This window comes from Lactuca sativa, chromosome 8 (genome assembly GCF_002870075.4).
Source record: "Lactuca sativa cultivar Salinas chromosome 8, Lsat_Salinas_v11, whole genome shotgun sequence".
Taxonomy (NCBI): domain Eukaryota; kingdom Viridiplantae; phylum Streptophyta; class Magnoliopsida; order Asterales; family Asteraceae; genus Lactuca; species Lactuca sativa.
Window position 1 is genome coordinate 184,617,697 of NC_056630.2, and position 144,179 is coordinate 184,761,875.

At 38.5% G+C, this 144,179-nt stretch overlaps 1 protein-coding gene and 1 pseudogene across 1 annotated transcript; one reads left to right on the forward strand and one right to left on the reverse strand.

Annotated features, from left to right (window-relative positions):
* Positions 1-17,345: 17,345 nt before the first annotated feature.
* LOC128127890 (mitochondrial import inner membrane translocase subunit TIM23-2-like) lies at positions 17,346-84,262 on the forward strand (annotated as a pseudogene).
* A 39,729-nt stretch (positions 84,263-123,991) lies between these two features.
* On the reverse strand, positions 123,992-131,814 carry LOC111877383 (uncharacterized). Its single transcript, XM_023873913.1, has 6 exons — positions 131,810-131,814; positions 131,266-131,699; positions 130,295-131,116; positions 125,548-125,889; positions 124,134-125,428; positions 123,992-124,033 (listed from the first exon to the last, which is right to left on the reverse strand). Exons 1-6 carry the CDS (start codon positions 131,812-131,814, stop codon positions 123,992-123,994), a joined length of 2,940 nt encoding a protein of 979 aa, XP_023729681.1.
* Between the last annotated feature and the right edge of the window lie 12,365 nt (positions 131,815-144,179).

Consider the following 144,179-nt stretch of genomic DNA (forward strand, 5'->3'; position numbering starts at 1 on the left):
TCAACATATTTTTAAGGAGATCCTTATTTAAGAATAAGATCTATTAAGTAAGATCTTGTGGTGGAGTGTTGACTTTGCCATAGTGTTTGACACAAACAACCACCCCCATGCCCACTCCATGAGCAGCCATTGTCCTTCCACCATACCTGGTCATTCAATAGTACTTTTCCCACTCATTTCCCAGCCATACTCACGTCTTAAGGGCTGGAAAACCCACCATCTCTCCTCACTTCACTCATTTTCACTCATTTCCACCAAAGATCAAACACATATTTTCTCTCAAATTCTCTCTCACAATTTCAAGATTTCCAAGGCATTTTTCAACCTTTCCTTCTACATTTGGTAAGTATCATCACCCTTCATATGGTTATTACACTTCCTTCTACTCCAATCATAGTTTTTTACACAAACTCCATCATATTTGTGTTAGATTCTCGAAATCTTCAAGGCATCTTCTAAGTGTTCTTGAGTAGAACACTTCTTTTCTTCAACATTCACCCACTAAGAACACATAAGGTGAGTTCAAACCCCTACATTTTCATGTTTTCTTCAAGTTTTAGGGAAGGGGGGGAGGGGGAATACAAGTTAAAACACCAAGAACACAACTAAACTGAAACAACATCTTTCATCAGAAAAGTTAAGTCTTATTCACGGACTGTTTGACTATCTTAAACTTAATATCCTTCAAAACTGTTTTACATGCAAATAGTTCAGGTTCATACCTTTAAAATGACTACTTGCACATCTCCATACGATTTTTCTACGATTTATGGTGATTTTTACAAAACTGCCTATCATTTCAGAAACAAATTCGGAGCAGTCTGTGAATACGAACATTTTAACACAAGTTAAAGACCTCCAAAATCATAATAAAAATTATGAATAAACTAGACACATTTTATGAACTCTCAAAATTTACGGATTCTGTTTTCGACTTCGTATGATTTTTCTAAAACAATGCAGAAAGGTTAAAAACTAGTTAACAGCTTATAACTTTCCTAACACTTTGTATTATGTTGAGCAAAGTGTTTAACAATAAGTTCTAAATATTGAATGTGTTTTCTTGTTAGTTTATCATCATAAACTGAAATTTAGTCATTTATGATAAGATTCTTCATTCATTTAGAACACATATAATAAGCTGTAATAATCATAGTTTATGGATTCATAGCACTAATGTATTCTCATAAATGAGTTCTTTTACATTACAAACGTTTTGGATAAACTATAATAGGTATAGTTTACGTATCAATTACATTTCAACTTATTTACCAAAGGTTTTCAGTTCAGTTCACGTAAATCTGTTAATGAATAAATTTATGAAACATTTCCTTCGTGTTACCTTCATGGTAACAAAGTCAAAAGTCCTGTAAATTGTAACCAAAGTCTCTTGTAGGGAGAGCAAGATAGTTGTGTATAGATCTGTATTGGGTCTGACAAACTCACACCTAAGCTGCATGCAACAGCTAGACCGGCAGGTCTGAGGTGACAAGTGTCATTTAACTTGTGACGTCTGAAGAACGTCGTATTACGCGGCCGTCTGATTCTTAGCATGGTTATAATAACTCACATGTGGTATTAACAAATCATAAGATTTACGGGTTCTACTTTTAAATTAGCTAGTTATGTCGATTTAACTCACATGAATTACTTTAAGTATGGAAAAATACTTGTTTATTTTCAGTCCTGGGATTTAGGACTACCTAACTTTTATAAGGAAAATGTTGGATTTTCTTTGGAACATATTTCTATTAAAACTACATAATGCTAGAATTGTTAGACTTCAACTATAATCGCTAAGTGTATATGCTAGGGTTATATAAGAATCTAGTCACAATCGACTTAGAATTTTGCGGGCCCGCCTTATCTCCTGTTCCTTGTTTGGTTGTGGACCTAGGGCAAACCCATTATATTCAACGGTTTATTTAACTTAAATTTTATATAACTTATATACGTTGGGCGATTATAGAAGGAATCTATGGGTCCTTCTAGGGTTCATTAACGCATAACATAGAAGCATTCATTCCACACTTAATAAAGCAAAATATTGGGTTTCTAGAAACATACTTTGTCGCTTTTACAAGGAAAACGGTTTATTTCTCAAACAAAACTCTTATGAACTCACCAACTTAATTGTTGACACTCTTTCAAAACTACTTGTATTCTCAGGAAATCAATAAATCAGGAAAACATCAGCATTTGAGGATGGGATGTTAAATCGTCAAACAATCCATTTTGTCATCATAATGTAATTGATTTCGAAACATGTAAACTTACTATGATGTAACTTTTTCAATTATATTTATGATGGTTGTATTACTTTGATCACTATTATACTCGGTGTTGTGATACTATACATGAAGTCCACCACCCTCGGACGTTTCCGCCATCCTTGGTTTGGGGGTGTAACAGTTTAATGGTATGATAGTCTTTAAGTATAAGAGTTATTGAAACCTGCTTTGGTCAGCTAAATCCTATTAAGGATGGGATGTTAAATCGTCAAACAATCCATTTTGTCATCATAATGTAATTGATTTCGAAACATGTAAACTTACCATGATGTAACTTTTTCAATTATATTTATGATGGTTGTATTACTTCGAGCACTATTATACTCGGTGTTGTGATACTATACATGAAGTCCACCACCCTCAGACGTTTCCGCCATCCTTGGTTTGGGGGTGTAACAGTTTAATGGTATGATAGTCTTTAAGTATAAGAGTTACTGAAACCTGCTTTGGTCAACTAAATCCTATTGAAATTCTTAATGTTTGCTTCTTCTTAAATAATTATTTTTAATCTCAACAAACCGACATTGAAAAAAAAATGAAGATAATCAAGAAGGAAAGAAAGAACTAAGGTTGCGTTGGCTTTTTGCAGTCCTAAAAATGGAGAACTAAGAAACCCAAAAAAATTGTTCTTCTTATCCCTTCTCTACATTCACTCTTTTGACTAGGCGTGTGTTGTTTGTGTTTATAATACAATATGTCCCCACTTATTAGTTTAAGATTTTGCGGCAAACCAAGAAGAAAGTTTTACAAGTCTTCTCACCATCTCTCGCTCTTTCTTTTGCATTTGTTTCCCTTGATGAAAATTATATCAGAATAAAGACGATGATGGTAACAAAAACAATGGCGATGAGACAAAAATCACAATTAAAAGTTCTTGGGCTAAGAAAATACACTAAATTCCCATTATTTTCAATGATTTGACACGAAAGTCCTAAATTTTATTTTTTTAACAGTAAAATCTTAATTCACGATTTGATAAAAAGTTCTAAACTTTATTTTTTTTACAGTAAAGTCGTAATTATCGTTTAACCTGAAAAAATGGGTAAATATGTCACAAACTGTCAGTAGTTAAGATTTTACTATAAAAAAAATAAAATTTAAGATTTTTTTTATCAAATCAATAAAAATATTCGAACTTTAGTATATATATCCCAAATAATAATAAGATTTATAATGGTTCTATTTATTTAATTATTATTTTCTTAAAGATATAAATACTTAGATTTTAATAAGAAATAAACGCGATCCACAAGAGAACTTGATAATATCATCAATATTTACAAAATATAAAAACAACTTAGCTCATATAACCACAAATGAAAAATTCGCATTCTTTGGCAGTATCTCATAGTGGCAGTGGCATCAGACCCAACATATTCCAACTTATCTTGTTCTCTAGTTCTTTTGTTTTATTTTTTTGTTTTATAACTTTAATGGTTTATAACCCATGTAACGACAAGTATAAAATTAATTAAATTTTTATAATAAAAATTTATAATTATTAATCAGTTATTTTAAATAATTTATTAATTAAGATATATATCAATTTTTAAAGTTATTATAACTTAAAATTTAACATATAATTAGAAAATATTATTTTAAATTTTGAAATAAGTTGTCCAATATATCTATTGACACATAACATAATATTAATGACGAGTAGTATTAAAACTATTCATTTATTAAAATAAGAATTTCTAAATATTTGAAATAATATAGGGACCTTGGGGGATAAACTATTATTATATTTGATAAAATTAAATAAAACAGATAGATATTAATTAAACTAACTTTTATAAATGACCTCATTAACAAAAAAAAAAAAAAATCTTGTTTCCCGAAAAATGATCATTTTCTTTTTCACATTAGACTATGGGGAGTGGGGGTGCCAAGCCTACTCACCAAGGGCATGATCCCTTAGGCCAACTCTAACCTCATCCCTATAAATTATATTATTTTTGTGTAAAGTTAACATTAAAATTCTTTTCAATTCCAACCACACAAAAACATATTTTAATATTATAAATTATAAAGAGTAATCATAAAAAACTAAAAACAATTAAAATAATACTATTTAAAAGGAAAATATGTTTTGTGTTATTAATAGTGGCCTCTATATATAGAGGCCATATTTCTTTCCACAAAAATGAAGATCACTTATAGTGGTTGATTGAACGTTTTATGAAAATAGAGGTCGATTGGAGATAGCATGTGTCACTTGGATGCGCTAAGGCCGGACAGAGTGGGGAGCGGGGAAGCCGCGGGAAGGCTTCCCGCATGGTGAAACACCGCACCGGGGGTGCGGGAAAGAAGCAGCGGGAAGAGGGTGGGGGAGAGAGTCCTGCTCTCTCTCTCTTCTAGCGATTGGTTGTACATTTTTTTTTCTTTTTTTTTTTTCTTTTTTTATTCTAAACCAGAGGAAATGAGTTTTTATTGGACCAAAAACCGAGGGAAAGGTTTCCCACCCATTTCTTGGGTTTTTAGTGAGGGAAAAGAAAGTGAGGGAAAGAAGGGTATGACCCACCAAAAGTGAGGGAACCTTCCCTCCCACATCCTCCGGTCTAAGGATGAGTGGCTCGTAGGTTAGCATAGAGTAAGAAAGAATAGAATGAAGTCTTCCATTGGTCCTTTTACTTTTGTGTTATTATTTTTTTATTTTTTTGACAATCCAAGTATATCCACCACTCCCTCTAGAGAATCTTATGGAATAATCACGTTAGCCGGTTAGGTTTGGATATTACCTTGATAGTTGATAGTAGCTTTAAAAAAAATAGCAAGATGATGAAGATAGAGGAATCTAGTGTTTTTGGGTGGTTTCGGTATGTCTCGGTGTGTCATATAAATCCTAAACCCTAATCACAAGATTAAAAACAGAAATTTGTGTTTAATGCTTGTTCGAAATTGAAATTCCAAAGAAGTTTCAGTTATGAAAAAGAAAATATTGCACACAAAGCCCACAACCATTTATTGTTAACCGGTGGTGTATTCTTCAGAAAAATAAATTTCGAGAATACATTTAAATGTTTAACGATATATATTATTCAAATTTAAATGGCATAAACATAAAGGTACATTCATCTATAGATTTCATATACTTGAGAGTGTTGTTCAATCACGTTAATCTTAATTATTTATGCCATGATTATTAGATATACTTAATCTTTAAATGCATAATTTAATCCAAGGTTCTTAGCTTTCGTAATATGCAGTACATGAATGATGTTTGTTAAAAACAATGCCTAAAATGATTTTCTTATGTATGAAGGCATGGTTTTTAACCATATTATGCACGCCAAAAATGTTTTTCTTATGACGGCGTGATTCTTTATTTTCAAAAAGTTGGCTTGATTTATATGTTTGAAAGTATTTTATTTAAAATAAATACATGTATTATTTATGTAGATGTTTTTGCTTTAAGTATGAGGGTGTTTGGGATTAAATACTAGATTATTGTTTTTCTGTGTCTTTAATAAATATTTTATAGTGTTTAGATGAAATTAAATAAAGAATATTTATCAACTTAAATAAATTACTTTTTATAAGTTGAATTCTTCTAACTTATATGAAAGTGCTTATAATTTATTTAAAAATAATTATTATATGTAGAAACTAATTTCCTTTTTTTATCAGTGTTTTAACCCCCAAAAGAAGAACATATGGATGGCAAACTCGATTTTCTTTTTCTAAAGACCAAGGATTGCATATTTCCTACTACATAATATATATATATATATATATATATATATATATATATATATATATATATATATATATATATATATATATATATATATATATATATATATATATATATAGAGGGTTAGGTTATTTTGTTTTTACTAAGTATTGTATGCCAGAATGCACAGATCTGGACCAATGGATGAAATTAATCAATGGATATGATTTGAGAGTGTATGATATTACAATGAGGTAACATGTAGCATATAATCACACAATTTTAAGCGAAATGGTATTTTAGACAATTAACTACATTTATAAAAGGAAATTTTTGGATATTTAGGGATGATTAATTATCCTAATTTAAAAAAAAAAAATCTGAATTTTTTAATTAATTCAATTTCAATTTTTTACCAATTTTATTCTGTCAGAATATTTTTTGTTAGAATGATGCTCTTTCAGAATTTTATTCTAATAGAATATTATTTTGTTAGAATGACAGAATGCCAACCATAAACTAGTAAATATATTTTCGATTTTATTCTTGCATAATATATTTCCAATGCAGATATTTGATTTGAGAAATAAAAAACAAATTCATTCATATTCTTACAGACTAATATCCTTATACATTTAAAATAGTTATACATATTCTAAAAGAATATCATCAATGATGAATAAAATTCTTAAAAAATAGCATTCTTGAATATACAATTATTGAACAAATACACTTGATCTTCTTTAGTGGTCCGTATAATCCACTTGATCTTCGCATATATACTTGTTGTTGAACTCGATTCCAAATATTTTTCTTGTATAATCAATATTGAATTCCTTCTCTATGCAATTCTGAAAGAATAAGATACATTACTCGTTAGTATTACATGTTAAACAAATATACTAGTTAACAAACATTCGTAAAGACATTATAACAAAATACATTTATATAAATAAATTCTGACAGAAAACATTACAAAATGCACTTAAATAACATTCTTTTAAAAATCTTTTGCGAATAATAGGCATCAAATTGATGATTGTTATTAACATCATTCCTAAAAGACATTCTGCAAGAATAATTCATTTAAGCTGTAACTAAAAAAAACATACTATAAATTCTGAAGTACACAATACAACCATTCTAATAGAATGTCCCAGACATTGAAATTCTATCAAAATACATATAAACAATTAACCATTCTAATAGAATGTGGTAGACATTGAAATTCATTTACACAAGTATCTGGATTCCAATTGAAATTCTTACTAACAATTAACAAATTGTTTATTTTTACACCAAATAACATGACCAGAACCAGTAAAAAAAACCTAGATTTCAACTATGCATTTTATCGAACATTTTGTGTGCTTCTTCAATTTCTTAAAAAAAAAATAGTGAGAGTCTTATCAATTCAGTTTCTTGGTGGTCAAGAACTGGAGATACAATTAAAAAAACATGTTATGATTAGTACAAGAGCATACCAATTCAGTTTCTTGGTGGTGTCGTTGACGACCTAAAATCCCATATTGCCTTTGTTTTCACCTCCTTTTGCAGACTCCACAACAGGCACCGAGCACCTCTTCACCGCCATCTGCTGCTATTGCTTTTCCCCGATTTCTGTTCAACAGATTGATTTAGTTCAAACACAAAATCAATTAATAAGATTAGAATCGATTTTGATGACAGATGACTCGAGATTGGAATCAGAAATCGGGAAGCACCTCCAGTGATTCACCGATTCGAAGGAGGAGGAGGAGGAGGAGGAAAATATCGATTCCATGAAATCTTCCCCTTGATCTTCTTTGCTGCCGACGACGGGAGAGGAACGAAGAACCGTTGACTGCCTTCCTTCGCATCTTCCGCCATTGAAGAATTTTTCAATCGCATCTTCCGGTTGGTGAACTAGGAGTGAAAAGGGTTTGAGGATTCTGGAGGTTTTATTAGACAAGATTTAAGAGAGAGGCTAGGTCAAATATACTTATTCTATTTCCTTAATTGCAAGATTCAATTAAATGATTTCCTTAATTAAAAGTATAAAAGGTCCAAAATACTCTTAAATGATTTATTTAATTGTTTATTATTTCTTGAATTCTCATTGGTGCATTTAGGCACACAATACTTGCTAAAAACATTTGAACCTAGCTCTCTCTCTCTCTCTCTCTCTCTCTCTCTCTATATATATATATATATATATATATATATATATATATATATATATATATATATATATATATATGTATATACATTTTTTTAAACTCCACTTTCAACTACAATATCAATTAATAAACATTTTTCCTAAAAAACATAAGTTGTTTTAATAAGCAATTCCTGATATAACACCCCTAATAAATACAATCAACATATATGAAATGAGTGATTTTGTGGGATAATGTGCTACAATTTATGATATAACATGCACGTGCGACTCGATGTATATTTGTAATTTGTGCCTCATGATCGAGTTAATGAGTATTGAATAATAATCATTTATGTCCACGCTAGTTGGACACATGCGGTAAAACATATACAACATATATCGAGTTAATGAACATGTATTGACACCATGTGTTGCAATGAATTTAGTTGTCGACGATTGATTCAGATGCACCATTTCTCCATCATCCACTGGTTTCTCAACATTCACATTGTTCTTTGCACATCACTATAGTAAAGCTATATGCATTGGCGGATCTACATTGGATCTCGGGGTATCCCGGGATGCCCCTTAAAAATATTTCAATAGTATAATTTTTTTCGAAAAATGTCGTTTATGTTGCGTTCTTTAATGTAAATGTGTTTTGCGAAAAAATAACAAAAGTTCTAGTTAGTTTAGTTGGTTACGATGATATGCCGTTTTTTTGGAGGTTGGAAGTTCGAATCATAGCCTTGACAATAGATGTATTTTTTTTGTTTATTAGTTTCTATCCTATATCCCTTCAACTTCTTTCTTATTTCTTATAATTCTAAAATTGTCCCACATCGGCTATAACATGAAACATAGCCCCTATACATCTGCTATATAAGCAACATAACAAGTTAAACCTTTTAATGGATTTGGGTTTAAACCCGAAACCGAGTTTGGAAAACTGAAAAACCGAGAAACTGAACCCATTGGTTCGGGATACCCCTTTACTTTGACCCTGGTTCCGCCACTGGCTATATGTGTCATTACGTCCTTCCTCAGGTTGATCAAGTTTCTTTAAGTTTGTTAGGTTAATTTGTTATTTGCTTATTATACATTTAAAAAATTGATTACTCCAAAACTTGATTTCATTCGTTCAACCGAGGTGCTTAAATACAAAGCTAAGGAAAGGATAACCACTAAATAACAAACAAATAATAACAAAGACTACTAGATAAATACTAGGAAATGAGATAATAATGAACGAAGTCATTTACTCCCCCTCAAGTTGGAGCATGTAAATTGCATATGTCCAACTTGACCAGTAAATCCTTTAGTATGATAACTCCTAAGGCCTTGGTAAAAACATCAGCCAACTGTTCTTTCATGTTTACATAGACTAGTAGTATCTCCTGAGACTCAACTCATTTTTTGACAAAGAAACAATCCACTTTTACATGCTTAGTCCGTTCATGGAAAACTGGGTTGTTGGCAATGTGTCTAGCTGCTTGATTGTCTCAAAAAAGTGATTACTTTAGTGGGCGCCACCTTTAAGATTTTAACCAACCAACGAAGCCACAAAACTTCACTAACTGCATGTGCTATTGCTCTACACCCTGCTTCAACAGAAGAACGTGAAACCACCGTCTGCTTCTTTCTTTTGCAAGAAATTGGAGCTCCTCCCAAAAGTAGCAAGTATTCAGTTTGTGACCTTCTTGTGAAAGCACACCCTAACCAGTCAAAATCACAATAAGCTACAAGCTCAGTACCTCCATCTTTAGGTAAAAGAATACATTGACCAGGTGTTTCCTTAAGATAACGCAAGAGACGAATAGCCACATCCATGTGTTTTTGTATTGGATCTGAAACAGACTGACTTAATAAATTTACAACATATGCAATATCTGGGCTTGTAGCCTACAAATAATATATGCGACCAACCAGCCTTCGAAACTGACTTGCTTCAGTCTTTGGACTATCTTCACATTGATCCAACTGAAGATTTTGCTCTATTGGGAAAAACTTGGCTTACATCCCATCATTCCACTGTCTTTTTATATGTCAAGAGTATACTTTCTCTGACTAAGAACCATTCCCTTAATGTTTTAGCCACTTCAATCCCCAAAAAATACTTTAATAAACCTATATCTTTGATACTAATTTTTTTATCAAGATAGGTCTTTGTCTGTTGTATTTTTGGTGTGTCGTTTCCCATGATTATCACATCATGCACGTAGATTAAGGCAACAACAAACATACTACCCTTTTCATAAACGAACAATGACGCATCTGCATGCCTTTGTTTGAAACCCAACTTTGGCAATCTTGAATCCATTAGGTAAAACGAAAGTTCATTTCCCTTTCAATGAAATATAGTCGTCATTGGGTATGATGACTACTGGTTCGTCGTCATCATCATCATATATATATATATATATATATATATATATATATATATATATATATATATATATATATATATATATATATCTAGAAGATTATAATCAACCGCCATGTGCTCCGTTACACCTGTGTCAACACTCCAAGTACCACTTTTATCGATTTTACCTGCCATGTTATCCACATTATTATTGTCTTCCTTGTTAAAGTGTTTAACAAGATTTTGATTCTATTCGCTCATGAGTCCTGGTATAGGACTTGACTCTGTATCTACCAAGGATGCCTTGTATTTTCCCTTCTTATTCCTTCCTTTACCTGGCTACCACTCCTGGTAGCCAATCTTCTTGAAACACCCATCCTTATTATGACCATTCTTACCATGAAAACTGAAATACTCGTTCTTTGGTGTACTTTTCATTTGTCGAACATTAGGTTAAATCACCGTTTTTCTCCTGCTTTGTGCGAAGGTTTGGAATGTTGCAACCTCTTGTATCGGTTTCTTCATTGTTAAGATTGCTCTCTGTTGTTCATCTTCGGAAACCATATGATATGCAGTACCAAGAGTAGGAGTGCGTTTCGATGTAAGAATCTGAGTTTTTGTGGTTAAAAAATGGTGTTAGGTCCCATTAGAAACTCGTATAATCTTTCTTTTTCTTTTACCTTGCTCAACCTTTTCCTTAGATCACATATGCACTTGCCATATGCACACCTTGGGGTTGGAGATATGGAGTGAATCTCTTCCCAGATACCATGTATGTTGGTATAATAGGATGATAAGGAGATTCCATCTTGTTGCATTGAAGAGAGAGTCTACTTTCCCAAATCTTTCTTCCAAGTCAATCCATATTTATGCAAAAGTATTTACGTATTTGACAATTGATCTGATTGTTTTCTCCATGGCGGTAATGATTTATCCTTTGATCATAGCATCACAACGCATCCACTTCTTGAATTATGATGAGCCTTCTTCTGGTGCCTTGATTGTTTCTTCCATAAAAACAAATTTGCTCTTATACAAATTCATAAGATTAGTAATTAAGTAATATATTGTTTTGTAATTACCTTCACTTGTGATGGATGAGTTGGGACATCAGTTTTGAAGGATAAATAATGAGAATATCAGTTTAGAACTTTAAAATTAATGTATGTTTTGTTATTAATCATATATTCTCAAATCTCAACTAATTGTATAAACTTGAAAATAGAAAAACATCACAAGCTTGTGGGTTGTGAGGTGGAAGCTGGAGGTAGGCCCTTTAAATTTTACAAGGTAGTTTTTAATTTTTTTTCTAGGTATAATTTATAATAGGGAAAATGACATTGTAGCCCTATGATGTTTTGCACATTTGCTCTTTCAGTCCCTTATGTTATTTTAGTGTCTTTTAAGGAAACAAAGTTGGTTTCTTGGGTCGAATAGGTCCTTCTATAAAAAAAACTAAAGGGGTCAGCTGGTGACTTCCTCATCTAAAATGCTAACCACTTGACCAGTACATGCCCTTATTCGTCAATTTGACATGTTCATCTCCTTCCTTCTTTTTCTTAGTTTCTTCTTCTTTACTTTCTTCATCTCCTTCTTTCTTCTTCTTCTGGTGCATCCAACACAAGAAAATATGGTCATGTGCAATTGTGGAAGCATGGCAATCATAAGGACTTCCACCACTAAGAAGAATCCTGGTAGGGAATATTATGCTTACCCGAATATGGTACTCATTCTCAAGAAACATTTGGATTTTTTCAAGTTTAACCAAATTTTGCTAATTTATGGTAGTGAGATCTGCAGGGACCTAAGAGTGGGTTTCTTTTGTGGGTTGATGAGGCTGAAGATCATAGGCATGATATCGAAGTCGAAAATCAAACCTTGAGGGAAATGGTAATCCAAAATCGGAGCCTGAAGATTTACTTAAAGGAGGTGGTAAGACAAAATCGACGTTGAAGATTTTCTTACTACTCAGTTGGGTTTTGTTTTTTTGGCATAATTATTTACAAGCTGTAATTTGATGTATCAATGAACTTGTTATGGATCAATGATAAGGATTTTTTGGTTTTTAACAAATTCAGAACCTTTCATCTTCCTCCTTCCTCCTCCATCATTAACATGCTGCTTCACACATCCATTTTCATCGAGGTTCATATCCATTACCATTAAAGTTGTCATTTTACAGTAACAAAACAACAAAGAAGATCAATTTTTAGAAAGAGAAAGTAGTTGAAGTTAATACATGGAACGATCGAAGATATTGGATTGCAGAATTTGATATAGTCTTCGATTGCAGAAGGCGATACACTCCAATGACGTTTTTCAGGTTTACATGCCCATGATTTTGACTTTTACCATCCGATTTTGACTTTGAAATGGAAAAATGCATAACTTGAACAAAGAAATTGGCTACTAAAGATAGAGGGTCTAAAAAGACAGGTCACTATTAACTTTGATCTCTTAAAAGGCATAGAAATAACATAAGGGATTGAATGAGCAAATGTGAAAAACATCATAGGGCTACAGTTTCATTTTCCATTTATAATATAAGTTGCAAAATTAGGTGGGTCCTAGGACCCACCTTAACACTATGTATATACACCCCATGGATAGAAATAAATGTTACAACTTCTAGATTTCAACTTTCATCTACCAGCTATCAACTACCAGATAATTTTACTAATCACGCCTTTAGCATATGGGCAAGTTGTGTTATGGTTATGTTACTTTGGCATCATAGACATTAATGGTGAACGGTGGAGTTTGGCATCTTGGTATAGGTTGGCAATTACGTGAGTGGTTTTGCACTGAACATGGTATGATGTTGTTGGAAAGACGAATTTATAGCACCTTTGTCCTTGGACTACAGATTGAACAAAATCTGCCATTAATTAAGGCTATTCTGCACAGGATACATTTAACAAGAAAAAAAAAGTTAAATTACAAACAAATGAGCCTAAAATTAAGGTCACGTGTGGAAGATTTAATAATATATATTTTTATCATCATATATAAACTAAAACAAGTTACTTATTTTATTATTATTATATAAACAAGGACAAGTTAGTTATTTTATTATTATTATTATATATAAACTAGGACAAGTTAGTTTATCCACATATTTTCTTATCAACTAATACATAAAATTAGTTTAATACAACGTTGATCAATGATAGAATCTATTACACAAGTAGATATTTTATTGACGTTTTGTTTTTATAATACAATATAGTTATACATTACTTATTAATTTGCTATTTAATAATTTTTCCATTTTAATATATTTATTAAATTAATTAAAGACAAAATCTCACAAATGGTCCTAATTCAATTCCTTTTTTCTCTAAATACAATCTTTATGAAACTTCTTTTTTGCATAGATGGTCTTTTTTCTCTAAATGGTCCTCATAACTAACTTTGTAACAGATTTTGCTAATACCTTTAATTTAAAATTACAAAATGCGCTCACCCATCCCACCCCCAACGATACTCTCTCTCTCTCTCTCTCTCTCCCTCTCTAAATAATACACTTCATCTTATTATCTTCTTCCTGTCCACACCTAGACTATCACTTTCCTTCTAGGTTTGGGTTTCAAGAATTAGATCAAGAAAACTGTGACAACCCGATATTTCGAGAAGATATAATGTAACACCAGTCAAATTTATGTCAAAATTTAACTTTTCTAAAATCTTATTTGGGTTAAATAAAGTGGTAGGAATCGTATCAACGTTTTCGTACATATAAAGAACACTAAAATCCGAGTTATAACGAAGAAGTTATGATCAATCTAAGATTCGTGCAAAAACCGGCAACACTGATAGACGTAAAACGCAGAGTTTCAATATAATAATTTTTAGCCTTAGGTATCTAAATGAAAGTTGTAGACATCATTAAACCGTAAACGTACGTAAAAAGAACGTCCAAATCCGACTTCGTATGAGGAAGTTATGATTTTTCCAAGATTCGGATATAGCAGTAGACAGCTAAAAACTCGAAATAGAGATCGAGAGACTTTTTGCCGAAACAAACTAAATGAGAATCGAAGGTCTCAACAATAGTAGCGCAACGGTAAAAATTCTGACGAAAACGGACGTCGGATAAGAAGTTATGGATTTATGACGGAGTTTTCGTGTCCCGGCCTACTAGAAATAATATATTAAAAATAAATTCAGAATTAGCCAACGGATTCTAAACGAGAGTTGTAGATCATAATCTCACCTACGCGTCGATATAAAGAACGTCAAAAACAGAGTTCGTATGCGAAAGTTATGAATTTCTGAAGTTCGGGGCACGAACTCCAAAGTTGCGTTAGACACCACGACGTGGTAACAGTGCCACGACCTGGTAGGTGCTCTGGAGTCTGTCAGAACCACTTGTGATGATGCATGCAGTGACGACCAACCACCACGACGTGGGAAAAGGTGCCACGACGTGGCGAGGGGCAAATTCAGCCCTATAAATAGAAACCGAAGGTCTTAGGTTTTGGCTGTTCAATTCTACCTTCCTTGCTACTTTTACTCTGTGTCAAGCATCCCGAGACTACCCCGAAGCCCTGGTAACACCTCCAACACACGACGCAAGTCCCGAAGTCCCGAGATTTCCGAGAAATCGACTTCTTTCCAGTCGAAGTTCTGCTCGACTTTCGTCTCACCTTCTTCAATCTATCAAGTGAGTTCATACCCCTATACACTACACTTTCAAATGCTTTATAAAGGCTTTTTATACACTTTCAAGGAGGGGGGATACAAGTAAACACACGGTTATCCTCGTGTAAAAGATATAAATCTTTTGTTATACTTTTTATTATATAATCAATCATATGCGATTTATAACTGTTTTTCAAGCAAATGATTTCATATACTTTATAATTGTGTTTAGAGCAAAGGTCTCTTTTACTTTACACTGTCTTATCAAACAAACTACTTTTTAAATCATTTTATACATTGACATGAAGTCATCAATATTTATTATTAACCTTTTTAAATGATTTACAAAACTTCCTTTTAAACTTATGTATTATGTGTACATATGTAGATATGAAAGTACTATTCAATCAGTTCAATACCTTTGGGTAGCAAAGGTATACTTTCATTCAAATTACATAAATTACTAGTAAGCTATTGTAGGTATAGTTTAAGAGAAATACTATCATATACAAACATTATAACAGAGAATACTATAACAGAATGCAAAACATGTCACGATAACGTCTTGCCCTTTTAGGAATAAAACATGTTTTATATAAATATCAAAAACTTTATTTATATTTTGAGTATAAATGTTCGATGATGTTATTTCAAATTTTATACTATACATACAAAGCCGACACTACACTAGGGTTTACTATTCAAACTAAACACAATTTTGGAAAAACTATAATTGGTTTAGTTTACAAGGTAATCATGAGATTTTACATACTATAAGTACTACATCAAGGAAATACTTTCATATACAAGAACAAATGGACTTTTCATACGTAAATCTATTTGATACTAAGTTTTGTGAGACATTCAACTTCACGTACTTTCAAGTATGCAGTTAATGTCCTATATTATATGCCATAATATCTTGTAGGGAGAGCATGATACTTGTGTATAGATCTATACGGGATTGACAATCCCGCACCTAAACTGTTAGCTACAGTTAGACCAACAGGTCTGGGGTGACAAACGTCATAACATTCCAATGCCTGAACAACGTTGTGACAAGCAACCTGAGTCATTAGTATGGTTATAAAACTCACATGGAGTATTAAAAACACATGTTGATTTATGGGGTCATCAAATGCTTTAGTAATTTTATACATACATAAATCTACTATTTAGGTATGAAAAACATCATTGTGTTACAATTTTGGAACTTTTAAACTGCCACCCACTTACAGAAAAAACATCGGATTTCTAGAAGTAAACATTCAAAACAGTCGGATCTTGGTAGAAGGCTACATTTATACTAGTAGAAAATATGGGATTTTCTAGGAACTTTCAAATATATCCAAACCATTCTATTCAGTTTTACACAAAAAAATTACATTGAACAATTTCAAACGTTTTCTTCATACTTATACAAACAATGACATTAAATACCAGATTAAATGCTGACCTACGCTTTCAAAATAACTTGTATTCTCAGGTCGTCAGTAGACAGATACCGATGCCAGGTTTCGAGAAGACGAAGCTTATGTCAAGACTCGTCTTTTATTTTGATTATCCTGTTTATGTCATATTACTATGAAAGAACACATGCATTAAATTATACTATTAATGCAATGGATGATGTTGTTTCTTGTTTACTATTTTACATTGTTATGATACTGTACATGAAGTCATCCACCCCCGAACGTTTCTGCCATTCCGGTTTTGGGGTGTGGCGGATTGGTATCAACCCATAAAAGATATACGAACTATAAACACAATGGGATTAAAATACTCTAACCAAGAGTTTATACTTTAAGTACTAAAATACTTAATCAAAAGTATACAATACCTACATACTTACTACAGAACAGTGTCATACTAGAACAGAACAAAAGTATTTAAATTGTTGGACACAACAGTCAAACCTGGGCTGTTATATAATCATATGAGGAATCAATATAGTTTGATCAACTATATTCATTTGTGATATGATAAACATGTGCTTGGGAGTGATTGTGGTGTTGCAACAAACCTAAAACTCACCAAATTCTAGGTCCTAAGAATTCATTAGAACAAGACATAAAGTAAAATACTACATGGGTATTTTAGATACTAGTTATTCAAAGAACAAACTTGTTAGGATTAGCAGTAAGCTTCTCTTATAGAAACTTTTATTTGTTTATCGCCTTGTCTTAGAAGTGTAAATAAATTTCTTACCCTCATTTCTCGTCTAGATAAATGGTTGGATTCCACCTCCCCGACAACCCTTACTTTCCCAGCCAAGAGAATGAAGGAAGGCTAGATGCAGAACCAGAAGCAGAACCTGCAATTCCCCTTAATGCTGAACTTGCTGAAGATTTCCCGGAGGATCCTGAACCCGAACCTGAAGTCGAGAACTTACCTCTAGAAGCCCAAATCCCAATTCAGAACCCTTGTCAAGACTTTCATGGTCTGACGCCCCTATGGGTGGAAAGCTTAGAGACATGGAATCAAGAACAAGATCAACCTATACCATACAACGGGACAGAAGCTTCTACAACGTGAGCGAAGGGGGCTCAGCAAACAGAGTTCTGCTAATCATGGTCCGCAAGATTACTCGCAATGAAATACAGGGCAGGGCAGCCATCAACTGAATCATGATTTGTTGCCAATATTAGGATGAATACACTTCACACCCGTCGTCTAGAAGATGCTTGTGACCAAGCATTGTGGAACAATGAAACTTTACTACAAGGATTAGCTGAGACTCGAGCCGAAGTCATAGATCTCCAAGTACGCCAAAAGGTGTACGAAAGACACCTACTAGATATGGAGCATCAACTGGCTGAACTAAGGATTCATCCGAGGGATACCCGTCACAAGTAGGAGATGCTTTACCTTCTTTCCTTTCAGTTTAAGGAATAGTCTTCCTATATATGCTCTAAGTAGCACTTTTTTTTCAATGTAACTATCCCAGTACTGTAAGTTCTATTTCACTTAGACTTTATGCTGTCAAAGTCTTTCCTACTCCTGATATGATGTAAGACCTACTCCAAGGTCAAATTTTCCCAAACCTATTACATCATAAATATCAATGATATTGACAGTCGAATAGTTCCCTAAAAGTCTATGTCCAAATACTTTGATCCTCCGAACATTAGAACTCTATCTAAATCTCACCCTAGTCAAAATTATTAGACTATGGTAACTTAGCTCATGGATCACTTCCAATTCTTTTCAAAAGTTGAATCATGTTATCCATTAACCAATGATAGCCTAGTTCGAAATAGCAATCATCTTGTGACCATTCTATGAACGTACTTCTACTCTTTACTAGTACTGCATCATAGGGATGTAGATCAAACCATTGAGATCAGTTTAACCAAAACGAAAATTTTACATTTGCAAGAATGAGTAAAATACATCTAGGACCGATCATAATCACTCACGAACTCCTTCTCTTTTCATATAGCAGAATCATGTCGTCATCCAGAAATAATCAGCCGAACAACAAAACCTCGATCCTTCATATAGACACCGCTACCTTCCAAGCCGCGGTAACAGCTGCCATGAAAGCTGTCCTGGCACACCTCAGCTCTGGCAGCGGAAACAAGGCCGACAAAGGGTTGACAGTTCAGATTGTTGTATCAATCTGGGAAATCAACAAATGATAAAAGTCACAGGCGTACAAAGTCGTAAAGCTGAGAATAAGAAACGAAAGCGTCAAGCCCAAAAGGAGCGCAAGCAATCCCAAAGACTTGCCACGCAACAACAAAAAATGGCGACCTCTGCCACTTCAGCACCAGTCAAACAATATGAAGGAAAACCCCTAAAGTGTAACAAGTGTGGCTTCCATCATAATGGAGCTTGCCGTGAAATGCAATGCTGCAATTGCTACGGAATAGGGCACCTTGCTCGTGGTTGTGGAGCACCGGCACAAATCATCTCCCAAGTCCCTGGCACCAGAGTCAACCAAGCTTGCTATGGTTGTGGTGAAATCGGACACTTTAAATGGGATTGCCCCAGAAGAAGGAACAACGAAAGCACTCGAGTTTGCATCACTCCGACCCTGCACACCACTTCAACCACCGATGTTGGTGTATGCCATATATGTCATATATACGGTGAGATAGGACACCTCAAGAAGAATTTTCCAATAACAAAGAACTTGGGCACAGACGGGAAAATTCTAAGGATCACCGCCACTGGAGAGACTTCTCCAGATTCACGTTGAAATTCTAGTACGTTCCGTAGCGTTAGTGTTAGACTTATAAAATTTTAAAAACTAGTGCAACTAGTGTCAGATCTTTTGTGAGATCCCATCAGTATTAGGGACACTCGTGCTGCTTGTACTTACTTGTTGGCAGTATACTTTGTTAGCAGCTGTAGTATCATAGATGAAATAACGTACTAAAACTCTTTCGTAAGTTGCATTGTTGTGTTTTGTAATACCGTTCTAAAATAGTCTAACGCTAGTCGTTCCGACTAAGCCCGACATTGTCGTGTGACTTGAGTTGATCCGACCCTCACAGTGCCCATTTTGTGCAAAAATTCTTTTCCTTGTAATCAACTTTCTAGCCGAGCCGTCATTCTAGAGCTCCGAAGTACTCACGCGTAGAGTGCCATATATTTCGTATCCTTCCCAAAGTAACCTCAACAAACCTCCCTGGAATACCACTCGTACAGTACGTTAAGTTCAAATCCAAAGACCCATATTGTTAATCGATCACTGTGGAATGTATACGCAAGGGTGGTACATAATCAAGGTTCTACAGGCTTAGAATTGATGATTCCGCTTTAACTTCTTTTCCTTGTTTGGATGTGAGCTTAAAGAAGAATCATTTATTCGACTGCCTTTTCAATCTTAATTATATACGACTCGTATATGCGAAACTATGATTGATGAACCAAGTATCAGTTCTAATATGAACTTCAGGATGGAGACTGCTTAAGACTACGAGTGATCGTGCTGCCATGCGAATAAACTTAGAAGCCAAACATATGCCTTTCCCGCCGATCGGGACGAGAGAGACAGATAAAACAAAAGTACCTATCCTTTTTCCTTAGTTCATGAGTAATCATACTTTCTTTTAGATCTTCACAACATCTAATCAACCACAAGGTTTTGACGTCATAATCAGTATGAATTAGTTGAGTCTACATCAAGCCGACATCAAGCGCTTTGAGAAAGCAGTTCGTCTTAACCTCCCTATCAAAAAATCTCTAGTTATTTACGACGACAAATCAAGTACGAACCTTCGCATCAGTTCATGTGTTCAAACTCAGAAGTACTTACGAAAGGAATATCATGCATTCCTTACACACATCGTCAAGACGTTCCGAGAAGTGAAGGATATTCAGAACATCCCAGAAGTACGCGACTTTCCCGACACCTTTCCAGAAGGACTACCAGGATTACCACCACAGCGTCAAGTCGAGTTCAGAATCGACTTAGTTCCAAGGGCTACCCCAGTAGCCAAATCACCTTATCGTCTAGCTCCAACTGAGATGCAGGAACTCCCTAGTGAGCTTAACGAACTCCTCAGAAGGGGATTCTTTACGCCAAGCTTCTCACCTTGGGGAGCACCGGACTTGTTTGTAAACAAGAAAGAGCGTTCCAAACGCTAAAGTAAGCCTGGTGCACTGCACCGATATTATCCCTCCTAAAAGGGATAGAAGATTTTGTAGTGTAATGCGATGTATCCAACCAAGGGCTTGGTTGTGTTCTTATACAAGAGGAAAGGTCACTGCCTATACCTCAAGACAGCTTAAGACACAGGAAGTTAACTATACAACACATGATCTTGAGTCCGGAGCAGTGGTAATTGCTCTGAAGATCTGGAGACACTACTTGTAGGGTAAAAAGTGAAATATTTTCAGAGACCACAAAAACACTCAACACACATTCGACTAAGAAGAGTTATCATATCAGTGAAGTCAAACGAAAGAAGCAAATCCGTATCCCGATAGTCATAGGTTCGCTGGAATGCCAATCGAGGACCTGAGTTCACCTGGGAACGCGAGCATCAAATGAAACTTCTATCTATACCAAAGTTATCAATTCTGCTTAAACTCTAATTTCGGGACGAAATTCCCTCTAATGGGAGGATGATGTGACAACCTGATATTTCGAGACAATATAATGTAACACCAGTCAAATTTAGGTCAAAATTTAACTTTCCTAAAATCTTATTTGGGTTAAATAAACTGGTAGGAATCGTATCAAGGTTTTCGTACACATAAAGAACAATAAAATCCGAGTTATAACGAAGAAGTTATGACCAATCTAAGATTCGCGGCAAAAACCGGCAACACTGATAGACGTAAAACGTGAATTTTCAATACAATAATTATTAGCCTTAGGTATCTAAATGAAAGTTGTAGACATCATTAAACCGTAAACGTATGTAAAAAGAACGTCCAAATCCGACTTCATATGAGCAAGTTATGATTTTTCCAAGATCCAGATATAGCAGTAGACAGCTAAAAACTTGAAATAGAGACCGAGAAACTTTTTTCTGAAACAACCTAAATGAGAATTGAAGGTATCAACAATAGTAGCGCAATGGTAAAAAGTCTGACGAAAACGGACGTCAGATGAAGAAGTTATGGATTTATGATGGAGTTTTCGTGTCCCGGCCTACTAGAAATAATATATTAAAAATAAATTCAGAATTAGCCAACGGAGTCTAAACGAGAGTTGTAGATCATAATCTCACCTACGCGTAGATATAAAGAACGTCAAAAACAGAGTTCGTATGCGAAAGTTATGAATTTCTGAAGTTCGGGGCGCGAACTCCAAAGTTGCGTCAGACACCACGACGTGGTAACAGTGCCACGACGTGGAAGGTGCCTTGGAGTCTGTCAGAACCACTTGCGATGATGCATGCAGTGACGACCAGCCACCACGACGTGGGAAAAGGTGCCACGACGTGGCAAGGGGCAAATCCAGCCCTATAAATAGAAATCGAAGGTCTTAGGTTTTGGTTGTTCAATTCTACCTTCCTTGCTACTTTTACTCTGTGTCAAGCATCCCGAGACTACCCCGAAGCCCCGGTAACACCTCCAACACACGACGCAAGTCCCGAAGTCCCGAGATTTCCAAGAAATCGACTTCTTTCCAGTTGAAGTTCTGCTCGACTTTCGTCTCACCTTCTTCAATATATCAAGTGAGTTCATACCCCTATAAACTACATTTTCAAATGCTTTATAAATGCTTTTTATACACTTTTAAGGAGGGGGGGGGGGGGGGAATACAAGTAAACACACGGTTATCCTCGTGTGAAAGATATAAATCTTTTGTTATACTTTTTATTATATCATCAATCATATGTGATTTATAACTGTTTTTCAAGCAAATGATTTCATATACTTTATAATTGTGTTTAGAGCAAAGGTCTCTTTTACTTTACACTGTCTTATCAAACAAACTACTTTTTAAATCATTTTATACATTGACATGAAGTCATCAATATTTATTAATAAACTCTTTAAATGTTTTCCAAAACTTCCTTTTAAACTTATGTATTATGTGTACATATGTAGATATAAAAGTACGATTCAATCAGTTCAATACCTTTGGGTAGCAAAGGTATACTTTCATTCAAATTACATAAATTACTAGTAAGCTATTATAGGTATAATTTAGGAGAAATACTATCATATACAAATATTATAACAGAGAATACTATAACAGAATGCAAAACATGTCACGATAACGTCTTTCCCTTTTGGGAATAAAACATGTTTTATATAAATATCAAACACTTTATTTATATTTTGAGTATAAATGTTCGATGATGTTATTTCAAATGTTATACTATACATACAAAGCCGACACTACACTAGGGTTTACTATTCAAACTAAACACACTTTTGGAAAAACTATAGTAGTTATAGTTTACAAGGTAATCATGAGATTTTACATACTATAAGTACTACATCAAAGAAATACTTTCATATACAAGAACAGATGGACTTTTCATACGTAAATCTATTTGATACTAAGTTTTGTGAGACATTCAACTTCACGTACTTTCAAGTATGCAATTAAATTCATGTATTATATGCCATAATCTCTTGTAGGGAGAACGTGATACTTGTGTATAGATCTATATGGGATTGAAATTCCCGCACCTAAACTCTTATCTACAGTTAGACCAGCAGGTCTGGGGGTCTGGGGTGAAAAACGTCATAACATTCCTACGCCTGTAGAACGTTGTGACAGGCAGCCTGAGTCATTAGTATGGTTATAAAACTCACATGGAGTATTAAAAACACACGTTGATTTACGGGGTCATCAAATGCTTTAGTAATTTTATACATACATAAATCTACTATTTAGGTATGAAAAACATCATTGTGTTATAGTTTTGGAACTTTTAAACTGCCACCCACTTACGGAAAAACATCGGATTTCTAGAAGTAAACATTCAAAACAGTCAGGTCTTGGCAGAAGGCTACTTTTATACTAATAGAAAATATGGGATTTTCTAGGAACTTTCAAATATATCCAAACCATTCTATTCAATTTTATACAAACAAATTACATTGAACAATTTCAAACGTTTTCTTCATACTTATACAAACAATGACATTAAATATTTATAAACTCACCAGCTTAAATGCCGACCTACACTTTCAAAATAACTTCATCAGTAGACAGATACCGATGCCAGGTTTCGAGAAGATGAAGCTTATGTCAAGACTCGTCTTTTATTTTGATTATCCTATTTATGTCATATTACTATGAAAGAACACATAGGCATTAAACTATACTATTACTATAATGGATGATGTTGTTTCTTGTTTACTATTTTACATTGTTATGATATTGTACATGAAGTCATTCACCTCCGAACGTTTCCGCCATTCCGTTTTGGGGGTGTGACAAAAACCTATAACCTTCCAAATAAATATTGAGCAAATAGACACTAAGTTTATGGAGAACATCGAGAATCAAGACCCATTAAAAGGGAATATGTTTGAGGACCCTATTGTAACACCTAGGTTCCATAATGTTTCAAATTTCGGGATAGCGGGTCGTAATTTGATCGAGTAAAGGAATTAGGCTTCAAATAAATAGAGTTTAGACCCTATCGGATATTGATAATGTTGGTTAAGTGATTAAATCCCTCAAATTGTGCTTTGAAGCAAAAGGGTAAAATGGGAAAAGTACTATTTCAGGCTTCTTGCATGGATTATGGTTTTAGTTCGACATGTAATAAGTCATAATTAATTATATAGGGTTGTGTAGTTTGTCAATACATTTTAGTGCATATAAAGATCGCTAAAAATGGAGTTGAAATGAATAAGTTATGGTTGTTTGAAGTTGAGATGGATTTTAGAAAAAAATGTGTCTCCACGACGTGGAGAAGAGTTCTCCAAGGCACAAAGCGATGTGTAGCTCAAGCCCATGAAATTAGGGTATGACTCGTATTTAAAGGCTTTAACCCCTTGTTTTAGGTTATTTTGCAGCCTCTACTACATCAAGAAACCCTCTTTCTAGCTAACACTAGCTTCCCTTAATAGATCAAGCTCATCCTCTCTCCTCTAATCCATTTTTCTGGTGTTTTTGTGACCTTGGAGTGTGTTGTTCTTCGAAGACTTGGTTTTGAAGTTTTGCAACTGAAGAGATCAGCCTTCATCTACCTTCTGGGCCTTTGTAAGATGCAAAGATCCTTGCTTTATTACATTTACTCTTTGGATCTAAGAGTATTTGGAGTTTTAGTTCTTTATATGCTTTTTTGGTGCATTTGATGAAGTTTGCGTGATTGGTTTCAAAACAATTTGCAACTTTATTGATGAATGAAGTCCCAAGAGTAATGTATGTCCTAGATCTAGATTCCCATGATTGTTTTGGTGCCATGCATGAGGTTTTGGCCCATTTCTTACCATTTTGACCTAGTTTTGGGTGAGACATGCATTGGAAATGAATGTTCATAAAGTTCGGATTTTTATGGACCTTTGGGTCCCTAGAAGATTCCTAGAAATTCTGAACAAAGGACTTAAGGACTCAATCCATTAAGTTGCCCGAATGCAAGGACCACGACGTGGCAAGGTGCTTGCCACGACATGGTGAAGAAGAATGTTAGGATTGTTTGTTTAGATAATGTGACAGCATGGTGGCATGCCTTCCACGACATGGTAGTCATTTCCATCGCGACTAAGTGCTTACCCACAGCGTGGCCATGGGTGGGCCACGACGTGGCGACCGTCTAAGTTGACTTTATGAGCTGACTTTGATTGTTTCCCGTTGACTTTTAACCTAGTTGACTTTGTTTAAATTGCTAGTCTTAGAGTGTGGATTAAGGTTTGACCTTGGATATTTTGATAAGTGTGTTGTAGCACAGGTTTCTGGACTTTCCGAGTTGTGGTTATTGACTGCGAGTGTGGGGTGAGTCTTCTCACTATATTGTGTAGGATCTTAGTTGTCTTTGTAACTCTTGCATGTTATGTTGGTCGGGGCCTGTTGCATATTGGGCAGGAGGCCGTTGCATGCTGGGTGGGGCCTGTTATGTGGGTAGGGCCCATCTGTATGTTGGACGGGGCCCATTCTATGGGTGGGTCCCGTTATGTGGGTAGGGCCCATTTGTATGTTGCATGTTGGTTAGCATTTTAGAACATCAATTTCATTTTTCTTAAGAGAAATTATCATTTCCTCATTTTGAGCTCTGACACACCCGAAAGTGTGCCCGAATCCCTCAAACCAAGACTTTGATACCAACTTGTAACGTCCCGAAAATAGTAACAAAATTTTTCATTTTAAAGTCTATCAAATCATTCGTTAATTGTTCAAAATCAACACCAAATCATAATATTCAATATATCATAGTACAATTATTCAAAATGCGAAATCATGAGGGGATGATTATGTGCCATCACACCAGGCCCTTCCCTTTCGAAGCGGAAGTACTTGAAATCACAAACATAAACTATAAGCACAAAGCTTAGTGAGTTCCCCAAGGTACCACATACCAACCATACAACTGGGGTTAACCCTTGGTTATAATCCAACCCAATATACACATATGGGCCCCACCCTAGGGTGTATTTCAACCCGATCAACATATATGGGCCCCGCCATAGGGCCTCTCCTTGGGGTATCTTTCACCCCAATCATATAATAGTGGGCCCCGCCCTAGGGTCTATTTCAACCCAAACATATGATAGTGGGCCCCGCCTGAGGTATATTTCAATCCAGCATACAATCACATATAAACCACATAGCAGCTATCATCTTGAGCAATACAATAACGGGCTAGCACTGGTGCCTTCGACCCATGGATACAGTGCGTAGACTCACCTCCAAAGAAGATAACCATGCCACACACTCAAGTTGTCGCTAAAACGGCTCCCCACACTAAAGATACCCCAAAGAAAATAACCCTAGTTAAAATTTGGGCTTTTATTCCATAATAAATGGTCCAACCAATCCCATGTCCAAAATAGGGACAAAAAGGTTATTTTCCCTTCCCATTCAGTCTAATCTTGAAAAGCCCAACACTAATGATCTAAGGCCCAAAAGATTGGCCCAATATGCCCAATGTATGCACCCTAATGCTAAATCTCCATTAAGGTGTTAATGCCTTAAGAGCTTATATCTAAACTTTGGATCTGAGCTTATTCAAACCTCTAAGGCCATAAAGTTGCAAACTTTATGCCTTTGCATGGCTATAAGGAGCCCAACACGAAGAACATAACTTGCTTAAACATTATCTACACCATAAATCTTGTGTGACAACCCGAAATTTCTATCTTGTAAAGCCATTCAATTCAATCAAAAGTCAGACTTGTTTATGCTATCTCTTAGCATTGTTTAGGGTCTGTTCGAGTGTTCTAAGCCTAGTACATTCAAGGATTGGGTGTTAGGAAGTATCTACTAGAGTTCATTGTGCAACATTCAAACCAGAAAACTCCATCATGCGGAGTTTACGACCGTAAACTAGAGCTTACGACCGTAAGCTCTTGTTTGGCCATGAACTAGTCCTATATGTATGATTTTCCTTCAATTTTCTTCACTTCTCACACTTCCAAATCAAGAACACTCAATTCTCTCTCAAGTATCATCAAAAACACCAAGAACACACACTAGTTTCTTGAGGCCGTAAACACCCTTTCTAGCTTCCAAATCGTAAGTATCCTCTCCACATACTTGTTATTCATTAGAAGTACATGTTTAGCATCCAAGAAACACCCATTTAAGCATGATCATCAAGAGTTTACGGCCGTAAGCACTTCATGTCATGGCCGTAAACACCATCTTGGCCGTAAACACCTTTTGTGCAATCATTTGTGATTGTAACACTTCATTCCAAGTGTTTCCTAGTCCCTAAGGTTGTTCCCTATCATGATTAGTTGTTATATACACTAATTATATACATATATGTGTCATTATATGCTTAATAGGATCCGTTTGTGCTCGAGACATCACTTGGCACACTTAGCATCCTATATCGATCTTACATTCAAATCACTCACTACAGGTTAGTTCATACCCGTAAACTTGTCTTTTAAATGATTTTAAATGCTTTTATGGGGGGAATATAGGTAGAAAACATTACAGTTATTGTATCAATCACAAGTGATTAATAACTATCAAACAAGTGGATTTCTTATCCTTCAAAATTGTGTTATCAAATAAACTATTTCAAAACATTTTATAAATTGACATCAAGTCATCTATAACCATTCAAATGGGTAAAACATATTTTATATATGTTAAACTCTTTATAAAACGCTTTTAAACGTATATATTCTCAAAATCATGTCTATATAGATGTAGTTATATAAATAAGGTTGAAAGGGCTTAGGACTGATAACTTGCTTATTTTATGTTCCTTATTTGGTTGTGGACTTAGGGTATCGGTTGTTTGTATAGGTGTCGTTGAAATCTTAGTTATATATTATGTATATGTGTATAGATATAAAAGTTCTTACATCAGTTCAACACTTTTGGGTAGCAAAGGTGTACAAACATGAACAGTCATTCAAACAACATTACTAGTAAACTATAATAGGTATAGTTTCGAGGATTACTACTCAGTATTTCTAGAATAATGAAACATACAAGAGTCAGTTCAAACATACTATAACAAGAAACTGAAAGAACATGTTATAACGAGAAACAGAAAGAACATACTATAACGAGAAGCAGGGAGGACCATACAATACACTAGAACAGAGAGAACATACTATACAAATATAAGAACATTATAACATTAATGTGAGCCACTACTTCATGGAATGGCTATATACTGTTGTGTCACGTTTTGTAACCAGAGTCTCCTGGAGGGAGAGCGTGAATTTGTGTATAGATCTATACGGGATCGACCATCCTACACCTTGCTGCTAGGTATAGTGGGACCTGTAGGTCTACAGGTGACGAATGTCATACCATTTCGACGTCTTTGAACGTCGTGTTTTACTAGTCAATCAAGCATGGTTATAATCTCATCACATTTTACCTTAATTAAACAATTGGTTTAAGGTAGTTAGTACAATAGTAGTTATTATATACAATGATACATCATCATTTTCCCATTACACTCATATTGTGATCTTCTCAGATAAACAGTAATGTAAACTATATTTTCGGTAATGATAGTCATACTTGGGAAAAACACTCACTTTTACAAAAGAACAAACATACAGAATAGTCGGGTCTTGGTAGAAGACTACATTTCATTATAATTAGAAAATATAGGATTTTCTAGGAGATACAAACATTTACATCAAACACTTGCAAACATTTACACCAAACATTTACAAACACTTTCATCAAACTTATACAAACATTGACACTAAAATAATCATGAACTCACCAACTTAAATGATGATCTACTCTTTCAAAATAACTTGTATTCTCAGGTCACCAGTAGACAGGTACACTAGACCAGGTTTTGAGAAGATGGAGCACATTCGAGACTCGTCTTTTATTTTGATTCATATTTTGGTGTCATGCAAACTATACATAGAAAACACTTGTATTATATTATATTATCAATGCAGTGGATGATGTTTTTTCTTGTTTACTATTATGCATTGTTATGATACTATACATGACGTCCTCCGCCCCCAAACGTTTCCGCTGTTCTGGTTTGGGGTTGTGACATCTTGCATGGGGAAAAATCAAGATCCAAGCTTGCATTTTTATGACTTAACATACCCTAAAATCTCTTAAAGGACAACTTAAAGGCTTTGGAGTACCTCATAATCAAAAGGACCTAGGTTTTGGGACAAAAGGGAAGAAAATCTAAGCTTAACCAAGATCTAGAGAAACATGAGCTAAGGTTGGAGCTATATACCTCTAAATGGTGCACAATGAATAGAAAATGTTGGATCCAAGGTCTTGAGAGAAAAGCAACTTCCTTGATCAACTTCGTTTACAAACAAGAATGTCCACAACTCACTCAAAAGCTCAAAATGCTCAAAATAGGTTAGGGTTTAAAAGGAGGGTCGATTTTAGGGATGGAGGCTGGTAAAAGGAAGGGTTTTGGTGTCATAATGGTGCTTATATAGTGCATAAGCCCTAAATATTAGGGTTTGGTCCAAACTGCGTACGCCCTACGTACCAGCGTATGCTCAGCGTACATGTGCAAGACAAATTATGTCCAACATACCATGGTGTACGCGTGGCCTACCTATGTTTCACCCAAATTACAAAAATTCCATAAAGGCCCAATTTGCACAAAATCACTTACTAAGGGGATAAAGGGTGAATCCCTGGAAGAACAAGATGTTACAAGCTCTCACCCAACGGGCCTCGCCCAACATACACAACGGGTCTCACCCAATAGGCATCACCCAGTAATATAGCGTTTTCCACCCAACGTGCATAACGCATCCCATCTAATGGGCCTCGCCCAATAACACAACGGGCCTCACCCAACATACATATATACATCTATGCAAGAGTCACAAAGACAACAAGCATCTAGTATTCTACATAGTATAGTGAGAAGACTCTCCTGAAGCATCTAGTATTCTACTGGCTCCTTTTCCCTCATGTGGTTCATACTAGATGTTTGGCCAAAAATGTGGTTCATACTATATGTATCCTTCAAGTTGGGGTGAGAAGACAAGAAAGCAGAACAAAGACCAAAAATGTGGTCCATACTAGATGTTTCCTTCAAGTTGGGCTAAGGTCCATAGGATGCTCCATGGGAGTTACAAATCCATGGGTCATAGAAATGAAGAGTCATGTCACATTAGGGTTTACATGGTGTAACCCTATATGTGACACACTATATAAAGAACATGTTGTCATCCAAAATCGGTTACACTAAGAAAAAAAAAGAGGGCTAGGCCGATTTTATAAGTGCTACATATTCTCTCAAAGTTATTCCAAAGCATTTGGTGTTGTGTGAAACATTTGAGGCATCACACTTGAGTTGCTAGGCTCTCAAGGTTTTCAAGGAATCAAATCAACTACAAGGTATGTAATTCTAGCCATCTTTTATGTTTAAAGTTCCCCATGTATGCTAGATAGGATTATGAACCTTGGAAATCAAATTTCGCATGTATTTTAGACAAACATAGATCCAAGGTTTTCTAGGGTTGCATGTACACTTAGGGGTGTTAGAATGCTTATAACCCATCAGTGGTATCAGAGCCTAGGCTTGTTTGTTAATACTTGATGCAAAATAGTGTAAAAATCAAATTTTTGAGCTGTCTGCACAGGGGACTCGATGAGTCCATGGGGGGACTCGACGAGTCCAAGTGAAAATTCAACCAACTCGGTGAGTCAGTTCTTGCACTCGACGAGTTGGCCAGGCAGAGTGTAGAATTTCGATTTTTGCTGCTTGAAATGGACTAGAAACATTACCCTAAATTGTTTTGGTGTTATAAAAATTGTTTTAGATGGTGTAATAGTTGTTCTAATCCATTTTCAATGACTAATATCAAAATTACATGATTATATGTGTTCATATGTTCTTGAAAATTTGATATGAATATTCATGTTCTTATGAGTTCTTGATAGATCATAGGAATTACTTGTTTAATGCTTAATTCATGATCTTTATTTGTTTTAATGGAGTCCATAACTTGTCCTCAAGTTATGGATAATCAAAAGTCACTTGTATTAAACCCATTAAAAGAACACATAAGTTACAAAAATGAAGAGTCTTCATTTTAATAACTCATAAGTTATGAATTGAAGAGTTTTGTTAAGTTACAAAACCGACCCTCAAGTTTTGGAACATATAAAGTTATCTTAATAAACTTTAGTTCCAACCCTAGATTTTTAAAAGTTAAAAATCAACACGTATACTTGATAATATTATAAGTTAATGATATATATATATATATATATATATATATATATATATATATATATATATATATATATATATATATATATATATATATGAGAGCAAGTCGTCTTACCATTAGTAGGTCTCATTCACAAAGTCGTTCTATAAGGTTGCTGCCTATAAAATGGCAGCTTAATGGGTGTCCACTCTCACCCACCGCATCCTTGATCGGTGGAGGGTCGTTAGCCGAAGGGGTAGGACAAGGACTTATAAAATTCTCATTAAAAGTATAACGATTATTATAAAGTAACTAGATGTTTTTATTAAATTCCCGATCTTAGTTACTTTAGGAAAATGTGAAAAAGGTGCTAATCCATGAAATGACGCTTTACACTTTGTTTAAGTCGTTAATGGAGCGTGTGTGGTTAACAGGCACACTAACCAGTACTTAGCAAGGTAGGTAAAGGGTGACTTAAGGTTTATTACAGTTCGGTGGAGCGCATGTGGTTAACCGGCACATCGATTGAGTGATAAACATTAAGGGTACCAAGTGATTTGCATGGTTACTTCACACTTCGTTTTGTGATCCTCGGTATCCCAGTCACAAAACTTGGAGGGAACACTCGAGATTGAAACATACCATTGAAAAGTTCATTGAATCTCAAAAGAATCTAGGAATTTTTAAAAACCAATTAAAACCTAATATTTATATTTCATTTTTCATGGAGGAAATTGGTGAATCCTCATTCACCTACCTTTAAAACATGTTATAGCTTAGACTACGACATCCCTCTTCTAAGTTATGATATATTGTGATTGGATCCTAGCCTTAATATTACATTTGGGTGTTTTATTAAGGACTATCTTTATATCTAAACTAAACTTGTTCTCTTCTTTTCAGATGTTTGCCAACATCACTGCTTCTGGCTTAAACCCTACTGGCTCCTTTTCCCTCATGAACCTATGTGGGAGGGTCATCTTCGATGGTTCCAACTTTATGGATTGAATCCGAGACATCAGGATGGTGACTCGCTACGAGGACAAGGAATATGTCCTCGATAAGGAGCTAAAGGAGATCGATGAGTCCACTGCTACTCCCCAGGAGATTGTTGACTTCCGGAATCATGAAAGAGATGCCACCCTACTACCCTTTTGAGATGCACCAAGATATGATGGAATGATACCATCAGAGTGCTCGTCAAGAGCGGTATGAAATAATCTCCTCCATGATAACAACCAGGATGAAGGATGGAGAATCCGTCACGAGCCACATGCAAAAAATGCAAATGTATGTGGATCGTTTGCTAAAGCTTAATGTGAACTTCCCCAAGGAGCTAGCAATAGATATTATTTTGCACTCCTTACCTTCGTGTTATGATCAATTCCGCATGACATACCACATGAATAACAAAGAAGTCGCACTCAGCAAATTTCAAGGACTCCTAAAGACCGCAGAAACATGTCTTAAAGGTAAGTCGGTTGTTAACACTCCTACTCTTACTCCAAACTCCGCCCCTGTCCTGGAAATCGGGAAAGGTAGAGGGAAGAAGAGGAAGAGCCCTTCGAAGGGTACCAAAGGTAAAACCCTTGATGGCTCCTCTTCAAGTGGAACCAAGAAAGGTTTTGTCACTCCTTCTTCTGACCCAAAAGAGGCTGAATGCTTCTATTTCCATGAAAAGTCGCATTGGAAGCGGAACTGCCCAAAGTACCAGCAAGATGTGAAGGATGGAAAAGTCAAACCCAACTATGCAGGTATTTACACTATTCTATCTAATAACTCACCTTATTCTAACTCGTGGGCCCTTAATACCGGTTGTGGTATTCATATCTATTCTGATTTGCAGGGACTAACAAGAAGTGAGAATGTGGAGCATGGAAAGAAAACTTGATCATGGGGAATAGGAAAGCTTCACCTGTCACCAAGATTGGAGTTTATTCTTTGTTGCTAGGTAGTGGGTTTACTTTAGATTTGAATAAATGTTGTTGTTCATCAGAAATGGCAAGAAATATTATTTCCTTTCATGCTTTGTACAAACAAGGGTCTAACTTTTCTTTTGATAATGAAATTGGTGGAATAAATACTTTCTTTAATAATGTTCTTTATTTTAAAGCATTACCTTATGATGGTGTGTATGAAGTTGTATCTGTTGTAGATAATCTAGGAAATAATGTGTTGCGTATTGATTCTTCTAGTAATAATAACTTGGATAAAGCATCATTATAGCATTGTCATCTTGGACATGTGAGCAAGAAACACATAGGCCAACTCCAAAAGGATGGAGTCTTGGAGTCATTTGACCTAAAGTCATGTGATTGTAGTGAATCATGCTAGGGGTGAAGGTTTGTTGGATCTGGCACACACAGGTGTGTGTGGGCCCTTCAAATCTGCTACAAGGGATGTTAATCGTTATTATTTGACTTTTACTGATGATTATAGTAGATATGGATATGTCTATGTAACGACGTAAATTTCCAAAACAATTTTTCATTTCTTTAAAACATAATTTCATTCAAGACAAAACCATAAAATCCAATGTAACATGGTCATTATACAAAACATATCAAATCTCAAGATCAAACATATCCAAATCCGCCTGTGTGTGTACGAGTCACGCCGGCGCCTTCCCACGGTCCTCACTAGTACCTGAAACACATTACACATAAACTCTGTAAGCAAGAAGCTTATTGAGTTCCCCAATATACCATTTACACACATACACCTTTCCAGGAAATACTCCACACGACCTTCCGGTCTATGTGTCTCAGGGGACTTCCGTCCCAACCCGGTAAACCTTCCGGTCCTACCCGTGTCGACCTTCCGGTCTATAACTCCCTGACCTTCCGGTCCACATCATAATGCCTTCCAGCCCATATCAAGCATAGCATACATATCACATACATAACGCATACAATACATGCAACTCATAGCATACAATTCATATATCTCATAGCATACCAGACCTTCCGGTCACACATAGGTACCCTTCCAGGTACAGTATAGTGAGAAGACTCACCTCGGGTAAATCACAGAAATCTCGGACTCTATTAGATAAGATCTAGCCTTTGCCTAATCATAACAAACACTTCTCATTAATACATTTCCCTAATGCTAGAATCTTGCATTTCCTATCATTCTCAGAAGGGTAAAAGACCATTTTACCCCTCTCATGGCTCAAATACCCAAAAGTTGCCCAAACCCTAGAAGTCAACAAAAGTCAACCTTCTGAGGTACGTGGTGTTGGGTTTTGAGCATTCTAACACTCCTAAGTGTACATGCAACCCTAAATACCTTGGATCTATGTTTTCTCTATTATACATGCAAATATGAACATCCAAGGTATTATCCTAATCTAGCATACAAAACAATGAATATAAAAAGATAGAATACATACCTCTTTGATGTAGAACGTATTCATGAAGCTTGAGTGCCTAGTGCCTCAATTGTGACACCTCAAATGTTTCACACAACACCAAATACACTTGGAATAACTTGAAAGAAATCCACATCACATGAAATCGGCTAGCCCTTCTTTTACACACTCTAGTGGCCGATTTTGGTGAATAATATGATGCTTATATAGTGTGTTACAATCAAGGTTACACCATGTAAACCCTAATTGTCATGACCTTTCATTTCCAGGACCCATGGGTTATGTAACCTCCATGGAGCATTCATGGAGCATCCTATGGGTTTAACCCAACTTGATTATCCATGGAGCATTGGCTCACTATATAAGTTATGGATGATTTGCACAATCAACCCAAATATTTAATTAGTCTTCTTTTGATCACTTAGTTAATCCTAGATTAATTCTTGATCAATACTAATTAAATAATCTTATTATTCTTATTATCAATATACTAGAACATATAATATATTAATAACCATAAGTGTCTTATTTCTCTCATTTTAGTCTATCCAAGTGCATGATTCCATGCAACCCAAATGGACCATGCCGGGTCGGGTCAAGTCTTACCAATTATAGTTATGGACTTAGACATTAATCCAACAGTCTCCCACTTGGATAAGTCTAAAACTATTATTGCGTATGACTTCAGGAACCGACTGGCAATCGTAGCTCTCAAAAGCTTATGTCGAACTCTGACCTTGTCGAGAAACTTTGACCTTTGTCAATGACTTGTCCATTAGATAAGGGATCATATATTCCTCTATTCTAGATATCATATGGACTGAGACATGGATTATAATCATTCTCTCTTTCCATTTATTGTTTCCCGATTTCCGATTTATGACGACTGACTAATTGAACAAATCAAATCAGTCCTGGCCCGGCCGAGCACTTCCATTTGTCATCATCAAATCATCGAAGGGCCCAAAGATATCGCTTTTATCCCGAAGGTAAAAGGAATGGATAAACTTCGACTCATATGGCTTGTTCTACTACTTGTTGAATCATACACAAAGACACGTTTTATAGCACCGAGTTACCGAATGCGTTTTCATGCAATCAATGTACTATCAACTCATAGTAACAACTCATATCTCTAGGTTTGAAGAATATAAGCTATTATCGTCTCATGATCACTCATGATAAAATCCATGAAGTGATTCCAGTGAGCGCGGGTTGAATCCAATACTCAGAACTTATGAGCACTCATGAGTGTTGTAGCCCTTTGTCCAACAACTTAAACCTCTACAAGCCAACCCATGACCGTCTTAATTAATATCTACTTCCAACATATGACCGACTGTGTATGGTTTGAATAACTTAGTCATTCCGGAAGAATAACCTAGTTTATTCTGGAAGTCAAAACATGCAAAATGAAACACAATAATAATTGAATCCAATATGGTCTCAGAATTTATGAATATAAATAAAACACCTTTTATTTATCACCATATGATTACACATTATTCATTGTATATTGTTTCGGCTATCAACTTTATTCTTGAATTTAAAACAATAGTTGTCCCATGCTCCAAGCAAGTACACTATGTTTTCTAAACACTAGTCACGCCACACACCAAGTATGGATATTATATTTATCTATGATCTTTACTTTGTGAACTAGATCAATTGAACCTAACTTCAATGATTCTCTTTTCACACTCCCAAATCCCTACTGCAAATGCAAGAATTCCAAATTCATGCCATTTACTGAAATCTGTTAGATTCTAAACTTATATGCATTGATCCTCTTGTAGTGATCCTGCACAAAGTCAGAAAGACTTGACAACAATCATTACAGAGTATTCCAAAGGAGATCAACTCCTTGGAAACATCCTTCTTGCATTAAGTTTCCTAATCTTACACAAATTGAATAATTTGAAACACTTCCATATTCCATTTTGACTACCACTTCTAAACAAGAGTTGCCTCCTTACAGATTATGTCAATATGGTCCTTCCATAATTAACATTATACTTCCAAATGTCCTTGAGCAACCAATCTTTGGTACACCTTAGATTGTCCTCGACAATTATTTAATCCTTTTAGTCATATCCAATTCTAGACTGCTTCCCTTCTAAATGCCCCAGGCATTTGGAAAATTTTAGAAAGGATGAATATATAGCACATGTAATCGATCCTATATCCGAACCATATGGGACACGATTCATGATGTCTCACATAAAGACTAAACCAGTCATTTGCTATAATATTTCCATTTCAATTTGCCAAGTTCTCATAATTCAGATTATGAAAAGGGATGCCGTAATCATAATCGAATTTTTGAATGCAAATAATGGATCCATATACAGAATTTCCTTATGTTGAGCCATTCCAACATGAAATTCATATATATATATATATATATATATATATATATATATATATATATATATCCTTGACTAAATGATTAAAACCTCATGATCTAAGCTTATAGATTTGAGATGAAGTATAATTTCCTCTCCCTTAATTATAGCAAAACAACTCTTTCCCAATTGAAACTTTTTTTTCTATAATTAACATTGCTAACTTGCAATACTTATCATAATTATCATGCTCCCACTAACATGATGATTATTAGCATAACACTTATGCTCCCATTAGCATTGACATGTACTCAGAAATCAGTTCGACTTCTAGAAATCAATACTTTATTGACTTTCTTACCAAAGTTCAGATTTCTGATAGTAGATTGCTTTGATAAAACTTTATCATAATCATACACCTTATCTTAGATAGCTCACAGGTGTGTCTAAACAATTTTTAAGAACTATGAAAAGGGATTTCGTAATCATAGTCTCAATTGTTTAGACCTTTTCCACTTCTCACAAGTCCATGTTAGTGTGCCGGTCAACTACACACGCTCCACTAACGACTTTGAGAATACAAATATCACAATTGCTATCTATCTAAAATCTACTTAGTGAAAGTGTTTCCTCACCATCATTTTCATGAATTGGAGAGAAACCTTATGACACTTAGATTTAATGGTGTATGTGTTCTTATCCATGTGAATTGTCAAAACCATAGTCACGGGACAAGGATAATGACAAATCCAAACTCATATGGACTAAACTCAATCTAATTTCTTGCCATCTGGCAGCTCAAGGGCTTGCCATTGCTTCCATGTTGTTATGCACCTAATTGAGAACTCTAAGAACTCATATGCAAAGCCAACTTTAACTGGAATGGGCACAAAATATGTCAACACGATAGGTTATAAACCTCAAGTTGTGTGCTAGTGAAGAACTTTAGATTTTATTCTTGATTAGTTCTTGAGACTTTCAAGACTTTTAAGACTCCCACTGTCCTCTTGACATATAAGACTTTCTTGTCAGATATTCAAGAGATAGTGTGGATTCTAATCAAGACACACACTTCACACAATTGGCCTTAGTTGGTCTTTGTTTTATCTAAAACATCACAACTTACCAATTTCAAATGTACAAGAGTAGAAAACTTTACTCTTACATTTGACATGTGTTTTAAACCTTCTCTAAGACATGTCACTCAAATTACAATCTTGGAGTATGACTCTAAGACTTGTATTGGAACGAAGTATGACTCATTTTCTTGATTTAACCATTCCAACAGTTCAAGTTCCTCTTCTTAGTCATAAGAATGCACTAAGATTTCCTTAGAGAACTAATTTCTGATATGGTTTCTTAATCATTAAGATGATCACAATAACTGATACTAAAGTACACTCCCATCTTTTTAGATTTGAGAAACTTTTATCCTTCTGCCTAATTTGATTCTTCTTATTCGCTCTGCCTTACATTGGAACCTTTTCCAATGTCTCGGAATTACACTTAAGCTTGTAAGTATAACCATATTTACTGAGCTTTAGTAAATTATGACGAATAATATTATCGATCTTTTGTGGTGGACTTGACCAGTGCACAAGAATGTGTACTCGATCCCTTAGTCCTTCACTTGACTCACACATCCATGTGAACAAGTAATTAGTCTTAATTTTCCAATACTTGAAAGTTCTCATTAATCATGCTATACAACTTGCATGATTCCAAGTTCCGGTCCAATTGAAACTTGGGTGATGAGAATCTTTCCTTATTTGGTAAATTTAGACATTACCACAAATGAAAGAATCAATTTCATATTCCCACTCTTGCTATTAATGAAATCATATAAGCAACAATTTTTTTCCTCAAATGCCATTGTAAGGATATTTTTAAAATAAATAAAATCAAAAATTTCCTTTTATTTTAAAACTTTGCGGAAAAACTTATCCTTACAATCCATATGAAAACTTGTTATTATCTATTCCTAAGCAATAGCTCATATCTCCTAAGAAGTAGCTCAAGAATCCAATCTTCAAACTATGCGATAGAAATCCATCTACGCGATCAGATTCAGCATATTCTTCCTTTAAGTTTCTTTACTTTTCTTTGATTCTTAAAACATCAACATGTGACCCAGTCACATCATATATCAAGAATCTCAGAATAAAAACTTAGCAGAGTTAGATAGTGGACTTTACCTGAAATAGAGTCAAACTTATTGACTTTAACATCCTTAGGTAAATTTGGCAGCTTCGCAACCAATGCCCCTTTCTTTGGAAATATATAAACATATGGACCCTTTGGTAATGGTGCACGGGACTATCACAGACTTAGCTTTTCTCTTTACCATTTGGTCAACCGAGTTGACTATGGTCGATCCCTTTCCATTGGGAAGAGAGAGTTTTACTGGATATCCAATGCCATCATTGTCAATGTCCATAAAGTTTAAGGAAGTTGATCTTAGCAAATAGATAAGATCATTAAGGGTATTTTCATAGTCTATTTCATAGATGTCCCAAAGGAACTCATTATGTGACTTAGAAAGTAGTTGAGCCACTAACATTCTCAAGACTTTGACACCCAACTCTCCCGGCTTGTCAGTATATGACTACATCTCCAAGATATGATCACACCTAGACCTTGCCTTGCCAATAGGGTTTGAGTGACCTTGAACTTGTGGGTTAGGGAGAATAATTGGAGGAGGTGAAAGAAGTATGATTTCCATGGGAAATCATATTCATTTAGGAAAGCTTGTTTCAAGAGATTTGGGAAGATCATAAATGTCTAAACCAGACATCGTTTTGGGAGATATTCAAGATAGTTGATTTAAAGTCCTTAATATTACACCCAATATGAAATATTAAGGCTAGGACCCAACAAACTATTTTATAACTTAGAAGAGGGATGCCGTAATCCAAGCTATAAAATATTTGAAGGTAGGTGAATGACGATTCACCAATTTCCACCATGAGAACGAAATATATATTATTAGGTTTTAATTGGATTTGAAACTCCTATATCTTTTGAGATTCATTGAACTATTCAATGACATGTTTCAATCTCGAGTGTGCCCTTCAGGTTTTGTGACTGGGATGCCGAGGATCACAAAACAAGGTGTGAAGTAACCATGCAAATTTCTTGGTACCCTTAAGTGTTTACCCCTCAATCGATGTGCCGGTTAACCACATACGCTCCATTGATACTATGATAAACATTAAGTTACCCTTTGCCTACCTTGTTAAATACGAGTTAGTGTGCCAGTTAACCACACACGCTCCACTAACCGACTTAAACAAAGTGCAAAGTGTAATTTCATGGATTAGCACCTCATTCACATTTTCCTAAGTAACTAAGATTGGGTATTATTAAGAGCTTAGTTACTTAGTATTTATCATAAATACTTTTAATGAAGGGAGAATTATCGTCCTGTCAAACCCGTTCGGCTAACGACCCTCCACCAGTCAAGGAAGCGGTGGGTGAGTGGACACCCATTAAACTGCCATTTTATAGGCAGTAACCTTATACCCCCCTTATAGACCGGCTTCGTGAATGATGCCTACTAACGGTAAGACTGACTTTACTCTTATATATATATATATATATATATATATATATATATATATATATATATATTATTAACTTATAATATTATAAAGTATAAGGGTTGAATTTTAACTTTTAAAAATCTAAGGGCTAACTTGGAATTAAAGTATTCATAAGTGAAAACTTTTCAAATTCCAAAACTTGAGAGCAAGTTTTGAAACTATTCAAAACTAATTAATTCCATAATTTATGTGTTTAAAGTAGTTTTAATCCAAAAACTCTTTAAGTTCCGTAACTTGAGGACAAGTTATGGAAGACTTTAAACTAATAAAAGAATTAACTTTTCTTTATTTTATAACTTATGGAATTAATTAAGGTTACACTTTTTATTTATTTATTATTTAATGAAGAGACTCTTGGTCCTCCATAACTTGAGGACAAGTTATGGAGTCATAAAACCATTTAATTAGAACTAGACTCTTCATTTTGTAACCTTTGCCAACTTTTATGAGTTTTATAAAACTTAAATGTGGCTTTTCATATAACTTGAGGACAAGTTACAAAAACACATTTTAGAATCAACTCTTAGATTAATTTGGATTGAAAACAACTATTTCACTCAACTTTTCTATTAATCTAAGCAACTCATAAGAACAAGATAATTCAAATCAAACTTTTTCATGTAATTAGTCTAAACCTTAAACTAATACAAAACATGAATCTATTGATAATTATCTTTGAAATTGGATTAGCATGAACATTACCACATCCAAAACAAGTTTATAAGACCAAAAACATCTTAGGGTAATGTTCCTAGTCCAATTCCAGCTAAAAAAGTCGAATATATGTTGTCTGGGGCTCCTACTCGTCGAGTGCATGAACCTACTCGACGAGTAGGAGGATTTTACTCATGGATTCGGCGAGTCCAGTGACCAGAAAGCCATAAAATCGAGTTTTTCAGCATTTTTCAGCAATTTGCATCAAGTATAATTGAAAACAAGCCTAGGCTCTGATACCACTATTGGGTTTTGAGCATTCTAACACTCCTAAGTGTACATGCAACCCTAAATACCTTGGATCTATGTTTTCTCTATTATACATGCAAATATGAACATCCAAGGTATTATCCTAATCTAGCATACAAAACAATGAATATAACAAGATAGAATACATACCTCTTTGATGTAGAATGTCTTCATGAAGCTTGAGTGCCTGGTGCCTCAAGTGTGACACCTCAAATGGTTCACACAACAACAAATACACTTGGAATAACTTGAGAGAAATCCACATCACATGAAATCGGCTAGCCCTTCTTTTACACACTCTAGTGGCCGATTTTGGTGAATAATATGATGCTTATATAGTGTGTTACAATTAGGGTTACACCATGTAAACCCTAATTGTCATGACCTTTCATTTCCATCACCCATGGGTTATGTAACCTCCATGGAGCATTCATGGAGCATCCTATGGGTTTAACCCAACTTGATTATCCATGGAGTATTGGCTCACTATATAAGTTATGGATGATTTGCACAATCAACCCATATATTTAATTAGTCTTCTTTTGATCAGTTAGTTAATCCTAGATTAATTCTTGATCAATACTAATTAAATAATCTTATTATTCTTATTATTAATATACTAGAACTTATAATATATCAATAACCATAAGTGTCTTATTTCTCTCATTTTAGTCTATCCAAGTGCATGATGCCATGCAACCCAAATGGACCATGCCGGGTCGGGTCAAGTCTTACCAATTATAGTTATGGACTTAGACATTAATCCAAAACGCGGCGCATACCAGATCTGTACGCTGAGCATACCCGGAGGCTTCACAAAATCGGGGTATGCGGCCCCTTACGCCGCGCCTACTGGGAGTACGCCCAGCGCAACTCCCATCTTTCTCTTCCTTTACATTCTAGTCTTAATCGGTTAATCCACACGTCCAAATCATAGATCTGACCACTTCTGTCACACCCTAAAACCGGAACGGCGGAAACGTTCGGGGGTGGAGGACGTCATGTCAAGTATCACGAGATATGTATATGGTAAGCAAGTAATGAACAACCATTTCATTTAGAAGGAAAGTGTTTACAATGTGTGTGTTCACAAAACATAGAATTCATAAACAAATAACAAAACAAGACTTGAAGTTGTAATGCTCCATCTTCTAAATTCCCAGCACGAGCACCTGTCTAATAAGATTTTAGTGATGTGAGTAAGCTGGTGAGTTCATAAGATTTTAGTGATGTGAGTAAGCTGTAAAAATGTGGTTAAAAATGTATATGCACAAGTGATGTAAGTTGTAAGTTCTATTTTGAAAAGTTTGCCTATTCCTCTAGAAAATCCTATATTTCCTACTTTAATGGAAGTTAAGTAAAATGACACTACAAGCCTTTCTATGCGTACTAAATGGGTACAAGTTATATATATATTTGGAGTAAATAAACAATCGATTGTGCGCATCTGCCCTCAACTCACAACCCAACGGGGAACAGTAAGTAAGGCGGATAGCACACATTCCATTGGTTGTTAGATCGTTGTCATATATAACCTTGGTGTATTCACTTGTTACTCATGGAGTTATTTGTAATGGTTCCTTTACATCTAATGGAGAGTTCCTTTAAGAAAACATATATTTCTTATAGTAAAATATTGACTACGGTGATTACTTTTATAATAGCTTTGTTTATACTGCTATATATATTCTGATATCGGGTAGATAGTTAATTGGGGGAATATGACCTAAGCCCACATCCAATGGGAACAGGACATTGGGGGAAAACACACATTTAGCTATCTATCGGATATTAGTTTTATATATAAACATGGTGTATAAACTAAGGTGTTATAGAGTTAACTCACTTAAAGTCTTTAAAACTATACTAGCTTAATAAAATGGATTAAGCCCTTAACTGGGAAATCGCTAATTTTGTATACCAAAAGTACTGACTTTGAAAAGTAAGTTGTGTACTAGAATAACTGTGCGTTGACTCTGTGTCCTATGACCTGATCCATACCTGGTACCCTTATGATGACTTAATGTATACTAAGCATAGATATATATAGATTCGGGTAGATAATAGATTGGGTGACCTTGGTGTAAGCCCACATCCAACGGGAACAGGAATTACAGCGAAGAGCACACATCCTATTAGCTGTCAGAATCTACTTAGCATATAGGTATCCTATAGTGTATACATTAAAGAATCATAAAGTTAGCATTATGGTCCTAACTTTTAAAAGTAGCCTTCTACCAAGACTCGACTGTTTTAAAAGTAGCCTTCTACCAAGACTCGACTGTTTTGAAAGTAGCCTTCTACCAAGACGTGACTGTACGACTATTAATAACATTGACACTAGAATTTTATATCCTTCTGTAATTGTCGCAATGACAGTGTAAGTATTGTAGTATTTGTAATAAGTGACTACTTTAAGTACTATTGTGCCTTATTTGACGGTTAAGGCATAATGTGATGGCTAGATCCTATGCTAGACGCTCCCTTGTCAAGAGATTCTAGGAACTTCACGCGGCCCCTGCATGAGTGCAAACCGCGAACATCCACATTACTATGATCATGTATACCCAATATAACTATCACAAATTTAGAAGTGATTCATTGGTATAGTTAGATCCTGAAAACGTTCCATCCTATAACACCTTATTATGTTATGTTCTGTTACCGTGTATTGATATCGTATTTATGTAAATGTATTCCATGTAAGCGTATTGTATTTGTATAGACTGGCGAACTGAACTAACTCTTTGTGTGCTTCATTGTACTAGAAGTAATGAATGGAATTCTCCTAACCTATACCTATAATAGTTTACTAATGTTCTAACTGTACTGTTACTAAAAGACTCATTTATCTACCAAGTTCTGCTTATACTTTAAAAACAAAGTTTTGTACAACTATAAAGTAACACAACCTTTAAAAGAGTTTTGAAATGTATTGACAACTTATAAATGACATAAGTAACATTTTGAAAGATGTTTATAACAAACCTTTACACAATTATCATTGTTTTCAACTTGTATCCCCCCTAAAACAGTTAAAATAGTTTAAAAGATTCATTACGGGGTATGAACTCACCTGATGTGGGTGATTCAAACGGGTATGCGCGTACGGATGAGAAGTTCCACGAATGAAGTCCCGAGACACAATAAGTCCTAAATGATATATAAGGACACATATTGACATGAATATAGTGTTTATAAACACCTATATGAAAGACAACACCTTCCGGGACAAGGAAACACCTTGGCTAGGTGTTGGAATCACATATGATTCAACAAAGGAAGTGAAATGGCACTAATTGGTGTTTACGGTTTTGTAACCAACTCCACTTGAGTTTACGGTGGTAAACCCATGAGTTTACGGTCGTAAACTCATGGTACTTTCACCATATGGTGGTTTGAAGTCCTAGAAGTCCTTTTGAAGCATCCTAACTTCAAGTCTTAGCCTTAGGAAGTGATTAGGGCAACATATCACCCCTTTATAGGGTTTACGGTTTTTGGACCATTTGACTTTGGGTTTACGGTAGTAAACCCATGAGTTTATGGTCAAATGATGTTTTCAAGTCCTAAACACTTCTAGGTAAAGATCTAGGCTAGTTTCTAAGCTTAAGGAATGAGTTTGGGGCATCAAAACTTGCCTAAGAGGTGTTTACGGTTTTGGGAGCTCCCCAAACCGTAAACACATATATATGGGTCATATTTTTGGTTTTCATGTGCTTAACACATCAACGGAAGGAGTTTAGGGGGACTTTGGCAACCTTTAGCATCCTTTTTAGGGTTTACGGTCCAAGGAGATTCTTGGACCGTAAACACCTTATCCTTTGTGATTTTGGGTGTTTTCTTGATGCTCTTAAGGTTTAAACATGTCAAGGGTTGTTTCTATGCTTGTTTCAAAGGTCTAGAGGGACAAAGGGCACATTTTAGCCATACATTTAGTGTTCACGGTCCAAGAAGATCTTGGGCCATGAACACCTTGTTCATGGGGGATTTTGATGATATCTTGACGTTTAACACTTGATCTAAACATAATAGGGCTAGAAACACTTACTAGTTGAAGATCTTGAAGAAAAACAGGATGATACTTGAGAGAGAAATGGCCCTAGTCTTTGGAAATGTGAAAAAGTGAGTAAAATATCTAAGTCTCACTTATATAGCCTTTAGGGTTTATGGTCCCAATTCCCTTTTAGACCGCAAACTCCAAAATCTTGAAGTTTTGGGCACTTATTGCTACATACTAAACCCTAGAGTATCCACTCTCCTGATATCTTCTGAAGCACTAACTTTAAAACACTCAAACTTATTCCAAAAAGTTTGAAAGTTAGTAGAAATAGTTTTGACTCATATTGAAGTGGATGGTTGTACATAATAGAAATTTTTGGGTTGTCACAACTTCTAAGCCTCTTATTGCATAAAGTTGGTGGATTTTAAGCCTTTGCATGGCCGAAAGAGTCACCAGCACCCAAACCATTCCATAAACAACACTTTTGGGCTCCTACTTCTAGCATGACTCCAAAGTAACGACCAAGATTGGATTTTTATGAATCCTCAACACATATTACACTGGGAAAGGCCAGATCTATGCTCATGGAGAGTCTTTGCACATAAAGTCTCCACCTTTGAACCAAAAACCCTAAAAATGGGTCCAAAAAGCAAAACTCTTGAAGGACAAGGAAAGCTCTTAGCTTTTTACCTCAAATAGGATCTCCAACCACTGAAGAACTCGGATCTACTCTTGCTCTTCCAGTTCTAGCTCCAACAAGGGCTTCCTCATCTCCTTCTTCACCTCAAAATGGTACCTTCAAGCTCAAGAACACACACCCAAGCTTTAGGACGTAGCAACACTCTCTTAGGGTTTCTCTCTGTGACAATGGAGGCTGAGGATAAGAATATAGCATCCCATTTATAGTGCACAACAATTAATTAGGGTTTTGAGTCTGGGCCAATTACGCCCAGCATAGCCCAATGTACGCCCAGCGTACTCCATCAAGTCTGCATCCAAATAAGGCGCATGAGTACGCGCAACATACTCTTCAGTATGCCTGGCATACTCATTTGCTTCATTATTCCTTTTAAGGTCTAGCCGTGACAACTTGGAAAACAATAAGGGTTTTGAGAGCTTACCTGAATTTCAGGATGTTACAATTCTCCCCCACTAGAACCAAACTTCGCCCTCGAAGTCTCATACCGCAAACAATTCCGGATGCTACTCTCGCATCTCTGACTCCGGCTCCCAGGTCAGCTCGGACCCTCTCCGATGTTGCCACTGGACCTGCACCAAGGGCACTTCCTTGTTCCTCAGAATCTTGGTCTTTCGATCGATAATCGCAACGGGCCTCTCCACGTAGTTTAGTCCCGCATCCACCTGAATGTCCTCCAGCGGTACCACTGCCGACTCGTCGGCTATACACTTCCTCAACTGCGACACGTGGAAGGTATCATGAATCTGCCCCAACACTGCGGGTAGCTCCAACCGATATGCAACCCTGAACGGACCAATATACCGGGGACCCAACTTGCCCCTCTTCCTGAATCAGATTACTCCTTTCCAACGGGATACCTTCAGGAGCACGAAATCTCCGACCTGGAACTTGAGCTCGGATCGTCGCCTATCCGCATACCTCTTCTAGCGACTCTGAGCGGCCAACAACCTTTGCCTGACCCGCTGTATCTACTCTGTCGTCTGAAGCACTATCTTCATACTACCCATCACACGTTGCCCTACCTCACCCTAGCAAATGGAAGTCCGACACCTCCTCCCATACAACAGCTCAAAGGGTGGCATACCAATGCTCGAGCGATGGCTGCTGTTATAGGAAAACTCAGCCAAGGGCAAATACGTGTCCCAACTCCCTCCGAAGTCCAATACACATGCCCAAAGCATGTCCTCGAGCGTCTGAATCTTCCGCTCACTTTGTCTGTCCGTTTGTGGGTGGTATGCGGTACTAAAATGCAGCCTCGTACCCAACTCCTCGTGAAACTTCTTCTAGAATATGGAAGTAAAACGCACATCTCGGTCTGAAACAATCGAGGTCGGTACTCCATGCTGCGATACCACGTCCGTCATGTACAACTCTGCCAGCCTCTCAGTAGAAGAACTTTCACTGATAGCAAGAAAGTGAGCGCTCTTCGTCAACCTGTCCACAATCACCCAAATCGCATCAACACCTCTTGCATTCCTTGGCAATTTGGTGATAAAATCCATGGTAATATGTTCCCACTTCCACTCGGGAATCTCCAATGGCTGCAACTTACCATATGGACGCTGGTGCTCGGCCTTAACCTTGTGACAGGTCAATCACCTCTCCATGAACCATGCGGCATCTCTCTTCATACAGGGCCACCAATATTCCCTTTTCAGGTCCAAAAACATCTTAGTGGCCCCGGGATGGATCGAGAACCTCGATCTATGTGCCTCCTCAATCAAGATGGTACGCGTTCCGCCCACAAACGGTACCCAAATCCGACCATGGAAGGTCATAAGTCCTCGACTATCGGTAACGAATGCTGATACCTGCCTGATCACCCGCTCCCTTTTGCGGTTCTCCGGTCTCACGGCCTCCGCCTGGGCCCCTAAAATGGTGTCCAACACCGGAGTCATCACTTTCAATCTCATGCAAACGTCTCATAACGGGGCGCTCTCCGCTCTACGACTCATGGCATCGGCTACAACATTAGCCTTTCCCGGGTGGTACAAGATCTCACAATCATAATCCTTTACCACATCCAACCATCTCCTCTGGCGCATATTCAGGTTGGGCTGATCCATCAAGTACTTCAAACTCTTGTGGTCCGTATATATGGTACACCGAACCCCATACAGATAGTGACGCCAGATCTTGAGGGAGAACACCACAGCCCCCAGCTCCAGGTCGTGGGTGGGATACCTGGACTCATGAGGCTCCAGCTGCCTCGATGCATATGCTATCACATGCCCCCTCTGCATAAGCACTGCTCCCAACCCGGATATCGATGCATCACAGTACACCACAAAATCCTCCATCCCTTCCGGGAGTGCGAGCACCGGGGCTTCGCACAACTTCTGGCGAAGTGTCTCAAATGAGGTCCGCTGCTCTGGACCCCAGGAAAAAGCGACACCCTTCCGGGTCAACTTGGTGAGTGGCACGACGATCTTGGAGAAATCCCTGATAAATCTCCTATAATAGCCAGACAATCCTAGAAAGCTCCTGATCTCGGTGGGCGATCTCGGCACCTCCCACCTCATGACCGCCTCAATCTTGGACGGATCGAGCAATATCCCATTCTGGTTGACGAGATGTCCCAAGAACTGGACCTCTCATAACCAGAACTAACACTTGGAGAATTTGGCATAAAATCTCTTCGATCTCAGAACTCCAAGGATCTCCCTCAAATGCTCCTCATGTTGTTCTCTAGATCTTGAATACACCAAAATATCATCAATGAATACGATCACCGACTGATCCAACATCGGTCTGCACACCCTGTTCATGAGATCCATGAACACTGCTGGTGCATTGGTGAGCCCCAAAGGCATCACCACGAACTCGTAATGCCCATAACGAGTTCTGAATGCCGTCTTCTGGATATCTTCATCTTGAACCCTCATCTGGTAATAACCTGACCTCAAGTCTATCTTGGAGAACCAAGACGCCCCCTGCAACTGATCAAACAGATCATCGATCCTCGACAACGGATAACGGTTCTTGACCGTCAACTTGTTCAACTCCCGGTAATCAATGCATATCCGGTTTGAACCATCCTTTTTCTTGACAAAAAGGATCGGTGCTCCCCAAGGCGAGCTACTCGGTCGAATAAACCCCTTCCCCAGTAGCTCTTGAAGCTGCGAGGATAACTCCTACATCTCTGGCGGCGCGAGGCGATAAGGCGCCTTGGCGATAGGTGCTGCTCCCGAAACCATATTGATACGGAACTCTACTTGCCTCTCGGGAGGCACACCCGGCAATTCCTCGGGAAAAACATCCGGGAACTCGCACACTATCGGAACCTCATCAATCGAACTTGGCCTCCCAGCGGCCACTCGCATGTCCATCACATAGGCTACGAATCCATTGCAGCCCTGCTGCAAACTCTGTCTCGCCCTGGCAGCCGAACAAAACGCTGACCCACATCGGGTTCCCTCGCCGTACACCGTAAGTACTCCCCCACTAGGGTCTCGTATCGTCACCAACTGACGCTCGCAGTCTATGACAGCTCCAAATCGGCTCAACCAATCCATGCCCACTATAACACACACGTCCCCCATCGCAATCGGGACCAGATCTATCGGGAACTCCACACCGAAGATCTCAAGGATACATCCTCGAATCACATCCGTAGCATACACCGCTCGCTTGTTAGCTATGGAAACTCGCAGAGGTCGACTCAACGCCTCTCGACAGATACTAGTGTGCTGACTAAATGCCAAGGAAACAAATGATCGACTCGCATCCGAGTCAAATAACACCAACACGGGTACATAACTCACAAGAAAAGTACCAACCACAACATCGGGCGTTGCGCGGACCTCCTCCGCAGTCAACTGGAAACTCTCCCACGAGCCTTCAGAGCCTCGGCCTTCACTGGTCGAACCTCAGTAACCCTAGTAGCAGGCGCAGATCCCTGTGCTGACCCCTGATGCAACTGTGGACACTCGGCCTTCCAATGGCCAGTCTGGTTGCAATGAAAGCACACCATAAATCCCTTGGGGAAATCCTTGGCGATATGCCCCTCCTTGCCACATTTATAGCAAGCACCCGATTGACAGGCCCCCTTATGTCCCTTTCCGCACTTCCCGCAAGTGCGGCCCTTCTGGCCTCCAATCCTCGAATCAGCGGACTTGGTCTGCTTGGCTGCCGGCTGAGACTGAGTCGGCCACCGATCCATCCTTTGAGACTTGGCCTCCTCCCTAGCCTGAGTCTCCAACTCAATCTCCCTCTTCCGGGCTTTTTCCTGGAGCTTAGCAAATGCCTGGTACGTCGAGTTCAACATGAACTCCCGAACGTCTCTCCTCATAGTGCCCAAATACCGGCTCATACGTGCCTGCTCAGTAGACACCTGCTTAGGGCAGAACATCTCCCTCTCATGAAACTTCCTCGTAATCACAGTGACCAAATCAGTACCCTACTTGAGGGTCAAGAACTCCTGAACCAACTGTTCCCTCTCCACCAGGGGAGCATACTCATCTCTGAACATGGTGGTGAACCTCTCCAGGTCACCTCTGAGATCTCTGCAACTGTAAAGCTTGCCGTCACAAACTTCCACCAGTCCTTCGCTCCCAAGCGAAGCTGGTTCAATACGAACCGAAACCTCAGATGCTCCAGACATGAACACGTATAGAAGCATCCCTCAATATCAGCAATCCATCTCATCGCAGCGATAGGATCCTGCGTCCCATCAAACTCAGGTGGCTTCATGTTGCTGAACTCCCGAAACAACAACGAGTCACCTCCCTGAGGCCTAGCAGCAGCCATAGTTGCGGTAGCTGCAGCGGCGACAACCTCAGTCACCGCGGCATACCGCTCATCGAAGGTATCAATCAGTGTGGTCTTGATAGACCCAAACATCTCCGGAATCTTGGCCCTGATCGTCGTCGCCACCTCATCGTGGATCATCTGACGAAGCTCCTCGTCACTCACACCGCTAGCTTCAGGTCTATGGCGTGTCCCAACCATGATGTCTCTGAAATATAACATAATAATATCAAAGACTCGTTCGAGCATGATCGCACTCGATAACTCGACCCTACTTGTTCCTTAGTACCCAAAGGATTCTTACATAGAGTGCGCACTGCTCCGACGTCGTTGGTAGTACGGGCCCTTATACTACCGCCTACACCGCATCAATATTCACCCTAAATCCTCCTCCTTGGATCCCAGATCACAAGTACTCTATATCTTACTGGCATAGGCTACCCTTCGGTAGACCTCTTATCATCCCCTCATTGCTAGCTACTCACTCTCAAGCATCACATAGCAGCACAATCCTTCCTAGGCTAAGGCATCATAAAATCAGGCCACTCTAGTCCTAATATGAATACATTGGCAGCTCTAGCATGCATAATAATACATATCATATCTCACAACACATAACGTAAGGGCATTTTGGGGATTCACCGTTCGGGCGCTGGCTGACCGTACACACTGCTCCGCTCTGGTTGTCTCAAAATCTCTTGCTTTTTAGAAAAATTAGTTTTATCGTTTGAAAATTTTCTCGAATCCTCAGTTTGAGTTCAGATACGCCTGAAGGTGCATCTGAATCCCTCAAATCAAGGCTCTGATACCAACTTGTAACGACATAAATTTCCAAAACAATTTTTCATTTCTTTAAAACATAATTTCATTCAAGACAAAACCATAAAATCCAATGTAACATGGTCATTATACAAAACATATCAAATCTCAAGATAAAACATATCCAAATCCGCCTGTGTGTGTACGAGTCACGCCGGTGCCTTCCCATGGTCCTCACTAGTTCCTGAAACACATTACACATAAACACTGTAAGCAAGAAGCTTAGTGAGTTCCCCAATATACACCTTACACACATATGCCTTTCAGGGCCATACTCCACACGACCTTCCGGTCCATGTGTCTCAGGGGACTTCCGTCCCAACCTAGTAAACCTTCCGGTCCTACCCGTGTCGACCTTCCGGTCTATAACTCCCTGACCTTCCGGTCTACATCATAATGCCTTCCGGTCCATATCAAACATAGCATACATATCACATACATAACGCATACAATACATGCAACTCATAGCTTACAATGCATATATCTCATAGCATACCAGACCTTCCGGTCACACATAGGTACCCTTCCAGGTACAGTATAGTGAGAAGACTCACCTCGGGTAAATCTCGGAAATCTCAGACTCTATGAGATAAGATCTAGCCTCCACCTAATCATAACAAACACTTCTCATTAATACATTTCCCCAAGGAAAGACTCTTTCCTTTCCTATCATTCTTAGAAGGGTAAAAGACCATTTTACCCCTCTCATGGCTCAAATACCCACAAGTTGGCCAAACCCTAAAAGTCAACAAAAGTCAACCTTCTGAGGTACGCGGTGCATACCAGATTTGTACGTTGAGCGTACCCGGAGGCTTCACAGAATCGGGGTACGTGGCCCCTTACGTCGTGCGTACTGGGAGTACGCCCAGCGTAACTCCCAGCTTTCTCTTCCTTTACATTCTGGTCTTAATCGGTTAAGCCACACGTTCAAATCATAGATCTGACCACTTCTAAGCCTCTTAATGCATAAAGTTGGTGGCTTTAAGCCATTGCATGGCCGAAAGAGTCACCAACACCCTAACCATTCCATAAACAACACTTTTGGGCTCCTACTTCTAGCATGACTCCAAAGTAACGACCAATATTGGATTTTTATGAATCCTCAACACATATTACACTGGGAAAGGCCAGATCTAAGCTCATGGAGACTCTTTGCACATAAAGTCTCCACCTTTGAACCAAAAACCCTAAAAATGGTTCCAAAAAGCAAAACTCTTGAAGGACAAGGAAAGCTCTTAGCTTTTTACCTCAAATAGGATCTCCAACCACTGAAGAACTCGGATCTACTCTTGCTCTTCCAGTTCTAGCTCCAACAAGGGCTTCCTATTCTCCTTCTTCACCTCAAAATGGTACCTTCAAGCTCAAGAAAACACACCCAAGCTTTAGGACGTAGGAACACTCTCTTGGGGTTTCTCTCTGTGATAATGGAGGCTGAGGATAAGACTATAGCATCCCATTTATAGTGCACAACAATTAATTAGGGTTTTGAGTCTGGGCCGATTACGCCCAGCGTAGCCCAATGTACGCCCAGTGTACTCCATCGAGTTTGCGTCCAAATAAGGTGCATGAGTACGCGCAACGTACTCTTCAGTACACCCAACATACTCATTTGCTTCATTATTCCTTTTAAGGGCTAGCCATGACAACTCAGAAAAGAATAAGGGTTTGAGAGCTTACCTGAATTTCAGGATGTTACAGTCTATTTAATCAAGCATAAGTCAGAGACTTTTGAAAGGTTTAAAGAGTTTAAACAGGAAGTCGAGAATCAATTGGTCAGGAACATTAAGATGCTTCGATCCGATCGAGGTGGTGAGTATCTTAGTATTTCCTTGACTATCTTAAGGAATGTAGGATTATCTCACAACTGACACCTCCCAGGACACCACAGCTTAATGGTGTGGCTGAGAGGCGCAATCAAACCTTGCTGGATATGGTTTATTCCATGATGAGTTCAGCTTCGCTACCAATCCCATTTTGGGGATATGCCTTAGAGACTGCCGCCCATATCCTTAATCTGGTCCCTTTAAAGAAAGTTGCCAAAACTCCTCATGAGATGTGGACTGGTAAAGTTCCCAAACTAGACCACATCAAGATTTGGGGTTGCGAGGCTTTCGTGAGACGCGAGACTCATGATAAGCTCGAACCTCGAAGTGAGAGGTGTATTTTCATTGGCTACCCACAAAAATCCTTTGGTTACCTCTTCTACAGACCTAGTGACAATGTGGTCTTTGTAGCAAGGAGGCTGGTTCTTTACCTTAAGACAAGGAAACAGTGGGAGGCAAATTGATCTTGAAGAAATTCAAGAGTCAAGTGGTGAAGGAACTTCAAATCCTAGCACTCAACTTGAGGAGGAAACTACTATTGAGACAACTGACATGTCTGTACCTCTGAGGCATTCCACAAGGGTTAAGAATGCACCTGAGCACTACTATGGTTTCCATATTACTACGGAAGGTGAGACACTTATCAGTGATGAGACACTGGTAAATCTGGATGAACCTAACAGCTACGTGGAAGCCATGGCAGGCCCCGAATCTGCTAAATTGAAAGAGGCAATGGACAACGAGATACAGTCCATGTATGACAATCAAGTTTGGAACTTGGTTGACAATGTACCAGGTCGTAATACAGTTGAGTGCATGTGGATCTTCAAGAAGAAGACCGACATGGATGGTAATGTACACACATATAAGGCACGACTGGTTGCAAAGGGATTTTCTCAAACTTCAAGAGTTGATTATGATGATACATTTTCACCAGTAGCAAAGATTAAGTCCATTAGGGTTCTATTAGCCATTGCTGCATTTCATGATTATGAAATATGGCAAATGGATGTCAAAACCACCTTCCTTAATGGATGTTTGGCTGAAGATGTTTACATGTGTCAGCCAGAGGGTTTTCTCAGTACAGAGTATCCTAATAGAGTGTGTAAGCTCCAGAAATCCATTCATGGATTGAAACAAACACCTCACATATGGAATCTTTGCTTTGATGAGAAAGTCAAAGAGTTTGGCTTTTCGAGGAGTGAAAATGAATCTTGTGTCTATCTCAAGGCTAGTGGGAGTATACTTAGCTTTTTGGTACTATATGTGTATGACATACTACTCATAGGAAATGACATGCCAACCTTGCAGGAAGTGAAATCCTGGCTTAGGAAGTGTTTCTCTATGAAAGACCTAAGACAAGCTGCTTATATTCTAGGGATAAGGATTCTGATAGACCGGAGTAAAAGACTAATTGGACTTAGTCAAAGTACCTACTTGAATAAGGTGTTGAAAAGATTCAGCATGCAAGATTCCAAGAAAGGAGAGTTACCCATCCAATGTAATGCCAGACTGAGTAAAACTCAGAGCCCGAGTACTGAGGCTGAGATAGCAAAAATGAGTCGAGTACCTTATGCTTCTGCAGTAGGCTCGATCATGTATGTTATGACTTGTACTCGTCCTGATGTAGCCTTTGCCTTGAGCATGGTTAGCATATATCAGGGGAACCCTGGCAAGTCTCACTATACCCTAGCTTTCAGACGGATAGGGATAATTTCCGTTCTTAGTCAGGCTGGTTCTTTACCTTAAATGAAGGAGCAATTACTTGGAAGAGTTCCCAACAGGAGACAGTGGCTGATTCAACTTGCAAATCAGAGTATATAGCCGCAAGCGAGGCAGCAAAAGAGGCGATATGGCTGAAGAACTTCATTGGAGACCTTGGAGTTGTACCAGCTATAAAGAAGCCAATGGAAATTTTATGTGATAGTGAAAGTGCAGTTGCCTTAGCCAAGGAACCAAGGCAAAGAGGGTATCATCGGATGAGAACCCAGCAGATCCCCTTACGAAGGGACTGAGTCAGGTTAAGCATCTTCAGCATGCTCGGAGCATAGGGCTGAAGGATGATATTAGTTTTAGTAGTTAGATAATTTTGAAATTTGTAAAGTGTAATTGACATTTGATGATGAATAAAAGTTGTGTTTCTTTATGAGTAAAGTGTTGCTATCTTTTGTCAATTGTTTACTATATTTATTTCTGCATGTTTTGACTTCCAGAATAATTATGTTTGGTATATCATATTATTCGAATTCTCCACATTCGGTCATATGTTGGAAGTAGGTATGAATCAAGACTGTCATGAGTTGGTTGTAGAGGTCTAAGTTGTTGGACATGGCTACAACACTCATGAGTGCTCATAAGTTCTGAGTATTGGATTCAACCCACGCTCATTGGTATCACTTCATGGAATTTATCTCAAGTGATCGTGAGATGGTAATATCATATAAGTCTTCACACCTAGAGATATGACTTGTTGGCTATGAGTTGGTTATGCATTAATCATACGAAACTGCATTGGTAACTCTATGTTATAAAACGTGCTTTTGTGTGTGATTCAACAAGTAGTAAAACAAGCATATGAGTCGAAGTTTATCTGTTCCTTCTTGGATTAGAAGCGATATATGGGCCCCTTGATGATTTTGTTTTGACCTATGTATCGGGCCCGATCAGAACCAATTGATGTGTTCAATTTAGTTCTATGTCAAACAAATCAGAAATCAGGAAACAAACTGTTGGACAATAAGTAAGACATTGTTCCATGTATTTGTCTGGATGATATCTAGAACAGAGGATTATATGATCACTTAACTTAAATGACGCATCATCATCTTCTCAGTTCTGAGAGACCTTGAAAGAGTTACGATTGCTGATTGGTTCCTGAAGTCATATTTGGAGTTATAGTTATTAGACTCATCCAAGTGGGAGACTGTTGGATAAGGTGTCTAAGTCCATAACTATTCCTAGTATGTACTTGACCCGATTTGGCAAGGTCCATTTGGGTTGCATGACATCATGCATTTGGATTAACTAAAATTAGAGAAATAACACTTATGGTTTATTAATATATTATAAGTTCTAATATATTAATAATATTATTTAATTAGTATTGATCAAGAATTAATTTAGAATTAATTAAGTGATCAAAAGATGACTAATTAAATATATGGGTGGATTATGTAAATCATCCATATTTGTATAGTGGACTAGATGCTCCATGGATTATCAAGTTGGGCTAAGGTCCATAAGATGCTCCATGGGTGCTCCATGGGAGTTACAAACCCATGGGTCGTGGAAATGAAGAGTCATGTCACATTAGGGTTTACATGGTGTAACCCTAGATTTGACACACTATATAAAGAACATGTTGTCATCCAAAATCGGCTACACTAAGAAAAGAAGAGGGCTAGGCCGATTTTATAAGTGTTACATATTCTCTCAAAGTTATTCCAAATCATTTGGTGTTGTGTGAAACATTTGAGGCATCACACTTGGGGTGCTAGGCTCTCAAGATTTTCAAGGAATCAAATCAACTACAAGGTATGTAATTTTAGCCATCTTTTATGTTTAAATCTCCCCATGTATGCTAGATAGGATTATGAACATTAGAAATCAAATTTTGCATGTATTTTAGACAAACATATATCCAAGGTTTTCTAGGGTTGCATGTACACTTAGGGGTGTTAGAATGCTCATAATCCATCATTAACATGGGTGTTTAGCTTATACATGGACGAATCCCAACTCATCAATGCACACATATCAATAACTTGCTTTTAGGTTAGAGATATACAAGTCTGGTTCCTCTCTATTCCATGTGGTTGTTGGTGCTCCTAATCAGCTTCAAAACTCACACCTTCTCGGATTTGGATCCACCGGAGATTGAGCATTATTGATTTTAGTCCCACCAACACCATTTAAACTTCACATTTCTTATCGAGAATCACTTGAAGCTCTATCGTATTCTCTTACGCTATCAAACACACTCTCATCGGATGTTTCACCGGAAGAGAATGTACAGGTCTGACTTATTATTGTCGGAAAGCATGGAACACGGCTTGTCAGTGATCCCACTGCCCACCAGAGAAGATGATCATTGTTTCTAACCACCTAATACTCTCTCTCTCATCTTTTTTATAGGGCGCACCACACAAACCCTAATCGATATGTATAGGTCACTGGGTGTAACATTGGGTTAAATTTAGTCCTCTTTTGCTTGTTCTACAAGCCACATATGCGTTTTTTGGGGAAACGACGTTGAAGCATATGAGACGAATCTTCGATTTTCTAAAAATGGCCGTTTTAACCCCCATAGTTCCGTCTGCCGATAGATAACACCCCAAACATTATTTCTCTTCACAAAAACGATTCCCGAAAGTTACCAATTAAACCTTGAACTTATAAATCCTACTTATTTTTAATAATTTGATTAATCTAATTATTATCATTGTCATTATTATTATTAGTCAACATTACTTATTTATTCAATTAATTAATTGACAATAAGGTAGTAAATCTTATAAATACATTTAAATTAATTAAAACTAGGGATGTGCGAAAAAAAACCGAAACCAAACCAAAAAGAAAAAAAAAACAAAAAACGAAAAAACTGAACCATTTGAAAAACCAATGGTTTGGTTTTTGTTTTTATAAAAACCATTTTTTAGTTTCAGTTTCTTTTCCAAAATAACCAAAAAACCAAAAACCAAAATACGAAACTGAACAACCGAAACAAAAAAAATACCGATGGTTTAGTTTTCCCAAAAAAAAAAACCGAATTTTTTAGGTTCGGTTTTGGTTTTAGCGTAAAACGGAATATGCTCATTAAAATGCTAATGACTTCTCATATTTATATAATTAATTATTTTGATATTTATTCCATTTTTTAAGTAATTAAACGGAAAACAGGGTGTAACAATTCTCCACCACTTGAACTAGATTTCGTCCTCAAAATCTACATTGACTTCATTGCATATCACAACCCCTTATTGCCCCGTCTAAGAACACTGCCTTTCCACCATGAATTGAGAATCTGGAACACCCTGTTAATAACAACTTATCTAATATATGGTGTAAAAGAGTCCTGCCCAAAAGGTTTTAGATGCACACTTGATTTCCTGACAAGCCATAACTAACCCACCGCATCCACGAGTGTACCAATGGCTAAATCTTAGTCTCAAGTCGAAGCTAAACTACCATTCTAGTTCAGACGTGCATACCACCTGATAGATCATCTAAGAGAGTTACCGCAGACTTCATGGTCCGAATCTTTAGGACCATTACCTACCCTGGTAACCAAACTTCAAAAACAAAAAACAGACTTAAACACAAACATGGATCCTCGAACACAGACATACAACGCAGAACTTTCGATGCATAACCATGACTTTTCCATCAAGTTAATCATCCTATTAAGCATCCGACTCAAAACCTGCAGGCCACTGAGCCACCAATAGCCTTCCTACAAGGCTCTAACACTCATACCACAACAAGGAAAAAGAAGGAACAAAACCTATAAGCTTGGCAATTCAACCGCCAAGTTCCACCTACACAAGTCGCACATAAACAAGCTCACGACATGTCATGACACCATCCATCCGTTGGAATGATAAGATCACAGTAAAAAAACATTTTTTCCACTATCCCTCTAAACCCATCCTCCCAATAGGAAAAATCAAGAAACAACTATGGTCATACTTACACATGCTAACATAGGTGCTTACCTCCTCCTATAATTTTTATGGGATAACCATAGACTTACATCAATCGAAATCGTACAACTGTGTAACATAAGCTCACTCTAACCGGAACATAACTCGACCCCCATAATCTTAATTAAACTTCATCAAGTATTTGAATCATGTCTCAAAACCAAAAATCTTCATTAGACAATATCAAAACTCTCAATACAGTCCTCGGCCCATACCAATCCAACAATCCCTACGCACATGTTGACATGTCATCCTGCAACTAACTTTGCGCAACACAGAATCGCACATGTAGTATAAAGAAAATGTTACCTTGATATTCGAACTTCTATTACCTCATGCCAATACCCTCATCTACTAAAGAATTCTACGAAAGTCACTAAAACCAATGGAACCAACATAAGTTTATCAATCTCCAACCATAATCCCCACAAAATCTAGTGGAACACTAGTGAATCCCGACTGCACCACCATATACCCTCATACCCAAATTGAAGAATGTCCTCAAACACTCAATTACTCCTACACTTGAGAAGATACCTGATAGATCATGTAGCAAAGAAAGCGCGTATACCCATTTATGAAACAAGTATATATTTGCCAACTATGACAATAGATAATCATTTTTTGTTGCAAGCTAACCAAGTCCTAACACTCCCATGTCAATCTACTTGCAAGCAAGTTCCTTGTCCAGCAGCTCCTATGCTGCGTGGACCACTCTTACATTCCTAACGTCGAAGATCCATTATGCTATCCGATTTGCACCGATGATCTGATCGATTGTTGCATTCCCTCTGACACTTGGATGGAAATCAAACAAACCCTTAAAATATACATTGGTGAAACTGTAATCATGAGCACCCCGGTGATAAGTTGTGTCCTCTCTTTTAACACATCAATGATCCTAGACTAGTATTCTATTATAATCAAACTGTAAAATCTCCTGGCCTATGAAAATGAAACCAAAGGTCATATCATCCTTCAAATCAATAACAAAGATATTCAATTCCCCTCACTTAGGGTTCGAATAGCCACCGACTTCCTGTTGGGTTTTGAGCATTCTAACACTTCCTAAGTGTACATGCAACCCTAAATACCTTGGATCTATGTTTTCTCTATTATACATGCAAATAAGAACATCCAAGGTATTATCCTAATCTAGAATACAAAAACTATGAATGTAACAAGATAGAATACATACCTCTTGATGTAGCTTGATGTCTTCAAGCTTTAAGAGCTTAGCCCCAATAGTGTGGAAGCCTCAAGTGGAATCACAATCATCAAAACACTTAGAATAACTTGAGAGAATTCTTACAACTCATGAAATCGGCTAGCCCTCTCTAGAATAATACTAGTGCCGATTTTGCCAAGAATAATATCTTTATATAGTGTTACAATTAGGGTAAACTCTTAATTGTCATGGCTTTCCATTTCCTTGGATCCATGGGTTCAAATACACCATGGAGCATCCATGAACCATCTTATGGGTTTTAGCCCAACTTGATTATCCATGGAGCATTAGCCCACTATACAAGTATAGATGATTTACACAATCAACCCATATATTTAATTAGTCTTCTTTTGATCACTTAATTAATCCTAGATTAATTCTTGATCAATACTAATTAAATAATCTCATTATTCTTATTATTAATATACTAGAACTTATAATATATTAATAACCATAAGTGTCTTATTTCTCTCATTATAGTCTATCCAAGTGCATGATGGTATGCAACCCAAATGGACCATGCCGGGTCGGGTCAAGTCTTACCAATTATAGTTATGGACTTAGACATTAATCCAACAGTCTCCCACTTGGATAAGTCTAAAACTATTATTGCGTATGACTTCAGGAACCAACCGGCAATCGTAGCTCTCAAAAGCTTCTGTCGAACTCTGACCTTGTCGATGAATTCTGACCTTTGTCAATGACTTGTCCATTAGATAAGGGATCATATATTCCTCCATTCTAGATATCATATGGACTGAGACATGGATTATAATCATTCTCTCTGTCCATTTGTTGTTTCCCGATTTCCGATTTATGACAACTGACTAATTGAACAAATCAAATCAGTCCTGGCCCGGCCGAGCACTTCCATTTGTCATCATCAAATCATCGAGGGGCCCACAGATATCGCTTTTATCCCGAAGGTAAAAGGAATGGATAAACTTCGACTCATATGGCTTGTTCTACTACTTGTTGAATCATACACAAAGGCACGTTTTATAGCACCGAGTTACCAAATGCGTTTTCGTGCAATCAATGTACAACCAACTCATAGTAACAACTCATATCTCTAGGTTTGAAGAATATAAGATATTATCGTCTCATGATCACTCGTGATAAAATCCATGAAGTGATTCCAATGAGCGCGGGTTGAATCCAATACTCAGAACTTATGAGCACTCATGATTGTTGTAGCCTTGTCCAACACCTTAGACCTCTACAACCCATCATGACAGTCTTAATTCATATCTACTTCCAACATATGACCGACTGTGGATGCTTTGAATAACTTAGTCATTCCGGAAGAATAACCTAGTTTATTCGGGAAGTCAAAACATGCAAAATGAAACACAATAATAATTGAATCCAATATGGTATCAACCCTTTGAACATAAATAAAACACCTTTTATTTATCACCATATGATTACACATTATTCATTGTATACTGTTTCAGCTATCAACTCTATTCTTGAATTTAAAACAATAATTGTTCCATGCTCCAAGCATGTACACTATGTTTTCTTAAACACTAGTCATGCCACACACCAAGTATGCATACTATGTTTGTCTATGATCTTTACTTTGTGAACTAGATCCATTGAACATAACTTCAATGATTCTCTTTTCACACTCCCAAATCCTTATTGCAAATGCAAGAACTCCAAATTCATGCCATTTACTGAAATCTGTTAGATTCTAAACTTATATGCATTGATCCTCTTGTAACGATTATGCACAAAGTCACAAAGACTTGGCAACAATCATTACAGAGTATTCCAAAGGAGATCAACGCCTTGGAAATATCCTTCTTGCATTAAGTTTCCTTAATCTTACACAGATTGAAAATTCTAACTTTGAAACATTTCCAGATTCCATTTTGACTATCACTTCTGAACAAGAGTTGCCTCCTTACAGATTATGTCAATATGGTCCTTCCAGAATTATCACTATACTTCCAACTGTCCTTGAGCAACCAATCTTTGGTAAACCTTAGATTGTCCTCGACAATTGTTTAATCCTTTTAGTCATATCCAGTTCTAAACCTTTTCCCTTCTTAATGCCCCAGGCATTTGGAAAATTTTAGAACGGATGAATATAGCACATGTAATCGATCCTATATCCGAAGCATATGGGACACGATTCATGATGTCTTACATAAAGACTAAACCAGTCTTTTGCTATAATATTTCCATTTCAATTTGCCAAGTTCTCATAATTCAGATTATGAAAAGGGATGCCGTAATCATAATCGAATTTTAGAACGCAAATAATGGACCCATATACAGAATTTCCTTATGTTGAGCCATTCCAACATGAAATTCATATATATCCTTGACTAAATGATTAAAACCTCACGATCTAAGCTTATAGATTTGAGATGAAGCATAATTTCCTCTCCCTTAATTATAGCAAAACAACTTTTTCCCAATTGAAACTTTTGTTTTCTATAATTAACATTGCTAACTTGCAATACTTATCATAATTATCATGCTCCCACTAACATGATGATTAATAGCATAACACTTATGCTCCCACTAGCTTTGACATGTACTCAGAAATCAGCTGGACTTCTAGAAATCAATACTTCATTGACTTTCTTACCAAAGTTCAGATTTCTGATGCTAGATTGTTTTGATAAAGCTGTATCAAAATCATACACCTTCCCTTAGATAGCACACTTGTGTATCTAAACAATTATGAAGAGGGATGCCGTAATCATAATGTTTAGACCTTTTTGCCACTTCTCACAAGTCCAAATTAGTGTGCCGGTTAACCACACGCGCTCCACTAACGACTTTGAGAATGCAAATATCACAATTGCTATCTAGCTAAAATCTACTTAGTGAAAGTGTTTCCTCACCATCATTTTCATGAATCAGAGAGAAACCTTATGACACTTAGATTTAATGGTGTATGTGTTCTTATCCATGTGAATTGTCAAAATCATAGTCACAAGAAAAGGATAATGACAAATCCAAACTCATATGGACTGAACTCAATCTTAATTTCTTGCCACCTGGCAGCTCAAGGGCCTACCATTGCTTCCAAGTTGTTGTGCAACAAATTGAGAACTCTAAGAACTCATATGCAAAACCAACTTTAACTGGAATGGGCACAGAATATGTCAACACGATAGGTTATGAACCTCAAGTTGTGTGCTAGTGAAGAACTTTAGGTTTTATTCTTGATTAGTTCTTGAGACTTTCAAGACTTTTAAGACTCCCACTGACCTCTTGACCTATAAGACTCCCTTGTCAAATATCCAAGAGATAGTGTGGATTCTAATCAAGACAAACACTTCACACAATTGGCCTAAGTTGGTCTTTGTTTTATCCAAAACATCACAACTTACCAATTTCAAATGTACAAGAGTAGAAAACTTTTACTCTTACATTTGACAAGTGTTTTAAACCTTCTTTAAGACATGTCACTCAAATGACAATCTTGGAGTATGACTCTAAGACTTGTATTGGAACGAAGTATGACTCATCTTCTTGATTTAACCATTTCAACAATTCAAGTTCCTCTTCTTAGTCATAAGAATGCACTAAGATTTCCTTAGAGAACTAATTGTGATATGGTTTCTTAATCATTAAGATGATCACAAAACTGATACTAAAGTACTCTCCCATCTTTTCAGATTTGAGAAACTTTTATCCTTCTGCCTAATTTGATTCTTCTTATCGATCTTTTGTGGTGGACTTAATCAGTGCACAAGAATGTGTACTCGATCCCTTAGTCCTTTACTTGACTCACACATCCATGTGAACAAGTAATTAGTCTTAATTTTCCAAAACTTGAAAGTTCTCATTCATCATGCTATACAACTTGCATGATTCCAAGTTCCGGTCCACTTGAAACTTGGGTGATGAGAATCTTTCCTTATTTGGTAAATTTAGACATTACCACAAATGAAAGAATCAATTTCATATTTCCACTCTTGCTCTTAATGGAATCATATAAGCAACAATTTTTCCTCAAATGCCATTGTAAGGATATTTTAAAATAAATAAAATCAAAAAAAATTTCCTTTTATTTTAAAACTTTGCGGAAAAACTTATCCTTACAATCCATATGAAAAACTTGTTGTTATCTATTCCTTAAGCAATATCTCATAACTCCTAAGAAGTAGCTCAAGAATCCGATCTTCAAACTATGCGATAGAAATCCATCTACGCCATCAGATTCAGCATATTCTTTCTTTAAGTTTCTTCACTTTTTCTTTGATTCTTAAAACATCACCATGTGACCCAGTCACATCATGTATCAAGAATCTCAGAATAGAAACTTAATAGAGTTAGATAGTGGAATTTACCTGAAGTAGAGTCAAACTTATTGACTTTAACATCCTTAGGTAAATTTGGCAGCTTCGTGACCAATGCCCCTTCCTTTGGCAATATAAACATATGGACCCTTTGATAATGGTACACGGGACTATCACAGACTTAGCTTTTTCTCTTTACCATTTGGTCAACCGAGTTGACTCTGGCCGATCCCTTTCCATTGGGAAGAGAATGCTTTACTGGATATCCAATGTCATCATTGTCAATGTCCACAAAGTTTTAGGAAGTTGATCTTAACAAATAGATAAGATCATTAAGGGTCTTGTCATAGTATTTTTCATAGGTGTTCCAAAAGAACTCACTATATGACTTAGAAAGTAGTTGAACCACCAACTTTCTCAAGACTTTGACACCCAACTCTCCCGGCTTGTCAATATGTGACTACATCTCCAAGATGTGTCCACACCTAGACCTTGCCTTGCCAATAGGGCTTGAGTGACCTTAAACTTTTTTCAAGAACTTGTGGGTTGGGGAGAATAATTGGAGGAGGAGAAAGAAGTATGATATCCATGGGACATCATCTTCATTAGGAAACCTTGTTTCAAGAGATTTGGGAAGATCATAAGTGTCTAAACCAGACATCTTTTGGGAGATATTCAAGATAGTTGATCTTAAGTCCTTAATATGACACCCAATATGAAATATTAAGGCTAGGACCCAACAAACTATTTTATAACTTAGAAGAGGTATGCCGTAATCCAAGCTATAAAATATTTGAAGGTAGGTGAATGACGATTCACCAATTTCCACCAAGATAAACGAAATGTATTATTAGGTTTTAATTGGTTTTTGAAACTCCTAGATCTTTGAGATTCATTGAACTTTTCAAAGGCATGTTTCAATCTCGAGTGTGCCCTTCAGGTTTTGTGACTGGGATGCCGAGGATCACAAAACAAGGTGTGAAGTAACCATGCAAATCACTTGGTACCCTTAATAAATTACCCCTCAATCGATGTGCCGGTTAACCACACACGCTCCATCGATACTATGATAAATATTAAGTCACCCTTTACCTACCTTGTTAAGTCCAAGTTAGTGTGCCGGTTAACCACACACGCTCCACTAACGACTTAGACAAAGTGTAAAGTGTAATTTCATGGGTTAGCACCTTATTCACATTTTTCCTAAGTAACTAAGATTGGGTATTATTAAGAGTTTAGTTACTTAGTATTATCATTAATACTTTTAATGAAGGGAGAATTCTAGTCCTGTCAAACCCGTTCGGCTAACGACCCTCCACCAGTCAAGCAAGCGGTGGGTGAGAGTGGACACCCATTAAGTTGCCATTTTATAGGCAACAACCTTATACCCACCTTATAGACCGGCTTCGTGAATGAGGCGTACTAGCGGTAAGACTGACTTTACTCTTATACATATATATATTATTAACTTATAATATTATAAAGTATAAGGGTTGAATTTTAACTTTTAAAATTCTAAGGGCTAACTTGGAATTAAAGTATTCATAAGTGAAAACTTTACAAATTCCAAAACTTGAGGGCAAGTTTTGAAACTATTCAAAACTAATTAATTCCATAACTTATGTGTTTAAAGTAGTTTTAATCCAAAAACTCTTCAAGTTCCATAACTTGAGGACAAGTTATGGAAGACTTTAAACTAATAAAAGAATTAACTTTTCTTTATTTTATAACTTATGGAATTAATTAAGGTTACACCTTTTTTTTTATTTTATTTTATTAAATGAAGAGACTCTTGGTCCTCCATAACTTGAGGACAAGTTATGGAGTCATAAAACCATTTAATTAGAACTAGACTCTTCATTTTTTGTAACCTTTGCCAATTTTTATGAGTTTTATGATTCTTAAATGTGACTTTTCATATAACTTGATGACAAGTTACAAAAACACATTTTAGAATCAATTCTTAGATTAATTTGGATTAAAACCAACTATCACATAATTTTATTCATTAATCTAAATTCACTCATAAAACAAGCTAACACAAAAAACTTTTGGTGATCCATAACTTATTCTTAAGTTATGGAATCCTTTAAAACATTAACACCAAATTTTTTGTAACTCCATAAAACTTTGAATCAATTTTTTTTTAAAACCTTTTCATATCCATAACTTATGGAGGTTTCAAAAAATAAAACTCTTTAGATCAAACTTTTAAAACTAATAAAATAATCATATTATTTTATCTTTTATTAAATTTGACCTAATTCAACTCATAAAGCAAATTATTCAAATTTTACAAATAATTAGTTTTTTCACAAGAACAAGTAATTATCTTAAAATTTGACGAACTTCATGTTTTTTTTTTCCAACTTTGAAAATAAAATATTTGCATCAATATAACAGAAAACAACCCGTGGCTCTGATACCACTGTTGGGTTTTGAGCATTCTAACACTTCCTAAGTGTACATGCAACCCTAAATACCTTGGATCTATGTTTTCTCTATTATACATGCAAATAAGAACATCCAAGGTATTATCCTAATCTAGAATACAAAAACTATGAATGTAACAAGATAGAATACATACCTCTTGATGTAGCTTGATGTCTTCAAGCTTTAAGAGCTTAGCCCCAATAGTGTGGAAGCCTCAAGTGGAATCACAATCATCAAAACACTTAGAATAACTTGAGAGAATTCTTACAACTCATGAAATCGGCTAGCCCTCTCTAGAATAATACTAGTGCCGATTTTGCCAAGAATAATATCTTTATATAGTGTTACAATTAGGGTAAACTCTTAATTGTCATGGCTTTCCATTTCCTTGGATCCATGGGTTCAAATACACCATGGAGCATCCATGAACCATCTTATGGGTTTTAGCCCAACTTGATTATCCATGGAGCATTAGCCCACTATACAAGTATAGATGATTTACACAATCAACCCATATATTTAATTAGTCTTCTTTTGATCACTTAATTAATCCTAGATTAATTCTTGATCAATACTAATTAAATAATCTCATTATTCTTATTATTAATATACTAGAACTTATAATATATTAATAACCATAAGTGTCTTATTTCTCTCATTATAGTCTATCCAAGTGCATGATGGTATGCAACCCAAATGGACCATGCCGGGTCGGGTCAAGTCTTACCAATTATAGTTATGGACTTAGACATTAATCCAACACTTCCATCTATGACATCAAAGTACTAAACCGACTCCACAAAGACTTGCCATCCTTGATTCTTATAGCTATACCTAATACAATCTTATATTCCTTAGAATAAATAGCTCTGCCTCAAAACCCTATCCTATGGGAACATGAAGTCGAGCTAAGCCAAAAATTCTAAGCCTAAGTAATTCAATTTAGTAGGGTCTTCAGATAAATGGAAGGATTCTCGGATGAATAATTCAATGCTTCCAAAGCAAAATTAAACTTCTGCCAACCAATCTATCCATCTATTCCTACAACTTACTCGTGGGTCGATAACAAAGATTGGATCAGAGTTGGTCAAAATACACCTCCTAACCCGAGCATTAACATAACCATCACAAATCACCATAGCATGACAAAACACACTAGCCACCAGGGCGGTTGTTGGATCTAACACCATTCCTCTAAATATTGGAGACAATTTCCTTGGCATACCTCCTACAGATTGCGAAGAATTATACACTCTATGTTCCATTACTTACAACCCTAGCTGCATGTGTTTCCATAACCACATTCAGAACACATTAAGTTATAAGCACGATAAACTCGTCCATGTGTATTCCTATACCTGCAACAAGAATCGTAGCCTCCCTGATCTACTGATGAGCATCAACAATCTTGATCTTCCAGTGGTGTCTGGACTTGCACCAATTTTTTCTTCCTCTTCCAGACCTTTGGTCCAGACCTTGGAACCATATTCTTGATCTTCATAGGACACCCCCACTCTTCCTAAAATTGGGTCGAAGACTCGAATCATGGCATAGACCCCACCATGACCATCAAACCTACTAGATAAACAACTCTCCATCATCCCTTCGTTGTAAGACAAAGATGGTTCATAGCAAGCCGAACCTTGCCTCCTTGGAGCACCCACTAATGAAAAAATCATCTTCCTTTCCATCTATCATCTAGTAAGAATCTAATCTTTTCTCCTTAAAACACAAGAGATTGGAAATAAAGTATAACCATGTCATAACAAACTTCAACACGAACCATCGGCTGACCATACAACAGTCCATATGCCGATCATCATAATTGCTTCATTCCGGAGTCATGAGACTCAAACTAGTACTACCTCTAACAAAGCCCTCAAGATCTTAATATCGAACAACTCGCTCAAGTCTGAACTAATCAGACCTAATCTACCATGTCAACTAAGGCCCAAGCAATTAATAGACTCGTCTTCATCTGGAACAACCATAACCGGAAAATATTGATAAAGGAGGAAACACACCGCAACAAATCATGGTATTAAATGCTATCTACTCTCAACTAGCTCCCTAGAAACCTTTTTAACTCTTCCTGATCCTCATATGGATCCTATACTTTCAGTAGTACGATCTCATACTACCTTCCACACCTATACGTAATTGCCCTAAGAATTGTCTCAAGGTTCCTAAGTCATTACTCATGATCGCTACCAACCGATCTAATCATATATATTCACTCTCGAACGAGTACACACTGCTAATCTTCGTAGATTCTTCTTCTAGAGTTTCTCTATGCAAGTGCCCACACTAGCATATTCTAACATTCTTTCTATGTCACTAGGAATTCCCACCCCACCCTACTATCATTTGCAGAAGAAACTTCTACCAATGTCAACTGTCACACCCCGCTAAAGCGGAAACACGAGGTAGGACAACAGTAAACGTTTCATAGCAAAAGGATAAAGAGACATCACCAAAATTGTAATATTTAAAGTTTACAACCCATAATTAAACATAAACAAAAGACAAGTTTTTCCTAAAATAACATTGTTAAATAGTTAAATTCATGAAATAACTTTTCCACATGATGTAGCATGCTCTATGATGACGAATCTTTATAATCACTTACTAATTATTCCATGAAAAAACGTGTAAATGATGGTTAACTATGGAAATAGTTGGTGAGATCACATGTATACAAAAATAAGGGTTTTATGAATTGTAATCAAAGTTTTGATAAAAGTTTCCATAACAGAAGTTCGTTGCTAAAATAAGTAATAAGTTCATATATGCAATAATAATAATCAAAGAATGAGTTCATATCCAAGCCTATGACTGAATAATGCCCTATCAATATCTATGTTTATCACTAACATAGATAGCATATGGTAAAATACACTCCACGAAACGGGTGAGTGAGGAGTTGTCAAGTTCTTAATAGTGTTATCCATAATTACCATTTGCTCAAAGAGGTATTGGATTGTGTAAAGTTCAAAGGGACTTGAGACGGTAAGGCCTCATGTTTCACAATTACATACACATACATGAAAATTTAACAATCAGTTTGATACAAGATAAATTAAATACAAAGAACACAATTAAAAATGGGCATGTTTTTCCACCCAAAACATTAAAAACAATAAATAGGGGTTGTGAATAGTCATAATTGTTCGAGAAGCTACTAATGATGACTCATGATACTTCCACATGTCTCACTATCGGGGTCCTATGATAATGATATACACTAGTGAGTTTCTAGATAGAATATTAAACACTAATATACTTATTCCTACATATAGAGAAATGTCAATATTGTTTCAAAATTAGATTTAATATAAGGTGTAACCATTTTTCTGAAATGTTCAAATTTTTATAAACTATTTAGTGTAAGGATAATTCTAAGTGATAAATCTAAAATTTTGGGATATTATTTGTAATGTGTTTTAGCACTCACAAAGGTGTTTTAAAGGCTAAAAATTTCAAAAAGTAATATTAAAACAAGACTAAAAATTTCCAAACTTTTTACTTCAGTTTTTACTGCATTTAAGAACTTCCCTACAATTTTGCATGATTTTTAAATATGTATAACTATTTTTCCACCATTTATTCCCTTGAAAATATCATAAACTTGTGCAAAAATATTAAACAGTTGAGAAAATTCACCAAATTTATTATATTAGTTCCAATTGTAATTAAGGACTACCAAATAATTTTTCATGAATTTTAGATATGTCTAGCTTTTTATACCATAATTAACCACTTGAACAATACAAATTCATGTAAAAATAGTAACAAGTTCGGAAAAGATCTCATTATTTTTGTGGGGGCAAATGACATAAAAACCGTTAATTTTTCACAAAAATGTCGGTTTTACCTTTGGTTATTTAGGTCCAGTAAAGCCCAATGTTTTGTTTAATTTGTTCATTTATACCCTTGTAGCCGGTATCTAGGTAACCTACCGATTACCTAACGACAGTAAAGCCCTTGAGTTTTAAAAAATGTTCGGATTTACCCTTAAGTTTTCAAAAATGTTCGGATTTACCCATACTTTGATTGTTATTTTGATTATTTTGATTATTATTATTATTATTATTATTATTATTATTATTTAATAGATTTTTAAATGTATAAAAATATTATTATTAATATAAGTATTTATATATATATATATATATATATATATATATATATATATATATATATATATACTTGTATTTAGTATTTGTATACATTTAAAAGCCTATGTATTCCTTTAAAAACGTATCTATATACTAAAATTGTGTTTATTTGTGTTTAGTAAGTATAAGTATATATTTATTTCATATAAATTAATATTATACACATATAAATATAAAAGTACCTATTTATAACGTTTATATTGTATAAAAGATATAATTATATGTTTTTTTGTACATATTACTAAGTATAAATATGTATTTATTTCATATTTATATAAATAAAATAGTTTTTATACAAACTAAATGCATATTTATATCTATTAATACAAATAAAAATAGTTTTAAATGTATAAATATGTTTTTATTTGTATTTAATACATATATTTATTTGTATTTAATAGATGTAAATATGTATTTATTTTGTATAACAACTATCGGATAAATATAAAACACTAATTTTTTTTTTTTGGTTGATGAATCACCAAAGAATTAAAAAAATGTTTTTTATATGTGTTTTACCATATAAATATGTATAAATACATAGCATATATATATATATATATATATATATATATATATATATATATATATATATATATATATATATATATATAAAGCTAGCATTTTTCCTTTCACCACATTCATTTGAAACTCTCATGCATTTTTCCTTATACCACATTCATTTGAAACTCCAGTGACTTTTCAATTTCTTCCTAATAATGGTTATAAGTTGGTTAATAAGATTAAATAAATATCAAACATAAAATTTAATCATATATAAACTAAATTTCAATATTAAAAGAATATATATTTACTTCTACTTATAAAGTTATGTTTTTTAACTTTTAACATATTATACTTAATTTATTAGTTTTAATATATTGTTGGGTGTAAATCATTATCATACTAAAGCTATAATGTTTGAATAATTTGTATACAATACTTAAATTATAAATTTAAATATAACATTACAGGATCAACTTAAATATAAATTTTAGTTTAACTTAAATAAACCAAATAATATTTTGTAAATAGTTAAAAGTGATAAATTGTAGCGTCTTTCTAATAATGATTATAAGTTGGTTAATAATGTTAAATAAATATCAAACCAAAAGTGTAATCATAAATAAACTAAATTTCAATATTAAAATAACATCTTTACTTCTACTTATAAAGTTATGTCTTTAATTTTTAACAGATTATACTTAATTTATTTGATTAAGATGTTGTTGTATGAAAACGATTACCAATTTAAAGCTGTAACTTTTGAACAGTTTTGACAAAATACTTAAATTGTTAATTTAAATATAACATCATAGTGTCAACTTAAATATAAATTTCAGTTCCACTTAAAAAACCCAATGAAGATTTTGTGAATATTTAAAAGTGATAAATTGTAGTGTTAAATGCAAAAACTGAATTATAATCTCAACTTAACTAAAATATTTCCAAAATATATTTGTATAATCGTTAAAAGTTTTCAAATAAGTAGCTTAAAATAACTTACAATAAAAATAGTTAAATATAACTCTATATAAATGATTATATTGTTACCTTTAAAATCAGAAAACAATGTTTGATGTTTTAAATAATTATAATGACCGAAATTAAAACGTTAAACAATAAATTTCAAAAAATAAATTAACAATAACAAAAACTATATATAATATTAAACCATATTTTATATTTAATTTTATTCATGAGTAACTCACGGGTAGAAGTCATTCAAACGGTTGAGATTATACAGTTATAGTAGATGTATATATTATCATATAATTCAAAATAATCAATATATTATATCAATTTAGTATACGAATTATTATATAAAATTTAACAACAACGTTATTGTTATATTTAATATATATATATATATATATATATATATATATATATATATATATATATATATATATATATATATATGTAAATATTTCAACTATATAGGTGTTTCTGCGCAACGCGCGGACATTCGCCTAGTATATATATATATATATATATATATATATATATATATATATATATATATATATATAGATAGATATGTGTGTGTGTGAAATAAATACATATTTATACTTATTGATATGTACAAATACATATAATTATATCTTTTATACAATATAAACCTTATAAATATATATATTTATATAAACATCTATACAATATATTTTTATACGAAATACATATATATTTATACCTACTAAATTCAAATAAATATATTTTTAATATATATAAATATTTTTTAAAGGCGTATATTGACTTTCAAATATATATAAATGCTAAATAGAAGTAAACATATTTTTAAATACTAAATACAAGTAAATATATTTTTAAATCTATAAAATTATTTTTATACATTTAAAAGTGTATTAAACATATATAATAATAACAGTGATAATTATGTTAATAAAAATAATAGTAGTAGTAATAATAATAATAATAACAATAATAATAATAACAATAATAATAATAATAATCAAAGTAAGGGTAAAATCCGAACATTTTTGAAAACTTAAGGATAAATCTGAATATTTGTGAAAACTCAAGGGCTTTACCTGCATCAGGTAACCAATTGTCTACCTAAAACTGGCTACAAGGGTATAAATGAACAAATTAAATAAAACATCGGGGCTTTACTGGACCTAAAACACGTCCAAAGATAAAACCGATAATTTTTTTTAAAAGTTAAGGGCTTTATGGCATTTGCCCTATTTTTGTGCAACTGTTAAATAATGTATATAAGTTGGAACAAATATCAAAAGTTGTTTTCAAAAAGTAGAGTCCGGTTTTCATGATTTATGTGCTTTTAATATTAAGAAAATAGAAATAAATAGTAAAACAATAAGATAAATATTCAAAAAAATTATTTTGCATTAAACTATAAAAAATAATGTCTTGGTTAGTTTTTATGATTTTTATAGTGGTTTGGCTATTTTTCCCTAATTTATTCCACTAAATGCGCTTTAAATCGTGAAAATTTAGTAAAGAGTAAATAACCATTACTAATGATTTATTTGTGATCCTACTATAATAAAGAATGTCCTTATAATTTTTTATGAATTTAAAGTGTAGCTATTTTTCCTTGATTTAACCAACTAAATACACGAAAATCATAGAAAAATATAAATATGTTATGAAATATTTTAAAAATATTTATCTATGTGTTATAAAGAGTCAAGAAGTTGCTAAAATTCTGAAATGTTGTTTTTATTTCTCAGAACTTAGTTTTATGATTTATTTGAGTTCAACAAAATAAAACAGAAAGTAATAGTAAAGAGTAGAAAAAACTTATGAAGCTTCATAAGGGATGTTCTTATATATTAGAGGTCACTTAGGAATTTATCTAGAATTTATTGACGTAAATAAGTATTTTATGCGATTTATCCCCTTGGTTTCTTGCAAAAACTATAATAAATCCAGAAAAATGATTCAACACTTCGAACTTTCCAGATCATCATATTATATAACTGAGATCCTGGGAAAATTAGTTTTGAATAGAAAAGGTTACTAAATATTTTTATAGATTAAAATCTTTTATGAACATTTTTGATGTCGTTAACAACAAACTTTGAATCTCTAGCATTTATGCTTGAAGATCATCACATGCATGTCGGTTTCAAGGCCATGCATGGGTTTGAAATGTTCAAAAGTTGTTTTGTTTTTGAAAGAAAACATAGGGTGCATGTGGTCATTTTCCACTAAAACTTGTAGAAAAGTGCATTACCTTGATTTTGACATAAGTTTATGTCATGCGACTTCACAATCTTGCAGCATGCATTATGTTTTTGGGTGAAGTACTACCACCATCATCATAAAACTATGGGTTGGTGCATGTGTTCATGATTTTTTCAATAAATATGGTGTGGGAGAAGAAGATATGCATGAAATCATAACGTTATGAAAGAAAAGTGAAGAGAAAATGAACGCTTTTTGTGATTACCTTTAAACAACACTTGATGGACTTGATTGTTATGGTTGAGAGAGTGTTCTAGGTTGATGATTTTCGTGGATGAGAGGGAGAAAAAAGAGAGAGTTGAGTTATGGAAGTGGTGGAGTGTGAGAGAGAGTGAAGGAAGAAGATGGAGTGAAGAAATGAAGTAAATGATTAAGTTTTAGGAAAGTGGTGTATTGGGGAGAAATGGCTAAAATTATTAAGGAGGATAGAGGCTCCCTCCCTCATCTATTTTTTTTTTGAATAAATCCCTCCAATTTTAATAACTTTCAAAGTTTTTATAAATTTTGTTTAAGTCTTGATTTGTTTATTAAATCTTTGTTAATTTAACATATAATTTAGGAATAATATTGATAATTTAATTTTTCTATATTTTTTATATTGCATAAATTAATTATTTTAAATTTGATATTATAAGGTTCGTGACAAATTTTATGGAGTTTTAGATGTTATAGTTTATAAATTTGAGTTTTTATGGCTTTTTAGGGTTTTCGGATTTTGTTAGACTTTTGACAATCATAATGAAATGAAATTTGAAGATTTCAAATTATTTTAGAGTTTCATATCCCTTTTCAATTATACATGATGTTTGTAGTTCGTTTTAAATTGGATATTGTCAATTTCTACATTAGCTAAACGATTCATGCGAATTGTGAAAGTCAAGCATATTGCTCCTAGATTCTAGGTTGACCCAAGTTTCTACTAGGCCCTGACCTAATTTTTAAAGTTGGGCCAATGCTATGATGTGTCTTCATGATTTATGACATCTCAATTCAGCCTACTAATTGAACACATCAATTCAGTCCAGGCTCATACAAACACTTCAGACGTCGACAACAAAATATCTAGGGGCCCAAAGATATGTCTTATCCCGTTAGGGAAAAAAGAACGAAGAAACTTTGACTTTATGCTTGTATATTTTACTCAAAAAATCATGCCTGACACTATGTTTTATGACATCACATTACTGATGTGTTTTCGCAATACCAATGCACAACTGACTTGTAAATTACAACTCATATATCTTTGTTTTAAGAATCAAATATATTATCGTCTCATAATTAGGCGGGATAGAATCCATGCTTTAGTTCACTGAGCATGAGGTTATCCAATACTCAAAATCCCCATTTTTCTAAGTACTCATGAACATTGTAGCAATGTTATTTCAATGTATAATCCTCGTAGACAATCTAGAGCTCAATTCATGACAGTCTTAATTCACTACTTACTTCCAAAAGTATGAGCGACTGTGGAATTTGAATAATCAAATCATTTATAAAGTAAAACATGCAAAGTTAAACACAATAATAAACTAATTAACTATGGTCTCAAAACTATTTAATATAAATAGTCTCATATTATTCTCTCACTTTTGTGATTGGGATGATGAGGATCACAAACGAGATGTGAATAACTATGCAAACACACTTGACAACCTCGATGTCTTTTATCTTCTCAAATTGATGTGTCGGTTAACCACACATGCTCCATCAACAATGATAATTTCCAAGATGCCCATCATATCTCCTTATAGTCCATATTAGTATGTTGGTTAACCACACACGCTCCACTAACGACATATAAAGCATGATGTGTGTTTTCATGGATTAACATACTTTTCACATTTTCTTAAAGTAACTAGAGTGCGATTTTTTTAAGATGGTTCTAGTACTTTTTTATCATTATATTTTTAATGAGGTTATCTACTTTTAAAACTTATACCACCTTTAATAGTATGGCTTCGTGAATGAGGCATACTAGCGATTCGACTAACTTTCTCTCATATATATATTAATTAACTTTTAATATTATATATAAGGTGTATTTTAAAACATTTCAAAATATAAGGTTTCAACATTAATGATCTAAATTAAACTTTTAAGTTAAGTTAATTTAAATCAATTATGATTTAATCTTTATCATTTAATTAACTTTTAATTAAATTAATTTAAATCAAATATGATTTAATCTTTATTTCTTAATTAAACTATTAATTAAATTAATTTAAATCATTTCGGGATTAAATAATTATTTTCTGTTAAACAATTAATTAAATGATCCAAATTTAATCCTAATCCATAACCCTATCCAATTTTCAAAAATTAGGGTTTAGGTTATCCAATTTTAGTTATTCTATTTTAAGGCTTTTAAAACAATAATTATGGCAACTAGAAAACCCTAAGGAACCTAGCCATTTTCAAAATTAAAGGGGGTGGAGGCTAGGGTTTCAAGAACCCAAGCCATATGTGAAAATTCAAGCCTTTAGGGTTTAACTTCTGTGACATCCCCATTTTCACGACCAGAAAAGACCGATTTTTGTTTATGCTTTATAAAAATCAGAGTAATCCATTTAATAAAAATGTTGCGGAATTTGTTCCCAGTAAAACATGATAAATACGTTATCAAAGCATTCCAGAGGAAATGTATTTTTATTCATTTTAAAACATTTGGGATGTCATCGTCAATACATAAACATAAGCATAAACAGAACTTACATTCATTTACACTAGTGATCTACATGTCTTTAATCTCTCAGTGTAATGTGACTTCATATCAACACCTGTGATATAAATAAACTGAGTGGGTTAGGTTGGGAAACCTGGTGAGTACATATGGATTTCAATCACACAATGTTATATCATATATTTAATTTAGAACTCAAAGAATATACAATTTCACCATATATATACATAAGCAACTCTTACCCCGCCCCGTTAATCCTTACAACGAGACTATCCATACTCTCGGACCTTAAATTTTACCTCCACAACGTCAAGTCGAGTTCAGAATCGACTTAGTTCCAGGGGCTACCCCAGTATCCAAATCACCCTATCGTCTAGAACCTACTGAGATGCAAGAACTGTCAGGTCAACTTAATGAACTGCTCAGCAAGGGCTTCATAAGACCAAGCTTCTGACCCTGGGGAGCACCGGTCTTGTTCATCAAGAAGAAAGACAGATTGTTTCGAATGTGCATCGACTACAGGGAGCTCAACAAGCTTACCGTTAAGAATCGTTACCCTCTGCCTCGCATAAATGATTTGTTCGACCAACTGCAAGGGGCAAATTACTTTTCAAAGATAGATCTGAGATCCGGGTATCACCAGTTACGAGTACTAGAGGAGGATGTCCCGAAGACAGCCTTCCGAACTCGTTACGGACACTACGAGTTTGTAGTGATGCCATTCGGATTGACTAATGCGCCCGTAGTATTCATGGACTTAATGAATAGGGTATGTCGTCCTTAATTGGATCACTTCGTTATTGTCTTCATAGATGACATACTTATCTACTCTCGTAGTAAGGAAGAGCATAGTAAGCATCTACGTCAGATCTTGGAAACGTTACGATCAGAGAAGCTCTACACGAAGTTCTCTAAATGCGAGTTTTGGATTTGAATAGTCGAATTCCTGGGTCACGTTGTTAGTGAAGAGGGAATTCATGTGGACCCTTCCAAAATCAAAGCCATTGAGAACTGGTCAGCATCGAAGACGCCTACAGAAATTTGTCAATTTCTAGGCCTTGCGGGCTACTATCGTAGGTTCATTGAGAACTTATCTCGGATTGCGAAACCTCTTACGACTTTGACCCAGAAGGGCATGGTCTTTGACTGGGAAGAGAAGCAATAGAAAGTGTTCCAAACGCTGAAGCGAGCCTTATGCACTGCATCGATACTATCCCCCCCAGAAGGAATAGAAGACTTCATGGTCTATTGCGATGCATCCAAGCAGGGGCTCGGCTGTGTTCTGATGGAACGAGGTAAGGTCATTGTCTATGCCTTAAGACAGCTGAAGACACACGAGGTCAACTACACCACGCATCATCTTGAGTTAGGAGCAGTTGTATTTTCTGTAAAGATCTGGAGACAATATATGTATGGTGCGAAAAGCACTATCTTTACAGACCACAAAATCCTACAACATATATTTGACCAGAAGGAGCTCAACATGAGACAAAGACGGTGGGTCGAGCTACTCAGTGACTACGAATTTGAAATTCGTTATCATCCCGGCAAGGCCAACGTAGTAGCTGACGCCCTAAGTCGGAAAGAATACTCTGGTCGTAGATTCAAATCATTGACTATGACTATCCATTCACACTTGTCCAGACAAATTAAGGAGGCTCAGCTCGATGCTTTGAAACCTCAAAATGTGGCGGGTTAATCCCTGAGAGGGATGGATAAGAACTTGGAAGTCAAGGTTGGCAGAGCTCTATATTTCATAGATCGGATCTGGGCACCGAAACACGATGGCTTCAGAGATTTGGTCATGACCGAGGCGCACAACACTCGTTATTCCATTCACCCAGGTTCAGATAAGATGTATCTGGATCTTAAAAATTTATACTGGTGGCCTAACATGAAAGCAGAGATTGCTACCTTCGTGAGTTAATGTCGTACTTGCGCCAAGGTTAAGGTCGAATACCAGAAACCATCAGGTTTACTTCAGCAACCGGAGATACCTTAATGGAAGTAGGAGCGGATCACGATGGACTTCATAACCAAGTTACCCAAGATAACGGGTGGTCTTGATACCATATGGGTGATCGTTGACAAGTTAACCAAGTCCGCACACTTCCTGCCTATCAAAGAGACTGACAAGATGGAAAAACTAACAAGAACTTACATTAGAGAGATCGTATAAATGCATGGTGTTCCCATATCCATTATCTCTGATAGGGATAGTAGATTCACTTCGAGGTTTTGGCAGTCACTACAAAGTTCCCTTGGAACGAGGATGGACATGAGTACAACCTACCATCCGCAAACCGACGGACAAATTGAGAGGACTATTCAAACCTTGGAAGATATTTTGCGAGCCTGTGTAATCGAATTTGGAAAGGCATGGGATACTCATTTACCCCTTGTCGAGTTTTCCTACAACAATAGTTATCACATGAGCATAAAGGCTGCTCCATTTGAAGCCCTCTATGGCTGAAAGTGCAGATCCCCTCCGAGCTGGGCTAAGGTGGGTGACACCCAGTTAGGAAAAGGACGAGTTCCTAACAACACTCTCATAGGTCCGGAGATCATTTGGGAAACGACAGAGAAGATCGTTTAGATTCGTGAACGATTGAAAGCCTCTAGAGACCGACAGAAAAGCTATGCAGACAAGAGAAGGAAACCTTTGGAATTCCAGGTGGGAGACCCTGTTCTTTTGAAAGTCTCACCCTGGAAGGGCTTGATACGCTTCGTAAAGCGTGGAAAGCAAAATCCAAGATACGAAGGGCCTTTTGAAATTCTCGCTAGAATCGGCCCTGTAGCTTACAAACTCAACCTACCTCGCGAACTCAGTAACGTACATTCTACTTTCCACGTCTCGAACTTGAAAAAGCGTCTGTCCGACGAGACTCTTGTAATCCACCTCGACGAGATCGAGATCAACGAGAGCCTCAACTTCGTGGAAGAACCTGTAGAGATCATGGACCGAGAGGTCAAGCAAATGAAACAAAGTCGTATCCTGATAGTGAAGGTTCGCTGGAACGCCAAGCGAGGACCTGAATTCACTTGGGAGTACGAGGATCAAATGAAATTGAAATATCCTCATCTTTTCGCTTAGTTATTTGTAACTTAAATTGCTTAAACTCTAATTTCAGGACCGAATTCTCTCTAACGGGGGGATGATGTGACAACCCGAAATTTTTATCTTGTACAACCATTCACTTTAATAAAGGTCAGACTCGTTTCTGCTAACTTTTAGCACTGTTTAGAGTTTGTTTGAGTGTTCTAAAGCCTAGTACCTTCAAGATGTAATTATAGGAAGTATACTCTAGAGTTCAATGTACAATATTCAAGCCTCAAAACTCCAAGAATTGGAGTTTACGGCCATAAGATGGAGTTTACGGCCGTAAACTGTAACGCCCGTAGATCTAGGCTAGTCAAATTAGAGGCAATAAGTGTCGAAAACGACTTTTCGACAGAAGCTTATAAATAATTTAAACCAAGTTGTAGTATATGTCACTAGGTTTCCGTACATATAAAGAACGCCGAAATTCGAGTTATAACGAAAAAGTTATGACCCGTCGAAGTTTCGCGACGGAACCGGCTCGATACCGGGAGGCGTAAATAGTGAATTTACGATAGAGCGAGATTTAGCCTTGGCGCTCTAAACGAAAGTCGTAGAATATGTTAAACTAAGAACTTCGATAAAAAGAACGCCCAAATCTGACTCCGTATGAAGAAGTTATGAGGAATTAACGGACCAATCTTGTCCCGGTCTGCTAAAAATATAACTTTAAAAATAAAGTCAAAATTAGCCGACAGAGTCTAAACGAAAGTTGTAGAGTACGTCTCCACCTACGCGTGGATATAAAGAATGTCAAAAACGGAGTTCGTATGAACGAGTTACAAATTATAATAGCATATTTACGTATTAAAATAAAGTATAAATCATATATACGTACACACACACACACACACACATATATATATATATATATATATATATATATACATATGTATATATCATTAGAAAGGTATCGACGATGCGGTCATTATAAGACTAATGTTGAGTTCTTTCGACATTAGTTTAGTGCAAATATTGTTAAATCTATTTAAAATAGTATTATAAAGGGGTGTTTAGTTGTTTATATAACTATAAGGTCATTAAGTAATTATGGAGGGTAGTTTTTGTAAATTCAATTACTATAAATAAGAGGCTTGGGCTCTCATATTTCTTGCACCATTCTCTTGATTCAAGAGTCTTTCTCTCCTTATCCCCCGAGCATTTCGGTCCCTCGTGATTCGACTTCTCTTTCTGTAGTTTTAGTATAGTAAGGTGAGCGCTGAAGCGCTGCACGAATCTTTCTTAGAAAGATTCAGCGACGAAGTTATGCCCCTACAGAGCCCGACTCCTAGCTAAAATCCCCTTGTAAGTAAGTTATGCTTACCCTATTTTAAATATAGTTTATATTTAAAATTAGTATTGTTATTATAAATTTATAATAAATATTTGAGCTATTATTATGACTTATATAAGTGTCGTTATAATATCTTTTTAACTACTTGCGGTACGGGGAATCTGGTTTAAAGGGCCGCATAGGGTTGTTGGATTTCAGAAGTGTTATATGCCAAAATGGTCCTGCCCTCCGGTGTTTTATGTCTGGCCCATGTCTGTACATAGTCGTTGGAAAGTATTGTTTAAACGCTTATATAATAATAATAATAATAATAAGACTAATAATTAGTCACGGTAAATATTAGACTAAAATCTAGCGGTAATAATACTAGGTTCCGTCGAAGGAAATTATTTTAAAGTAAACGAAGCGCTGTCCGAGTACCGAGTCACCACCTTCTCAGGTGAGTGCATAGTCCCTTTCATCTTACACATAGATATGAAGTATTTTAATATAAATTACGTGTTGTGTGTGCATATTGTCCGAATACTTGCTGTCTATGCTGGGTGAAAGATTTTTATACATGTTTTAAATGATTTAAACTGTATATGTATTTTATATCTACAAAATGTGTTGGGTAAAACATGGGTAGATGAAATAGTTGTTTTGTGATAACACGATGGGAGACATCAATGTTGTCAGTGATCTAGTCATCTAGTGGAGTATAGATGATGACCATGGGCGATACTATACGGTCCGGTGGAACGCTAGTAAGCTCGTAACATGTAGGTGTTTTTGAACTAGGTGCTCATTAGGTATTTTGAACTGAGTGTGTTCACTACGTATCTTTGAACTGAGTGTGTTCACTAGGTATTTTGAACTAAGTGTGTTCACTAGTTACTTTTGAACTAAGTGTTTACCAGATGTTTTGGACTACGTGTTCACCAGTTGTAATCTATACACTACTAGAAAACAGCCCTTTAACGACGCGCAAACAATGACACTCGCTGATAGAGGACGCGCATTTGTGCGTGCCCTAAAAAATAATGTCAGTTTTGCAAAATTTGAAGGACAGAGAACACGCATTTTGTGCGCGCCCTAAAATTAGTGTCCAAGAAAAAAAATTAAAAACACGGAGGGCACCTATCATAAAAATGTGCGTCGTGTAAATGTGTCGCTTTATATTTTTTTAAGGAAGGCGCGGTCTCTGATTTTTAATAGCCCGGGGGGAATGAAATCCCAAAAAATTAAACACCCCGCCTCTAAAATCCTCTACCAAAAAACCCTAATAGTTCTTTATGCAGTTCTTCTCTCTCTCTCTCTCTTGCTCTATCTCTCTCTCCTTTGGAATCAGATTCTTGAAAGATCGAAACCCTAATCGTAGCCCTAACTACGACCTGTATTACCAACCGTGATCTTTAGATCAAAACGAAAGCGGCGACCACCACGACAACCGTCAACTATACAATCCTTACCAAGATCTTATAGAGTCCCCGCACAAACCCTGTATAAACCTCCCACATCTCCTGAATACCTCCTTCAAGAGGAATCCATCGCTCAACGGCGTTCATGGGGCGAAAACCTGACATACTACACTGGTATTGGTTACCTCAGCAGCGCAGTAGTTGGCGCCGGGAAAGGTTTATTAGAGGGCATGAAGGCTTCCGAGGCTAGAGACACCATGAAACTTAGGGTTAACTGGAATGAAATGCGTGGTGGTTGGATTAGCGACTGGGGCGTGGTGGTTGGATTAGCGACTGGAGTGCTTTACAAAACGGCGGCCAGCCCTAGGTCGACGGCTGTTGCCGGAGCTATTGGTGGAATAGCGGTGGGATTAGTCATGACGGGGAAGCAGATTTTGAAGAGATACGTACCAATCTGAGCTCGATCTGTATTCAATTTCATCTTACTACAAGTCTTGGTCTTTTGAGATCTCCAAAGGTGATTCATCTGTAGTCTTTTACAATATTTTAGTATTTTACAATACTTTAGATGATTGACATAATTTGGCATGGAATGAAACGCGTGATTTTGTTTTGTAAGTGACTGGAAGGGTTTAGTCACAAATAAATCATTGTAGACTTTGATATGGGAATTGTATCAACACAGGTTTTTCTGGCTTTATTGGTTGATGAATATTTGTTCAGGTGAGAACACAAATTGAATATTTGGTTGATGAATATTTCTGATGTTTGATTATTGCAGATACAGGGGCTGTAAGGCTTTCAATTTATCATGTTCTAATTGTTGTGACTACACAACACGAAGTTTAAACTCGCGTGTTGTTGGTGAGTCTGAGAGAGGAACAATATGCCTCCAAATCATTCTTTACTAAATTTACCGATTCAATTACACGTGCCCCCATGGTATTCTTTGACTCTACTCCAGTTGGACGAATTGTGACAAGGGTAAGATAAAAAAAATTAACTGAATTCAAATGGTAACATATTTACTTTCTTCTGACGAGTTCACTTTTTTATCTTTACATGTTTTCATAAATTCAAATGATAACTCTCAAGTTGATTTCCCATGATCAACAAGACAACAACTATCCATTAAGTAGTGTCTGGAAAATGATGTTACTGAAGTATTTGAGAAATGGAATAGATAATAGATGAGCGTAAATTTGTAAAAAGTTAGGATCTAATCATCTAACCCTCAGCTTCTCTATTAAATTGCTCTATGCTTTTGCAGAGTTGAAGTTGCTTGAGCTGCACATCCTACTGCAGATGTATTTATTAATTTCGCGTCCTACAGAAGGCCAGTTTTAATTTTTAAGTTTTTACTTTTATATAATTCTTAAATATTTCTATCAATTTGACTTAAAAATTGCAAATTTTATATTTATTAAAAGTTTTCAAGTTACAAGAAGTAATGATATTGATTACTCCCCCACAAACGTTTTTTTCAAGAACTCGGTTGTTGGTTAGTGACTTCAACAAACATTTATAAAAATTCTGGAAAGGATAATATACTTATTGTACTTGGAATAGGGACCAAAATGTTACACTTCAAATAAGGACCAAAATTGCAAAAAAAAACTTAGTAGGACCAATTTTGCAAAAATTCCCTATAGCCAAGGACCATTTTTGTAATTTACACCTACTGTTTCAAAATTGGAGCAAAACAGAAACTTAGTTACTATATTGATAAAAATTGTTTCAATAAACATAAACCCACTAAATCATACTACAACACATCAACACCACATCATGTCAATTAAAAATACAAAAATTCACAACAAAACAATTGTTTCATGACATTTGTTCCTTATTTTACAACAGTGCTGCTGCTTTATCCAATCTTGCCCTCAAACAGCCCACCATCAAAGTTGTGGCTATTATAGCTGAAGGTGTTGTTGAATCTGACACCAAGGAATTGATCATATACGCAAGAGCAAATAAAAAGGTAAATGGAATGGGACCCACATTCTAAATTTTCACTTTCAACATATAAATATTTTATATTATATATCAACACTAATGATTTTGCAGGTTGTTATTGGGCCAACAACTGTTGGTGGCTTCATTCTTTGATATTATATATCAACAATAATAATCCTACTAATTTTCTTATCAGTGGCTTCATTCTAAAAAGATATGGTGCTATGTTGCATAAGATTTGTAACATGTTTATTTCTTTCATACTTTCAGGTTATTTTTCCAGCTTTAGACATCCGTGTCAAGAACGTGGATAGAACGTATTCTCTTGAACACGAGGGCGAAAGTGTCATCTTTGATCAACTATTCACATTACTGGATTCAGACATGCAAAATGAAGAAAGCTTTAGAAGAGAATTAGCATCCTGCACATGTGCCCTTCAAACATCAATCAATCAACACATGTCCAAAGAAGAAGAACAGGTAATAACGTCTAACAAGTTTATCCAAGAATCATGTTATTATCTCAATATTCAAATAAAATAATTGTTAATTCTCATTTTAGGTGTTCCCCTTGCTCGTTGAGAAATTTTCATTTGAGGAACAAGCTTCGTTACTTTGGCAATTTTTATGCAGCATTCCTATAAACATGATGGCAGAGTTTCTTCCATGGCTTTCAGCTTTTGTATTTTCTGAAGAACGCCATGAGATGCGTAATTATTTATGCAAAGTAATCCCAAAAGAAAAGCTACTTCAACAGGTCAGCAAGGGTATTCTTGTCCATGTTCATCTTTTACTCATTTTCTCGTTCCTATCTAACAAATTACTTCTTATTCTAATTTAAGATTATATTCACGTGGATGGATGGTGCAAATGGTTTTAAAAAGCAAAAAAGCTCTGAAGAGTGTGAGGAAGGGCATTATTGTCCATGTTTATCTTCCAGACCTAAAAAACGAGAATGTTACTTGAGGTCAATTGACGATTCCACAGATTCACTACCTGATCGCCCTGTAGATGAAATATTACACTGGCACAAAGCTATAATAAAAGAATTAATTGGTATAGCTGAAACAGCTAGAAGGATACAGTTATCTGGAGACTTTTCAGATATATCCGCGTTTAATAAAAGACTCCAATTTATTGCAGAAGTTTGCATATTTCATAGGTACCCTTCTGTAGCAATCACGTGAATTTGACAAGTTTGCATATTGAAAAATTCATAATTTGATACTAATTTTATCCTTTTGAATGCAATATTGCGGAAGATAAAGTTATATTCCCTGTTGTAGATGTTGAGCTGTCATTCGCCCAAGAACACACAGAAGAAGATAGTGACTTTGACAAATTTAGATGTTTGATTGAAGCATAGAAAAAGAGGGAGCAAATTCATCTTCATCTGAATTTTGTTCAAAGCTATGCTCACATGCTGATCATATCATGTCCATCATTGAGAAACATTTCAAAATGAAGAACTTCAGGTGAATGAGTGAAATAGTGAATCACTAGTCTTTCTTTTTATGACTTTTATTTACCATAACGCCCTTATGTGATTTCAATTTCAGGTTCTCCCACTTTCACACAAGCATTTTACTCCTAAAAGACAACGAGAGCTCTTATACCAAAGTTTATGTGTAATGCCTTTGAGAGTAATTGAATGTGTTTTACCATGGTTAGTTGGATCACTTACTGAAGAGGAATCACAATCATTTCGCCACAATATGCATATGGCAGGTTTGTCTATTTTTGTCAAAATTTTCTCAAACCATTGTTTATTTATTTCTTCATTGTGAAGTCTAAGTTTCTAACTCTTAACACATGGTTTTTGTTAGCTCCTCCTTCCGATATTGCCCTTGTCACTTTGTTCTCCGGTTGGTCTTGCAAAGGGCGTCCAAGGGAAATATGCTTGTCTTCAGGCACAACAGGTTGTTGTCCTGCAAGGGCATTTTTGGAATCCAGTAATGGTTGCAATCCACCTTGTTGTGCAAGGGCATTTTTGGAAATATGCTTGTCTTCAGGCACAACAGGTTCTTTCTTTCTCTCTCTCTCTCTAACTATATATATATATATTATATATATATATATATATATATATGATGGAGTTTCACTTGATTTCTTTCTGGTTTAAATTAACATTACACGACACATGCAATAGTCTTTAAAATTAATAGCCAGTTGGCAGTATGTTCACTCATTATGTACCCTTTTTAAAGTTGTTTAATTATATGTATAGCTAAACAAGCTAGCTAGGTGCATAATACGATTCATTTGAATCTTGAGTTTTCTACTGAATATTGCTTTGGACTCATAACAACAGGTTGGGCGCAAGTTTTACACCAATGGGCTATAAGGTGGACTGAGGTGATAGATCAACCAGAGGGGTCATCCTTTTAAAATATTGATTTTATCCTCTTTATATGTTAAAGGACTTGGTAGATCATCATCTAGTGGAATCTTGAGTTCCATTAGTTATGGAGCCAATGAGATTGCTTCTTCTGTTCTAGCAAGTATCACAAGTCAAAGTAAGAAAAACAAATGGAATTTCAATCGAATGAATTTAGATAAAGATAAAGGTCATTATCATTTTTCCCTGAAAACCCTGAACCTCTGAATATTTAGTGATAAAGCAAAAGGGTTGGTAATTATTATTATTATTATTATTATTATCATTATTATTATTATTATTATTATTATTATTATTATTATATTTAATTTTAATAATGTTTGCAGATAAAAGTGGAAAGAAAGAAAAGGGGGAGAAGTCTGGTGTTGGTGAAAAAGCAAAAACAAAGGGAGCCGTTGAACACCCCCAAAATCCGGTGGCCACTGCCCACAGAACAGGTAAGGATTCTTTGATTTGTTTTTTTTACTGATGTGTTGTTTTTCGGTGACCACCAGCCACCACCGGAAGACCACCTTTGAAGCCAACCCGGAGAAATCCCGCTGCCACTGTCATATAACAGATATGTTTTTTTTATGTTATTTTATTTTGGTTGGATAATCTTATAAATTTTTCGATATCTTGTATGCCTCCTATGATTATTTGTATAATTGTTTGAAATTGATTGTGTGAAAGTCATCTACTAAAGCAAGGTTGGTGTAAGAGTTGATGACGAGAACATTGTTCCAAGACCTTCAGTGAGTTATGACGATGTCCTTTAATAGCAATGTAGTATTAGGTTATATAGTTAGCAATGATTATTTGTATTTGACATTTTAGTGCAATGAATTATGTTTCTTATTTATTGTATTTTATTTTGTATGACATTAACATTTGTGTAATGGATTGTATTTTTTGTATATGGTATTTTATTTTCTATTATGAAACATGAAATGCAAATTTAATTTGAAAATTAGTAAATCGATAAATAATTTTTTTTAAAAGAAAAATAAAAATTACGATACGCAAAAATGTGTGTCATCTTCATTTATGACATGGCCTTTCTTGACAGGGGTTTTAATGATACGCATTGTGTGTCATTAACACGCGCGTCGTAAGGTTACGACACACGGATGCGTGTCATCTTCCTTTATGACAGGGCCTTCCTTGATACGCATTGCGTGTCGTAAACGCGCGTCGTAATTGCGCGTCGTAAATGAGCGTCGTAAATGCGCGTCGTCTATAGACGACGCGCAAAAGCGCGTCGTCTCTCTTTATGACAGGGCCTTCCTTGACGCGTATTTGCGCGTCGTCTGAGCCTTTTACGACGCGCAATGAGCGTCGTAAAAGGCTGTTTTTCTAGTAGTGATAAGCTTTGGTAACGATGGACTTCATGCCGATTCCTTAGGATAATCCTTAGGAATGAATGAACGAGAAATAGCTGATTCTTAGGGTAGATCCTTAAGAGTAAAGAAGATAATGGGGATGGGTAATTGGGTTTAATTTCTTGATTGTTTAAACATAATAATTATATTATTGTGGGTTGAAAACCCTATGTACTCACCAGGTTTCCCAACCTGGCCCACTCAGTTTATTTATATCACAGGTGTTGATATGAAGTCACATTACACTGAGAGATTAAAGAGCTGTAGATCACTAGTGTAAATAAATGTAAGTTATGTTTATGCTTATGTTTCTGTATTGACAATGACATCCCAAATGTTTTAAAATGAATAAAATACGTTTCTTCGAAAATGTTTTAATAACGTATTTATCGTGTTTTTATGGGAACAAATTCGCAACATTTTTATGAAAAGAAGTACTCTGACTTTTATAAAGCATAAACAAAATCGGTCTTTTCTGGCCGTGAAAACGGGGATGTCACAGTTGGTATCAGAGCATTAGTTTAAGCGAACTAGGAATATGGATTTATTTCTAGACTTAAACTCAGAATGTTAAGCGATGATTGTGAGGTGTGAGCACTAGCTTATTTTAGGAATGATGCCTAAATTGCTTTTATGTGCTAAATGATTTGTTTTGCTATAGTTTGATCGGATCTATGGTCTGTTGCCGACCGGATCTGGAAACCTTATGTGTTTGGGATTCTAAACGTACGAATACGATATTAGAACTAGCGTATAAACATTTCGAAGTGATAAGGATGATTTAAATGTCAATCCTACATAAAGATCAAGATTCACCTTATTCGGTGTATGGATCAAGATGGCAAGGACCCGTAGCGGAAACGTGAATGCAAATGAGAATAGGAACCAACCCCAAGTGGTTCAGCAAATACTTGTTGTAGAAGAAGTTGCACTTGAGCTAGTCACCATGGCTGGAGTTCAAGCCATGATTCGGGCTATGTTAGCTGAACAAAGGGAGGAAATGAGGCAGATGTTGAATAGGGACGAACCTACTATGCCCATTGAGCAACCCGAACTGATTCCCGAGCAATCGGAGGAAGGGAACTACAGCCGCCAAGTGAGTCAAGTGGAGACTCAAGGTGAACGAAGGGATGGCCCGGAGAGGAGAAACGACAAGGATGGGCAAATGTACAAGAATTTATTGGGTGCGAAACCACCAAGTCTCTCAGGAAGCCCAAAGCCTGTTGAGATTATGGATTGGATCTCCGAGATGGAGATGGTGTTTGAGAGCTGCGACTGTAGCGAGAAACAGAAGACCTTCTTCGCTGTAAGACAACTGAAAACAGGAGTCTTGAGCTGGTGGAAGCTACTGGCAGACACGATGCCACGAGGAGAAGCCCTAAGGATGTCATGGGAAGAGTTTTTAGAATAGTTGAAAATGTAGTACTGCTCAGAGATAGATCTGATAGACCTGAACAACGAGTTTCAGAACCTGAAGAAAGGGAAGATGAGTGTTGATGAGTACGCCACCGCATTCACTGAGAGGATGAAGCTATTTCCCTACTTGGTTCCTACTGAACTCTCCAAGATTGATAGGTTTGCTAACGGATTACCCACTGACTTTGGCCCAATGGTCAAAATGGCAACTACCTTGAAAACAACTGTTAGGGCAGCTAAGAACGTAGAGGCCCAGATAAGAGAAAAGGGTCTAGAAAAAGATAAGGCAGGAGAGAAGCGGAAGTTTGAAGGATCTTCAAGGTCCAACAAGGAGAGCAAATTCTCAAAGCCTGGAGGAGGAGGTGAAGCAAGATGGTGTGATAAATGCAAGAAGAAACACCTTGGAAAATGCGGTGAAGAGGTGACATGTTTCAAGTGTGGAAAGTCTGGGCATTACGCCAATGAGTGTACATCCAACAAGAGGTTGTGTTATGAATGTAAAGAAGGGGGAGATCTTTCAAAGAATTACCCAAAGAAGAATGAAGCAGCAAGGCCAAACACGCCACCAAGGCCAAGGGCATTTCACATGATCCTCGACGAAGCGGAAAACCATGCGAAGAATCAAGGATGAGGACTTCATATCCGAAGATCAATTTATGCAGTAGCCATAGTATCGTATGATGTAGCCTATTAGAGGCATAGTCTAGGGTGAAATTGAACACCTATGTAATAGTTTCAAGAAATAATAAAACCTTTGTTTTGTTATCTGATGTGTTAAACTGTTATGTGATTTTCTTGTATGGTGACTTGGAAAAATTGCGAGACAATACTTGGGACGAGTACGAGTAGGTGTGAAAGGTAGTAGATGCATATACTACCGGAAGCACAGGACTCACGCTTGGATCAGGGAAAGTCACAAAGTTACCAAGAAGCTAGTAACTGATTTCGTTTTATTCAAGTATGTCATTACCATCGTTTCGGTAATGACTAAAAAGACTGTTGATATTCCGACCCTAGTGGTCATATCAAATCGAGTCCGATTAATATGAGTATGTTACGTGGTTCAGAGAACCAAGTTCGATGTAGCACCGACTCAAGCCGGAAGAATTAATCAAAGCAACCAGTAGAGGTATCACGAAAAGTTGCTTGTAGCTAGAAATGCTACATTTTAAAAAAAAATGTGATTATATCACATTAGAGCATGAAGGAAGGTATAGCCTATTTTGGAATTTAACTCTAAGAGAACTGAGTCTAAACGAGCATAACATGATGATAGGTCATGATTTGGAGTCTAACCTGAGATAGAAAGCAGGTGCACAATCAAGTACTGCTTACAGTCAATAAGTCTAAGAGATAGACTTGAAGGAATATAGAAGTTATAATTATTACCTAGGATGAAGAGATGACGCATGGAGTCATTATACGAACCCTGTTTCGTTGATGATTCCGGGACGTAATCATCCTAAGGGGGAGATAATTGTAACGCCCGCAGATCCAGGCTAGTCAAATTAGAGGCAATAAGTGTCGAAAACGACTTTTCGACAGAAGCTTATAAATAATTTAAACCAAGTTGTAGTATATGTCACTAGGTTTCCGTACATATATAGAACGCCGTAATTCGAGTTATAACGAAAAAGTTATGACCCGTCGAAGTTTCGCGACGGAACCGGCTCGATACCGGGAGGCGTAAATAGTGAATTTACGATAGAGCGAGATTTAGCCTTGGCGCTCTAAACGAAAGTCGTAGAATATGTTAAACTAAGAACTTCGATAAAAAGAACGCCCAAATCTGACTCCGTATGAAGAAGTTATGAGGAATTAACGGACCAATCTTGTCCCGGTCTGCTAAAAATATAACTTTAAAAATAAAGTCAAAATTAGCCGACAGAGTCTAAACGAAAGTTGTAGAGTACGTCTCCACCTACGCGTGGATATAAAGAATGTCAAAAACGGAGTTCGTATGAACGAGTTACAAATTATAATAGCATATTTACGTATTAAAATAAAGTATAAATCATATATACGTACACACACACACACACATATATATATATATATATATACATATGTATATATCATTAGAAAGGTATCGACGATGCGGTCATTATAAGACTAATGTTGAGTTCTTTCGACATTAGTTTAGTGCAAATATTGTTAAATCTATTTAAAATAGTATTATAAAGGGGTGTTTAGTTGTTTATATAACTATAAGGTCATTAAGTAATTATGGAGGGTAGTTTTTGTAAATTCAATTACTATAAATAAGAGGCTTGGGCTCTCATATTTCTTGCATCATTCTCTTGATTCAAGAGTCTTTCTCTCCTTATCCCCCGAGCATTTCGGTCCCTCGTGATTCGACTTCTCTTTCTGTAGTTTTAGTATAGTAAGGTGAGCGCTGAAGCGCTGCACAAATCTTTCTTAGAAAGATTCAGCGACGAAGTTATGCCCCTACAGAGCCCGACTCCTAGCTAAAATCCCCTTGTAAGTAAGTTATGCTTACCCTATTTTAAATATAGTTTATATTTAAAATTAGTATTGTTATTATAAATTTATAATAAATATTTGATCTATTATTATGACTTATATAAGTGTCGTTATAATATCTTTTTAACTACTTGCGGTACGGGGAATCTGGTTTAAAGGGCCGTATAGGGTTGTTGGATTTCAGAAGCGCTATATGTCAAAATGGTCCTGCCCTCCGGTGTTTTATGTCTGGCCCATGTCTGTACATAGTGGTTGGAAAGTATTGTTTAAACGCTTATATAATAATAATAATAAGACTAATAATTAGTCACGGTAAATATTAGACTAAAATCTAGCGGTAATAATACTAGGTTCCGTCGAAGGAAATTATTTTAAAGTAAACGAAGCGCTGTCCGAGTACCGAGTCACCACCTTCTCAGGTGAGTGCATAGTCCCTTTCATCTTACACATAGATATGAAGTATTTTAATATAAATTACGTGTTGTGTGTGCATATTGTCTGAATACTTGCTTTCTATGTTGGGTGAAAGATTTTTATACATGTTTTAAATGATTTAAACTGTATATGTATTTTATATCTACAAAATGTGTTGGGTAAAACATGGGTAGATGAAATAGTTGTTTTGTGATAACACGATGGGAGACATCAATGTTGTCAGTGATCCAGTCATCTAGTGGAGCATAGATGATGACCATGGGCGATACTAGACGGTCCGGTGGAATGCTAGTAAGCTCGTAACCTGTAGGTGTTTTTGAACTAGGTGCTCATTAGGTATTTTGAACTGAGTGTGTTCACTACGTATCTTTGAACTGAGTGTGTTCACTAGGTATTTTGAACTAAGTGTGTTCACTAGTTACTTTTGAACTAAGTGTTTACCAGATGTTTTGGACTACGTGTTCACTAGTTGTAATCTATAAGCTTTGGTAACGATGGACTTCATGCTGATTCCTTAGGATAATCCTTAGGAATGAATGAACAAGAAATAGCTGATTTTTAGGGTAGATCCTTAAGAGTAAAGAAGATAATGGGGATGGGTAATTGGGTTTAATTGCTTTATTGTTTAAACATAATAATTATATTATTGTGGGTTGAAAACCCTATGTACTCACCAGGTTTCCCAACCTGACCCACTCAGTTTATTTATATCACAGGTGTTGATATGAAGTCACATTACACTGAGAGATTAAAGAGATGTAGATCACTAGTGTAAATAAATGTAAGTTATGTTTATGCTTATGTTTCTGTATTGACAATGACATCCCAAATGTTTTAAAATGAATAAAATACGTTTCTTCGAAAATGTTTTAATAACGTATTTCTCGTGTTTTTCTGGGAACAAATTCCGCAACATTTTTATGAAAAGAAGTACTCTGACTTTTATAAAGCATAAACAAAATCGGTCTTTTCTGGCCGTGTAAATGGGGATGTCACATAAACTCTATGCTATATCATTGACACTTAGTAATTTTTAGTCACTTTCACCATTTCAAGCCAAAGAATTCATTCTCTCTCAAGTATCATCCGATTTTTCACTTAGATCTTCAAGATCGTAAGTGTTTCTTTCCTTGAATTGTTGATATCCTTCTATATCTAGTGATTGTACATGATTCCATGCATGAAATCTCTTCATTTTGATAGATCTTCAAGTGTTCTTCATGTCACCAAGAACACCAAGAACACACACTAGTGTTCTTGGATCCTAATGACCCTTACAAACTTCTAATACGTAAGTACACTACCCTTAGCTTGTTATATACTTGAATCACTAGTTAATCACCTTGAAAACATCAAGAAACTCAAGAACCAAAGGTGTTTGCGGCCAAGGCAATCTCCTTGGGCCGTAAACCCTAATTTGTGGTGCAATGTTGCCACAACTCCTTCCTAAGCCTTGGAACTAAGTCTAGAACACTTAAAGGAAGACCATAGGACCTTAACACACAAAATGGTACTAGTTACCATGAGTTTACGGCCGTAAACTCATTGGGCCGTAAACCCATGGGTCGTAAACTCATGGGGTTTACCATTTGGGCCGTGAACTCCAATGTGAGGCCCTACAACCCTTAGATGCAACCCTTTGTACTTCTAGCACTTGAATCAAAGTGTTTTCCATGTCCTAGGGTGTCTTTAATTGCATAATTAGTTGTTTAAAACACTAATTTGATGCATATGTGTATCATTATATGATAAATAGGATCCGTGTGTGTGCTCAAGTCTTCACTTGGCACTTAGCATCCTATACCATTCATTCATCTGAACCACTCACTACAGGTGAGTTCATACCCCTTAATCTACCTTTTAAATGATTTTAAATGCTTTTATGGTGGGGATACAAGTTGAAACATTATAGTTATTGTATCAATCACATGTGTTTAATAACTATCAAACAATGGATTTGCTATACTTTTACCTGTTTTATCAATCAAACTACTTCAAAATGTTTATCAAACTCTTTTACATGTTAAACTCTTTATCAAACATATTCTTACATGACAAACCTTTTCCTTTAACTCTTTTAAACTTATAAATTGTCAAAACCATGTCTAATGCATATATAGTTATATAAGTAAGGTTTGAAGGACTTAGGACTGATAACTCACTTTATTTCATGTTCCTCGTTTGGTTGTGGACTTAGAGTACCCTGTTATTTGTCCGAGTGTCGTTTGATCCTTAGTTATATATTATGTATATATGTATAAGACATAGAAGCTCTTATCTCATTTCAACACACTCACTCATACAAACAACTCTACTAATAAACTATAATAGGTATAGTTTAGGAAGACACTACTCATTACTTCTAGTACAAAGAAACATACAAAGAGTCAGTTCATACATGATTCAATACATACTATATGAGAAACAAAACGAACATACTATATGAGAAACAAAATGAACATACTATATGAGAAACATAACTAATATACTATATAAGAAACAGAACAAATATACTATATGAGAAACAGAAGGAACATACTATATGAGAAGCAGAACGAATACACTATATGAGAAACATAACTAATATATTATATGAGAAACAGAACAAATATACTATATTAGAAACAGAACGAACATACTATGTGAAACAAAGAGAACATACTACATACTAGACAGAGAGAACATACATTACACTAGTACATACAATACATATACAAGAATACTATAACATAAATTTGAGCCATTGTTTTAGGGCATGGCATCACTTCCATGGCTCGATTTGTATCCAGAATCTCCTGGAAGGAGAGCGTGAATTTGTGTATAGATCTATACTGGATTGACTATCTTACACCTTGTTGGACTTGCAAGTCTACAAGTGCGAAATGTCATTTCTTGCAACGTCTTTCATCGTCGTATTTTTTAGTCGATAGTATGGTGCAATCATGTCACGTTATACCTTAATTAACAACCGGTTTAAGGTAGTTAGTACAACAGTAGTTACTATAATACAACACTACAGTACTTTATTATTTTCCCATTGCATTCACATTATGATCTTCTCACATAAACGGTAATGTAAAAACTATATTTTTGGTTAATGATAGTCACACTTGGGAAAAATATGCACTCTTACAAGAAACAAACATATAGAACATTTGATGCCTTGGTAGAAGGCTAATTTTATTAGAAAATATAGGATTTTCTAGGAGATACAAACATTTACTACAAACATTTACATACTTATACATCAAACACTTACAAACATTTTCATACAAACAATGACACTAAAATGCTTATGAACTCACCAGCTTTAAAGCTGATAAACTCTTTCGAAATAACTTGTATTCTCAGGTCATCAGTAGGCAGGTACCGATGCCGGATTTTGAGAAGATGGATCTCATTCAAAACTCATCTCTTATTTTGATTTACATTTTTTGTGTCTTATAAACTTCACATAACACACTTGTATTAAATTATATTATTAATGCAATGGATGATGTTGTTGCTTTTTTACTACTATGCTTTGTTGTGATACTGTACATGACGTCCTCCACCCCCGAACGTTTCCGCCGTTCCGGTTTTGGGGTGTGACATTGGATAACATATGTGTGTGTTTAACCCCTTTTAGAACATATTGATATATGTATTGAAAGTTCAAAAAAATTCCTTACCCTTCCTCACAATTTGAAATATGAAGAGGGATGTCGTAATCATATTGTGAATTTGAGAATGTAATCAACACAACCAATATCCATATTAGTCAGATATTTTAAAATATGTTAGTGAAAGTACTTCCTCATAATCATTCTCATGAATTAGAGCTAAACCTTTGCCACCTAGGTTTTATGGTGCATACGTTCCCATCCATGTGAATCTATCACTTCTAACCAACAATCATAAGACAAGGTTTAGGAAAAACCAAATTCAAATTTAGTTTTCCTTCATGGACTAAACTTTGTTATTCTAAATTTTTTTCCATCTGGTAGCTCAAGGGCCTACTAGTGCTTCCATGTTGTTAGCAGCTCACCCATATTGATCAATGTACTTTTACTCACCAACACACTTTTTCTTTTGTAGTTAAATAAAAACACATAAGTCAAAAGCATTTCCAACTCAACTAGATGTGCAAAAAAATAAGAATTTGTCAACCAAACACGATAGGTTATCAACCTCAGTTCACGTGCTAGTGATAACTAAAAGGTTTATTGTCGGTTGACTCTTAAAACTCTCAAGATCAATACAACTCCTACTGACTTCGTGACATATGAGTTTTCTCTCAAAGAACATTCCTTTGAAGAGCTAAAACAAATATTCAAAAGTTCGTGTGGATTCCCGACAAGAAAACACTTCATAGAATTGTTCTCAATTTATCTTTTGTTTCTTGATCAACGAAAATATCCTCATACATGTCACCGGAACAGAAGATCCAACCGACTTGCAGCTTAGGGTATCCACCACCACATTCACTTTACCCGGATGGTAAAGGATCTCATAGTCATAATCCTTGACTATGTCCACCCACCTGCGCTGCCTCATGTTCAGGTTCAGCTGATCCATAATATGCCTCAAACTCTTGTGATCCGTGTAGATAGTACATCAGGCCCCATAAAGGCAATGCCTCCAAATCTTGAGGGTGAAAACCACCGCCCCCGACTCAAGATCATGTGTGGGATATCTCGTCTCATGCAGCTTCAGCTACCGCAAAGCATAAGTTATCACCTGTCCTCTCTGCATGACGACTGCCCCTAAGCCGGTGATGGATGCATCACATAAAACCACAAAATCCTCAATTCCCTCTGGGAGGGTCAAAATTGGGGCCTCGCAAAGTCTCTGCCGAATGGTCTCAAATGATGACTGCTGCTCAGGGCCCCACCGGAATCCACCCCTTCCTCGTCAGATGAGTGAGGGGTACTACAGTCTTCGAAAAATCCTGAATAAATCTCCAGTAGTACCATGCCAAACCCAGAAAACTCTTGATATCCAAGGGAGATTTTGGAACCTCCCACTGCATCACCGCCTCGATTTTGGCCAGATCGACCAAAATACCATCTTGGTTAATGAGGTGTCCAAGGAACTGAACCTCTCGCAACCAAAACTCGCATTTCGAGAACTTAGCATAAAGTCGTTCTCGCCTCAAAACCCCCAAAAGCCCATGAAGATGCTCCTCATGTTGCTCTCTGGTCTTGGAATACACCAACATATCATCAATAGACGTGATAACCGAACAATCAAGCATCGGCCTGCATACCGGATTCATCAAATCCATAAATATCGTAGGCGTATTGGTGAGCCCGAATGGCATCACCACGAACTCATAATGCACATAACGATTCTGGAATGCAGTCTTCTCTATGTCCTCCACTCTCACCCTGACCAGTACCCATACCTTAGGTCTATCTTGGAGAACCAAGATGCTCACTGGAGCTTATTAAAGAGGTCATCAATCCATGGAAGGGGATAACGTTTCTTCACCGTTAACTTGTTCAACTCCCTGTAATCGATGCACATCTAGTACAAACCATCCTTCTTCCTGACAAATAGAATCAACGCTCCCCAAGGAGAACTGCTCGGACATATGAACTGCTTGCCTAACAACTTCTTCAGCTGAGATGACAGCTCCTGCATCTCAGGTGGTGCGAATTGGTATGGCGCCTTGGCAATAGGGGCCGCACCTGGCACAAGGTCGATCCTGAACTCGACATGCCTCTCAGGAGGCACACCGGGTAACTCCTCCGGGAATACATCAACGAACTCCCTAACAACTAGAACATCAACAACCAACACTTGATCCCTAACCCGCGTATCCACCACATAAGCCAAATAACCTGCACACCCGTGTTGAATATACTGTCGAGCCCTAGCTGCCGAACAAAACTCTGAACCTAACCTGGTGCCATCTCCATAAATAACCAATTCTCCCCCACTTGGGGTTCGAACTACCACGCATTTACCTTCGTAGTCGATCATGGCATCGAAATGGCTCAGCCAATCCATACCCACTATCATGCAAAAATCCACCATAGGAATAGGAATCAAATTGATCGGGAAGGATACTCCGAATATCTCCAAAATGCAACCCTGATAAACCTAAGTAGCAGAAACCTCGTGTTCATTGGCGATATAAACTTGCAACAGACACTCCAACTCCCATATGGGCAAAGCAAACTCCCTACTAAAAGACCGAGAGACTAAGGAACGACTCGCACCCGAGTTAAACAATACAAGAACAGGCAAGGAGTTCACTAAGAACATACCTAACAGAGGTGCAAACATGTGAGCATAAAACAAACATAATCAATAAGATAAGGGATAGAAACATACCAGTCACAGCATCTGTTGTTGCCCTTGCCTCCTCGGCAGATAGCTAGAAAGCATGACCTTGAGCCCTCGGGGGATCCACCTTGCCCTAACTCCCATTAGTGATCATTAAAGTAGTAGGTGCTGGAGCCTGCATCGGCCTGGCAGCGAGTGATGGACAGTTGGCCTTCACATGGCCAACGTGTTCACAATGATAGCAAATCCTAGAACTGAGTGTTGGAACCTGCTAGTAGCAATCCCTCGCCATGTGACCCTGTCGGCCATAATTGTGGCACCCAGAAGATGATCTACAAGCACCCTTGTGCGCCTTTTTGCACCTCCCGCAAGTGCGGCCCTTTCAGCCCCCAGATCTGACATCAGCGGTTTTAAACCGCTTTGCCGCAGGCTGTGATTGCGTCGAGGCCGGCCTTTACGTCTAAAAGGACGTCACCGGTCTTAAAACACTTTGCACACTTGTTTTTAAGCATATGGTTTGACTTTAATAAGAGTAATGATTGAAATTTTTGCATTTACAAGATTGTGTTTTGAAGGTGGTTTTCGATGGGGGTTGGGTACATATTTCCTGGGTTGTCATAGGTATGTATGTACCAAATAGATACTTTTAATATGCATGTTTGTGCTATCGTTTCCTCATTTCTAGTTTGTTCTTTATACATATTTTTCATGGCTCATTTGTAAGTCCATTTGTATTTTTGAGACGGGCGTTTATTTAGTACATGATGTTTATATTTTGGTCATTCTTTCAATGTCTGGTTGTGTTGGTGATGATGGTTGATCGGTTTGTAGTTGTTCAAGGTTTGTTTATATTTGTTTGAACCTGATGCAAATTGTTTTGTTCTAATTATGGTGGAAAATATTTGGGATACGGAATTCATTCTGTCTTGCTCATTAGAGTTATTTGTTGTTAGTTTTCCCATCACAATATATTTGGGATCCACATTTATGGTGACTATGTTGATATGTGGTCCCACCTGAGTTTTGGTATTGTTGTTATCATATTTGTTTCTTTGTATGAAATCATTTCTAGCTTGGCTAACTACAAATGAGTCATTAGTTTTGGAACAGTTAGATTATATGCCTTTGGATTTTGTGCATATTTGGTGTCAGATTTTTGGTTGTGATACTTGACATACACAAGTTGGATCCACGTAATATCTGTGAGTTAGCTTGGTCATTCGGGAGGTGTATTTGTTTGTTTAAATGTATCTTATTTTAGGATTTCTTGGAAATAATGTGATATCATCAATCATTTGTCTAAAGAAGTCATTAGGAATTTGGATTCTTGTTATCTTTTTGTATTTTAGTTTTGCTTGTTGGAGCGATAATTGTTTGTCCGCCTTTCTAATTTATCTAGGTGCATATGTATCAGGTAGGGTTATGAAATTAAGGTAGAATGTATTGGAACATTGTCCATGTTGCTACTTTTATGGAGACATCATTGTATTCAATATTTACCTTAAGGTGTTGGGGATTGTTTGGTTGTAGACAAGAGCTATAGTCATTCTTATACTATACTTTTAGCTCACTTCCATGATGATATGCATTGCTTTGAAATACAATGAGGGTGTGTCATCATGTTTGTTCATTATAGTATTTAAAGTGGCCATTTATTGGTTTAGCTACCATATAGAACCGCCTCCATTTTGTTAGAATTTAGAGGGAATTTCGAAAAATAATTTGACTAGCATGTTTCAAGGATTGTCATTTCATCACTTTCTGAAGTTTGTAATTCGTCCCTAGTGTTGGGGTACACAAATTCAGAAAGTGGATTAATCCAAGAACTTCAATTCTGATTACAGGCCTATTCGGAATTAGAAATACAAAATACCTTTTGAGATGTGTTTTCTGATTACAGGCCTATTCAGAATTGCAAAGTAATCGATTTTCAAGTATGAAAGTTGCAGCCTTTGTATGGAACATCCATATTCCTTTTATACAAAGAAGATGGCGGTTAGAAGGTAGTTATCATTCATCTTGGCACCAAAATGGTGGTTTAAATGGTAGTTATAGGACAAAACTAACTCTTACATCATCATGTTGTCATAACCCCAAAGTGTGCCCTTAGAACCCTGTACCCAGAGGTGCTGCCCCCGGATCCTCATGTTCCTTAGTCCACATTTATCGTTCTGAGGTGTGCAACTCACACCTCTATGCTCAGATAGTAAAATGAACTCAACATGTCTCGATAGTCATACTAATTATACTAAAATATGTCGATAACACTATAATCACCAACATATTTGACTATGTTTTTGGTCTTCTTAACATTAGATGTTGGATGATACAAAACTAGACTCGTCACCATTTGGGTACTCATTTTGGTTTATTATTACATTGGCTCATCATGGGGTTTGTGTAATGTTTTAGTGTGAAGATCATTTGGAGAGGTTTTAAGGTGAGAGTTAGTCTTTAAGACTTGTCATTTTTGAGACATCTTGTGGTTTGAGCAATTGTCACGACATAGTTGTCATGACAATGGAGTATTTGATGCTTTCATGGCTTTAGTTTTTGCATGAATGATATTGTAACAGCCCGAAATCTCAGGTATTGTTTAATTATGTTTTTGGGGTGAGTTGAGAGGGGACTCGGCGAGTTGGAGCCTAGACTCGCCGAGTAGGATCGCAGACTTGGTCGCGGGTCCGCGACTGGACTCGACGAGTCCAGATATGGACTCGGCGAGTCGACGCTGTTCAGCAGAAACCCTAACCGTTCGGTTTTGGATCGTATATAATGCTCTTATAGGCCGTCATTGTCCGTCTTTAGTCGATTGAGAGGAACCCTAAACGGCTGTGGGCATCTAGAGCAAGATTGGAGGATATTAGGGCTTGAAGAAATTGTTGGGCAAGGAGGAGAAGGGTTTTGGCTAAAGGAACAGCAAGGGATTCGAGTTCTGCGGTTTGGAGACACAGAGAGGGCATATTCCAGGTAATATTTCGGATTCCCTTCTTTTATTTGATGTGTTTACGAATCTAGGGTTTATGAAACCCATTTAGTGATTAGATGGGTTATTATGTTATTACCCAGACGCTTATACCCACAGTAATGAGATGTTTAGAAGTCCAGAAAGTCCCATGGTTGTATATCTCGGGACCATACGTAATTCAGGAAGTAGTTGCTCGTCTGCATGGCATGGACTCGCCGAGTTGTTCTTCAGACTCGGCGAGTAGCTTGAAGATTTACTGGGACTCGCCGAGTTGTTCTTTAGACTCGGCGAGTGGAGTCGGGGTGGCCCCGCGATTCTCCCAGGAGTAACTCGTCGGGTCGAGGAGGATGCTCGACGAGTAGATAAGGAATCCCAGAAGGATGGAGGACGTCTAGACTCGCCGGGTCGCCATGGTACTCGCCGAGTCCGGTCGAGTTGACCGTTGACCAGAGTTGACCTAAGTCTGACTTCTTAGGGATAGTCACACTTAGAAGATATAAGTATTAATGAGAAATGTGATATTCCAGGGAGGTTGTAGCTCGTTGGTTGTGCACGAGTCATTTCGGGATTTGCTAGCGTTCAGCTTTTACGAGGTGAGTCTTCTCACTATACTGTACCCGGAAGGGTTTGACTGTGTGACCGGAAGGTCGGATATGATATGTGATATGTATGCTATGTGTGGTAAGTTATTTGTTACATGTGCTATGTATGTTATGGGCCGGAAGGCGATTATATTATGGGCCGGAAGGCAATATGTTATGGGCCGGAAGGCAATATGTTATGGGCCGGAAGGCGATACGTTGTGTGATGGACCGGAAGGTCGGCGTGGGTAGGACCGGAAGGTTTACCCAGCAGGGACGGAAGTCCCCTGAGACACATGGACCGGAAGGTCGGGCCTGGAAAGGCGTATGTGCGTAAGTTGTATATTGGGGAACTCACTAAGCATTTATGCTTACAGTTGTTGTGCATGTATTTCAGGTACTAGCGAGGACCGTGGGAAGGCGCCGGCATGATCGATACACACTGAAGACTGCTTTTATGATCTTGGGATTTTGACTATTTGTATTTGACAGAATATTTACACTAATTATGTCTTGAAATGAATGGAAATAAATATATTTTTAAAAAGAAAAATTTGTTTGAAAATTTGAGTTGTTACAATTGGTATCAGAGCCTTGGTTTGAGGGATTCGGGTGCACCTTCGGGGGTAACTGAACTCAAACCGAGGATTTGAGGAAACTTTTCAAATAAAGGCATAAACTTTTGTAAATGGTTTTGTGGTAAGCAAGAAAGAAGCAGTGTGTACGATCAGTCAGCGCCCGAACGGTAAAGATCCCCAAAATACCTTACAATATTATATGATATGAATTGTTATGCATGCTAGAAGACTAGGTATTCATGATAGGACTAGAGTGGCCTGATTTGTGATGCCTTAGTCTAGGGAAGTTTTCCTATATGAGATGCTTTGCTAGTATGCGGGTAGATAGTGCATATCAGAAGTAGAGTACTCACTATCCGGAGTTTGGGGAGGAGGACTTGGGATGAACACTGATGCGGTGTGGTCGGTAGTATTGGGCCCGTACTACTGAGGACACCGGGTCAGTGGGAGACCCAAGTAAGAATCCCTGGACATCGGGGGACTGAGTAGGGTTGCGTATCGAGTACAATTGTACGCGGTAGAATCTCTGATAGTTTTATGTTGTATTTCAGAGACATCATGGTTAGACCGCGTCACGGAGCGAGTACGAGCGGTGTGAGTGACGAGGATATTCGTTAGATGATTCACGAGGAGGTGGCGGCCGCGATCCGGGCTGAGATCCCAGAGATGTTTGGGTCTATTAAAACCACCCTGATGGAGACATTCGATGAGCGGTACGCCGCGTTGACTGAGGCTGCAACCGCTGCAGCTACCGCAGCTGTGGCCGCTGCTAGGCCACAGGGAGGTGACTCGTTGCTGTTCCGAGAGTTCAGCAACACGAAGCCACCGGAGTTCGATGGGACGCAGGATCCGATTGTTGCGATGAGGTGGATCGCGGATATAGAGGGGTGCTTCTACACGTGTTCATGCCCGGAGCACCTGAGGGTACGGTTCGCTTTGAACCAGCTCCGCCTGGGAGCGAAGGACTGGTGGAAGTTCGTGACAGCGAATTTCACCTTGGCAGAGACTACAGCGGTGACATGGGAGGGGTTTACTGCCATGTTCAGGGATGAGTACGTTCCCCCGGTGGAGAGGGAACGATTGGTGCAGGAGTTCTTAACCCTCAAGCAGGGTACTGATTCTGTTGCGGTGATTACGCGGAAGTTTCATGAGAGGGCGATGTTCTGCCCCGAGCTGGTGTCCACTGATCAGGCTCGGATGAGCCGGTACTTGGGAGTGTTGAGGAGGGATATCCGGGAGTTTGTATCGAACTCCACCTACCATACTTTTGCTGAGCTTCAGGCGAATGCCAGGAAGCGCGAGATCGAGTTGGAGACCCAGGCTAGGGAGGAGGCTGAGTCTCAGCGGGTGGACCGGCGACCGGCTCAGTTCCAGCCGGCAGCCAAGCGAACCAAGTCCGCCGATTCGAGGACAGGAGGTTCGAAGGGTCGCACTTGCGGGAGGTGCGGCAAGAGTCATGATGGAGTATGTCGATCTGGTGCTTGCTACAAGTGTGGCAAAGAGGGGCACATTGCTAGGGAGTGCCCCAAGGGATTTACGGTTTGCTTTCATTGCAACCAGACTGGCCATAGGAAGGCCGAGTGCCCTCAGCTTCTTCAGGGATCTGCACCTGCTACCGGAGCTACTGCGACTCGACCGGTGAAGGCCGAGGCCCCGAGGGCTCGGGGAAGAGCCTTTCAGCTGACTGCGGAGGAGGTCCGCGCTGCGCCCGATGTTGTGGCAGGTATGTGGTAATTCATGTAATTATTTTAATGTCGATATGTTATGCTTATGTTATTATGCGCGTAGGTACTTTCCTTGTGAACTCTGTGCCTGCCTTAGTGTTATTTGACTCGGGTGCGAGTAGGTCCTTTGTGTCCTTAGCCTTTAGTCAGCATATCGGCGTTAGTCGTGAGTCGTTGAGTCGACCTTTGAGAGTTTCTATAGCTGACGAGAAAGTGATTTGTGCTACGGAGGTTCTTCGGGGATGTGTACTAGAGATTTTCGGGGTTGAATTCCCGATTGACCTGATTCCTATTGCGATGGGGGATGTCTGTGTCATCGTGGGCATGGACTGGCTGAGCCGATTCGGCGCTGTCATCGACTGTGAGCGTCAGTTGGTGACGATACGAGACCCTAGAGGGGGAATTCTTTCGGTGTACGGCGAGGGTACCCGTTCGGGATCAGCTTTTTGTTCGGCCGCTAGGGCGAGGCAGTGTCTACAGCAGGGCTGTAAGGGTTTTGTGGCGTATGTGTTGGATACGCGGGAGATCGCCGAGAGACCGAAATCAGTTGAGGAAGTTCCTGTGGTGCGCGAGTTCTCAGATGTTTTTCCCGAGGAGTTGCCGGGAGTACCTCCTGTGAGGCAAGTAGAGTTTGGTATCGATCTGGTTCCGGGGGCCGCGCCTATTGCTAAAGTGCCCTATCGTCTTGCACCTCCAAAGATGCAAGAGTTGTCCTCGCAACTCCAGGAGTTGCTGGGGAAGGGATTCATTCGGCCGAGCAGCTCGCCATGGGGAGCACCTATTCTGTTCGTCAAGAAGAAGGATGGTCGTCCAGGTCTTATTGTGAAAGAAAAAAGCCGCCCCGCCACAGCAGGCGGGTTGCTTCCTCTGTCGTCGCCGGGGAGCTCTTGGCGAGGAGACCTTAGGATAAGTTGCTAAAACAAACGGGGGGGGGGGGGGGGGGAGGATCGACCCGTTCAGTAGAATTTCGAAGAAAGACTGTTGGCAGCAGGTGGAGACATTTCTTTTGCCCCTTACTTCACACCGGATGTGCATTGATTACCGGGAGTTGAACAAGTTAACGGTCAAGAACCGTTACCCGTTGCCGAGGATCGATGATTTATTCGATCAGTTGCAGGGAGCATCTTGGTTTTCCAAGATCGATCTGAGGTCAGGATACCATCAGGTGAGAGTACGGGATGAGGACGTCCAGAAGACAGCGTTTAGGACGCGATATGGGCATTATGAGTTTGTGGTGATGCCTTTTGGACTCACCAATGCCCCGGCTGTGTTCATGGATCTCATGAACAGGGTATGCAGGCCGATGTTGGATCGGTCAGTGATTGTATTTATCGACGACATTCTGGTGTATTCGAGATCTAGAGAGCAGCATGAGGAGCATTTGAGGGAGGTCCTTGAGGTATTGAGGTCGGAGAAGCTTTATGCAAAGTTCTCCAAATGTGACTTCTGGTTGCGGGAGGTCCAATTTCTAGGACATGTGGTTAATCAGAAAGGGATATTGGTCGATCCGGCCAAGATTGAGGCGGTGATGAGTTGGGAGGTGCCGAAGTCACCCTCTGAGATCAGAAGTTTCCTTGGGTTGGCAGGGTATTATCGGAGATTCATCAAGGATTTCTCCAAGATCGCAGTGCCACTCACCAGATTGACCCGGAAGGGTGTTGCATTCTCATGGGGGCCCGAGCAGCAGACCTCCTTTGAGACACTTCGCCAGAGATTGTGCGAAGCCCCGGTATTAGCTCTCCCAGAAGGGATGGAAGATTTTGTGGTATATTGCGACGCATCGATTTCGGGACTGGGTGCAGTGTTGATGCAGAGGGGTCATGTGATAGCTTATGCGTCGAGGCAGCTGAAGCCTCATGAGGCGAGATATCCCACGCATGATTTAGAGTTGGGGGCAGTAGTGTTCGCTCTCAAGATTTGGCGTCACTACTTGTATGGGGTTCGATGTACGATATACACGGACCATAAGAGTTTGAAGTATTTGATGGATCAGCCCAACCTAAATATGCGTCAGAGGAGGTGGTTGGATGTGGTCAAGGATTATGATTGTGAGATCCTGTACCACCCAGGTAAGGCTAATGTGGTAGCCGATGCATTGAGCCGCAGGGCGGAGAGCACTCCATTGCGAGACGTATGCTTGAGACTGACTGTGATGACTCCTGTATTGGATGCTATTCGTAGGGCACAGGCTGAAGCTGTGCGACCGGAAATACAGAAGAAAGAGCGGGTTGTGGGGTTAATTTCGGAGTTCGTGAAGGATGGGCGAGGGCTTATGACGTTTCAGGGTCGGATTTGGGTACCGTTTGTGGGCGGTACGCGTATTACTTTGATGGAAGAGGCTCATAGGTCGAGATTCTCGATCCATCCCGGAGCTACGAAGATGTATTTGGACTTGAGGAAAGAGTATTAGTGGCCCTGTATGAAGAGGGACGTTGCATGGTTCGTTGAGAGGTGCTTGACCTGCCGTAGGGTTAAGGCTGAGCACCAGAGACCGCATGGCAAGTTACAACCATTGGAGATCCCCGAGTGGAAGTGGGAACAGATCACTATGGATTTTATCACCAAATTGCCAAGGACTGCTAGGGGAGTTGACGCAATTTGGGTGATTGTGGATAGGTTGACGAAGAGTGCACACTTCCTTGCCATCAGTGAGAGTTCTTCAGCGGAGAAGTTGGCGGAGATATATGTGAGAGAGGTGGTATCTCGGCACGGGGTGCCGATCTCGATTGTGTCAGACCGTGATGTGCGCTTTACTTCCAGATTCTGGAAGAAATTCCATGAGGAGCTGGGTACTAAATTGCATTTTAGTACTGCATACCATCCCCAGACAGATGGTCAGAGCGAGCGGACGATTCAGACGCTGGAGTACATGCTCCGAGCGTGTGTGTTAGACTTCGGGGGTAGTTGGGATGCGTATTTACCATTGGCAGAGTTTTCCTACAACAACAGCCATCATTCGAGCATTGGTATGCCACCTTTTGAGCTGTTGTATGGTAGGAGGTGTCGGACCCCCATTTGCTGGGGAGAGGTGGGACAGAGAGTGATGGGCAGCACGGAGATCGTGCTCCGGACGACAGAGCAGATTCAGCAAGTGAGACAAAGGTTATTGACTGCCCAAAGCCGACAGAAGAGTTATGCAGACAGGCGCCGATCCGAGCTTGAATTTCAGGTCGGCGACTTCGTTCTCCTGAAGGTCTCTCCTTGGAAAGGAGTGATTCGATTCAGGAAGAGGGGCAAATTGGGGCCCCGGTATATTGGACCATTTCGTGTGATTGCGAGGATAGGCCGGGTAGCCTATCGGTTGGAGTTACCAGCGGAGTTGGGTCAGATCCATGACACTTTTCATGTGTCGCAGTTGAGGAAGTGCATAGCCGATGAGTCGGCAGTGGTTCCATTGGAGGATATCCAGGTGGATGCGAGCCTGAATTACGCGGAGAGACCAGTGGCTATCAGAGATCGGAAGATCAAGGTTCTGAGGAACAAGGAGGTACCTCTGGTGTTGGTTCAATGGCAACACCGTAAGGGATCAGAAATGACTTGGGAACCGGAACGCGAGATGCGGGAGCAGCATCCGGAACTATTTGCAGAGTGAGACTTCGAGGGTGAAGTCTAATCCAAGTGGGGGAGAGTTGTAACAGCCTGAAATCTCAGGTATTGTTTAATTATGTTTTTGGGGTGAGTTGAGAGGGGACTCGGCGAGTTGGAGCCTAGACTCGCCGAGTAGGATCGCAGACTTGGTCGCGGGTCCGCGACTGGACTCGACGAGTCCAGATATGGACTCGGCGAGTCGACGCTGTTCAGCAGAAACCCTAACCGTTCGGTTTTGGATCGTATATAATGCTCTTATAGGCCGTCATTGTCCGTCTTTAGTCGATTGAGAGGAACCCTAAACGGCTGTGGGCATCTAGAGCAAGATTGGAGGATATTAGGGCTTGAAGAAATTGTTGGGCAAGGAGGAGAAGGGTTTTGGCTAAAGGAACAACAAGGGATTCGAGTTCTGCGGTTTGGAGACACAGAGAGGGCATATTCCAGGTAATATTTCGGATTCCCTTCTGTTATTTGATGTGTTTACGAATCTAGGGTTTATGAAACCCATTTAGTGATTAGATGGGTTATTATGTTATTACCCAGACGCTTATACCCACAGTAATGAGATGTTTAGAAGTCCAGAAAGTCCCATGGTTGTATATCTCGGGACCATACGTAATTCAGGAAGCAGTTGCTCGTCTGCATGGCATGGACTCGCCGAGTTGTTCTTCAGACTCGGCGAGTAGCTTGAAGATTTACTGGGACTCGCCGAGTTGTTCTTTAGACTCGGCGAGTGGAGTCGGGGTGGCCCCGCGATTCTCCCAGGAGTAACTCGTCGGGTCGAGGAGGATGCTCGACGAGTAGATAAGGAATCCCAGAAGGATGGAGGACGTCTAGACTCGCCGAGTCGCCATGGTACTCGCCGAGTCCGGTCGAGTTGACCGTTGACCAGAGTTGACCTAAGTCTGACTTCTTAGGGATAGTCACACTTAGAAGATATAAGTATTAATGAGAAATGTGATATTCCAGGGAGGTTGTAGCTCGTTGGTTGTGCACGAGTCATTTCGGGATTTGCTAGCGTTCAGCTTTTACGAGGTGAGTCTTCTCACTATACTGTACCCGGAAGGGTTTGACTGTGTGACCGGAAGGTCGGATATGATATGTGATATGTATGCTATGTGTGGTAAGTTATTTGTTACATGTGCTATGTATGTTATGGGCCGGAAGGCGATTATATTATGGGCCGGAAGGCAATATGTTATGGGCCGGAAGGCAATATGTTATGGGCCGGAAGGCGATACGTTGTGTGATGGACCGGAAGGTCGGCGTGGGTAGGACCGGAAGGTTTACCCAGCAGGGACGGAAGTCCCCTGAGACACATGGACCGGAAGGTCGGGCCTGGAAAGGCGTATGTGCGTAAGTTGTATATTGGGGAACTCACTAAGCATTTATGCTTACAGTTGTTGTGCATGTATTTCAGGTACTAGCGAGGACCGTGGGAAGGCGCCGGCATGATCGATACACACTGAAGACTGCTTTTATGATCTTGGGATTTTGACTATTTGTATTTGACAGAATATTTACACTAATTATGTCTTGAAATGAATGGAAATAAATATATTTTTAAAAAGAAAAATTTGTTTGAAAATTTGAGTTGTTACAATTGGTATCAGAGCCTTGGTTTGAGGGATTCGGGTGCACCTTCGGGGGTAACTGAACTCAAACCGAGGATTTGAGGAAACTTTTCAAATAAAGGCATAAACTTTTGTAAATGGTTTTGTGGTAAGCAAGAAAGAAGCAGTGTGTACGATCAGTCAGCGCCCGAACGGTAAAGATCCCCAAAATACCTTACAATATTATATGATATGAATTGTTATGCATGCTAGAAGACTAGGTATTCATGATAGGACTAGAGTGGCCTGATTTGTGATGCCTTAGTCTAGGGAAGTTTGCCTATATGAGATGCTTTGCTAGTATGCGGGTAGATAGTGCATATCAGAAGTAGAGTACTCACTATCCGGAGTTTGGGGAGGAGGACTTGGGATGAACACTGATGCGGTGTGGTCGGTAGTATTGGGCCCGTACTACTGAGGACACCGGGTCAGTGGGAGACCCAAGTAAGAATCCCTGGACATCGGGGGACTGAGTAGGGTTGCGTATCGAGTACAATTGTACGCGGTAGAATCTCTGATAGTTTTATGTTGTATTTCAGAGACATCATGGTTAGACCGCGTCACGGAGCGAGTACGAGCGGTGTGAGTGACGAGGATATTCGTCAGATGATTCACGAGGAGGTGGCGGCCGCGATCCGGGCTGAGATCCCAGAGATGTTTGGGTCTATTAAAACCACCCTGATGGAGACATTCGATGAGCGGTACGCCGCGTTGACTGAGGCTGCAACCGCTGCAGCTACCGCAGCTGTGGCCGCTGCTAGGCCACAGGGAGGTGACTCGTTGCTGTTCCGAGAGTTCAGCAACACGAAGCCACCGGAGTTCGATGGGACGCAGGATCCGATTGTTGCGATGAGGTGGATCGCGGATATAGAGGGGTGCTTCTACACGTGTTCATGCCCGGAGCACCTGAGGGTACGGTTCGCTTTGAACCAGCTCCGCCTGGGAGCGAAGGACTGGTGGAAGTTCGTGACAGCGAATTTCACCTTGGCAGAGACTACAGCGGTGACATGGGAGGGGTTTACTGCCATGTTCAGGGATGAGTACGTTCCCCCGGTGGAGAGGGAACGATTGGTGCAGGAGTTCTTAACCCTCAAGCAGGGTACTGATTCTGTTGCGGTGATTACGCGGAAGTTTCATGAGAGGGCGATGTTCTGCCCCGAGCTGGTGTCCACTGATCAGGCTCGGATGAGCCGGTACTTGGGAGTGTTGAGGAGGGATATCCGGGAGTTTGTATCGAACTCCACCTACCATACTTTTGCTGAGCTTCAGGCGAATGCCAGGAAGCGCGAGATCGAGTTGGAGACCCAGGCTAGGGAGGAGGCTGAGTCTCAGCGGGTGGACCGGCGACCGGCTCAGTTCCAGCCGGCAGCCAAGCGAACCAAGTCCGCCGATTCGAGGACAGGAGGTTCGAAGGGTCGCACTTGCGGGAGGTGCGGCAAGAGTCATGATGGAGTATGTCGATCTGGTGCTTGCTACAAGTGTGGCAAAGAGGGGCACATTGCTAGGGAGTGCCCCAAGGGATTTACGGTTTGCTTTCATTGCAACCAGACTGGCCATAGGAAGGCCGAGTGCCCTCAGCTTCTTCAGGGATCTGCACCTGCTACCGGAGCTACTGCGACTCGACCGGTGAAGGCCGAGGCCCCGAGGGCTCGGGGAAGAGCCTTTCAGCTGACTGCGGAGGAGGTCCGCGCTGCGCCCGATGTTGTGGCAGGTATGTGGTAATTCATGTAATTATTTTAATGTCGATATGTTATGCTTATGTTATTATGCGCGTAGGTACTTTCCTTGTGAACTCTGTGCCTGCCTTAGTGTTATTTGACTCGGGTGCGAGTAGGTCCTTTGTGTCCTTAGCCTTTAGTCAGCATATCGGCGTTAGTCGTGAGTCGTTGAGTCGACCTTTGAGAGTTTCTATAGCTGACGAGAAAGTGATTTGTGCTACGGAGGTTCTTCGGGGATGTGTACTAGAGATTTTCGGGGTTGAATTCCCGATTGACCTGATTCCTATTGCGATGGGGGATGTCTGTGTCATCGTGGGCATGGACTGGCTGAGCCGATTCGGCGCTGTCATCGACTGTGAGCGTCAGTTGGTGACGATACGAGACCCTAGAGGGGGAATTCTTTCGGTGTACGGCGAGGGTACCCGTTCGGGATCAGCTTTTTGTTCGGCCGCTAGGGCGAGGCAGTGTCTACAGCAGGGCTGTAAGGGTTTTGTGGCGTATGTGTTGGATACGCGGGAGATCGCCGAGAGACCGAAATCAGTTGAGGAAGTTCCTGTGGTGCGCGAGTTCTCAGATGTTTTTCCCGAGGAGTTGCCGGGAGTACCTCCTGTGAGGCAAGTAGAGTTTGGTATCGATCTGGTTCCGGGGGCCGCGCCTATTGCTAAAGTGCCCTATCGTCTTGCACCTCCAAAGATGCAAGAGTTGTCCTCGCAACTCCAGGAGTTGCTGGGGAAGGGATTCATTCGGCCGAGCAGCTCGCCATGGGGAGCACCTATTCTGTTCGTCAAGAAGAAGGATGGTCGTCCAGGTCTTATTGTGAAAGAAAAAAGCCGCCCCGCCACAGCAGGCGGGTTGCTTCCTCTGTCGTCGCCGGGGAGCTCTTGGCGAGGAGACCTTAGGATAAGTTGCTAAAACAAACGGGGGGGGGGGGGGAGGATCGACCCGTTCAGTAGAATTTCGAAGAAAGACTGTTGGCAGCAGGTGGAGACATTTCTTTTGCCCCTTACTTCACACCGGATGTGCATTGATTACCGGGAGTTGAACAAGTTAACGGTCAAGAACCGTTACCCGTTGCCGAGGATCGATGATTTATTCGATCAGTTGCAGGGAGCATCTTGGTTTTCCAAGATCGATCTGAGGTCAGGATACCATCAGGTGAGAGTACGGGATGAGGACGTCCAGAAGACAGCGTTTAGGACGCGATATGGGCATTATGAGTTTGTGGTGATGCCTTTTGGACTCACCAATGCCCCGGCTGTGTTCATGGATCTCATGAACAGGGTATGCAGGCCGATGTTGGATCGGTCAGTGATTGTATTTATCGACGACATTCTGGTGTATTCGAGATCTAGAGAGCAGCATGAGGAGCATTTGAGGGAGGTCCTTGAGGTATTGAGGTCGGAGAAGCTTTATGCAAAGTTCTCCAAATGTGACTTCTGGTTGCGGGAGGTCCAATTTCTAGGACATGTGGTTAATCAGAAAGGGATATTGGTCGATCCGGCCAAGATTGAGGCGGTGATGAGTTGGGAGGTGCCGAAGTCACCCTCTGAGATCAGAAGTTTCCTTGGGTTGGCAGGGTATTATCGGAGATTCATCAAGGATTTCTCCAAGATCGCAGTGCCACTCACCAGATTGACCCGGAAGGGTGTTGCATTCTCATGGGGGCCCGAGCAGCAGACCTCCTTTGAGACACTTCGCCAGAGATTGTGCGAAGCCCCGGTATTAGCTCTCCCAGAAGGGATGGAAGATTTTGTGGTATATTGCGACGCATCGATTTCGGGACTGGGTGCAGTGTTGATGCAGAGGGGTCATGTGATAGCTTATGCGTCGAGGCAGCTGAAGCCTCATGAGGCGAGATATCCCACGCATGATTTAGAGTTGGGGGCAGTAGTGTTCGCTCTCAAGATTTGGCGTCACTACTTGTATGGGGTTCGATGTACGATATACACGGACCATAAGAGTTTGAAGTATTTGATGGATCAGCCCAACCTAAATATGCGTCAGAGGAGGTGGTTGGATGTGGTCAAGGATTATGATTGTGAGATCCTGTACCACCCAGGTAAGGCTAATGTGGTAGCCGATGCATTGAGCCGCAGGGCGGAGAGCACTCCATTGCGAGACGTATGCTTGAGACTGACTGTGATGACTCCTGTATTGGATGCTATTCGTAGGGCACAGGCTGAAGCTGTGCGACCGGAAATACAGAAGAAAGAGCGGGTTGTGGGGTTAATTTCGGAGTTCGTGAAGGATGGGCGAGGGCTTATGACGTTTCAGGGTCGGATTTGGGTACCGTTTGTGGGCGGTACGCGTATTACTTTGATGGAAGAGGCTCATAGGTCGAGATTCTCGATCCATCCCGGAGCTACGAAGATGTATTTGGACTTGAGGAAAGAGTATTAGTGGCCCTGTATGAAGAGGGACGTTGCATGGTTCGTTGAGAGGTGCTTGACCTGCCGTAGGGTTAAGGCTGAGCACCAGAGACCGCATGGCAAGTTACAACCATTGGAGATCCCCGAGTGGAAGTGGGAACAGATCACTATGGATTTTATCACCAAATTGCCAAGGACTGCTAGGGGAGTTGACGCAATTTGGGTGATTGTGGATAGGTTGACGAAGAGTGCACACTTCCTTGCCATCAGTGAGAGTTCTTCAGCGGAGAAGTTGGCGGAGATATATGTGAGAGAGGTGGTATCTCGGCACGGGGTGCCGATCTCGATTGTGTCAGACCGTGATGTGCGCTTTACTTCCAGATTCTGGAAGAAATTCCATGAGGAGCTGGGTACTAAATTGCATTTTAGTACTGCATACCATCCCCAGACAGATGGTCAGAGCGAGCGGACGATTCAGACGCTGGAGTACATGCTCCGAGCGTGTGTGTTAGACTTCGGGGGTAGTTGGGATGCGTATTTACCATTGGCAGAGTTTTCCTACAACAACAGCCATCATTCGAGCATTGGTATGCCACCTTTTGAGCTGTTGTATGGTAGGAGGTGTCGGACCCCCATTTGCTGGGGAGAGGTGGGACAGAGAGTGATGGGCAGCACGGAGATCGTGCTCCGGACGACAGAGCAGATTCAGCAAGTGAGACAAAGGTTATTGACTGCCCAAAGCCGACAGAAGAGTTATGCAGACAGGCGCCGATCCGAGCTTGAATTTCAGGTCGGCGACTTCGTTCTCCTGAAGGTCTCTCCTTGGAAAGGAGTGATTCGATTCAGGAAGAGGGGCAAATTGGGGCCCCGGTATATTGGACCATTTCGTGTGATTGCGAGGATAGGCCGGGTAGCCTATCGGTTGGAGTTACCAGCGGAGTTGGGTCAGATCCATGACACTTTTCATGTGTCGCAGTTGAGGAAGTGCATAGCCGATGAGTCGGCAGTGGTTCCATTGGAGGATATCCAGGTGGATGCGAGCCTGAATTACGCGGAGAGACCAGTGGCTATCAGAGATCGGAAGATCAAGGTTCTGAGGAACAAGGAGGTACCTCTGGTGTTGGTTCAATGGCAACACCGTAAGGGATCAGAAATGACTTGGGAACCGGAACGCGAGATGCGGGAGCAGCATCCGGAACTATTTGCAGAGTGAGACTTCGAGGGTGAAGTCTAATCCAAGTGGGGGAGAGTTGTAACAGCCCGAAATCTCAGGTATTGTTTAATTATGTTTTTGGGGTGAGTTGAGAGGGGACTCGGCGAGTTGGAGCCTAGACTCGCCGAGTAGGATCGCAGACTTGGTCGCGGGTCCGCGACTGGACTCGACGAGTCCAGATATGGACTCGGCGAGTCGACGCTGTTCAGCAGAAACCCTAACCGTTCGGTTTTGGATCGTATATAATGCTCTTATAGGCCGTCATTGTCCGTCTTTAGTCGATTGAGAGGAACCCTAAACGGCTGTGGGCATCTAGAGCAAGATTGGAGGATATTAGGGCTTGAAGAAATTGTTGGGCAAGGAGGAGAAGGGTTTTGGCTAAAGGAACAACAAGGGATTCGAGTTCTGCGGTTTGGAGACACAGAGAGGGCATATTCCAGGTAATATTTCGGATTCCCTTCTGTTATTTGATGTGTTTACGAATCTAGGGTTTATGAAACCCATTTAGTGATTAGATGGGTTATTATGTTATTACCCAGACGCTTATACCCACAGTAATGAGATGTTTAGAAGTCCAGAAAGTCCCATGGTTGTATATCTCGGGACCATACGTAATTCAGGAAGCAGTTGCTCGTCTGCATGGCATGGACTCGCCGAGTTGTTCTTCAGACTCGGCGAGTAGCTTGAAGATTTACTGGGACTCGCCGAGTTGTTCTTTAGACTCGGCGAGTGGAGTCGGGGTGGCCCCGCGATTCTCCCAGGAGTAACTCGTCGGGTCGAGGAGGATGCTCGACGAGTAGATAAGGAATCCCAGAAGGATGGAGGACGTCTAGACTCGCCGAGTCGCCATGGTACTCGCCGAGTCCGGTCGAGTTGACCGTTGACCAGAGTTGACCTAAGTCTGACTTCTTAGGGATAGTCACACTTAGAAGATATAAGTATTAATGAGAAATGTGATATTCCAGGGAGGTTGTAGCTCGTTGGTTGTGCACGAGTCATTTCGGGATTTGCTAGCGTTCAGCTTTTACGAGGTGAGTCTTCTCACTATACTGTACCCGGAAGGGTTTGACTGTGTGACCGGAAGGTCGGATATGATATGTGATATGTATGCTATGTGTGGTAAGTTATTTGTTACATGTGCTATGTATGTTATGGGCCGGAAGGCGATTATATTATGGGCCGGAAGGCAATATGTTATGGGCCGGAAGGCAATATGTTATGGGCCGGAAGGCGATACGTTGTGTGATGGACCGGAAGGTCGGCGTGGGTAGGACCGGAAGGTTTACCCAGCAGGGACGGAAGTCCCCTGAGACACATGGACCGGAAGGTCGGGCCTGGAAAGGCGTATGTGCGTAAGTTGTATATTGGGGAACTCACTAAGCATTTATGCTTACAGTTGTTGTGCATGTATTTCAGGTACTAGCGAGGACCGTGGGAAGGCGCCGGCATGATCGATACACACTGAAGACTGCTTTTATGATCTTGGGATTTTGACTATTTGTATTTGACAGAATATTTACACTAATTATGTCTTGAAATGAATGGAAATAAATATATTTTTAAAAAGAAAAATTTGTTTGAAAATTTGAGTTGTTACAGATATGTGCTTATTGATCAAAGTATTTATGGATTATTTATGTTTGTTTAAATATTGTCTATATTTGGTATGTGTTATGCTTTTAATAGATATTTGACATCAATTATTTGAAGACAACTAAAGTTTTGATTGATATTAATGAAACATGGTGAATTGATTGATCGATTTTGCATCACGTATATTAGCAGTTATTTATTTGCAAATAGACAAATTTTTTCTATGAATTGCGCAACTTTGATGACCAGATATTTTATCTATGAATCAATGGTTGTTTAATTTAAAGTTAATTACTGAAAAATAATCATATCTAATTATTTCTTGATCAGTTGATTTTAGTTAAATGAATAAAATTAATTAAGCCAAACGTAGAATCCTCCCTAATAAATGAAAATCATTTTGCCACATGTCATTCTCTCATTAACTTGGACACGTGTCCTTTTTTGGTATTTTTGATTAAATGTTTATTCCATTTGTCATTTTCTTATTATTTTTTTTTTTGTCTTTTTTAATTAACACATCATATTTATACCTCAATTAATAATTGTCTTAATTGAAAATAATTAATAAATTACAATATTAGTACTCATATAGTATTTAATATGTTTTTTTTTAATTTTTAATTTTAAATTTAAAAAATTTTTTGTTTAAACTTTTATATTTAATTTTTATTATATCAAATCCATATAATAAACGGGTATCACACCAAATGAAGTTATTAAAGGGAATGGGGAAGAAAAAAAAAAGATTGTGAGAATTATGTGGGGATAAAGAAATCGAAAAAGTCAGCAGCAAATATGGATCCCTTTACCAATGGATTGACCTGATCCAAAGCTGACCCGTGTTGATTCAAGCAACCGGCCTTTTCTTTCCTTACGATCCGGATCCAGCGCCCTTTGGCAAAGCGGATCCACCTCGGATTCATTAGTCATTACTCAAATACTCATTACCCGCGTGTTTTAGCTACCGGAGATCTCGCCTACAAAAGTGGACCTCTCCGATTTTACATTTTAGCCCTCCGATTTTTAAAAGTTACAACTTACAACCAAATCCTTTTGCTTTCCATGCCTTGCTACTTGCTAGTTGCTACTTCGATTTCTTTTACTTCTCTCCGCTTTTGAAGAGATCCCAAAATCGGACCTCTCCGGTCTTTTCCATAGGTCTCCCATTTTTGACCCGAGCTCTCCGGCTTGATTAAAAGAATATTACTTTCTAGTTTTTCCAAAACTTTTACAACTCAAACTCCTTTAACATTCTTTTTTATCAATGAATAGTCATTCTCATACACGGAATAAAAAGTATTCAAACCTATAAAGTTTCTATTTTTTTTTCTTTCATCCTATTTTTCAATGGAAAATTATTATTCCGTTCATAGTTATGACGATTTCGTTCCACCTAAAGCCATTCAAGGTGATTTTCATTATCAAGTTCATCTCGTGCATGAAACAATCGAGATTTCTTAAAGATTTATTTATTTGATTGAGTTTTTAATGTTTGAAAATCAACATGTCCGGCTAGAACTCTCGTATCACAGTCGGAAGTACAGTTAGATTTGATTCATGTTTTTGAATCCGTGAACAGTTTAGATTTGTAAGCATTTATTTGGATTTTGATTTTAACTAGAAAGGTTACCCCAGCTATGCGGGGCCAGAAGCTTTCAATATTGTTTCTGAATCGATAAATATGACAGACGTAGAAAGTGCAAGGATGAAAAGCCCGGAGTTTGCCCCGGACCGTTTTATAAAAAAATGTAAAAGTTTTGACTGCAAGGATCAGAAGTTTCAAAATGGTTAAAGAATTAAAGGGGTAGAAATTAGCAAATTTTTAGAAAAGGGATTAAAGTTGTCAAACCGTTAAAGTTTTGTGGCCAAACTTTAAATATTAAAAGGTTCCTAAAAAGTGTAAAAATATTGATTGCAAGGACCAAAAATGTCAAAATAGGTAAAGAATGATGAACAAAGTGCAGGGACCATTTCTGCCAAAAAAATATTTAGTTTACTATTCCTAAGCTTGGTATCTTTAATATATATATTAACTAGAGGGGAACCCCCGCGATGCGGGGGTCGGATTAAACGTTTTTTGTTTGTTGTTTTCTCTTTGTTGAGGAGATGGAACAGATGTGAATGTCCTCTGTTATACATTTTTTTACAACTAAGGATGAATACATGAATGATTGGGCTTTCTTATCTATTTTTATGTTGAAGAGAATTAATAATGTGACAAAATTTTGACTTTATGTCGAAAACCTGACTGTACCGTTTAGTGTCCGATTACGGAATAGACAATTTCCAGGAGAAGAAAAGTTCATAAATGTGCTTCACATGTGGTTTGCTATGTGTGGGCATTACGATTTATATATGGAATGAGAAAATAGACATAAACGATAGATTATATTTCTTAAAGGTGAATACAAGGTTGAACCATGGAACTGTTCATAAGCATAACATCAAAAGAGGACACGATTTACAGAGATCATGGATAATAAGATGACAAAAGAGTTCGTGATTTGTTGTTGTTGATCAGTCTATGTATGGCTGATCGTCTTCTGGAAGTGTTTTGAGTAGTTTCTTGAGCTCCTGGATGGTCGTTTCAGTTTCCTTCTTTAGACTGTAAATCGCCATGATTCTTTTTGATGCCACGTACGTACTGTTGTTGATGAGGTCCTTCATCTGTAGGTAGTTGGTGTACTTTGGCTGGCGGCTCATGTTCTCCAACAGTTCGTTCTTCATCTCCTGGTTGAAGTAGAAATCGCTTTGGAGGTTTGTTAGAGTGGCCAACTCTTCCTCTGCCTGGCCAATCAGCATATGAATGATGCTTTCCATTTCAGCCGGTTTCATTTTGTGGGAAGTGGTTTTTGCTTTTCGTTTTCCGATGGGTAGTGTGATTGGATGTGGTGTGGAGATGTTATGGGGTTTATTGATTTATAGGGACTGCTGAATATTTTTTAGTGTTGAAGAGGGGTATTAAATGGGATGCAAAAAGGCGAAGGGTTTTTTGTGTACGTAACCGGCTGCAATCGATTGCTATGTGCATTTATTGTAGGTGACGTAAGGCTATTTAGGACTGACGTGGTTGTTTAGATGTAGGAATGGTGGTGTTTATCCTTTACATATTCTAATTTTTTTTGTGAAGGTTTATATTTTTATGTCATTGTTATGCAAAGATGTTATAAATTTTGCTGGTCTGTCCGTTTATCACGTTTCTTATCATTTTGAAAAGAAGATAACTCACAATTTAGTTATTGGAAAAATGGTCTAATTATTTTTTATCTGATATTTATACAAAGTTGTTGTAATCGATGGTTTCTTTAAAAGTGAAACATGTAATTTAACTTTTAAACATTGGACCCATTATAAATAAAGTATCTGATATTTTTTTATGTAATTTCATATTTGGAAAGGTAGTGTTATAATTCAAAGTTGTGATAATCGACGGTTTCTTTGGAAGTTTCTGTATGATTTTTGTTAAATCTGAATATATATTTGGAAAACCTATGCCATGACACAAAGTTTAACCTTTGGACCTTGGGGCTATTGGGTGATGGCATGATTTTTGTTTTGTATTGAAGCTAAGATATTTGTTTTTACGTATAAAATTTTTGTTTGTGAACACTGTCGTCGACATTCATGACTGTGTTAAATTATGTATTTGGTGTATGTAGAAAATAAACGAAAGGCATATTTTTTTTTTGTTTAATAGAAAAGCATACTATATGTGGGAAACCATCTATATTAAAGACATATATGGTAACCTACTATTTGATTACAATAATAAATAACTCCAAAAGCAAATATGTTTAACATATACTAACATATGGTTAAGACACCACGACAATATTTGTTGTTGACAGTTTTAAACGTAGCAAAAGTCGAACAGGTTACAAAACAACGGGGTGTCATTTTATGGGTGCGTGTTTATTTTTTCCGGGTGCGTTTGACATCTCCTGAAGGCGTCGGCTCATCTGTAAGGTGTTAACCAACAATATCATAAACGGAGATTTAATGAAAGTGATATGTGTGTTTATGTATGTGTGTGTACCGTTTGCAGTAAAAGTGAGGGTACGTGCAGTATGTCCTCTGGTTGTGTCTAACATAGGGGGGTTGTGTTCCACTGCGGACCTTGTTATTGGAGGTTGTGATGGAGTTGCTGGAACAACTGATTGTAGGCTTGTTACTGGTATCTCTATGTCGATTATGATGAACCGTACATTATCGTTAGTTGATGTTTTTAGCATTTGAATAGACATTGTTCTTTGTTTCCCCCTGTGCTGACTGATCACCACTGGTAAGGTCTTTCTGTCAACAGCTATATTGTCGTGTACTATATGCTCAGAGTCTGAATTTAGGAGTTTCCGAAATGATGTTTCAGATATGATTGCTGACATCGTGGCAGTTGGATCGCTTATCGTGACATGGAACTTGTGCGTACACGATGTTTTTATCTGTTATTATGTTTTGTAATACAATAGTATGTTGTAGGGTTACAGGTCGGTACGTACGTTAGTATGGGTTTTTCGATCTTTGAGTGTGCACTGCAGTACCATTGCGTTCCCCTTTTGAAGATTGGATCCCTACAGGTTGGACATATCATTTGACACCATTTGTCCTGGAACACAATGTCTGCAATGGATGCTTTCACTAAAAACGTTTTGTCCTGTATGTAACCAACATTGCTAGTGTTTATAACAGACATGAAGTTATGTTTGATCTGAGGGTTGTGTAGGTTTACCAGGAGTTCTGATCGTGTTTTTTCTCTGATTTCCTTCAACTTGGCTGGTATCCCTGATGGTGTTGTTGATGGTCGATGTGGACCACTATACCTGCAATGTTGTTGAAGTAGATGTGATTCTTGTTTTTGGGTTAAATGTATTTATATATTTTGGTTGGTTCTAAGTGTTTACAGATTCATCAATTCTATGGTTTCTGGGATTTGTGGATTTACATACACATGCGTAGCATGTGATGATCCGTGACGTAATGTTCCTACAATAACAATTTGAATTGTAATAAGTAACATGTATCATATTGTGGTTATGATATATTAAAAAAAGGGTGACAGACCTCCAGAAACTGAAGGTTTTAGATTTGTAACTGCTACTACTGTCATAGTAGGGGGTGGCGTGATTAGACTCCGATTGAATTTTATAGGATTCGTAAAGCATTCTTTCCATAGATTTATTGGGACCTCATTGCCTCTAAAAGATTCAGAAATTATTTTGTCAGCAGTGTTGAGATGATTTTGTTAGGGTGATATATTATGTGTTATTAGATGTACCTGTCATCGGTTAGAATAAGAAGAACATAAGGTTGGCCATCATGTTTTGTGCAGTCTCTGATCTTGGATAGCATACCAATGAAATCTAAAAAGGTGGACAGATAAATGGTTACTTTCTATGAGTGAAAGCAGTTTGGTATATTATGATAGTACCTGGATAGTATGGTGGATGTTCCCCAAGTTCTGTTAGCTGCGATTTAGAAGCAAAACGAAACCAAGTAGCCGGGATGATTATTGTATTTGCAAGTGGTTTTATAACACAGTTGAGGCCAACATCTATGTAAAAATCGTTCTCCAATACTTTTTGATATTTATCTAATTCAGGGCAATTGTATTCTGATATGGTGTAACATTCTGATACATTAAGTACTGATTCTATGTATGACTGGTTTGTACGTTGTCCTAGGATCTGTATTGCATCTCCCTGTGGAAGAGAAATAATATGGTTGAAATTTTGATTAATCAATATGTGTTACACTTAATAAAAGATTGTAGTGTCGTTGCTTTTTATTCACTTACAAATCTATCAACCCCAAGAAACCAGGTTTCGTATCTACGGACATCGTGCCTCCATTTCCGAACAATTCTCAATTCTATTGGACTTCCAATTCCATCGCGCTTCAATTCAGATATGCTGGTCATTCTTTGCTGTTCGTTTCTGACAGTAGGTGAAATGTGTTAGTAACTTTCCATTTTAAATGGATATAATGAGCCTATGCAAAAGATGATAATCTGTTCTGTAATTTACTACATATCTGTAATACACATAAATATTTGTTGGTGTCTAATACTGAATAACTATAGTAAAATGAGGATATGAACGGGATGACAGTATGCGGTGATGATGTGGGACACCTCAATTGCAGTGATTTTGTGTAATAAGTCTCTATACACAACATTTTTTGTTTCGTTGTATGGCATAGCATCACCTCTTTCTATAAGGATCTTCAATAAATCTGGGGAAGTTGCTCTAGAAAGTGCTACATACAACTGCCCATGTGAGAAAACGGGTTGAGACAGGTAAACACCGATTTTTTTCAGAGACTGGCCTTGGCTTTTGTTGATTGTTATTGCATAGCATAATTTAACATGGAATTGCTTTCGTGTAAAGGAGACGGGCAAATCTAATGGCTTATGGATGAACTTTATGCGAGGTATATAGACTCGTTGTCCGATGGATGTCCCTGTGATTATAGTCGCCTCAATCACTACTGGCAGAAGTTGTGTGACAATTAGTCTGGTTCCATTACATAAGCCATCTCGTTGCCTGATGTTTCGCATTAACATTATGGGTGTCTTCAACTTTAATTCCAATGTGTGTGGTGGTATTCCTCGGAAAGTCAACTGATTTAGGTATTCTATGGGGAACAATCCCTCTAAATCTGATGTGTGCTTTCCGTTCGGTTCCATTGCATCCGTACTGTTATATGTCCTGCTATGCGTGTCAACCGATTTGAGGATCATGTTGTTGATATTATCGGCGGCTTCATTGGTTGGACAGACAATCGCTCGTGTTGATAGATCGATTACTGTCGGAGCATTAAGTAATTTTGTGTTGTATACGAAACGTATCAGTTGTTGTAGTGAGTCATGAGCTGGAGGTATCAGCAATGAATGAGGGATCTGAATCAAAGACGTGTCGCGTGGATCATCTGGATCAGGCCGTCCAACTATGCCCTCACCAATTTGAAGTAGCCATTCGGCAAAGAAGGTTGTTGACATTGTCTGCGGATTGCTATCCTCATTGGAACTGAGCCTCATGTTTTGAGTCAACATCTGAATGTCGAAAAACTTCCATAGATATGAGTTTGGCAGTGTAAGATCTATGATTTGCGATCGTGTGCCTTTTGGCAAAACGGGTAGTGTTTGTCGAAAGTCACCACCAAGAAGGACTGAAATACCACCGAATGGCTTCTCGTCACGGTCAAGTACATCCCGTAAAGACCTATCAAGATATTCAAAGCATCGTCTATCACTCATAGGGGCTTCATCCCATATGAGGAGTGATGTATGCTTCATAAGATCCGCTAGTGATGTCCTTTTTTTTATATCGCATGATCTGTTGCTGGCGAGATCAATCGGTATCTTAAATCTCAAATGTGTTGTGGTTCCAGAAGGCAAAAGCAATGATGCTATTCCGGAAGCGGCGTCTGCAAGAACAACCTTTCCGAGCGATCGAAAAAAGAAAGAATAGTTGTCCAAAGGAATGTCTTTCCGGTACCCCCATGGCCATAAACGAACATAAGAATCTGTTTGTTAGCTTCTATACAGGAAACAACATTTCCATAGATCGCCATCTGTTGCGTATTTAGTTGTGGAAGCAATTGTGCATGCTGATCTGCCAAAACCCTTTTGTCATAAGTCATCTCTTCCAGGAGTAGTTGATTTTGGAGAATTGTATGCATAACAGGTGATGGCATGGGCAAATTGAAATGAGCAAGTGATCTTGCTGGAACAGAAGAAGAGAGCATGTCTTCTAGATCATGAAGTAATTGCTGACGAACTACATCGTCTGTTGCAGAGAAAGCCTTATCAGGTAATGTTGATTTTAATCTATAAATGTAGTCGTCTGACATTTTTTCATAAGCCTCTTGCCACAAAAGGTTTGGATCTGTAACTTCACAGAATAATAACAAACTACAAAAAAGAAGACGGAGCTGGAATGGTGTTGCCTATGTAGAAGCATCATTGAACGCAGCAAGCCACTCAATGTCATCCCTTATGATTCCAAGCGCATTACATGCAGATCTGTATGTAGGGTGAACATAACCAGATATGGTTCGGACGTCTTCAAAAGAGGTACAACCCTTTTGGTGACACAACAACAACCGAAAGTAGAACAATTCACCAGATGAAGGATGCACAAATACAAGACGACCAACCATATTAGATGAAACATGTGCTCTCCTATCCCACGATTTGGAAGGTGTCACACCCCCAAACCAAGGATGGCGGAAACGTCCGGGGGTGGAGGACTTTATGTAGAGTATCACAACAACGAGTATAATAGTGCTCAAAGTAAATACAACCATCATAAATATAATTGAAAAAGTTACACCAAAGTATATGTTTACATGATTCAAATCAATTACATTATGATACAAAGTGAACTGTTCGACGATTTATCGTCCCATCCTCAAAACGTGGTTGATTTCCTGTTTCACTGAATTCCTGAGAATACAAGTAGTTTTGAAAAGTGTCGACACAAAGGTTGGTGAGTTCATAAGCTTTTGACGGTAAGAGTTTGAAAATCGATCTTTGTAAAGAGATGTATGTTACCAGGAAAATCCAATATTTTCCTTACAAAAGTTATGTAGTCCTAAATACCAGGACCGAAAATGAACAAATATTTGTCATACTTAAAAATTTAAAAGTGGTTTTAAATTGGCATAAAACCCTTTCTGATGTGAGAAAAATTCCGTAATGAATGATGTGTAGTCTTAAATACCAAGACCAAAAGTATACAATAAAGTATGTAATTGTTGATGTAAAAAGTGATTTTAAATCGACATAAAACCCTTTTTTGATATGAAGGCGTACAAGTATTTTTCCATACTTAAAGTAATTTCAGTGAGCTAAATAGACATAACTCGCTAATTTAAAGTTAGAACCCGTAAACCTTATGATTGTTAATACCACATGTGAGCTATCATAACCATACTTGACATAGACGGCCTCGTAATACGACGTTCTTCAGGCGTCGCCGTTAAATGACACTTGTCACCACAGACCTGCCGGTCTAGCTGTTGCAAGCAGCTCTGGTGTGGGTTTGTCAAACCCAATATAGATCTATACACAACTATCACGTTCTCCCTACAAGAGACTCTGGTTACAATTTACAGGACTTTTTGACTTTGTTACTTTGGAAGTAACCCGAAGGGAATGACTCACAAATTTATTCATTAACAGATTTACGTGAACTAAACGAAAAACCTTTGGTAAATAAGTTTGAGAAGTAAATGATACATAAACTATACCTATTATAGTTTATCCAAAACGTTTGTAATGTATAAGAATTCTTTTATGAATGCTTTAATGCTATGACTCCATAAACTATGCTCATTATAGCTTAATATACGTGTTCTAAATGAATGAATAATCTTATCATGAATGACTATATTTCAGTTTATGATGATAAACTAACAAGGAAACACATTCAATATTGGGAACTTATCGTTATACACTTTGCTCAACATAATACAAAGTGTTATGAAAGTTATAAGTTGTTAACAAATTTTCAACCTTTCTACACTGTTTTTGAAAATTCATAGAAAAATCATACGAAGTTGAAAACTAAATCCGTAAATTCTGAGAGTTCCCAAAATGTGTCTAGTTTACTCATAATTTTTATCGTGATTTTTAATGACCTCCAACTTGGGTGAAAAAGTCCATAATCACAGACTGGTCCGGATTGGTGTTTGAAATGATAGGCAGTTTTGTAAAAATCACCAAAAATTGTAGAAAAATAGTATGGAGATGTGCAAGTAGTCATTTTAAAGCTAAGAACTGGAACTACTTACACCTAAAACAGTTTTGAAAACTAAAATGTTTAAGTTGTCCAAAACAGTCCGTGAATGGAGTTGAACTTTTCTGATGAAGGCTGTTAGAAAAGTGTAGTTATGTTCTTGGTGTTTTAACTTGTATTCTCCCCCTAAAAACTTGAGAAAACATGAAAATATAGGGGTATGAACTCACCTTAAGTGTTTTCAGTAGATGATTGTTGAAGAATGGAGGTGTTTAACTCAAGAACACTTGGAGATGCCTTGAAGATTTTTGAGAATCTAGCATCATAGTTATGGAGTTTGTATAAGCTATCAATGATTTGAGTAGAATGAAGTGTAAAAATCACAAGGAGGATGAATTACACTTACCAAGAGTGGAAGAACACTTGATGATCAGCCTTGGGATCTTGAATTAGAGAGAAAAGTTGGAGAGAAAAGTTGGAGTTGGATCTTTGGTGGAATGAGAGTGATTGAAAGAAAGAAAAAGGAGAGAGAGGTTGAGTGACCAGCCCTAAAAACGTGGGGATGGCTTGTGAGAGGGTTAAAAGTACAAGGAAGTGACAAGGTATGGTGGGAGGAGTGTGGGTTAATCATGGAGTGGGTATGGGGTTGCTTGTGTCATAAAATAAGGTAAAGTTAACACTCTACCTTTGTACTTTACCTACTCTCTTTTGGATAAGGTTTTATCCTTAAAATGTGATTAAATCATTAATTTAGGGGTCTTATATGTTAAAATAAAGTTTTGGGTGAAAATCCCGTGTTAAAACAATTAAAAACGGGTTTAAAACGCGAATTAAATCGAAAACCGGGAGAAAAAGGCTTCCCAGCGAGGCCTCTCGGTCCTAGGCCGAGGTTCGGTCAGGATGGTGCTGATTCGGAAGCGAAAGGCGCGAGGAGCTCGGTCCGAAGTCAGAAGCGAAGGTGAGGGTTCGGTCCGGAGATAAAAGGCGAGAAGTCAGAACCGAATGAACTGTAGTGAACAGTACCTTCGGGTTCGGTTCTTCCTTTTAAGCGAGGTTCGGTTCGGAGATAAAAGGCGAGAAGTCAGAACCGAATGAACTGTAGTGAACAGTACCTTCGGGTTCGGTTCTTCCTTTTAAGCGAGGTTCGGTTCGGAGATAAAAGGCGAGAAGTCAGAACCGAATGAACAGTAGTGAACAGTACCTTCGGGTTCGGTTCTTAAGGGGACTTTCGGGTCCTGAGAGGGGTTTCGGTTCCTTAAGTCCGTTTTTCGCGTGGACTTCCGTCTTTGGGCTGTTTTCGCCAAATTTGAGGGTCGGGATGCCCCGAGTGATTATAGAGAGTTGGGAGAGATTTCGAGAGAGATTTGGGAGAGATTTGACATTCTTGGAGAGATTTCACATACAAAGAGATATTTGGGAGAGATTTCACATACTTAGAGAGATTTGGGAGAGACTTGACATTCTTGGAGAGATTTCACATACAAAGAGATATTTGGGAGAGATTTCACATACTTAGAGAGATTTGGGAGAGATTTGACATTCTTGGAGAGATTTCACATACAAAGAGATATTTGGGAGAGATTTCACATACTTAGAGAGATTTGGGAGAGATTTGACATTCTTGGAGAGATTTCACATACAAAGAGATATTTGGGAGAGATTTCACATACTTAGAGAGATTTGGGAGAGATTTGACATTCTTGGAGAGATTTCACATACAAAGAGATATTTGGGAGAGATTTTACATACTTAGAGAGATTTGGGAGAGATTTGACATTCTTGGAGAGATTTCACATACAAAGAGATATTTAGGAGAGATTTCACATACTTAGAGAGATTTGACATTCTTGGAGAGATTTCACATACAAAGAGATATTTGGGAGACATTTCACATACTTAGAGAGATTTGGGAGAGATTTGACATTCTTGGAGAGATTTCACATACAAAGAGATATTTGGGAGAGATTTCACATACTTAGAGAGATTTGGGAGAGATTTGACATTCTTGGAGAGATTTCACATACAAAGAGATATTTGGGAGAGATTTCACATACTTAGAGAGATTTGACATTCTTGGAGAGATTTCACATACAAAGAGATATTTGGGAGAGATTTGACATTCTTGAAGAGATTTGGGAGAGACTCTCGATAAGAAGAGATAGAGTGAAAACGATTGAGAGCGTTTTTGTGTGTGATGAATGTGAGTGTCCGGCTTCGAAATGCAAGGTCCGTAAACCCCGTTATGCCATGTTTTAGGATCTTACACACTCCCTATGAGTATGCAACATTGTTTTATTGTTCTTGTTCATTGTTTAGCACTAAGGTTAAAGAAATTTAAACACACGAACTTTCCAAGTGATGTTTTCCCATTAAGATAGTGAGTTATACAGAAATTACATAATACAAACCCTATTATACAAGGTTTAATTGAGTTGACCGGTTTGACTCGTTGACCTTGTCCGGCTTAGACTTGACCTGAATTTGACTATTGTCACAGAAGGGCCATCCCATTTGTAGTATTTTGGATACTCAATATATGTGTGTTCATGACCTGTCGGGTCCTTTGCCTTGCTTTCAAACCATGCTAAAAGGGTTGTCCTAGTAGCAGATGGATTACGGAGAACCTGTATTATTGTTGTGTCTTCCTTGAAGAGAATTGACTGACTATTTTCTTCATGAACTGAGAGTACCTGGACCACTGGATTTCGGTGATGTATAGGGAAATCAAATATTCGCCATGCTGCTTCATGTGGGCAAATATATCTACCATCCAAATATGTTTTTATCTCATCGATGTGTTGCTTTTCTTGACACATGACATCCGGTTGTTCGTTTACAGTGTTGCTTGGTCCAGCATCATTGACACCTACATCCTTTTGAACGACATATCTGACACGATCTGTTCCCTTTGAGATATACTTAAAAAGGTATTTGATCATCATGTTCCACCCACAATATTCTACATTTATATGAGCTTCGAATCTCGAGCAAAGTTTCTTGTTATATGGCACAACATATCCATTGTGGATAATGATTCCACATGATGTTGTGTGTTGGGCATCTGGTTCGCGTTTGTAGCGAGCGTAACCTTCTGTATCAAAGACTGTAGCGATGAGGAATGGCTTTGGGAAATGTTTGCTGCACTTTCCATCCTTCATACATGGAGCTCTTTCATTGAGCAATCCACACGGACCATGGATCATGCACGTCGTTATAGTTGCATATAGTTGAGGCTTTAGTAATGGATCCGGCAGTTCTGCTGTAATAAACGCATCAACTTCTTCCGGAGTTTTTATCTTGTATTCAACATTTACCCAAATTAATGTGTGACAGTGGGGAAGTCCTCTTTTTTGAAATTCAATTGTGTACAAATCTACACAGATATAGAAATCTGTTATATAGGAAAAGGGAAACAAAGCGAAAGGGGAATTAACAAATAGTTATAAACTATTGGGAAACAATACTGAGCACACTATAGAAGTGAAGTAATAATTGATAAATACGAAGAATGGTTATACGTACATGCATCGATTTCTCGAAAAGGTTTATCCTGCTTTAGGTAGTTTATGAAGGATTGTACTTTCAGCTTGAATACTCTAGCAATGATATCTGCTCTGCTTTGCGGGTCTCTCTGATCATGCATGTCCATATACCGTGTAATCTCCGGCCATTCGACATTGCATGTAAATGTAATGAAATACTGTGGATTTCCGTGTACCCTACAGATCGCTAAAGCATCTTGATAGTGGCTATACATATAACATGGACCACCAGTAAAAGATGCTGGTAGGAATACATGTTTTCCAACTGATCGGGACTCCTTATCACCTTTCGATAATGCATCATAAAGGCCTCCAACATATTCGGAACAAACAGTTTCCTGATATGTTGCATAAAACTGGAGGCGACTATCCTCGATATATGTAAACGCATCGACTAAATACTGTTGAAACAATCTAGAAGAATTAAGAATAGCAGACCATACGTACTGACGCCCGTGAAGGTGGTATGCATAATAAATATTTACCGTAAGGTTTTTAGCCCCAGCATCAGGTTTGTTTCTAACCTCATGGTCGGTGTGACATCCCTAAAATCACGGCCAGAAAAGACCGGTTTGTTTATGCTTTGTTTAAAAATCAGAGTAACATTTTAAATAAAAGTGTTGCGGAATTTGTCCTAAAACAAAATATGATAAAGATTTATCAAAAGCATTTCCATAGAAATGTATTTCATTAAAAGACTTGGGATGTCATGTTCGTACAGATCAAAAGCATAAACAGTACAATATAAGCCTTACTACGTTATTTCATATCTACATGCCTATATCCGTAATCCCTCGTCCAAACATCATATCTATGCTCAAGCGCCACTACCTATAATACATAAAACTGAGTGGGTCAGACTTGGGAGCCTGGTGAGCACATAGGATTTTCAACCCACAAAAAATAAGTTTATTAATTTCATCAATCAACAATAACCCGATTACCCGTTCCCGTTATCCTCACTTTACGTCCCTAAACACCTATCATAAGGGACCTAGCCTAAGGATCATCATCGGGACGGACACTACTGCTAAGGGGATTCCTTAACAATAAATGTCCTAAAGGCAACCATGTGGGGGATGGAGTACACCGGTGAACACATCGTTTGTAATGACCCGTCTCCGGTATGTTGTTTCCATGTTATTTATTTAGAAGTTTTCAAGAGGGACTCGGCGAGTCTATAGCCCGACTCGTCGAGTAGAGACGGGATTTCGAGTACATGTAAGTCGGCGACTCGACGAGTCCATATTCGGGACTCGGCGAGTCCGCCTGCCAGGAAGAAACCCTAAATCCCCGGGTTTGCTCACTATTTAAGCAATGTTATGTGCCCCAAACTCGCCTCCTTCACCCTCAGAGAGCTTGTGAGAAACCCTAAACCATTCCTTGTATGATTAAAGTGTTTTTGTGTGGATTCTTGAAGGATTGAAGAAGAAAAACAAGAAAGGACCAAAAAGAGGAAGTGTAGAGCAAAGATCCAAGGCCAAAGTCAGAGTTCATTGAGGTATGTCTCAGAATTATCCTGTTTTGTGCTTAAAACCTCCATTACAACACCTCTAAGGCTAGTTTAATGTATTTTCCAAGCTTTATAGTTGTATGGATGCCTTGTTGGGTCGAGATATCCCTAGATCTGTTCATTTAGGAGTTTTAGAGCCCAGATCTAGTGCCTTTTCGAAGTTTCTTTACTTGAGAACCCTAGATCTAGCCTTTATCATGCTTTTTGAGCCTCTTAATCTTCATGGGTGCATATGGGCACGTAAAGATAGAACCTTTACATGTTAATCGAGCTTAGGGAGCCCAGATCCATAAGTTTTATGCACTGGATTCAAGCAGAATCGAGTTTAGAGTAGCTACATGCATGTGACTCGGCGAGTCGGAAGAACGACTCGGCGAGTCGAGTCGCGAGTCCCCGATTTTTCCCCTTTTGAGTGATGCCGAGTGGGGACCAGTGAGTAGTAGAGTGGACTCAGTGAGCTGGAGGTCAGACTCAGTAATGGAGGGACTCGACGAGTTGTTCATACAACTCGACGAGTCCAAGGCAATCTTCTTAGCTCAAGAACAACTCGTCGAGTTGTTCATACGACTCGGCGAGTCGGATGCAGATAGCCTGAGTTCTAGAATCGAAAGGAAACTCGTCGAGTTGATGCCATACTCGACGAGTAGCCGCGAGTAAGGTTGAGAAGTGAGAATAGAGACTCGGCGAGTTGGCGGCCCAACTCGGCGAGTCAGGTCAACTGTAGGTTGACTTTGACCGGGAGAGTTGACTTTGACCAGGGGTAAAAGAGTCATTTTACCCCAATTCAGTTATTAGTATTTGATTGAGTGTGTTTATGGAATTGTAGCCAGAGAGATACCGGAGCAGCAGCAGATAGCTTCCAGAGTCATACACTCAGCAGCCAGTTCACGAGGTGAGTTTCCTACCAGTGGGAACGGGTCTACGGCCGGAATGCCGGCCCGTTTAGCTAGCAGTTAGTTCCGGACTTCGGTCCGAAGCAATAGTTCAGGGTGCTTGATGTCTTTGTGATTCAGGCATGTCTATGTGTTATGTGTTCCGGACTTCAGTCCGATGCAGTATATGTGTTATGTTAGAGGATACGTGTTTATGTTATGCTATGTTCAGATAGTTCCAGATTTCGGTCCGATGCAGCTAGTTTCGGACTCCAGTCCAATGCAGGGGACAAGGTCCCATTCAGTTCCGGATTTCGGTCCGATGCAGTTAGTTCCGGAATTCGGTCCGATGCAGTCAGTTCCGGACTTCGGTCCGATGCAGTGGGCAAGGCCCAGTATATGCTTTATTTGTTATTGTGTGGTATGTGGTAGTTTGGGGGAGCTCACTAAGCTTCGTGCTTACAGTTTCAGTTTTGGTTTCAGTTACTTCCGCAAGTAAAAGGAAGAGCTCGGGATGATGGCATCGCACACACCACAGCTTCAGTTTTTGTCCTGCGAGTTGATTCAGTTTCTTAGATATGTTTTGATACAGTTGTGACACAGTTTTTCTCATAGTATTTTAGTATGGTTTTGAGATACGCAACGTATGGTTTTATTATGTGATACTCAGTTTTATGATCTTTGTTATATTAAAAATGAAATTTTCGGGTCGTATTTTTGGGATGTTTCAAGTTGGTATCAGAGCCTTGGTTTGAGGGATTTGGATACACTTCCGGGTGTATCTGAACTCAAACTAAGGGAAAAGATAAAAAGATTTTCAAAAGGAAAAATGTTTTCGAAAGAAATTTTGAAAAGCACTTAGAAGGAAAGGAATTTTTAAACAAGATAAGGGTGTGGTGCATGCGATCAGCCGAGCTCAAGTAAGTACTCCCAAATTACCCATACAAGTTATGTTATGATTGTCAGTTTCAGTAGAACATCATGCTAGAATATGACTAAGGATCTAGGAGGATGCCTTATGTGCCTGCTATATGTGTTTCAGCTTTACAAGATTTGCATGCTAGTATTGAGTAGACAATAGTAGGATAGCCTGTTTAGGTTATGCCTGATAGTATGAGCTTAGCATTGTATGCTAGTACAGTTTCTCGTTATGAGAATAGATTTGCTTGAGTAGTTTCCTGTGTCCGAATGCTGCTTGCTTTGTGCTTTGTAGGACTCTTGGTGATGGGAGTTAGCTGTTAGGTGAATACGACACGTCACATGTGATCAGGGTTGAGTAATCTCAGAGTGTTGGATTTGGCCCTATTGCGCAGCTCTTGTTTGAGTCTAACCGTTGTAGGGACGAGTCTTTTACTCGAAGGATTATCTGAGCCTCATCACATGTGATGGTATTCAGGTGATGGCTAATTAGCATTACAAGGAGGCCTTCGGCAGCTGAGGACTGGTTTGAGTGGAGTCAGAGATTTCCCTAAGGCAAGCCTAGGATGAGAGTAGCAGAGATCAGTAGTAGTAGAAGTGACTTGGTGGAGTCAAGGCAGTTCTTGAGGAAAGTATGGATAGATGTGGAAGGTAGTATGGGCCCGTACTACTGAAAGCAGAGGATCCGTACTCAAATCAAGGAAGGCTGAGACAAGATCAGGAAGCTAGTAGTAGTATCAATGATCCCTTGAGATATTTCAGTTTTCTGATGTTGCCATGATGTGTTTCAGAATGGTGGTTTTGCGTTCGAGGCTAGCAGACGGCAGTGCCGGTGCCGGGGAGGGATCAGGATCAGGCTCGGGGGCCGAGCGTATGGATGAGCAGACCAGAGAGTTTCTTTCTTCAGAGATTACTCGTATCATACTGGAGCAGACTCCTGTAATCTTCGGTTCGATCAAGGAGGGTATCCTAGAGCTGTGGATGAGAGGTTGGGCACCTTTCGTGCCGAGGTGGCGGCCATGATGGGGTCGCGCACACTTACGTTCAAGGAGTTCAGGGCATGTGGAGCTCCAGATTACCACGGGGCACGGGACCCCATAGCGAGTACTAGATGGTTGGCGGATGTAGCCAACGCTTTCCGCACGATTAGGTGTCTCGAGGGGGACAAGGTTAAATTGGCGTCCTATCTTCTGAAGGACAGGGCACGAGATTGGTGGGAAGAGGTCGGACATACCATTGGAGATGATGCAGCGCTAGATGCCATGAGCTGGGCTGATTTCTCTACCAGGTTCAGGGCGGAGTTTGCACCGGTTATTGAGGTGCAGCAGTTAGCCAGAGAGTTTCAGGACCTCACCCAGACTATAGAGACCGTGGCGGAGATCACCGCCAAGTTCAGGGAAAGGGCTCTTCTCGTTCCTCAGTATGCAGCCGATGAGGAAATGAAGAAGGCCCGTTATCATGAGATGTTGTGGAGCGATATCCGCCAGTTTGTGAGCCGGTCCAGCTGTAAAACGCTGGATGACATGATTGCTAGGGCTCGGGAGAGGGATATTGACCTTGAGATAGAGAAGAAGAGGAAACCGGAGGCGATTTCGGGTACAGGTAGTTCGGGCAAAAAGCCCAAGGTTTCAGATCACAGATCCAGGAGTCAGCAGAGCCATGGTCGATGTGGCAAGTGTGGGAGATTGCACGATGGGGTGTGCAAGGCAGGGAGTTTCGGCTGCTACAAGTGCGGTCGGACTGGGCATTTGAGCAGGGATTGTACGGCCCCTGCTACCGCCATTGCAGCGTCAGATCTGATTTGCTTTCAGTGCAATCAGAGGGGACATAAAAAGTCCCAGTGTCTGAGTTTAGCTGCAGCAGGGAAGGTTTCTGCACCTGCCCCTGCTACTTTGAGGATTATAGATGGCCGGCAGGGCCGAGCCGAGGCGCCAGTGGCGAAGAGTAGAGCTTTTCAGATGACAGCAGAGGAGGCACGAGCGACTCCTGATGTGGTGACGGGTATGTAACTTCCCTTCATCTCTTTATTATTATTATTGATTATTGCTTATGGTTATATGTTTTGTATAGGGTCGTTCTCTGTGAACGGCATTTCTGCTACAGTATTATTTGATTCGGGGGCTACCCGATCGTTTGTATCGCTAATGCTTAGCAAGAGATTTAGTAGAGCTCCAGGGGAGCTGGATTGTCCACTAGAGGTTGAGATAGCAGATGACAGGACCGTGAGGGTCACCAGAGTGCATAGAGGATGTTCTCTTCAGTTGTTCGACGAGCAGTTTCCGGTGGACTTGGTCCCTATTCCCCTGCGAGGGAATAAGGTTATAGTAGGCATGGATTGGTTGAGTCCCAATGGGGCGGTGATTGATTGTGAGCTGCAGCTAGTGAGGGTTCACACTCCCAGTAGGGGGAGAGTTAGTGATTCAGGGAGAGAGAGCCACAGCGCGGACCAACTCTTTGTTCAGCCGTGAGAGCGAGGCGCTATTTTCAGCAAGGTTGCGCCGGATATATAACTTATGTTTTGGACGACCGGGAGAAGGGTAAGGTGGCAGTAGATGATGTTCCGGTAGTGCGAGACTACCCTGATGTATTCCCAGAGGATTTTCCTGGAATACCTCCAGAGAGACAGGTCGAGTTCGGGATTGATCTGATTCCGGGTGCGGCGCCGATAGCTAAGGCACCGTATCGGTTAGCTCCCCCTGAGATGCAGGAGTTGTCTACGCAGTTGCAGGAGCTGCTAGACAAAGGTTTCATCAGACCGAGTAGTTCGCCTTGGGGAGCTCCGATTTTGTTTGTGAAGAAAAAGGATGGGTCGCACCGTATGTGTATAGATTACCGGGAGTTGAATAAGGTAACGGTGAAGAACCGTTACCCACTTCCGAGGATAGATGATTTGTTTGACCAGCTTCAGGGAGCGTCTTGGTTTTCCAAGATCGATTTACATTCCGGGTATCATCAGATGCGAGTCAGAAATGAGGATGTGCAGAAGACTGCTTTCAGGACCAGGTATGGTCATTATGAGTTTGTGGTGATTCCATTTGGGCTCACCAACGCTCCAGCCGCGTTCATGGACCTCATGAATCGTGTGTGCAGGCTGATGCTGGACCAGTCTGTGATAGTATTCATAGAGGATATCTTGGTGTATTCCAAGACGCAGGAGCAGCACGAGGAGCACCTGAGGGAGGTGCTAGAAGTTTTGAGGAGGGAGAGACTTTTTGCAAAGTTCTCCAAGTGCGATTTCTGCTTGCGCGAGGTGCAGTTCCTTGGTCACCTCGTCACCAGAAGGGTATTTTAGTAGATCCAGCCAAGATAGAGGCCGTGATGTGGTGGGAGGTCCCGAAGTCTCCATCCGAGATTCTGAGCTTCCTAGGGTTGGCAGGGTATTACCGAAGATTCATTCAGGATTTCTCCAAGATAGCAGTGCCGCTCACCCGACTGACCAAGAAGTGAGTAGTGTTTCGTTGGGGGCTTGAGCAGCAGGCAGCATTTGAGACCCTCAGGCGGAGGTTGTGCGAGGCTCCGATCCTTACCCTGCCAGAGGGAGTAGAGGATTTTGTAGTCTACTGTGATGCCTCAATCACAGGTATGGGAGCAGTATTGATGCAGCGAGGCCATGTGATAGCTTACGCCTCGAGACAGTTGAAGCCTCACGAGGCTAACTATCCTACCCATGATTTAGAGCTGGGGGCGGTTGTGTTTGCCCTCAAGATTTGGAGGCATTACCTTTATGGGGTCCGTTGTACCATCTACACGGATCACAAGAGTTTGAGGTGCCTTATGGATCAGCCGAATCTAAACATGAGACAGAGGAAGTGGTTGGATGTGCTGAAGGATTATGATTGTGAAATCCTTTACCATCCAGAGAATGCCAACGTAGTGGCCGACGCCCTAAGCCGCAAGGTGACAGCAGCCCCTATCAGAGACTTATGTCTAAGGATGACAGTGATTACTCCGTTGTTGGAACGGATCAGGGAGGCTCAGGTTGAGGGCCTCAAGGAGGAGAGGCAGAAGTGTGAGAGGATAGTGGGCCGAGTAGCTTCGTTTGATTATGATAGTCGGGGGTTGTTGAGCCTTCATGGGAGAGTGTGGGTACCGTACTGGGGCGGAGTACGGCAGGTGTTGATGGACGAGGCTCATAAGTCTCGATTTTCTATCCACCCAGGGGCGACGAAGATGTATAGAGATCTTCGACCCGATTACTGGTGGCCATTGCATGAAGCGGGATGTCGCCTGGTATGTAGAGAGGTGTCTGACCTGCAGCAATGTCAAGGCAGAACACCAGAGGTCTCACGGCAAGATGCAGCCATTAGACATTCTCGTGTGGAAATGGGAGGACATCACCATGGATTTTATCACCAAGCTTCCCAGGACCGCACGTGGGGTAGATTCGATTTGGGTAATTGTGGATCGGTTGACGAAGAGTGCTCATTTCATACCGATCCAGGAGAGCATATCGGCGGAAAAGTTAGCCGATATCTATGTGCGGGAGGTTCCTTATATCCCCGGAATCCTTGTTTCGACCACTACAACTTTATGTAGAGATATAGGGCTTATATCACACTTTAATTTTGACGCTTATTTTTATTCTTTATTAATTATACATTTATAATTAAATAATAAATACATAAACACACATAATTCACATAATACTCAAATATTTAATCTTTATTACTTCAAAAAGAGTTACAATAGTTGACCTAGACTATTACATTGACAAAAATGCTTAGCCCTGAAACCCGGGCGTTACAATTCTCTCCCCCTTAGGATGATTCCGTCCCGGAATCATGCATCAGCAAACAGATGTGGATAGCGACTCATCATGTCATCCTCTGTTTCCCAAGTGAGATTCGGCCCATTCGAATGTTTCCATCGGACTAGCACTAAGTCGACCATCTTGCGTCGTAACATCTTAGTCTTACGGTCAACAATTGCCTCAGGTTCTTCGATCATCCTTTTGTTCTCATCCATCCTTAACTCTGAGATTGGAATTATGTTGGGAACATCTCCCGTGAATTTCCTCAAATAACACACATGGAAGGTGTTATGAATACCATTGAGCTCTTCGGGTAATTCCAGCTTGTAAGCTTGGTTCCTAATCTTCTAAAGAACTTTGAACAGTCCAATAAACCTTGGACTCAACTTTCCTCGTTTCCCAAATCGTATAAGTCCCTTCCACGGTGAGACTTTAAGCAAAACGGAATCCCCAACTTCGAAGGTTATCGGTCGCCTTTTCTTGTCAGCATAGCTCTTCTGACGATCCTGGGCCGTTAACATTCTTTCCCTAATCACCTTCAACTTCTCAGCAGTCTCATGGGCTATCTCGGGGCCCATAAACTGCTTCTCTCCGGCTTCAAGCCAACAAGACGGCGTAAGACACTTTTTTCCATACAAGGCTTGGTAAGGTGCCATCTTGATGCTCGAGTGAAAACTATTATTGTATGAGAATTCTACCAGAGGTAAGTGCTCATCCCAATTCCCTTGGAATTCGAGGGTACATGCTCTCAGCATATCTTCCAATGTCTGAATCGTTCTTTCGCTCTGACCATCAGTTTGCGGATGGTAAGCCGTACTCAAACATAATTTCGTACCCAATTCCTCTTGCAGACTCCTCCAAAACCTCGACGTGAAACGACTATCATGATCTGATACAATCGTAAGAGGGACACCGTGAAGTCTTACAATTTCCTTCACGTAAGCATTTGCGAGCTTATCCATAGACCACTTCTCGTTGGCTGTTATGAAGTGTGCACTCTTGGTGAAACGATCCACGACTACCCAAATCATGTTGTGTCCGTTCTTCATCCTGGGTAGTTTAGTCACAAAATCCATGGTGATGTCTTCCCATTTACCCATGGGTACAGGTAATGGTTCTAAACTCCCATACGGTTTCTGATTTTGTGCCTTAACTCTCGCACATGTCACACACTCGGCCACATACTTCGCAACATCGATCTTCATCGTCGGCCACCAGTAGTAGGGTTTTAGGTCCCTATACATTTTAGTGCTACCGGGATGAATTGAGTACATGGTCTTATGTGCTTCTTCCATCAGAAGGTCTCTTATTCCTCCTGTCTTAGGTACCTAAATTTGATCTTCGAATACCTTCAGTCCTCGACTGTTTGTACCGAACACTAACGTTCTTCCCAAACGTTCTTCCTTTCGGTCATTCTTCTCTAAAGCTTCTTCTTGAGCTCTCCTGATACTTTCCACAGTCGTCGATACGACTTCAATTCTCAACGCTCTTGGTCTTTTCCTTTCAAGATTGACTTTCCGACTAAGAGCATCAGCAACAATATTTGCTTTACCTGGGTGGTAAAGTATCTCACAGTCGTAGTCCTTGAGTAGTTCTAGCCAGCGTCGTTGCCTCATGTTCAACTCCTTCTGATTAAAGAGATACTGGAGACTCTTATGATCAGTGAAGAGCTTTCACTTCGTGCCGTAGAGGTAATGCCTCCATATCTTTAAGGCAAATACTACCGCTGCCAACTCCAGATCATGAGTGGGGTAGTTCTTTTCGTGCTCTTTCAATTGTCAAGATGCGTATGCTATCACCTTTTATCTTTGGGTCAGAACACAACCCAACTCGACTCCAGATGCATCACTATAAACCGCAAAGTCTTCAACTCCATCGGGTAGAGAAAGTATCGGTGCTTCACATAACTTCTTCTTTAGCTTCTCGAATGCCTCATTGTGCTTCTCACTCCACGTATACGTAGCTCCTTTGTGGGTCAACGCTGTTAATGGAGCAGCTACCGAAGAAAAGCCTTGGATAAATCGTCGATAATATCCGGCTAATCCTAGAAAGCTTCGGATCTCCGTGGGACTCTTTGGACGTTCCCACTTCATTACAGCCTCGATCTTTGCAGGGTCAACCATTATTCCCTCCTGGTTAACAACATGACCCAAGAATTGGACTTCCCGTATCCAAAAGTCGCATTTGGAGAACTTTGCAAAAAGCTTCTCCTTCTTCAACACTTCTAATACTTCCCGTAGATGCTTGCCATGCTCCTCTTGGCTTTTCGAGTAGATGAGAATGTCGTCGATGAACACTATCACGGATTTATCGAGGAATGGTTTACAAACCTTGTTCATCAAATCCATGAATGTTGCAGGAGCATTGGTTAGCCCAAATGACATAACCAAGAACTCATAGTGTCCATATCTTGTTCTGAATGCAGTCTTCTCAATATCCTGCTCTCTCACCTTCAGCTGATGATATCCTGACCTAAGATCGATCTTTGAGAAGTAGCTCGAACCTTGCAGTTGATCGAATAGGTCAATGACGATGTTCCCAATACGATTACTAACAGGTACGAATTTGTCACTGGCAACTTCTACAATCAGGACATTATCTAGTTTTTCTACATGCAATGCTAATTTCCCACCAAATTTATGCGACGCAAAGGAGTAGTTGGCTCCGGAATCAAATAGTATATTTGCAGGCAAACCATTTACAAGGAAGGTACCTGAAGCGACGTCTGTTGCCTTCTTCGTAGCCTCGAGCGTCATCTGGAAGGCTCTCGCCTTCGGCTTCGGTGGTATGTTGGGTCTTCTTGCCTCCTTCTTCTTCGGGCAGTCCTTCAAAATGTGCCCTTCTTCATTACACCCATAACATGTCTTCTGGTTGAGGGTGCATTCATTGGCATAGTGCCCAGGCTTTCCATATTTGAAACAAGTGACCCCTCCGTCACACTTCCCAGAGTGCTTCTTCTTGCACTTGTCACACCACTTTGCTTCTGATCCTCCTCCTCTCGAACTAGACTTCGAGAATCTACTCTTCTTGTTGGACTTCGAAGATCCATCGAACTTCCGTTTCTCACCAACCTCAGCCCTTTCCAGACCTCTTTCCTTTTGTTGGGTCTCCACGTTCTTAGCTGCTCGAATAGCTGATTTCAGAGTGGTTGCGATCTTGACTGTTGGGCCAAAGACAGCCGGCAGTCCGTTTGCGAATTTCTCAATTTTGGAAAGTTCGGTTGGCACTAGGTATGGAAACAACTTCATCTTTTCCGTAAATGCAACAGCATAGTCATCGATGCTCATTCTCCCCTTCTTCAAATTTTGGAACTCATTGTTCAGATCTATCAGGTCTATCTCTGAACAGTACTGCGCCTTCAGTTGTTCCAAGAACTCATCCCATGACATTTTCAGAGCTTCTCCTCGTGGCATTGTATCTGCCAATAGCTTCCACCAGCTCAAGACTCCAGTTATCAATTGTCTCACAGCGAAGACAGTCTTCTGCTTCTCGCTGCAGTCGCAGCTCTCAAACACCATCTCCATCTCGGAGATCTAGTCCATAATCTCAACATGCTTTTGGCTTCCTGAGAGACTTGGTGGTTTCGCACCCAAGAAATTTTTGTACATCCGCCCATCCTTGTTGTTTCTCCCTTCTGGGCCATCCCTTTGCTCACCTTGAGTCCCTACTTGACTCACTTGGCGGCTGTAGTTCCCTTCCTCAGATTGCTCGGGAACTGGCTCCGTCGGTTCAACATGTATGGTAGGTTCGTCCCTATTCTCGTGGAGCATCCGTCTCATTTCTTCCCTTTGTTCAGCTAGCATAGCCTGAATCATGGCTTGAACTCCAGCCATGGTAACTGGCTCAGGTGCAACTTCTTCAACAACAGGTATTTGCTGAACCACTGGGGGTTGGTTCCTATCTGCATTTGCGTTCACGTTTCCGCTACGGGTCCTTGCCATCTTGATCTATACACCGAATAAGGTGAATTTAGATATTTATTTAGGATAGACATTTAAATCGTCCTTATCACTCTGAAACGTTTACATGCTAGTTCTAATATCGTAGTCGTACGTTTAGAATCCTAAACACATAAGGTTTCCAAATCCGGTTAGCAACAGACCATAGATCCGAACAAATAACAGCATATCATGCATAAAGCGTTTAGCACATAAAAGCATTTTAGGCATAGTTCCTAAAATAAGCTAGTGCTCACACCTCACAATCATCGCTTAGCATTCTAAGTTTAAGTCTAGAAATCCTACAAATTCCTAGTTCGCTTAAACTAATGCTCTGATACCAACTGTGACATCCCCAAAATCACGGCTAGAAAAGACCGGTTTGTTTATGCTTTGTTTAAAAATCAGAGTAACATTTTAAATAAAAGTGTTGCGGAATTTGTCCCAAAACAAAATATGATAAAGATTTATCAAAATCATTTCCATAGAAATGTATTTCATTAAAAGACTTGGGATGTCATGTTCGTACAGATCAAAAGCATAAACAGTACAATATAAGCCTTACTACATTATTTCATATCTACAGGCCTATATCCATAATCCCTCGTTCAAACATCATATCTATGCTCAAGCGCCACTACGTGTAATACATAAAACTGAGTGGGTCAGGCTTGGGAGCCTGGTGAGCACATAGGGTTTTCAACCCACAAAAGATAAGTTTATTAATTTCATCAATCAACAATAACCCAATTACCCGTTCCGTTATCCTCACTTTACGTCCCTAAACACCTATCATAAGGGAACTAGCCTAAGGATCATCATCGGGACGGACACTACTACTAAGGGGATTCCTTAACAATAAATGTCCTAAAGGCAACCATGTGGGGGATGGAGTACACCGGT

Bases quoted from the DNA above. Each gene is read 5' to 3' on its own strand.
- LOC111877383 (XM_023873913.1), bottom strand. The intron at 125,429-125,547 runs GTATAGAAGCTA...TTGTTCTTGCAG, and splicing joins CTATGGAAATGTTGTTTCCT to ACGCCGCTTCCGGAATAGCA. The intron at 124,034-124,133 runs GTGTCCCACATC...TGTGTATTACAG, and splicing joins ACAAAATCACTGCAATTGAG to ATATGTAGTAAATTACAGAA.